The sequence below is a fragment of the Bubalus bubalis genome, chromosome 21 (assembly GCF_019923935.1).
Source record: "Bubalus bubalis isolate 160015118507 breed Murrah chromosome 21, NDDB_SH_1, whole genome shotgun sequence".
In the NCBI taxonomy this organism is placed as follows: Eukaryota; Metazoa; Chordata; class Mammalia; order Artiodactyla; family Bovidae; genus Bubalus; species Bubalus bubalis.
In genome coordinates this window covers 57999697-58141081 of record NC_059177.1, presented here as the reverse complement: position 1 = coordinate 58141081, position 141385 = coordinate 57999697, and the positions used below count along the sequence as shown (strand labels likewise).

The 141385-nt window shown below is 55.7% G+C and overlaps 1 protein-coding gene, 2 long non-coding RNA genes and 1 other non-coding gene across 4 annotated transcripts; 3 read left to right on the top strand and 1 right to left on the bottom strand.

Annotated features, from left to right (window-relative positions):
- The first annotated feature begins 43639 nt into the window (after nt 1-43639).
- Nucleotides 43640-82048, top strand: LOC112581169. The gene is made up of 3 exons (XR_006547234.2): nt 43640-44283; nt 44619-44743; nt 81011-82048. It is a non-coding gene; the product is annotated as an uncharacterized LOC112581169 (long non-coding RNA).
- On the top strand, nt 44750-45904 carry LOC123330940. The gene is made up of 2 exons (XR_006547233.1): nt 44750-45058; nt 45609-45904. It is a non-coding gene; the product is annotated as an uncharacterized LOC123330940 (long non-coding RNA).
- On the bottom strand, nt 64480-128137 carry WNT7A (Wnt family member 7A). The gene is made up of 4 exons (XM_006078873.4): nt 127836-128137; nt 123016-123242; nt 106218-106489; nt 64480-65090 (listed from the first exon to the last, which is right to left on the bottom strand). The coding sequence occupies exons 1-4, from the start codon at nt 127904-127906 to the stop codon at nt 64611-64613; spliced, it is 1050 nt and encodes a 349-aa protein (XP_006078935.1). The 5' UTR covers nt 127907-128137; the 3' UTR covers nt 64480-64610.
- A 6780-nt stretch (nt 128138-134917) lies between these two features.
- TRNAC-ACA lies at nt 134918-134989 on the top strand. Its single transcript has one exon. It is a non-coding gene; the product is annotated as a tRNA-Cys (tRNA).
- Nucleotides 134990-141385: the final 6396 nt, after the last annotated feature.

Below are 141385 nucleotides of genomic sequence, written 5' to 3'. Positions count from 1 at the left end.
GTTCTTTTATCAACATCTTAAGTTCAGTTAGATTATTGATTTGAGACCTTTCCTCTTTCTAAATCTAGATATTTACAGCTATGAATTTGCTTTCTTGACTTTAAGTCTATTTAGTCTCATTTTGATATAGCCACTCTAGCTTTCTGGGCTGCTGTCTGTATGGTATATATATGTCCATCCTTTTTCTTTCAACTTTTTTCTCACTTTGCATCTAACATTTGTCTCCTGTCAACAGTTAACAGTTGGATCTCACCTTTTTATCCAGTCTGACAATCTCTGTCTTTAGGTTGGGATGTTTAAACCATTCGCATTTAATATGATTATCAGTACAGTTAGATTTCCACTTGCCATTTTACTGTTTGTTTTCCATGTCGCTTATCTTTCTGGTTTCTCTGTTTTCCTTGACCGCTGTGGTTTGTGTTAAGTAAATATTTCCTAGTGTACGCTTTTAATTTTCCTGTACATTTTTCCTCTACATTTTTGAGTTTTTTTAATGCTTGCTCTAGGGATTTTAATATGCATCTTAACTTAAAACAATCTCTTTCAAATTAATAGACTTCAGTTCAGTTCAGTTCAGTTCAGTCGCTCAGTCGTGTCTGACTCTTTGCGACCCCATGAATTGCAGCACGCCAGGCCTCCCTGTCCATCACCAACTCCCAGAGTTCACTCAGACTCATGTCCATCGAGTCAGTGATGCCATCCAGCCATCTCACCCTCTGTCGTCCCCTTCTCCTCCTGCCCCCAATACCCCCCAGCATCAGAGACTTTTCCAATGAGTCAACCCTTCACATGAGGTGGCCAAAGTACTGGAGTTTCAGCTTTAGCATCATCCCTTCCAAAGAAATCCCAGGGCTGATCTCCTTCAGAATGGACTGGTTGGATCTCCTTGCAGTCCAAGGGACCCTCAAGAGTCTTCTCCAACACCACAGTTCAAAAGCATCGATTCTTCGGCACTCAGCCTTCTTCACAGTCCAACTCTCACATCCATACATGACCACTGGAGAAACCATAGCCTTGACTAGAAGGACCTTTGTTGGCAAAGTAATGTCTCTGCTTTTCAATATACTATCTAGGTTGGTCATAACTTTTCTTCCAAGGAGTAAGCGTCTTTTAATTTCATGGCTGCAGTCACTATCTGCATACAGACTTAATACTAGTAAAATACAGAAGATTTGCTCCAGTATAACTCTGTTCTCTTCCCCCATAGATATTACGTCTAGATATGTTGTAAACCCAAGAATACAGCATTACTATGTATTTCAAAGGCAGTAAAATATGACATAAGCTTTATATGTTGATAGGGTCCTTTATTAAATTATATATTTACTATTTCCTTTCTTCCTGTGAATTTGAATCACTCTATGGAGTCATTTAGTTTCAGCCTGGAAGACTTCCTTCAGAATCTATTTTAAGATAAGCCAGTCAGCAATGAATTCTGTCAGTTTTTGCGTATCTGGGAATGTCTTAATTTTGCCTTAGTTGTTGAAGGACAGTTTTGCTGGTGATAGCATATTTTGGCTGACGGCGTTTTTGTCTCATCACTTGGGACATAGTGCACACCACTCACTGCCTCACGCTTTCCGTCATTTCTGGTGAGAAGTCAGCCATTCATATTGTTACGCCTCTGTACGTAAAGAGTCATTTTTCTCTTACTGCTTTTCAAGACTTTTGCTTTCTCCTCTTCTTTCAGCAGCTTCACTGTGATGTGTCTATGTGTGAATATTTTTGTGTGTTTCCAACTCGGAGTTTGTTGCGCTTCTTGGATGTGTGATTCAACGTTTTCCATTAAATTCTGGACGTTGTGGCCATTGTTATTTCCAAAAACTTCCCCTGCGTCCTTCTTCGCTCCTCTTGGTTCTCCCATTCCGTGTGCGTTGGTGTGCTTCATGCTGCCTCTGGGTCTCTGAGACAGACTTTGTTTTCCTTCAGTCTTTTTTGCTCTCAGTACGTCAGACTGGATAATGTCTATGGAGGTATCCTCAAGTTCATGGGATTTTTCTGCCATCTCGATCCTGCTATTGAAGTCTTCCCGGGGATGTTCTTTTTCATTTCAAATATCATTCTCTCCATCTCCACAGTTCGATTTGTTTTTTTCCATAACCTGTATCTCCCAGTCAGTGAGCTTTGTGCTGATTCATTGCCATCATGCTTTCCTTTGGTTCTTTAAATTTGGTTTCTTTAGTTATTTGAACCTGTTTGTAGTAGTTTCTTTCAAGGATTTTCCTGCTAAATACAAAGTCACTTGGCACAGGGTGTCCTGCAGGTGAGCCAGGGTGAGGGGGGCTCCGTCAGTCTGGAGCTGTGGGCGATGCCCGTGCCAGTGGACATGGGCGGTAGAAGTGATGTTCTCAGAACTGAAACAGCAGGAGGGCCAACGACTCTGTCGTCCTGAGTTGTGGTTGTTGTTGGGGGCGACATATCCCTGTCTGGGACAGCACATGTAAAGCACAGAATGGACAAGGTCCAAGCTAGTCACGCACTCCCGGCCACCTGATTTGAGGACACAGGAAACGGCCCAAACACAAAGGCCACTCAGCCTTCTACTGTCCTTATCTGAACCTCACAGCGTTTCAAACAGAAGAGCTTCCTGCCTTTGGGGCAGTGAATGTGGGTAGGAGAGGCAGGGAAGTAGGTGCCCTTACAGACCCACATGATCTGGCCTTCCTGGAGAAGAGACTTCCAGGTGATTTGGCTAGAGGGCCCCTCGCTGCCCCTTGGCACCGTGGATGCCATTGGTGTGCCTGCGGGACTGAGACCACAGCCGTGGAAACTGAGGCCCAGGGTGGAGAAGGGGGTTCTGAGCAGGACCCAGAACTAGGGTGCTCCATGGCAACTGTGACCCTTGGCGTCTCTGGTCCATGAGAAGAGCAGGCGCCCCTCCTCCCTGGCACCTGGCATCCCCCTTCGGTGTGGGTGACGCTGCTCCTCCACTTCTCAGGGTCAGTTCTCTCTGACCCCATGCTTGCTGGGCTTGTCCAGTGCCAGGGCCTCTGCACCTGCCTTTATCGGCCTGGGTACTCCTGCTGGTCCTCTGCCAGCCTCCCTTCCAAGGTCCTGTGCTCAAGACCCCGTCCTGACCGCCTGGCATAAAGTGTGCCCACCCTGTTCTCTGTCCCAAATCTGGTTTCTCTTCTTTTTAAATCTCTCATCCCCACCTGCAGTTACTGAAATTATTTATGTGTTTGTTTCTGGTTTGCTTCTCTCTTCATGGAAGGAATGTCCCTCAGCCCGCGGACCTCACACCCAAGTTGCTGGCGCTGGGTCTGGCAAGGAGACAAGTCACGCCCGTGGATGTGGGGTGGGTGGGGTGCAAGCTCAGTGGGGAGTGAGCTGCTGAAGGCTGTTATCCCCGGGCACTGCCCTGTGAAACTCCTCTGTGAGGAGTCAGCTGATGTGAGAGGAGGACGGTGGTGGGGCTGAACCCCGCTGAGAACGGGGAGGCAGCTCCGTGTCTGTGTAAACCCGGGCTGTGTTAATTACGCAGCAGAGCTCTGCTTACTGGAGGCCTGTGATGTGCCGGGAGTGAACGGCACCGATGACATCTGCTGCCACTCTGTACACGCAGGACACATAGCTCCGTTATGTAATATGATTTAACATCTGATACTGAACTGAACTGAATGATAACTAGTGTTGCTGTTTAGTCCAAGTCTTTGCAACCCCAGACTATAGCACGCCAGGCTCCTCTGTCCTCCACCGTCTCCTGGAGTTTGCTCAAATTCATGTGCGTTCAATCAGTAATGCTATCTAACCCTCTCATTCTCTGCTGCCCACTTCTCCTCCTGCCCTCAATCTTTCCCAGCGTCAGGGTCTTTTCCAGTGAGTCGGCTCTTTGCGTCAGGTGGCCAAAGGATTGGAGCTTCAGCTTCAGCATCAGTCCTTCCAATGAGTATTCAGGACTGATCTCCTTTAGGATGGACTGGTTTGATCTTGATAACAACAGTTAGAAATAAAACAGGGAGGTGGAGAAAGTGTTGGGGGGACCAGCTGAAATTTAAGGCAATGTATGTATAGTGAAATACTCTCGAGCCACGAGAAACAGGGAACACTGCCATTGCGACAGCGTGGATGGGCCGGGAGGGCTTTATGCTAAGTGAGACAAGCCAGACAGAGAAGGACAGACACCGTGATGTCATTTATATGTGGAATCTCAAATAGCCTACCTCATAAAAACAGAGAGTAGAAGGGTGGCTACCAGGGGCTGGAGGTGGGGGAAACGGGGAGATGTTGTTTAAGGTACTTGCAACCAACCAGTGGATGAATAAGACCTGAGAGCTGATACACAGGGGATCTCCCGACCCCGGGATCGAACCCGGGTCTCCTGCCTTGCAGGCAGATTCTACACTGTCTGAGCCACCAGTGAAGCCCGAACCACAGACTGATGGTTTTAGTCAACATCGTGTGTGTGCTAAGTCACTTCAGTCATGTCCGTCTCCTGTGACCCCACGGACTGCAGCCCGCCAGGCTCCTCTGTCCATGGGATTCTCCAGGCAGGAACACTGGGGTGGGTGGCCATGCCCTCCTCCAGTGTGCTGTGATAGAGGTGTTGGCAAAGACCACTCCTGCTGCAGAATGGGGACGCACCCGGATCAACACTGGTACGTCTCAGACTTAGACGGGGTTTATGCCCACTGGATCCCAACCAAAAGCCCTAAGTCAGGAATTCTCTGGCGCTCCAGTGGTTAATACTCTGTGCTCTCACAGCCAAGGGCCCGGGTTCAGTCCCTGGTTGGGGAACTAAGATCCCACAAGCTACATGGTGAGGCAAAAAAAAAAAAGAAAGGCATCAGTTAACACCTCCCTGAGGTTACTACGTTCCACTATCATAATAAATATATAGCGCACTGTGTTCCATGTCTGTTCTGTCTCATGTTGTAACATGCGTTATGTCACGTTTATACATGTTACAGCGTTGCCTCGAGCATAGGATACCATGTGCGTAATCATAATGTAAAATTGTATCATATGGTAAGTTATATGGTGATTGCACATATGTGACTTCCACATGTAACAATATCGGGTATTGTGCGTAAAGAGTGGTCAGAATTGGAGAGATGGCATAATCGTGACGCACTCATGTCCCCTCTCACACCTCACCGGAGTCAAACATCATCAAACTTGCTGATCTTATTTCATCCTAAAGTCGAATCTGTGCGTGTGTGTTGCGGGGGGTTAGGAGTCGGGGGGTTACCTGAAATAATTTCCAGGAAAGAAAATCCCAGACTTTACAGATACGAATTTTAAAAAGTAACCACAAAACCATTATTGTGCCTGAAGAATGACAGTAATTCCTTAATATTTTCCAACTCAGAGTGCATTCATTTATTCCTGCTCATGATAGGTGCCTTCCTCTCCCCACACCTCATTTAATCAGACCAGGATCTGTGCCAGACTCACATATTCCATCAGGCTTATAAGTCGGGTCTTTGAATTTGTAACGTATCCCCCCTTTTTATTTCTGTGCCTTTTGTTTCTGAAACAAACCAGGTCGTCTGCCCGGCAGGCCAGTACTGTTTTGGAATGAATGAATGAGTGAGTTAGTGAGCGGTCGCTCACGTCCTCCGAGGCGCTTTTGCAAAACCGGTGGGAAAGAACTGAATTCAAACTGAGTCTTTGGAGGCTGTGTACACCCCCGTGGGCCTTGAATTTACTTATTGATTGTTTTCTCCGGAAATCCTTGTTTCCTGAAACTTGTCTAAGCAGCAGCCAGCTGACCTCTGGCAGGAAAGGTGGAAACGGCAGCGCCTCCCTGAGCCTCTGCAGCTCCCTGGGAGGGGTGGAGGTGCTCCCAGGGGCTGGGCGTTATTTATGGAGTCATCTGAGTGACAGGGGGAGCTTCTGGCCAGGGACTGCCTGTGGTGTCACACCCTTAACCCGCTGACATCGGAACGCCCTGGAGGGAGCATTTCTCCAGGAAAGGAGGGCGGCTCAGGAGCCCCCACGGCATCTTTTCAAAGCGATAATAAAGATATCAGGAGGGCGATCCGTCAGGCACAGACGGCCGGGAGCGCGGCGGCCGGGCAGGTGGTGCGGGGAGAGGGACCAGGCCTGGAACCAGATGTTCCATTTCCTGAAAATAGACATGTCAGGTCTCCGGGGCCGTCAGGTGCCCACTTATTAGCCCATCAGCCAGAGCGGAGCCACGGCGCGCTGACATCTCACTTAGCCGTGGCCCTGGGTGGGGGCGGAGAACCGGAGTCCAGCCTGGGACCCAGGCCTGGGTTTCAGAGAGGCTGGGAAGGTAGGGCTCCGAGGGCCAGTCCTCTCCCCGGGGGGAACCTGAGGCTGAGACCCCAGCAGAAGACACCGCGGGGCCCGTGGGGCCAGGGTTCAGCTCCAGGTACCAGGACTGACGACTCTGTGTGACCTGGCGCCCGTGTGGGACGGTTTCCAGCACCCAGTTTTCCCAGACTCTCCTGAGTGGTCCTGAGCTGCCCGGCCCCTCCCCATTTTTGCCATATTCTGGAGCACTTGTCCTTGGACTGACCTTTCTTTGAGCACACTCACTTTTTTTTTAAACACACTCAAACAAGTGGAAACTTGATTAGACTATCTTAAAAACCCACACAAACCACCCTGGACTCACGTACTAAAAGTGAAAAGTCATGGTAGACATAAGCTGAGTGAGTCCTACGCGTCGGTGGTCTGTGAACAAGCAGGTCGTTCTCAGGACGCCCGGCCTGAAGCCTCCTCTCTCGGCTTGTGGCCGTGGAGGGTGCGGCTCCCCAAGGAGCCCTCGGGGGACGCCTAAGAGCCAGGTCCCGCCCGCTGTCACCGTCCGCTCAGGAAGCTCCAAGGTCAGCGAGGAGCCCGCCCAAGGCTGCAGCCAGCCCCGTGTCCAGGAAGGTCCCTCTGCTTCCCTGCGACCCGCCAGGCGGCTGGGACTGCTCTGTGACCGTGACTCCGGGAAGACGGCCCGCTGTTGCAGGGCCTTGATTTCCTCTTCCGTCTGGTAGGAACAGGAGCCCTCCCTTCTTCAGGTTGGGTGTGAGATGTCATTAAGAGGAAGCCACTCATTCAGCAGAATCGAAGTCAGCATCGTACGTCCAGCACCCAGTAGGCATTCCATACACAGAACCCCTTCACCTCTTCAAAAGTGACCCCGTGACACAATAGGAGATCCAGCCAGTCCATCCTAAAGGAGATCAGTCCTGAATATTCATTGGAAGGACTGATGCTGAAGCTGAAACTCCAATTCTTTGGCCACCTGATGCGAAGAGCTGACTCATTTGAAAAGACCCTAATGCTGGGAAAGATTGAGGGCAGGAGGAGAAGGCGATGACAGAGGATGAGATGGTTGGATGGCATCACCGACTTAATGGACATGAGTTTGGGTGAACTCTGGGAGTTGATGATGAACAGGGAGGCCTGGCGTGCTGCAGTCCACGGGGTCTCAAAGAGTCAGACACGATTGAGTGACTGAACTGAACCAGCCCTCACCTTGGGGCATCCATCACCCACTCTGCACACGACAGTTATCACAAAACCATTTAACAGACAAGGAAGCGGAGACTCCCGCCCAGCACAGAGCAGCACTCGGACCCGGAGAGGCCCAGACCTGGGGAGACCTGAGCTACTCTCGGCCTCGATGTGAGCATCCAAGGTGCCTGCCAGCGATCGCAGAGGCAGGTTCTGAATTTCCAGCCCCTGGAGAAGGAGCAGGCCTGTCTCCAGCCTCTTGGGGGAGAAGATGTGTAATTATTTCGGGCAGATTGAATGCTTCTGACAGCAGGGAGGAGGGAGCGCTGAGCTTTGCAGGCTGCTGGTATTTCTCTCACAGCGAGTGCTGCAGCCCGAGACGCTGTAATTAGGCCTGGTAATAACAGGCTCCGTATCTCCTGCACCCTGTCAGGGAGAAGAATCCATCTTATCGGTAATTGTAGGGTTGGCGGTTTCTGAACGTCTCTTTCCGCTAGGCCGGGCCTTTCCCGGGGGGGGGGCGCTGGCAGGGCTTTCTGAGCGAGCACTTGCCTGGGCTGGGGTGCAGGAAGGTGGCAGGGAGGGGGCAAGTCCAGAGGAGCCAGCCCGAGAGCTGAAGCAAGGAGCCCGAGGCCGCCACCTGCGTCCTGGCCCCGGCCTCCCCGTGCCCACCCTCCCCCAACCCAGCCTCCACCAGCAGCCAGCAGGCCGCTGCCATTGGGCGTCACAGCCCTGCTGTGCTCTCGTTGTCCCTGGCTCCCGTTCTCCCTGGAGGCAGCTGCAGAGCCCCTGGGTGGTCTGCAGGCTGGCTTCATCCGGCCCAGCCCTCCCCGTCCCCAGCTGTCTGCCCAGGCCGGCTGGGCTGCCCCCTGGGCTCGTGCGCATGCAATCTTGCCTCAGGGCCTTTGCACCTGCCATTCTCTCTGCCCACAATGCTTGCCTCCAGAGACTCCCTCCCTGGCCTCCTGCAGGTCCTGGCTTGGATGCTTCTGTCTCAGGAGCATCTGCTCCCGGGCCTCCAGCAGCTCCTGATTTGTATTCTTTCACCGTCTCCATCTCTCCTTACTCTCCGTTTTCCCCACGAGCCTCTCAGCTCCTGGCAGCCAGGGGTTTTGTCTGGCTGGCTCACTGCTGTGGTCCAAGCAGCTGAAACAATGCCTGTGAGATAGCAGCTGCCCAGTAAGTGGCTCACAGCTGACTGGGCTTGCGTGTCCTCTGCCTCACGTGAAGCTTTTTTCCACAGTGGATCTCACACAGCTGCTGGGGTCTGTACATCCCACTTTGGAACAGAATATGCCATGAATGTGTGATGCCACGTACAAGGGAATGAGTGAATGCCCACGATCCACAGCCTTCAAGAGTCGAGGCTCTGGGGTCAGATTGTTTGGTTGCCTTCTCCACTTACTAGCTGTGTGTCCTTGGGCAAGTTGCTTAACCTGTCTGAGCCCTAGTTGTCTTATCTATAAAATGGAGACAGAAGTAGTCTTGGCTTTGCAGGGCTGTGGTGAGGACAAAGTGAGACCCGTCTGTATAAAGTGCTTAGAACAGGGCCTGGCTCACTGTTACTCTTGGGAAAATAATTCTTCCTGTAAATAAGATTGAAAAGGTGGCCAGGGTGAGGAAGTCAAAGACTGAGGGCCCTGGAGAGAAAGCTTGTCATCAGGTCACCTCTGCTCTCGGTCTACACTGACATGAGCTGGAGTTGAAAGCCCTCTTTGCAGCCAGCGTGGGAGGGGAGAGGGTGCAGACTAGGGGAGACCCAACCCCATTTGTAACTCGTGTGTGGCTGGATCTGGCTCCCGTTGGTACAGTGGGGTGGATAGCAGGGTGCCACGGCTGAGGCACTCAGTGGGGAGAATGTACTGGGCTGGAGGGAGATGTACTGGGCTCGGGGAGTGGTCCTTGGCCAAGGATGTTGCTGTCAGGGTCATAACTCATTTACCTCCGTCCAAACCGGCAGCCTCGGTTCCTGGCTTCAGCCCACGTGTGGACAGACATGTCCCTTGTGTCTCCTGCATTGGCAAGTGGGTTCTTTATCACTATTGCCACCAAAATAGTTATGTATAACTGCTATGATAAATTAATTGCTGTTATTAAGGCAGGAGAATTGCCCCCTCCTCTGTCTTCAGTCCCCTCTAAGGGTGTAACATGCTGTGTGTGGGTGCCATTCCCCACTAACCATTTCATCTTCTTTTTCATTAAGGATATGGCTGTGTCCCTAACAGCTGAAGCTGAAAAAATAATAGAGCAGATTCTTTTTCTTGTTGTTTTTTGATTAATTTATTTTAATCGGAGGCTAATTTCTTTACAATATTGTGGTGGGTTTTGCCACACATCGACATGAATCAGCCACGGCGCACAGGTGTCCCCCACTCCCGAACCCCCTCCCACCACCCTCCCCATCCCATCCCCCTGGGTTGTCCCAGAGCACCAGCTCTGAGCGCCCTGCTTCATGCATCGATTTGCACTGGGCATCTATTTCACGTATGGCAATATACATGTTTCAAATCATCCCACCCTCGCCTTCTCCCACAGAGTCCAAAAAGTCTGTTCTTTACATCTGTGTCTCTTTTACAGCAGATTCTTAAAACACAGACACTTTTTCAACGCAAACAGCATTTAAACATATTCACATTAAAATCCTTTTCTTTAGTTAGTTTAAAAGGCAGCAGTGCTAGGGCTTCCCTGTGTCCCGGGATGAAAGCGCCACGATTCCCATGCTGGGTGAGGGCCGCATCCTCGCTGGGGAGCTGAGATCTGCTGTGCGCTAGATCTGATGCGCTGCGCGTCCAGCAACGCTCTGTGGCTCACACGGTGTTGTTAAAAAGCAGTTTAAAAGCCCTCTGCTGAGCATTTAATGAAAACAGATTGACTGAAGGAAGGGTAGCAATGACGCCTTTTGCATTAACAATAATATTTGGAGGCTAGGTGGAGAAAATATCAAACAAGAGTGTGGACATTTAAAACTGCGCTTTATCCGGCCTTTCTCTTTTTACTACATCTTGTGTGTATTAGAAGATGTATTCGACATACTCAGCTTCAGTCATACTTCAAATGCCCAAAGCACTGAGGCATCTTTGGACATCCACAGAGTCATCAGTTGACACGGATAGGAGGAACTCTTAGATGTTTAGGTTTTGATTGGCTAGAGTCTCTCAGCTGAGGAATCTGGTCTTGTGAAGCTTTTTATAGTCCTCCCTGGCGTGTTATAAATAATGTTTCGTTAGATAAAAGGGCATCTCACTGTGGGTGCCGTGGTGGCAGTTGTTCGTGTTCCAAGAGGAGCGCGCTTAAAAACTGGCACGTCTACCTCAGTGCCATTAGAACACGCCAAGCAGACTCCAGGGTGGTTGTGAAGTTTCTCCATGTGAGTTTTTAAATGTTTCATGCAAAGCAGTCATTACCTTTGTAAGTATCCCGAGAGTTCATTTGAAAATTTTCTTGTGCTTTCAAAAGCTAATACAATTGGAATACAATTGTAAATCGAATACTTGGCCCTTGAAATCTTGTTCTGATGACTGTATTTACAAAATGAAGCACTCAGTGAAAAAAATGCCTTGAAAACCCAGCCTGAGACCAGGGATTTGGCGTCTGAGCTTTTCCCCTGGTGAATGCATGGAATTAGATGATGCAAGACATTTCTGTGGGCACTTTATCTTGAAGGGTGTTTTCTGGTTTCTATAGAGAAAGAGCTACATTTAATACCAGATGAGATTCAGTGTGATCTCAGCTACCCCAGCTGACCATCGGAGGGCCTAATTTCAAAGAACAACACGGGAAGGATGTCCAGGGACAGTCATTTCATGATTATTTCTGCTACTGCATTTTTCGTCGCTTGTGGACTGGTGGCCATTTATGAAAGATGCTGGGAGTCAGAACAGATCTCCACCACCAACTGGAAGAATTATGAGGGTGTGTGATTAACCAGGATTAAATTGAGCCTTTAGCAATGGAGGAACCAACAGATACCACCTCAGTTATGACCTTGTATTAAACCCGAACATCTTTGGGCCCTTTTAAAGTGTCTTGAACATTTAAAAATAGAAATAAATTCTGGCCTTAAAGACTTATTAAAAAACCCCCACCAAATTCCTGTGACATCATCAAGCTTATCAAAATTTGACCAAGGGAATTTGGGATGTGGGAAACACAGATTTTAAAAGCTGATTTCCACATCTTTGCGATCCCATGGACTGTAGCCCGCCAGGCTCCTCTGTCCATGGGATTCTCCAGGCAAGAATACTGGCATGGGTCGCCATTCCCTTCTCCATGGGATCATCCTGACCCAGGGATTGAACTTGGGTCTCCTTCATTGCAGTCGAATTCTTTACCATCTGAGCCAGCAGGGAAGCTCGTGTCTTAGAAGGGCAACACTAGCGTTCTTTCGGCAGCCGCAATTTCACCAAGCCGTGTCCATCCCTTTAGCAAAACGCCTGTCGGCTGTCAACATCCATGGATCATTATGTCCTTTCAGTTTTTTAAAAGGGTTCTAAAACCTTTATTCCTTCAACACACTGGGGAAAATACGCGTCCTAATTCTTTGCATCTTGAGGAAGTATAGGAAGGTTACTCTCTTCCCGGATGATCTTGGGAGGAGCTGGAAGCCTGGACTGAGAAGGATGAACTTGACCAGGGGAGCATGCATCGTCATCACCTGCACAGCGTGCTCCTGACGCTCACACCCCCGGAGACGCTGGGCGCGGGAGGCCACAGACCCCACCTCGAGAAGCAGCTCTTCACAGCTCGGTCTGGTTTCCCTGTGCTGCTGGGCGTGCTGCTGACAGCAGGACTTATCGCCTGTGGGTCACTGGAATGAGAGGTGCACAGACGTCTGTGGAGTGTCCCCGGCGGTGTTCTCATGTAGGCTCATCACGAATGTGGTATCGCCGGCACCAGATTTCAGTGAAACCCCAGGCATCCCGCTCTTGATCGCTGCAGTCCTTAACACATCTGGGTATCTGATAAGGCAGGTCCTCAACCCTCTTCCTCAGGTGTGTCCTGGCCCTTCTTGGGTTCCACATAATGGGTGTGTGCTGTTTCTTCCTTATTTAAATCGATAAATAGTTCACGTAAAAGAAAATCATCATCCTAAAGGGATCGATTCAGGGGCTTTTTTTGTTTGTTTTTAGTCTATTCACAGGGTTATTCTCTCATCACCTCTATCTACTTCCAGAATGTACTCAACCTCCAGGTAAACCCTGAGCCCTTTAGCGGTCGCTTCTCATTGCCCCTCCCCCCAGGAAGCCACAAATCCACTTTCTGACCCTATGGATTTGCCTGTCCCGGATCGTTGATCCAAAAGGAATCACATGGTATGTGGCCTTCGTGTCTGACCTCTTTCACTGAGCCTGAAGTTTTCCAGGTTCATTCCTGTGGTACCAGGTGCCAGGACTTCGTTCCCTGTTTATGGCTGAATAATGTTCCGTTGTATGGGTAGACAGCGTCTTGTGTATCCATTAATCAGTATGGGCGTTTGGGTTGTCCCCACCATCTGACTGCCGTGAATAGTGCTGTTATATACATCCATGTGCAAGCTTTTGTGTGTCTCATATGTTTTCCGTATATACCCAGGAGTGAAGTTGCTGGGACATATGATGACTTCTGTTTAATTTTGTGAGGCCCCTCCAAACTGTCCAGCACAGCAGCGACACCGTGTACCTTCCCACTAGCAGTGTCTCAGGCCTTCAGTTTCTCCACATCCTCGCCAGCACCCCTGAGTGTCTGTCGTTTCTTTATGAGAACTGGCCCAGTGCGTGTGAAGTGGAATCTTCTTGTGGCTTTGGTTGACTTTGCCTCGTGACTAAGGATGTTGGACACCCTCTCACGTGGGGTGACCCTCTGTATCTCTTCTTTGGATCTTCTTGTGGCCTTGTTTACTTTGCCTTGTGACTAAGGATGTTGGACACCCTCTCACGTGGGGTGACACTCTGTACCTCTTCTTTGGATCTCCTTGTGGTCTTGTTTACTTTGCCTTGTGACTAAGGATGTAGGACATCCTCTCACGTGGGGGTGACCCTCTGTACCTCTTTTTTGGAGTGGGTTTGGTGCATTTGTGCCTGGATATTGAACAAACCTCTCCGCAGCACCGCTTACCCCTTCTCTGCCGAGTGTCCGTCTTCCCCGGTGAGTTCGTGCCTCTCTGGCGGTCTGCCCTGCCCTGGTGCCGTCCACCCTGGCCCCAACCATGGCAGGTGTCAGTCTGTACGTCACTGCCCCAGCCACAGCGATTGGATCCTGGGTTATCACATGACTGAGTCCTGGCCAATCAGAAACAACCAGACTCATCTTTGCCTTCTCTTGCCCTCAAGGACCTAAAGCTGGAAGAGGGGTGTTGACGCCTCTGCACCCCTCTCTTCACCCCAACAGGCGACCTGCCTGGGCAAATAGCCTGTGCATAGGTGACCCCATGGAGGAGGTGAGAGCAACTGGTGCTTGACCCCTGTAGTAAGCTTCACCTGGAAGCCAATCTACTCTCTGCCTTTTCAGTTAGTGAGGGAAAAAGTCCTATTTGTGCTTAAGACAGCCTGGGATCGGCGCCTGAAAGGATCCTAAACCATCGTGCTGCCAAGCCTGTGTGACATGCAAATTGACACGTATTTCTACTTCTGCGTTTAAAAAGAGTAGACTCTGCAGATATGAAATACAGTGCGGCCAGTGCTGAAATCACAAGATAACTTGGCCCCCGATGGCCTTGTGAATGCCTTTCTCCGCACCTCGCTTCTGAAAACCTCTGGGCTGCCTGATGCTTAAACACCCTCCACACATCCTGCGCCGCAACCAAGCTGTCTCGCGCCAACACTGCCACCCTGTGGCCGAGCGGTGTCAGAGCCGGTGTCTTCCTTCACCCTTTCGCTGGGAGGAGTTCTGCCACCCCTCCCCCTTGTATCTGCTTTTATTAAAGATCTGCTGCTACTTCTGCTAAGTCACTTCAGTCGTGTCCGGCTCTGTGTGACCCCATAGACGGCAGCCCACCAGGCTCCCCAGTCCCTGGGATTCTCCAGGCAAGAACACTGGCGTGGGTTGCCATTTCCTTCTCCAATGCATGAAAGTGAAAAGTGAACGTGAAGGAGCTCAGTCGTGTCCGACTCTTCGCGACCCCATGGACTGCAGCCCACCAGGCTCCTCCGTCCATGGGGTTTTCCAGGCAAGAGTCCTGGAGTGGGGTGCCATCGCCGTCTTCAATCAATTTGGCTCAATTCAGGCAGCCCCTTCCTGTGCGTCTCCTTGTCCAGTCACTTCTGGGAATCACGCTCCGGAAACCCGTGACCTCTCCTTCCGTTTCTCTACCCAGTTATGCACTTCCCACGGCAGAGACGGTCTGCTCTCCCCCTTAAGGGTCAGGGGCCTTGGAAATGCTAGTGGTATTGGCGGTGCTGTGGTTTTAGGAGCTCACCACCCCCCCCCCCCCCCCAGCAAGCCCCAAGCCCCTCTCACACCTGTTCCCTAGACAGGAAGCGCCTGTGTCCTCCCGCCCTCGCTCTCAGAAGGTCTGACCCAGAGGAGACCCTAGCAGGGTCTGTCTAGGGAACACCCTGCAAGGCTCTGCCTGAGGTCTGTACTGCGCCTCCCCCTGGGCTGAGGCCCCGTGGCTTAGAGCTGAGACCCACGGCCTTCCCCACCCCACTCACGAGTATGCTGCAGTGGCTCCTCTTCTCTTCTGAAATCAGATTCATGGTTAGCATTACCTACGTGCAACCCATAACCTAAGCAACTCAATACAATGCCCAAGCTGTAACAGGAAAGGAGAATTACTTGTCACAGAATGACACATGTGTGATGACATGAATGCTCAGGCAGGACTGTATATACCAGGAGAGAGGGGAAGCTCTCCAGGGATTGTACCTACTTCTTATTACTATTATTTAGACGCGTCGGGGCTTTGCTGCTGCCCGCGGGCGTTCTCTGGTTATGCCCAGCCAGGGCTCCTCTTGGTCGCAGCGTGCAGGCTCCTCGTTGCTGTGGCTTCCCTTGTTGCGGAGCACAGGCCGAGGCGGGCAGGCTCAGTACCTGTGGTGCACGGGCTTGGTTGCCGCGAGGCACGTGGCGTCTTAGTGCCCAGGCCAGGGATGGAACATGTGCCCCCTGCACTGGCAAGCAGATTCTTCACCACCGGGCCACTAGGGAAGTCCCCTTGTTTAAAAAAAAATTTTTTTTTTTAATTTATGGCATGTGGGATCTTAGTTCCCAGACCGGGGATTGAACCTGTGTCCCCTGCAGTGGAAGCACAGACTCTTAACCACTGGGACGCCGCGGAAGTCCTTGATGTCACAATGAATGCGTTTGGCTCTGAGAGAAATAAGACTCTTTATAACTGAAAAACGTCAGGGCTAAAACATACATTTCTGCACACGGGTAGAGTGTACTCTGTATACAGCAGCTGCGGGTGCAGACTCAGCCAGGTGTGGTTTACAGTAACCGGGGCTACAGGTGGTGTTATGAAATGGTGAACAACTCTTGGCAAAGTCCAGGCAGACAGAAAGCATTGCCTTCCTTGATTTACACAGTGGTTCCACCCCTGGCAAGTTCATGTGTATTTAAAAAAGTATAAAATAACCTTGCAAAATATAATAAACCCACTGTGTGTTTAAATGCAAAATAGAGTGGGATTCTAGACTCTGGAGATCACAAACGGGGTGCCGACAGGCCTGCCTGGCGGGACGGCCCTGCGTGTTGAGATGTCCAGCTTCTGGGATCCTGTCTGCTGGGTGGGAGTAGCCCCGCCCTCCCAGCTACCGGAAAGAACATAACACCCGTAAAAGTCCACATGCCCCTGGGGGATAAAACTCCCTTTGAAAAATCCAAGTTTAGAAAGGAGTCTGGCAGCTGCAGGGGCCAGGCTTGTCTCTGCAGCCTTGGATAAACGGTTCCCTGAACCTCAGTTTTCTCCTCTATTAAATGGGGCTTTTTGCTGTTAGGCAAGGTGGTGCATTCATGCGTGGCAGGCTGCTCTCCCTTTCTCCCCTGCTGTCTTCAGCCAGAGTTCAAAGCCCTTACTCTTCCTTCCATTCGAAGAAGCTGGGCTGCCGGCCCGCCTAGCCCTGTGTGCTTCCAGAAGCTTCCGTGGGCTGGCCTTGCGTTGCATCTGTGATCCCTCATGTTCCTAAAGCCTCTGCCCTCCAGAAGCCTGACCCTCTCTAGGCCTCCGATTCCTTCATGCACTTGTTGCTAGGCTTGCTGTGGGCCTGGGAACACCCAGGGAGGGTGTGAAAGGAGCACAGACTGGGTCGCAGATCTAAGGTGCAGCCGAGAGGGCTTCCTGGAGGAGGGGGTATCTGGGCAAAGCTCAGCAGGTGGGGAGACTTTGGACATGGAGCTCTGAGGACAAGAGCGTGGTGAGTAGAGTGGGTTGGGGTCAGCATCTAGGGGCTGGGACATGGGAGGTGGTCAGATAGTCACTCTGTTTGTTGGGGCTGAGTTCAGGTCCTCTGTGCACTGCCTTGCACACAGCATCTCCGCTCCTAGGTCTCCCGGCCTCCAGCATGCTCCTCCGATCCTTCTGCCAAGAGATATCTTCCCCAGATTTACCGTTAACCTTGTCCAGCCCTGCTCAGACCCTCCGTGGCTTCCAGCTCCCGCAGGACATTCAGGTCTTGACGAGTTGGACTGACCTCTATGCTTGCTCACACCGTCTGGTTTATTCATTTCTTCACTCAGTACGTACTGAGCGTGTGCTGTGTACCAGATCCTGGTCTGAGAGTGCTCAGTCGTGTCCGATTCTTTGTGATCCCGTGGACTGTAGCCCACTAGGCTGCTATGTCCGTGGGATTTCCCAGGCAAGGACACTGGAGTGGGTTGCCATTTCCTACTCCAGGGGACCATCCCAACTCAGGGATCAAACCCATGTCTCTTGCGTCTCCTGCATTTCAGGCACATTCTTTATCATCTGAGCCACCAGGGAAGCCCAGTCCTGCCCTAGAGGCCAGGCAATTAGTAAAACCAAACAGAGAGGTTCCTGGCCTCATGGGGTTGACAATTTGATGAGGAAACAGACAATAAAGAAAAGACAAAAATGTTAAGATGACAGAGTTAACAGCAGGTCGGGCTTGCCAGGTGGCTCAGTGGTAAACAATCTGCCTGCCAATGCAGGAGAGGCAGGAGACGCAGGCTCGATCCCTGGGTTGGGAAGATCCCCTGGAGTAGGAAACGGCAACCCACTCCAGGATTCTTGCCTGGAAAATCCCATGGAAGGAGGAGCCTGGTGGGCTGCAGTCCCTGGGATCGCTGTGAGTCGGACACGGCTGAAGTGACTTAGCAGCAGAAGCTGAGGATGAATTCTGATCGGACTTGGTTGATCTTCACTGTCCCACTTCCTTTGGCCAGGGATTTGTTTGGGGATGGGCACAAGTTCATTTTGGCTGATAGTATTTACAGGAAATTCTGTCAGGGAGTTCTGGGAACAATTTTCCTAGAAAGAGATGTGCACAGAGCAAGCCTTTTAGCCATAGCCTCCCTTCATTTTTGAGTGAGCTGCTATCATGAGGCGATGTGACACGAGGGCTGTGCAGCCGTCTTGTGGCCATGAAGGGAGGTGGCATGGCATGCAAAGAATCACAGAGTGGCAACATAGAAAGCCTTGTTACTTCAGTGGCATCACTGAGCCCCTGGACAAAAGCAGGATCCTTACTTTGGGATTTCTTGTGTGGTCAAAAGTGATGTCTCAGGCAACACTTTTTTATCTCTGTGTTACTGGTTGTAGCGTGTTGAGTTATGACTTCCCTCGGGCCTCAGGCAGGTGGAACAGGCTGAGTGGCTGGAGCCCCAGGCTGGCAGCTTCTGACCTCAGCAGCGCCTTCTGTTCCCCAGCAGCTGAACACACCTCTGCACACCCCGGAGGGATGGGGCAAAGGCCGGGAAGCCTTTCTTGAGGTCCGATGAGTCCAGTCCAACTGTTGACAACCAAGCCCATCCTCAGGAATCACCTTCTGCTCCAGTCGTTTGGAATTACTCATGGTTCCCCAGACGCCCAGGCCCTGTCTAGCTCCAAAGGTGGGCCTTTGTACTTGCTGTTCTCTCTGCCTGAATGCCCTTTCTGGCAAGCTCCTACTCACCCTTCAAAACCCAGTTTAAGATGAAACGTTGCCTGTGGCGTGAAACGTCTCCAAGCCGCTGCTTCAGTGCCCCTTCTGTGCTTCCTCCGCCCCGTCAGTCCCTCCCCTTGCTGAGTGGTCTCTCTTTCTGTGGACTGGGCCTAAGTCCACGGACTCCGTTTCCTTTATACCTATAGTCCCTGTTCCTAATTCAAGGACTGGAGGCCTCCACCGAGAAGCTAATGGTTTTTGTTGGCGAGAGAGTGTTCTCAGCTGGCAGAGCAGGGGCAGAGGGCAGCAGCACTGGGGCTGTTCCGAGGTGACTCTGCGCGAAGGCGGCCAGGGCGGCCTGCGGCTCTCGGGGCAGGTAGAGGCCTGCCCGCTCCCAGCCCGCCCGCCTCCCTCTAATCTCTGCTCTTCTCTGCGTCTCACCGGGCAGCCTCCCAGGGGCCGGTTCCTCCCTCGCCCTCCCTTAGGCCTCTGCCAGCTAAGTTAGCCTCTCTGCCGTCTCTGGGATTCTGGGAACACCCACCCCACACCCCGTCCTTCACGTGTGCTCGGACATCAGAGCAGGGGACCAGTGATGGTCCTCCCCACTTTGGGGAAAATTAATTAGGCTGGATTCCGCGAACCACTTTGAAGGGGGAAAAAAAAATAACGCACGAGGTAGTCGCTTATCGGAACAGTTATTACCTGGAGGCTTGCCTCTCCCCTGTGCTGGGGCAGGCTGTGTCCCCATTCCACTGCATACCTGTTTTTCTAGAAAATCCAACCTCTGAAAGCCAGGCGCTTAGGTGTGCAGAGCGAGGAAGGTGAGTTCGGGTTCTCTCTGGGCGGGGCCCCGGCCACTGAGAACCGGTTCCCGGTTGCCCCAGGGATGCTGGGCTTCAGAGAGGAGGTAGGGCTCCCAGGCGAGTGACCCGGCGGGGCTTCTGCCTCTCAGCACAGCACGGGGGGCGCTTCTGGGTCCCTCAGAACCGGGGCACAACAGGTCCTAAGAGCGCAGAGCGCCCGCCTCTGCTGACTGTCAGGACAGGACACATGGGGTCCCCACCGCCCTCAGGGAGAGGCTGGGTAGGGATCTGGGCTTGCTTCCCCAGGGACCACCCAGCCCGCTGGCCCGCTACGGAGCTCCAGCTCAGAGCTGCAGAGCCAGCTGGCGGCTGCCAGGATGCCAGCTTTGGTTGGAAAGGCCCTGCAGGGCCGCAGGCAGACAGCGTGGTGGACCCTTGGGTGGCCGGAGTTGACCCCCTGAGATGCCTGGCACGTTCCCCTGTCCTGAGCTGGGAGCAGAGGCTCAGAGGGGTCCAGCCCCTGGTTAACGGACCCCCAGCTGGGCGAGGGGAGGGGGTAGCCGCCGGGCAGACAGGTGAGGCTTGGCAGAGGGAAGCTCTCTGAGCTTTTATGGGGCTTCAGAAGTTTGGCATGGTGCAGCTCGAGGTGGGCAACGCTTCCTTCTCGGAGTGGGCGGAGGACCCCTCCCTGTCTTGGGTCCTGGTGTACCTGCTGGGCAACAGGTGGGCCTCAGAAGCAGCTCATTGATGGCTCCAGGTGGGTGATGTGGGGGCCCCCCACTGAGGCCTGCAGGGAGGGACCTCTGGCTCCAGATGAAAGGCCAGAGGTGCCCCCCGTCTCCCCAGCTCCCCACCTGGAGCCCGGGACCCCACAGCCTTCTGGGAAACCGAAGTGCTTCCCTTTCACTCTCTGTCCCGCCTGCTGCCTCCTGCCAGCCTCGGAAAGGGCGTCCCAGCTGGGCGCGCAGGCACCGCAGGGCCCCGACAGGAGGGAGCTGTTGGTGGGTGTGCTCCCTCGCCTCTCTGAGCCTCAGAGTCCCCGTCTATAAAATGGGAGCGAGAACGAACGCCCCCCACCCCAGCACCCCAAGAGGGTCTCAGAGGAGAATAAACGAGGTGAGGCAAGGCTGAATCGGGGGCTCCCCAGCACTGGCCTGGCTCGTGCAGATGCTGAGGATGGAGAGAGGGAGCCTGGGGACAGCACGTCCTGAGGGTGGGTGGCAGGACAGGCCTTGCTGGCGTCTGCCGGCCGACAGACCCTGAGCCCATGCTTGCCCCCCCGAGGAACCCTCGAAAGCAAGCGTCGAGGGAGACTGAAGTCGGGAGGACGCCGGCAACAGGGTGACGGCAAGGACCAGGTGTCTCGAGGGCTTGCTGTGTGCCGGCCCCCCCGTCTCAAATGCTTTACGTGTCCTGACTCATCGAAGGCCTGCCCGCCCCGTCCAGGAGGCTGGTGTTTTATGGCTGTTCTCAACCCGGGGGTGAGGACCTGAAGCCCAGGGAGGTGGGGTCACGGCCTGTGGACGACGCACGCAGCCGCAGAGCACAGCCCGAGGGTCTGAGCCGGCCAAGCTCCGCAGCTACTGCTTCTAAGCCCGGGGTCACACTGCCGTCCAGAGCAGGCACGCTCGGGATCTTTACACCGCACAGAAGCGTGGGATCGACATTGCAAAGCGGGAGAAAGGAACCTGGGAGATGCCCGCTGTCCTTCCCAGACTCAGCCTTCTGCTCACACGCCATCCATGGCTGCCCAGGACCTGCGGGACTAGTGCCAGGCCCTGGGTTCCCTGACCCTACGAGTGCCTCACCCTCGGCCCCACTCACCTGCCCACGCCGCCCGGTCCAGCCTGACCCTCCCAACCCCCTTGCTCCCTGGCACTGTGCCCAGCCCCTCTCCCCCTTTCCCCACGCCCAGCTCAAGGCCACCTTGACTCCCGAGTCACCAATACCCCCACCCCAACTCAGCTGGGGAGTTCCCGGTCCTGCCAGTGAGACACAGCACTGCGGGAGGCTGACACATGCTGGGTTTAATAGTGTGACCATCCAGTAGACGCTGAAGGGTCGTAGAAAGTCTGGAGAGTGGGAAAGCAGAGGCAACGAAAGGTCTTAGCCGGCTCCCTCCCCGGGAGGTGGGTGCTGTTATTATACGCAGGCTCTGCGTGGTTTCAGAGCATTTCCTTCAACTTCCACAGAAAGTGGGAAGCCCCACCTTTTCATTTATTTCAGATCTACCCCAGGGGGTCAGTAAGTCCCCCGTCGAGCCTAAGCCACTGTCATGGGGTTCACGATAGGTCCTGTACTCCAAAGCAGTGGACCCCCAAGAAGCTGCTAGAAAGAGGGTCTTCACTGGATTCTGGTCAGAAGGGTCAGGGGCTGTGGTCACCCCATAAAGTGAGGTGTGTGTGTGTGTGTGTGTGTATGTGGATAGTGGTCAGTCATGTCTGACTCTTTGCAACCCCTTGGATTGTAGCTCATCAGGTTCTTCTGTCCATGGGATTCTCCAGGCAAGAACACTGGAGTTGGTTGCCATTTCCTTCTCCAGGGATCTTCCCAACCCAGGGATTGAACCCGGGTCTCTTGCATCACCTGCATTGGCAGGCGATTCTGTATTGGCACATCAGTTGTGCAAAAAGTGAGGTTTGTGGGTCACTAAGTAACCCCAGCAGCCCAGAGGCCCAGCTCCTCGGAGGGCAGAGCTCTGCCCGCACCCCATGGGCTGCAGTATGGTTGCTTAGGGCGGGTGTTCCTGCTGGCAAAAGAAAGAGGGAAGAAGCGCCATGTGCAGAGGCGGGAGGATGGAGCAGACCAGGGAGGGCGGGGCCTCACCCACCGTCCAGGCTGGAGCCTTGGAGGCTGGGCTGTCCCTCCAGCTCGGAGCCAGGAGAGCCCAGGGCCCAGAGAAATGGCTCCCTGGTGGCCCCCCAGCCAGTACCGTGGAGGAAGTGAAAGCTACCAAGTCATAAGGACTGCGGGCAGCCTGGCTTCAGAGTCATTCCTCACCAGCAGCAATTCCAAGAATGCGCAGCCAGAGGAGAAGGGAGGGGGCTGGGGGAGGGGGTACGGGGTGGGGGTGCCCCGCCTTTCCCCGGGAAAGCAGAGAACCCAGAGCCTCAGCATCTGGAGAAGACTCTGACCCACAGAGCAGTGGGGGACGCTGGCTTGTAGGGGATGCCCACTGCCTGCCGGGTGCTGCCGTGACCCCATAGTCACACTGCTGGGGCCTGGCAGGGCCAGGACTCACACCCATGCTCACATGCTGATGAGGAGTGCTCTGCGGGAACCCCTGCGGGAAGGCCTGCTGTCTGTTCAGCTCCCTGAGTGGCTCAGAGGTGCTGCCAAGACCCTCAGAGGGGTAACTCCAGCCTCCCGCTCACTCTTTGTAGCCGCAAACACGTGCTGCCTCAGGGCCTTTGCACTTGCTGACCCCGCTGCCTGGGGTTGATGTTCAGTCGCTCAGTCGTGTCTCTTGGCGACCCCATGGACTGCAGCACGCCAGGCCTCCCTGTCCATCACCAACTCCCAGAGCTTGCTCACACTCACATCCATCGAGTCGGTGATGCCATCCAACCACCTCATCTTCTGTCGTCCCCTTCTCCTGCCTGGGAGGCTCCTGCTCTATTGCCCACTTGGCTCACTCCGTCTTTCTCCGGAAGAGCCAGTGACTTGGGCTGGAGGCAGGGGCCAGGGGGACACATGGGTGGACGTGGCCTTGTCCCCACCCTTGAGAGGAGTCTCGAGAATTCCTGTGAAGTGAGGCAGGGGCCAAGGATGGGCAGAGAGAAGCCGTGGGGTTCCAGAGGTGAGCGTGGCCTCGGCCTGGCTCAAGCAGAGGGTTCCTGGGGGAAGTGATGTCTCCTCCTGGCCGGGAGGCTGACTGGGGCCTGAGGGCAGCTGAGCAAAGGCGTGGAGGGAGCCTGGTTGTCAGGGGCCCGGGGGCCCTCGAGGACACCCAGCCTGTTCCAGGGCTCTGTGGCCGTGGAGGCTGCTGCACAGGCTGTGCTCAGAGCCTGACCAGAGGGCATGGCACCCCCTGAGAGGGCGCCCGGAAGTCAGCCAGACAGCGTTCATCTCGGTACCGGACGGAAGCTTTGTCCTGTCGCAGCTGACTCATACCCCTCCAGGGTGGCCCCAAGCTGGAAAAACCATCTCCTCTCCTCTCCTCAGATATTTTAGGGGGATCTTAGCAGGAGGGAGAACGCTGAGCTGAGTTGCAACTTCCGAGTGTCTTGGTTTTTGAAGAGCCGTTCCAGCCCTGGTGTGTTCAGATGTCTTAGAGCATCCTTTGTCTCTACCAACCTGGGGCTTGTCTTGGGGCTTTTGTCATTGGGTTTATGTTTTACGAGCATGCCCGTCAATTTCTTTGCTGACTGACCTCCAGCACGAATCTTCTGAAGAAGGTGCAGCGTTATGGGCCAGGATGTCCCAGATGGTGCTTCTCAGGGCATTTTATCCGGCGTGTCCCGGGGGCCGGGTCACCATCCACCTCTGCTCTGATGTTGCTCAGTTGTGTCCGACTCTCTGCGACCCCATGGACTGTAGCCCGCCCATCTCCCCTGTCCATGGGGTCTCCCAGGCAGGAACACCGGAGGGGGTTGCCCTTTCCTCCTCCAGGGGAATCTTCCCGACCCGGGGATCGAACCTGGGTCTCCTGTGTTGGCTTCTTTACCTCTGAGCCACCGGGGAAGCCCCCACTGGGTGCTGGGTTCCCTGTTAGCCGCGGCGCATGGATGTGCCCAAAGACGGCCTTGCATCAGGTGCCTACCTGTGGTTCTGCTGTCTGCACCCTGGAAACCTCTGTTTTAGGGATTCCAGGCTGCTTTCCCATGCAGTCCAGTGACAGGGACCAGTCAGACCATGAAGGGTCCGGTGGGAGAAGACGGGCGTTTCCCGGGGCAGGAGGGTGTGTCAGACAGTAGCCCCATAGACCCCAGCTGTGCCAGGCTTGAGCACAGCTGCCTCAGGGCCTGGGGAGTCAGGCTGGGGTCTCCGAGGACTCACTTGGGTCTCTTTCATCCCCCCGCCCCTGAGCCCCTGCCAGCTGCCTTCCAGGAAGCCAGGCCAGTTCTGGGCCTGGAGTGAGGGGACTGTAGCCTGGCGGGGCTGCCAGAGACGCTCCATCTCTCAGGGATGTGGAAGGGTGTGCCGTGGAGAATGGGCACAGCTGTGGAGGTGGTGGGGGAGACCGAGGCGCCCTTTCCCTGCCTGGCGGGGCGGTGGGGACTCGGGGGAGTGCCTCGGAGGTGAAGGGAAGCCAGTTCCCAGGAGACAGCTTCAGGCCTGTGTGCCCTGACATCCCAGGCGGGTGACGCTCCTGCAAGATGCCCACATGCAGAGGCTGCAGGTCAGGCATCAGGGAGCCCGCCTCTGGGTATCACGTCTGAAGCTCGCGTTCATCTTCCTCTCCAGCTTCACTGTGGCTCCAACATACCAGGCACCCCAGACACATTATCAGTTTTGTGGTTGCTGTTCAACTATCCGCTCCAGCCGGACAGGGTTTGGGGGATCTGTTTGTTTATCTAATACATTGACTGCCATCACTTCCACCTCTCATGCCCCTAGAAGGTGCTCAATGAAGACAGACGGAATGAACTTGTGCCGTCTGCTTGGAGTAAGGCTGTGGGAAGCCGTGTCTGTCCCCGGGGAGACAGGAGACACAGGCATCGGTGACGGCCATCTGGGACGTGGCAGAGCCTCTGACCAAAGCCAGCCCAGGGTTCAGAAGAGCCCAGAGGTCACTTGGTCTGCTGGCTGGCAGGGGCCAGGGCAGTGGAGTCGGGGGAGGAGCACAGCGTGGAAATCTGACATTAATACCGCAGGACCTAATTCATGAAAACATCTAATTACAGGGTGCTGGCGTTTAATTGTAATTTTGGTAATGACCTGCAACTGCATACAAATTATAGGGTAATCAACTCGAAACGTGCTTACAGCTGCCGTAAATGCCGTTTAATCTAATGGGGAGCGCCCCAGCCAGGGTCTGTGGGGCGCGGACCAGGGCATGGTGCTGGGAACGTCCTCCATCTGGCTTGTGATGTCCCCGCCAGGGGGGCAAATAGCGTGGAGCTGGGCTGTGAAGGCCAGCTACCCTGCACCCCCAGCCCCCGGCCATGAAGGGGGACCTGCACGCAGGCTCCAATTTAAACTACAACAGGAGAGGCTGAGGTCAAACCCAGACTGAGACGGAAGAGATCGGAGGGTGAGCAGGAAGGTCGACCTGCTGGCTGGTCTCGGCAGGTGGGAGCCCTGAGACAAGGGCTTGGCTGTGCGGGCCGCCTTCGTACCTGCAGGATAGACCAGTTAGAGGCTGGAGTGCCTGCGGGTGTGTTTTATTTGGGCTGCTTCCCAGGTGGCACCAGTGGTAAAGAACCCACCTGCCAATGCAGGCAGGTGTAAGAGACGCGGGTTCAATACCTGGGTGGGGAAGATCCCCTGGAGGAGGGCATGGCAACCCTCTCCAGTATTCTTGCCTGGAGAATCCCATGGACAGAGGAGCCTGGTGGGGTGCAGTCCACGGGGTCGCAAAGAGTCAGACGACTGAGGTGACTTGGCATGCACAGCGCTCTGAAGGGGCAGAGCTGAGCGTCCTGGACCGGGCACCCACGCTCTGGTAACCACGTCCCCCTCGGCCCCTGTGGTCACCCTGCAGTGCCCTGCCTTCACGCTCACGTGCACCGTTACCGCCTGGATCTCGGCGGTGCTGACTCGCCTGCACGTGCCCAGAGACAGTGCCCCTGCTGAGAGGCAGGTGGGCTTCAGGGCCGGACACCCAAGGACTGAACCCTGCCTGCTGCCCCTTGCCGGCTGAGCGGCCTCGGGGGTGCGGTTACGTGCGTGCGTAGAACGCTCAGCTTGCAGGCTCAGGCAGCACGTCCTCCAGCTGCAAGGACAGCCTGGCGTCGCGGCTAAGAGCGTGGGCTCTGCAGCCAGCCACCTGGCTTCCCATCCCAGCCCTGGCACCCGTGAGCTTCCTGAACTTGCTTCCCCTTGGACAACCCTTGTTTCTCTGTCTGTAAAAGTGGGGATGGTTATAAGGACTGCTGCCTAGCTCAGAGAGTCTGTGGAATGCGTTCATGAGCAGGAACGGCTTCGATAAAAAGAAATGTCAGCTGTGAGTCTGCACTGCGTGCTGGGAGTGAGCTGTGGGTAAAGTGGGGACAGGCTAGCCCGTGTTCCAGCACAGATGCACAAATCTCCCCTCCCTCTCCTGGAAAACTTTCCCTTGCTGATCTGCCTGGTGAACTCTGATTCGTCCTTCAAAACCCAGCTGGTTTCCCCCTCTTCAGTCCAGTGCCGGCTGCTCTCCTCCTTCTCAGGGGCACCATCCATCGGGTGCCGCCTGTTCCGGTGGCATCACGTTTGCGAGGCCATTGGCTCGTTTCTGTCTCCGAGTGGGAGTGTTTTGGGGGCAGATTGGTGGCGGGCATCGTAACCGCAGTGGGCACGGCCACTCAGAAGAACTTCCTAAATGTTGGTTGAACCGATCTGATTGAATTAGCGAGCAAGGAGAGGGGGACACTCAGGGGACTCTATGCCAAGGTAGATGTTTTTGGATGTTTTGTTTAAAAAACGAGACATTCATAAGGGGAAATATATATGTGTGTGTCTATGTATATAAAGCAGTAAATAATTACATCGAGTAAAAGTAACATTTTCCTTGTCAACCTCTTGATTCCTCTAGAGGCAACCACTGTTGAGTCTCTGGTTCTTCACTGCACACATTTTCTGTGCTTCTGCACACAATATATATTTCTCTCTACACATGGACCCTCGAGACATACTTGTCTGCGTCTCCTCTTTTAATCTGCTAGTGAAAATCCTGCCGCTGCAGAGTTCACAGACCACCCCACTGGTTTTCGTGGCATGTGGTGTTCCAAGGTCCGGGTGCCTCGTGCTTTATTAAGCCTTCCCCCCACCCTCCCCCCACCCCCCACCGTGTGCAGACAATGGGCAGTTTCTGGTTTTCGCGCCCCTGGGCCAGGCTGCACAAGCAAGTCTGTACGACCCCCCAGCCTGTGTGTCTGCTGCAGTCGTGAGGTCCCTGACCGGCCAGGCCTGCCCCGCACAGCTGGGCCTTTCCCTTGCTTTCCATCCTTCGCTCTTTCCGTGGCTCTTTGCGCGGTTGTTCTGCTCTGCTTTAGAAAGTCTAGAAGCCTTACCTATCCCATGGCTCCCGCCCCACTTCAGGGCTCTGATGGGAAACACCGTCGAGGGTGAGAAGAGGGACAGGTGGGCTTGTCCCTGAAGCTTCCACCCCGATCGGCGCCAGCCAGCTGGGGCAAAGCCGCTCCATCTAGTTTTAGATGGATTTCTTTTCCTGCAGATGTGGAGTTTGTCAGCTGCGGAACCACGTCTGAAGGCCCTTCTCTCTCCATGTTCTAGATCCAGGGACCCTGAGGTCCAGGCAGAGGGGCTTGGAGGGCAAGGCCCTGCCCGGAGCAGGGTGTTGGGGGCGGGATGTTTGGGGGCAGCAGTTGACACTCTCTTTCCCCAGGGTGGGGGGCCCCGCATCGGGGGCCTGGAGCCCCGTCCCTCAGCCTAATCCCGTTTTCTGCTCAGCTGAACAGCGGAGAAGGCTTAGTTCTCGTCCCATTTTAATGCAAAGGAGGCTGCCAGGCCTGGCTTGTTCTGAGCCCGGTGACAGTGGCCGTGAATGGGGACCCCAGTAACCGGGGCAGAAGTGTGACAGGGCCCTCCATCATGGCATTGTCCGACAGCCGGGACGTTACGGCTGCTCCCAGCGCCTCCGGGGGCGGGCCGGGGGCCTCCGCCGGGTATGCTAAGCAGACAGGGGCCACCCGGCCTGGCCCGGTCAGTACTTCCATTGTGTCAGGAGCTCGGACCTGAACAATTCAGACGGCCCCCCAGCTGCTGCCCCCCTTCCGCCCTCCTCCTGACGTGAGGCCCGGACGTGCGGGTGTGGGTAGAGGGGCTCCCAGACTGCCGCCCTTGGAGCGGCCACTGCCGCTGCTGGGAGCCAGGGTGGGCACCCCCCTCTGGGGCTCGGCAGCAACACTCGCCCCCAAGAGGAGCATTTCCGAGTGCTCGCCGGGAGCACCTGCTAGGCGGGCCCTGCCCTGAGCCCCACGGTGACCCCAGGTCCGGTGACCCGGGCTGGACCCGGCACTGCCTCCAGCTTGCGATGGTCACACTGCAGGCCAAGTCACCAGGCCTCGGGGGGCCCAGGAGGCGTGGTGGGAGGCTGCAGGGAGCAAGGAGGGCAGCGCTGTCCGGCAGAAAGGGGGTGCAGGCCAGGCGTCTCATGATGCGTGTGACTTCCATGCAGCCACAGTAAAAGAAAGGAAAGGGAAACAGGTGAAATGAATTTCAGGAGTACAGTTCATGAGACTTGCCAGAAATCTCACCTCAGCACATAACCTCTATTGGAAATACTATTAACGAGACATTGTGTTTATGAAACACACTGGGCCTTTGAAATCTGGTGAGTGTCAGACCCCCGCACCGCACGTCTCAGTCCTCTTGTATCTGCCGAGAGTCCACATGTGGCTGGTGGCTGTTGTGCTGGGTGGCTCAGCTCCGCAGGGTGCCAGCGGGCACGCCCACCCTCCCCGGTGACCCTGGGCAGCCGCAGCTCCTGTCCCGCCCCTCTGGGGGGCTGGGTGGGGGCGCTGGGGTAGTGCAGGTCGGGGTGGACTAGATGGGTATCTCCCAAGCCAGGCAGCAGTCCTTTTGCTGGACCTGCCTTCACTGCACCCATTTTACAGATGTGGAAACAGAGGCCCATTCACACAGAGACGCGGAGGGAGGGCGCAGCTGAGCCACTCTCTGACCTGTCCCTCGTCGACATTTAGCTAGGAGAGACCTCCCCACTCCAGTCTGTTCAAAGATCTGCAAAGCTCCTTCACTTACCAAGTGAAAATGCTATTACTGCCCCCGGAGTGGGGGAAGCTGGGATGAGGGGCAGCTGGGTGGGGCGGCCTCTGGTACATGTGTGCTGAGCAGCTGTAGGGAAGTCACTGCCCTCCTCATACAGCGTCTGGCGGGCACGTCCAGGGTCTCTGCACCCACAGCAGGAAAGCAGACACTTGCAAGCTTTGAAGGGCGGTTCCCAGGCCAAGGGTGGGAGGGCAGAGGGGGTGGGTGTGGACACAGCTCCCCTCTCCTTCCCCCTCACCAGACCCCATTGATCACAGGAGGCTCCCATCCTCAGAACCACAGGCTCGCCTGCTCAGCCAGTGCATTTGTGACGGGACACCTTCCAGGGCCAGAGCGGGCACAGCTGGTACAGACCACAGACTGAGTTATGCAGCCGCCAGACATGGGGCGGAGGGGGCGAGCCTGGAGGAGGTGATGGGGGCTGGGACACGCAGGTGTGGGATGCCCCCGCCCTCTGCCTCCCTGCCCCTCTTCTCCCCGATGCCCCAGCCTCTGAGCCTCCCCCCAGCCCCCATCCACCACCACTTAGATGGGCCAAGCAGCTCCATTATGCGGAACTGGAGACTGAGGCCCGGAGGAGGGAAGGGGCTTGTCCAGGGTCACAGAATAAGTGACCTCTAGAGTCCGGGACCCTTTCTCCTGGTCCAGAGGTGCCTGGGGACCCTCCTAGCAGCCTGAGTCACACGCTGTCGCCCACCTGCTCCAGCACTTGGGAGGGTCAGCCTCAAGGCTCTCAAATCTGCCCTGTCCCTGGCCTTGGATTTGCTCTGCCTGCCGGAGGCGGCAGGGCACATTGCTTCACCTTTATGTGCTCCGTGATGCTAACCCAGTTGCTTCCCGCTGAGTCTGTTTCCTCATCTGTAACGTGGAGAGTGAATTTTACAGCTGGTTTCTGGAGAAGGAAATGGCAACCCCCACTCCAGTATTCTTGCCTGGGAAATCCAACGGACAGAGGAGCCTGGCGGGCTACAGTCCATGGAGTTGCAAGAGTTGGACACGACTTAGCAACTAAACCAACACGAAGCAGCTGGGGACCACGTGAGAAAGACCATTAGAGCCTCAGCCCTCAGGACACGCTTGTCTGACCCTCGACCCTGGGCATCCTAGGTCCTGGCCTAAGCGGGAAGAACTGGGGGATAGTGAGGGGTTCCACGCTAACCTCATCCAGGGAGACCTTCAAGGACAGGACACGCAGGCATGGGTGAGATCACCTGGACACAGACATGGAGAGAGCAGGGAGGATGGGCTCATAGTTGGACCGACTTGAACTCGGGTCCTATTAATCAAGGTCAATACCTAGAAGAAGGGAAGTGAAGTTGTGCTTAGGCTGCCCAGCCCCTCCTGGCTCCTGTGCCTGGAGCTGGGTGAGAGGAGCCAACCAGGTTTGGGAGGCTACTGCACACACTATTCAGTGAGTGAGGCTGGGGAGATGCCCAGCTCCGTCTGAGTCTCTGCCGGCTGCCCCGGGTAGGGGAGGAGGTGGGGCTGTGGGCCCAGAGGGCCAGGCAGGGCTCCAGTGGCCAGAGCACAGAGTTGGGCTCCCGCTTGGTGTGGGGGCGCGTGTCCTCCCAGGCAGGCTCGGCAGGATGGGGCGGGCTGACGCGTAGAGGGGGAAGCGCCACGTTCAAGGAGCCTCATGTGGAGGCTGATGGATGCAAAAGTGGGCTCTGGTGTTGAGTGGGGGGCGGGACTCTGGGGTCCACAGGGCCCCTCCTGCTCAGAGATGTAGGCCTCCAGCGGGGAACAATGTTCCCAGGGAGCAGTGGGAACCACCACTGATTACAAATTGCTCTGTGATTTTTCTCCCGTTACCAGGGCGACAGCAGGCTGAGCATCTTAAGCAGCAGCGGGATGCAGCCAGATCTTTTAAAGCCATAGATGGTTCCCCTTCGGGCTCCACACATCCTTGCTCCACCCCTCACCCTCCCTTCCCCTTGCAGCTCCAGTTCTCCTTAACACTGTTCCCTCCCTTCCTTCCTCTTTCCTTCCCCCCCTCTCTCCCTCCCACCAACGCTGTGCTCACACGAGGGGTCATACCTGCTCCCCACTCACCTTCACATGCTGTGCCTCGTCCCTGCTATCGTCTCACCTTCACACGCTGAGCCTCGTCCCTGCTCCCCTCTCACCTTCACACGCTGAGCCTCGTCCCTGCTCCCCTCTCACCTTCACACGCTGAGCCTCGTCCCTGCTCCCCTCTCACCTTCACACGCTGAGCCTCGCCCCTGCTCCCCTCTCACCTTCACACGCTGAGCCTCGTCCCTGCGGTCCAGGGCTTCTTGCTCTCAGATCCTCTGGGCCTCAGTTTCTGCATCTGTAGAATGGGAAGGGCGCGTGCCTGGGTACTGCCTACCCCATCTTCACAGGGTCACATCCACTCACCCTGCAATTCCCGGGCCAGTGCCCCCTCCTGCAGGAACTCTCTGGAGGGCTCCAGGCTGCAGCAAAACCCTCCTTGACTCATTCATGTTCACACGTGTGTTCTTTAACCTGTGCCGTTTTGTGCGGTAGCCACTGGCCCACATGTGGCTACTGAGTCCTTCACAGGTGGCCGGTACTGTGTTTTAAGACAATATTGGGGATATATTGGGTTAAACAACATATATTATTAGAGTTGCTCGCATTGGCTTCTTTTCACTTTTAGAAAATTTTAAGCCAGCTGAGTGGTTTGCATTGTGTTTCTGCTGCAAATGGTGGTAACGGGGGTAAGCACGGAGCAATGGCAATGGTGGCAGCTGCTGTGGACGGAGGTGGGGCTCGTTTCACCCGGACGGAGCCCCGTGACGCCATGTCCATGCTGCCGGTCTGACCACTGGGGCAAGGAGGCGCGGAGGAGGAAGGTGCTGGCCGACAGCACCCTGCTGGGCGGCTGTGCTAGGGCCCCGTCTTGGTGAGCGTGGGCCGGGGTGTGTGTCCTTCAAACAGAGCCCACAGATGCGGGGCTTTAAGGCAGAGAGCGGGTGGCTTCAGAGCCGATGGGGCTGAGCGGGCGCTGCAGGGTATTCAGGTCGGTAGCAAGGCCAGTGGCCGCCCCTGGGGCGTCAGGGTGTGGGAAGTGCTAAGACGGTCCTCCCAGAGCCTGGAGCCCCTCGCCCGCCTCATCGCCCCAAACCTCTGGCATCATCACCTTGTCCGAGTAGACCTAACACCCAGGTCCCACCTGCTGCAATTCATGAGCCCACATGTGTGCGGCCTCGTAGCGGCTTCTGTGACTCCCTCATCTGTGAGCTTGGTATATTCAGGCTTGTGTATCTGGCACACATATACTCGTGGACGGTAGCCCGGCAGGCTCCTCTGTCCATGGATGTGTGTGTGTGTGTGTCTGTGTGTGGCTTCCCAGTAGCTCAGTGGAATTGTCCAGGCCAGAATACGGGAGTGGGTTGCCATTTCCTCCTCCAGTGACTCTTCCTGACCCAGGGATCGAACCCACGTATCCTGTAGCTTCTGCATTGGCAGGCAGATTCTTTACCCCTGAGCTGCCTGGGAAGCCATAGTCACACACACACATACCTGTATCCACTGTGTGCACACATGCACACGCGTCTACATGTAAGCACACAGACAGCACCTGTGCGTGTACACACACACACGTGTGCTTCACATAGTGGGCATGCAGATACGTATCACATGTACGCATCTGTGTATGTAAACTGGTGTGGTTAGGCATCTTCAGTTTGTAAAAACTGTTAGAAAATGCCAGTTGGATGCCAGGGTGAGGCGGCTTGACGGGGATGGAGGGGGGAGCGCTTTCTGTAGCCTCCAGGGCGTACGTGGATCACTGTGTGCCCAGCAGGCGTCTAGCACGGCGCCCGCAGCCCCCGGGGCAGGACGACACGTTCCGTAAGTGGATGAACACACTTGCGAGACAGGGGCCCTGAACCCAGGACTCTGCATCATCTCTGTGGCCAGCGCCTGGCCTGAGCGCCAGGCCCGGCTCCTGGCAGCATGCTTGTGGGCAGGCATGTGTGTGCAGGCAGGTCGTGTGCCCCTTGGACCCCCGGCTTGGCCGTCGCTCGCTCTGTGCAGACAGCTGGGCTGGCCCTTCTACATCGGCCCCTGCAGACCGCCTGGCGGCCCTGCTCCAGGCCCTGGGGGCTGGCCCTGGGGCGGCTCCCACAGCCTCCCAGCCACTGGGCGGAGGGTGAGCGGGGCTCCCTGCCCCTCCCGCAGGCTGGCAGCAGGGCAGGGGGCACTGCATCCACCAGGGCCTGTGGCTCCTGCCCGGCCACCCGCTGCTCCCCCGGGCACTGGTTCCAGCTTTTCTGAGCCTCAGGCCTCAGAGGTAACATCTCCCCGCCTGCACCCCCATATCTTTCTGGATTCTCTGGCCGGCGCCTCTGAAACAGTGTGAATCACCCACCCACAGAGTTGCCCGTTCCCCGCCAGGACCCCGTCCGACACACCAGGCAAGTCCTCCTGCATAGTTGAGTCTTGGTTTCTGTGAAATGGGCGTGCTCACAGGCGCCACACCCTGCTGAACAGGTTAAGGCAGAGAATCCCAGAGGCGTGGCCAGCCCATCGCCCGCTCCTGGTAGATGGCTCTTGTTTAACTGGGCTGCAGGGGGCAGGCGGAGAGGGCTCTGCCGCGGTCAACAGCTTTGACTCTGGAGCTGGACGGTCTGGACTGCGATCACATCTCGGCCATGTGGCAGCTGTGTGACCTTGGGCCAGTGACTCAGCCTCTCTGAGCCTCGCCTGTAAATCAGGAGTGGTAGTTACTAGAGCACCTTACACATGAGGACTCTGCACGCTCACCAGCTGGGCTGTCCCTGCCCTTCCCAAGTGGCCACAGATGCCCATAGATGTGCGGGGGAGAGGCTGAGCGCCCGTGGTCTGCAGGGAGCAGCAGGCACCCCCCCCACCCCCAGCATTTGCAGAGTGGAAGCTGACAACCCCGACACGCAGGGCCTCGTCCGCCTCTCCGGTTACCCACCTCGACTTCCTCTGCCATGTGGCTGGCGGGTGGACGTGGCCAAGCGCTCCCGGAGGCTGCATGTGGGTCCTCTCTTCTCGGACGGAGGGGTGTTAGGCCCAGGGGCTCTGTGGCCTCAGGGTATGCGCCCTTTCTTCTGGGGTGTGTGTGGGGTCACTCCATCTGCCCCTGGGGACACACAGGGCCTTCCGCCGGGCCAGCAGCATCACGGTCCCTCTCAGGGCAGGCATCCCCCACCCCACCCAACCCCGGCCGTGTAACCAGAGCCGCAGCGCAGGGAGCCTGGCCCGGGCCGGATCGCAGGTATCAGCTCACCGCCTGGGTCCCGTTTCCCTTCACACGAGGGCAGCTAACAATGGCCGACAGTCCCCACGGGGGGCCCGGCTCCCCGCCTAGGGAGAGGCCCCGGTGAGCTATCGAGCCACACGATCTCGCCCCTCGGAGAGGCTGCCCTCCCCTGCCGACAGGGCGCACAAACAGGGCCTTCAGCGGCTGCCAGTGCCCGGGGAGCGGCCGGAACTGGCCCCCGTGCCAGCCAGGCCGCGCGGCTGCCTCTTCCCCTCCGTGGGAACCTGCCCCCCTACACCTGGGCCTGGGTTTCACCCCATGAAAGCGCTTTGTTCCCGGGCCTGGACGAAACTGGGCCCTGCCGGGCGAGGGGCTGCCCCGCCTCCACCCACAGAGCCCGCTGCCCCCCGAGGGCCCTCAGACCCCAGCGGGCTGAGGCAGCATGTCCAGGAGGCAGGCAGGGTCGGGGGTGGGGGTACTGCTGGGCGAGGGGGGCGAGGCTGCTCTCACCTCAGGTGGCCTTAATTTTGTCTCCTTCCTGCCCCCCTGGACGCCGGACTCCTTTGCTCTAGAAGTTTCTCTGCAGTGGCGCACGGGAGGCCGGGACTTGTGGTGCAGCAGGGCAGGCCCAGGCCTTCCTGGGGAAGCCAGGAGCCTTTCTGACCCTCGCGGAGCCCTCTCAACTCTTCACCTGCGGGTCCGAGCTGATGGCGGCCGCTGGCCCGGTTGCCGCAGGCTGTGGTTCTCCGCAGCACAAGCCTGCAGTGGTGACCTGAGGCCGGGCAGAACTGTAGCCAGGTGTGAGGGGTCCCCACGGGGACACGCAGAGGCCAGGCTCCCCTGAGACCTTCCCAGCCACACCTTTCAGGGGCTAACCCTGAAGACGCCCGGTTGCAGGCTGAGACTCGGGGTTCTTTTTTTTTCAATATCTGTTTGTCTGCACAGGTCTTCATTGCGGCACGTGGGGTCTTGGGTCTTGGCTGCATTATCTTCTACGTTGTGGCACGCGAACTCTTAGTTGCGGCATGCGGACTCTAGTTCCCTGAGTGGGGATTGAACCAGGCCCCCCCACCGCGTGGGGAGCATGGAATCTTGGCCACTGAGCCACTAGGGAAGTCCCGGGACGTGGGGCTCTTGAGGGAATTCAGCCCACGCAGTGGCCTGTCCTCCAAAAAAGAACAGGCTGTGGGTCTGGGTGGGCCAGGTGCTGGGCGAGCCGGACTGTCCATGCAGTAGCCGCTTGCCCTGTGTGGCGACTCACATTTGAGAAAGATGAAATAGTGTCTCCTCCATCGCACTGGCCGCGTCTCACGCGCTCCTGGCCAGGCGTGGCCGTGGCTGCCACACTGCTCCACGTGGAATTGTCTCTGGGTGGCACGGCCGTCGAGCCCGGGTGCAGTGGACTAACACACACTTGCTGGGCACCTGCCGTGTGCCAGGCCCCCCCCTGGCTGTCTGCAAACCGGCGGGTCAGAGGCGCCCTCTGAGCCTCGCTGCTCACTCTCCCCACGTGCCTGTGTGCGGCGTGCACACTGCTGGCACCAGAGAGAGAAGGGTCCCGGCCAAGCTCACAGCACACAGCAGAGGCACGTGGGGTAACACAGCCCTGAGGGTGATGATCCCCAAGGGAGGTGCAGGCCGGGTGCTGGGAGCTGGTGTGGAGGAGTCCCCCCAACCCTGAACTGGGGCAAGGGATGTTTCTGTTTCTCTGCCCCGAAATGTGCAGGCTGGGCTGAAAGTGAGTGCCAGGGTTTCAGGTCTGAGATGAGCACCCACGACTCCCACCACCAGTGTTCTGTGGACCCGAGATGTGCTCTGTGCACCAGGGACCGGGCGGCCACTACCTCCTCTTTAGCAAGACGCAGCCCAGCCTGTTCATGGCTGTGGCAGGCGGGATAAGAGCCCCCCAAATCACCTGTGTCCTGGTACCTGGAGCCTGGTGTGTTAACCTCGAGTGGCAGAAGGGCTTTGAATACGTGGATAAATCTAGGGTCTTGAGATGGGGGATGAGCCTCAGTTGCACAGATGGCCCTGATGTGATCATCATGGCTTCATGAGGAAGGCAGGGGGTGAGGGGCTCTGAAGACAGAGGAAGGGGCCAGGCCGCCAGGAGCTGAAAAAGGCAAAGGCATGGGTCCTCCTCTCAGAGGCCCCAGAAGGGACCAACCCAGCCGGCACCTGCCTCCAGCCCAGGGAAAGTGACTGCAGACTTCTGACCTACAGACCTGGAAGCGGGTAAGTCTCCACTCAGTCTGTGGTCGTTTGTTACAGCAGCAAGAGGAGTCTCATACACTAGCGTAGTGGCCAGCGTCACGGGTTTCAGCGCTTGGTCAGCATCACGGGTTTCAGCGCTTGGCCAGCGTCACGGGTTTCAGCGCTTGGTCAGCGTCACGGGTTTCAGCGCCGGACGGAAACAGCTGTGAGTCCCAGCTGCTACAATTTCTAAGTGCGTACTCTCAGGCAAACGGCTCCATTTCTCTGTGCCTCGGTTTACCTTAGCTGGAAAATGGGTCTCCTAATGATTCCCACCTAATAGGGTTCAGTGCAAGCAGGTTATTCAGAAAATGCTCCCTATTGGCATCATCGTCAGAATCTCTTGAAAGGCAGCGTGTGGTTTGTGATGGTGTGGTATCCAGAACAGGACCCTCTGGGCTGTAGAAGTACTCTGTCTTGCCTCAATGTGTTTATCCGTAGAATTGCAGTAGTGACGGGATACTGTGAAGATTAAACGAAATGCTCTGCATACCTCACTAGCATAGTGCCCGGCCCCTGGCAAGCATTTTGTCGTTCAGTCTCCAAGCCATGTCCGACTCTTTGCAACCCCACGGGCTGCAGCACGCCAGGCTCCTCTGTCTTCCATCATCTCCCGGAGTTCTCTCAAATTGATGTCCATTGAGTCAGTGAAACGATCCCCTTCATGGATCACAGCCTTGTCGTGGTGAAGGGGCCGGTGTAACTCAATGAAGCTAGGAGCCATGCCATGCAGGGCCACCTAGGACGGACAGGTCGTAGTGAGGAGTTCTGACACAACATGGTCCACTGCAGGAGAAAGTGACCACCCACTCCAGTATCCTTGACTGGAGAAGCCCATGAACAGTAGGAAAAGGCAAACAGATACGACACTGGAAGATGAAGCTCCCCCACCCACCCCCAGCCCAGGTCGGCAGGTGTTCCGTGGTAAGCATTTAACCAATGCTAATTATTACTATGGGTTTCCCTTATAGCTCAGTTGGTAAAGAATCTGCCTGCAATGCAGGAGACTCAGGTTCGATTCCTGGGTCAGGAAGATCCCCCGGAGAAGGAAATAATAATTATTATTATTGATGTCATTGGCTACCCGGCCCCAGTGCCCCATCCTGGGAGCCCGGCAGGCCAGGCTGAGCATGTAGCCAGAAGACTGCCCGCGGTGCCCAGCCTGGGGGGCAGGCAGGTCGGGGCCGCGCTGGCTGGCTGGGCCTGGCTCTCTGCATCTCCGCTTGCTCTGCACCCACGCCCCTCAAACTGTCCAAACACAGGCTGGGCACCCCAAGAGGACCCCCAAGCAGCAGCCCTGAGAAAGGCTGGCATCCGCAGCGTGCCCTGTTTGCTCTCTCGCAGCCCCCGGAGCCCCCTTCCCTCTGCGTGTTTGCTGAGCTTCCTGGCAGCTGTCGGCTGTGCAGGGCTGGCCACCTGGTGGACCCGGGCCCCGGAGCTCAGTCCTTGACCTTAGCTCCCAGACTCATCTCTTCTCCCCCTGGCTGTGGAGAGTCATTGAGGAGCGGCCAAAGCCAGCATTGCTGAGCGCCCCCTGTGAGCCTGACCCCCTTCGCCACGGCCCACGGAGGTCGGTTCCTCAAACCTTCCCTGGGACACTTTGAGCTGGTACCTTCTCTCCCCATCGACCAGCCAGGAAACCAAGGCACGGAGCCACCAGGTAGAGCCCCAAGTTCTCACCACTCCTGTGGGTTAGGTCTGATCTCCAGGAACCTTGGCCCAAAGCCGCCTGCTCTGTGTGGTCCCCTCTGAAGCTGTCACATAGAATCAGGGGCTCAGAATCACGTGATGGAGCATTTTAAAGCAGAGTTGGATACAGGAAACCAAAGGCAGAAATTCTCAATGGCACTATGAGATCTTAGAGGGAAATCAGAGATCCTTTACTGTCAGACTCCTTATGTCTCACTGCCAGGAGCCCCTGAATGTCCCGGGGTCCCCCACCTGTTCAGTCCTTCCTAGGAGGCTGGGAAAGACTGAAGGCAAACAGAGAAGGGGGTGGCAGAGCCGGAGACGGTTGGGTGGCATCACCGATGCAATGGACATGAATTTGAGCAAGCTCCGGGAGTTGGTGGTGGACAGGGAAGCCCGGCGTGCTGCAGTCCATGGGGTCCCAGAGTCGGACACAACTGAGCCACTGAACAGCAGCAAACACGGGTGCACCTCCTTGCCCGGGCCCAGCATGGGGCTCTCTCACCCCCCTAGCCCGCACATCCTCCTCGAAGCCCCCTTCCCACTTGTCTGCATAAATTAGCACCCCCGCCTCAGAGCATCTGGTGACAACCAGTGCCGTGATTCTGCAAGGCCTGCTGTTCTGTTGATTTCACGGCCGTCCCAGGGCGGGGGGCGGAGGAGCGTCAACTCCAGGCGGCGACGGCTCTGGTTCCCTCAGCAGACAGCCCCCTCCCCGCCTTCACACCGTGGCTGTGAAGGGACCTCACGCAGGTCTCATCTGGGGGGTGGGGGTGGCTTAAAAATCCCTTGAATTCCTCCAACAAAGGGAAGCTCACTTCCTCAAGGGCTCTCCAGGGCTGAGCCAGAGTCATCCTGGGGGAAGACCACCCCGCTTCTGGTGGTCCCATCAGAATGGAAAAGCCACTACCGTTTGACCCAGAACCCCCACTTTTAGGAGGCAGGAAAGCTATGACCAACCTAGACAGTGTGTTAGAAAAGCAGAGATATCACTTTGCCGGCAAAAGTCCATCTGGTCAAAGCTGTGTTTTTTCCAGTAGTCATGTGCCGGAATGTGAGAGTTGGACCATAAAGAAGGCTGAGCACCGAAGAACGTATGCTTTGGAACTCTGGTGCTGGAGAAGACTCTAGAGAGTCCCTTGGACCGTAAGGAGATCACTTCTTTTCACAGAGGCTGCCCCCTGCTTCATGCAACTGAGGCCAACTCCTTGCTTTTCCTGAGTCTGCAGAAGCCTCATGGTGAGGCAGGCAGGGGCAGCCTCTGTGGGCAGGAACTGGCCCAGAGGGAGCGACAGGCCGAGTCCTCAGGGTGGGGATGAGCGTGGCAGGTGAAACCAGCCTGGAAGCCCCAGCTTAGGCAGGCTGCAGGCCGGTCAGGAGAGGTGGGCTGCAGCAGAAGCCCGGTCCTGGGGCCCCTCTGGCCACAGTAAAGAGTTTGAATTTATTCCAGTTTGATGACAAACCATCACAGTGGCTGAAGGAAGGAGCCCGAGGAGCAGGCAGGGGTGAGAATGCAGTGCGGCCTGTCCCAGCAGGGAGAGCCAAGCGCAGCCAACCACCCGAGTCCAGGCGCCCCGCGAACGTGGGGCTCCTGCCTGCTTCCTAAGGAGACAATGCCTTGGAGCAGGGAGGTTGGTCAGGCCAGCGTCTCAGGAGGGTTTTCTCAGGTGGTAGCCACAGTAGAAACAGAGCCATGGGTGTAAGCAAGCCATTCACAGCAGAGACGGAAAAGGCCCAGATGGGCAAACTCACTGGTGACCAGGGAAGCCCAGGTCTCGCCTGCATCCACTAGACTGGGGCAGGTGAGGATGTGGGCGTGAGGGCCCCCTGGTGCCCTGAGTGGGAACAGTAGCTGGTGGGGCCACCTCCAGGGCTCAGCAATTCTGCTCCTGGAACTGGTCCCCAGACTTGCTCTCAGGTCCCTGTGAAGCCCCCGTCCTGCAGTGCTCTCTGGGGCAGTGAGCTCACAGACACATGCACTTGACCTCAGGATTGCACTGCAGAAAGAATCTCTCTTGTTGTGCCCATTGTACTGCCGAGAAGACTGAGGCTCAGCAGGTCGGAGCCCTGGTGCCCAAGGCACTGAGTGTCAGGAGCTAAGGTCTGACCCTGAGGCAGCTGTCGTGTGTCTTCAGTTCCTGACCCAGTTCCCATCACAGGGGCGGCTTCTGCATGGACGGTGGCTGAGAAACGGGCAGGAGGTGGGCGTGCAGGCTGCACTCTGACCGTCATCAGGAGAAGGGCGCGGCAGAGGATGAGATGGTTGGGTGGCATCACCAACACAATGGACATGAGTTCGAGCAAGCTCCAGGAGTTGGTGGTGGACAGGGAAGCCTGGCGTGCTGCAGTCCATGGGGTCGCAAAGAGTCGGCCATGATGGAGCGAGGGAACAGGATCCCTGCATGAGTCCGGGCTCTGCCACTCAGCAGCCGTATGACTTCAGACTGGCCGCCCCTTTGCTTGGCATCCTCCAGTTTCCCATCTATGAGATGGCACAGGGCACCCACCTCAGAGGCCTTAGTGAGGTTTCCTGGGCCAACCCCTGACACAACTCTTTCTTCTCCTCCTCCCCACTCCCCAGGCACATGGGAGAACTCTCCCATCGCCACTGAAAATTCAGTAAGGAAGGCTTCTCAGAGGGGCGGGAGTCATGGAAACTGGTTTGCAGAAGCTGAATCCAGGCCTTCACCCCAGCCGCCATCCCTCCGTTGGCAGATAGTCCAGCAGGGCTGCTGGACTCTACCTGAGCAGTGCTGCCTATCAGGGGCCAGGGGTCCTGGGTGCTCTGGATGGAAGAGCCAAGGTAGGGGAAAGGCAGACTCCCCAGGGGGGTGGGGACAAGCCTGCACCCGGGCCTGGGCGTGTGTTGAGGGGTTCATAGCAACCAGGCGCCCAGCCCTTTTCTGAGCACCAGAGCCACACCCATGTGACTGCCTGAGCAAAGACCCTTGAACTTGGCACCCTAGCTCAGCCTGGGCCCAAACCGAGCAGAGAGGCCAGGCGCTGATCTGCCAGCCTTCCTCGGGGTCAAGCTGGCCGCTGGGCTGGGGTGGCTGGAACCTTCCAACTCTCAGAGGCAGGGACCAGGAACCAGTGGGGCCCAGCTCACAGCCTGCCTACCACCCGGGGCTCCCCGGGCAAGTGTCCCACCCATCTGTGCCACCAGCAGGGCAGCAGCGGTGCCTGGTCACCGGATTGCTGCGACCGTGCAGTGAGCCAGTCGGGGCATTAGACACACAACGCGGATAAGCCCCTGGCATTGTTATTCCTGCAGATCCTCCGGGGAGCATGAGGGCCGTGGAATCCCATTCGTCAGGACCGTCAAGTCAGGAGAGCCCAAGTTTTGCTGCAGTAACAAAAGCCCCAAATCCCCAGTGGCTTTAGTGCAACAAAAGTTTCCTTTTCACCCATTCAACATGCCCCAAATGGGCTGGCTGTGGCTTTGCTGTGTGCCGTCGAGTCAGGCTGACGGGGCAGCCAGCGTCGGGAACGCTGCCAGTCGCTGTGGCAGAGAGAAGGAAGCAGGGGCTGCTGCCAGCTCCCAGGGTGTCCGGCTGGACACGAGACGCATGACTTCCCCTGCAAACTGGCCAGTGCGGGTCACACGGCCAGCCGCAAGGCAGGAGCATGGCCCTGGACGCACCTGAGGGGTGGAGAGACAGCTTATGTGTGAGCAGTGCCAGTGACCGCCTGCCTGCCCACCCGATCTCCTTTATTATTGTTCAGTGGCTCAGTTGTGTCCAACTCTTTGCAACCCCATGGACTGCAGCACACCAGGCTCCTCTGTCCTCCACTATCTCCTGGAGTTTGCTCAAACTCATGTCCATTGAATCAGTGATGCCATTCAACCATCTCATCCTCTGTCGTCCCCTTGTCCTCCTGCCCTCAATCTTTCCCAGCACCAGGGTCTTTTCCAGTGAGTCAGTTCTTTGCATCAGGTGGCCAAAGTATTGGAGCTTCAGCTTCATCATCAGTCCTTCCAATGAATATTCAGGACTGATTTCCTTTAGGATGGACTGATTGGATCTCCTTGCAGTCCAAGGGACTCTCAAGAGTCTTCTCCAACACCACAGTTCAAAAGCATCCATTCTTCAGTGCTCAGCCTTCTTTATAGTCCAACTCTCACATCTGTACATGACTCCTGGAAAAACCATGGCTTTGACTAGACGGACCTTTGTTGGCAAGGGACTGTTGGCTGTATGACTGGAGTCTTTATAAAAAGAGGAAATATGGACACAGACATGCGTTGAGGGCAGACAGTGTGGAGAGGGTCATATACAAGCTGAGGAGAGAGGCCTGAGCAGACAGTCTGCCACGGCCACAGAAGGAACCTGCCTGCTGATGCCCTGATTTGGGATTTCCAGCTTCCAGAACTGAGAGGTGATAAATCTCTGTTATTTAAGCCACCGAGCCTATGGTACTCATACCAAGGCTGATAAGAGTCCTGTCTCATATGGAGAGAAGTACATCAGAGATGTGCACAGGGCTTAGAAAAGGGCCTCGCTCCATCATCGGTGAGGCAGCTGAGGCTCGGGGAGGCTAAGCAACTTGCCCTGGGTCACACAGCTCCTGGGTGCCTGATCTCCTGGTGACCCTGCTGAGCTCCAGTGTGAAGCCCCTCCCGAGGGTGCTTTGCTGGGTTCCTGCCACCCTGGGCCTTCTTTGCCTGTAGCTGGGGCTCAACCACGCCAACTGATCATCCTTCCAGAGGTCAAGGGAAAAAGTGGAACAGCAGAGAAGGGGGCCAGGCTGGCGGAGGAAGGCTCTTACTCCAGGAAGTAATCATGTATTAAGTGGAGAAGTCCACCGGTGTGTTTAGTGATTCGGCATCGCCGAGTCCCTGAGGGATGTGCAGCCCTGGCTGCCTTCCCCTGGCAGGCGATGTGTGAGCATGCCCGCCAGTGGTTGCCTCTCTGCCGCCATCCAGGTGTGCTGGCGGGTAGACGCCAGAGGCAGGTGGACTGAAGGCCGCTCCAGGCAGAAGACCTTCCCCTGGGGAGAGGGCCTGGCGTTTCAGGATGCAGCGGCCTGGCACCTAATCAAGTACTAAATCACAGGCCCTGAAAGCTAAGCCTCAGTTTCCTTGTCTGTAAAATGGGTATCCCTCTGAAGAGGAAGCTCCAGGACCTGTGGCCTTTCAAGAACCTGTTGCTGGCTGGCCCCTCCCCAGCCACGCCCCGTGGGAGGTCATAGAGGGTCAGGGCGAGGCTGCAGAACACACAGTCCTTCCGGGGCACCCAGGGTGGGGGCAGGGGGTGCATTTTGCAACAGCTCTGGGGCGACCCTGCCAAGTAGCCCTGACCGGCTTTGCGGGGGGAGGGGGGGGCGGGCGGAGCCAGGGCTGGTGTGTGGGGTGGGTGAGTGGATGCTATGGACTGAATTTTAGGGGAAAGTTTACTAGAATGAAAAGCGCCCGCGATCACTACAACTCTGCTCCCACCACCCCTCCATCTTGGCCCTGGGGAGGGGGACCATAAAGCAGATCAGAGAGGGGAAGGGGCTGGCCTCAGGGTGCACAGCCAGAAAGCGGCCAGGCCACGCTGCCCGGCAGGGACCCTGAGCACCCAGAGCTAGAGTCACCAGGTTTAGCAAATAAGCATGTAGGACACCAGTTAAATCTGAATTTCAGACAAACGATGAATTAGTATAAGTATGTCCCGTGTAATGCTGGGTACATGCTTGTACTAAATGCTTTGCTTATCTGAAATTGAGAGTTACCTGGGCACTTCGTATCTTATTTGGGACAGGGAGGGGTGGGAGATAGTGGGGTTTCGACTTGGGGTCTCTCAGGCCAGAAAGTCTGTGTTTCAGTCCTGACTACCACTCACTAGTCCCACAACCCCATTGGGTTACTCACGGCTCAGCCTGGGTTTCCTCCTCGGCCTTGACATTACCGCCCGCATAAGGTTGGTGTGAGGATTCCCTGAGATGACCTTCTAAAGCCTTCAGCTGGGGGCTGGGCACAGAAAGAACTCAACACGTGCTCCCTGTGAGTGTCCTTCACTGAGTCTGGGTGTGCAGAGGAACTGTAATCAATCATTAGCCACGTGTCTCAGGCAGCAGGTCTCAAACACTGGGGGTCTCAGGGCCCCTTAGCATTTAAAAAATCATTGCAGGCCCAGAGCTGTTGTGTATGTGTGTATCGACATTTACAGCAATGGAAATTAAAGCTGAGAAAAAACAGAGGTCTTTATGCATTCGTTGCTACCTGACAACGAACTCACTGTGCTTACAGGAATAATGCACTTTTTTTTTAATGAAAAATAGCTCTGTCTTAAAACCAGCAAAGCAGCCCAAAGAGCGGCGTTGTGTTTCACTTTGCAGCTCTCTTGAGCGAGGTTAACACAGGGCCAGCTGGGTTCTCACACCTGCCATGGCTTTGAAGCTCTCGCGAGATCACGCCTCACGTAGCCTCTGGAAAACTCCGTGGAATGCCTGCCTGCGAGAAGGTGAGAGTGAAAAATGCAAATCTCTTACTATCGTCAAGAAAGTAGTTTTGATCGTTTGCTCTCTGGATCCCCTGAGAGGTTCTGGGACCTCGCTTTGAGAATCCCTGTCTGGGACTCCTTTTGGGAAGATGCCCCCCGCCCCGCCGACCCCTGAGCCTCACTCGGCCGCGATGGTGGTGGGGCTGCCCCAGGCCTGGGTGTCGAGGTGGTGGTCCGGGCGCTGCCCACTCCGCGGCGGGCCTTCCCAGCTGCTGTCGGCGCTGAAGGCAACGGGGTGTCCCACCGGTATCTGCATCCATCCCCCCACCTCTCCAGGTAAGAGGGGCGAGCTGTGGTTGGAGGCCTGCGTCCTGGGCTGAGAGCCGGGGCTTGGTGGGGGTGAGGCGGGGTGGGGAGCAGGGCTTGGGCCTCGGAGGTGGTCTCTCTTTACACACATAGAGACACACGCATACACTATGCACACACTCGCTGGGGTCCTGCACAGAGCGGGCTCCAGGGACCGCAGGTGAATGGTGAGGTGTGATGTGGCCTCCCAGGTGATGCTGGTTGCCTGGTCCGTGTCTGGCCTCTGGGTGGGTGTGCATCTCGTGGGTGGCCCTGGGGGTGGGGGGCCTCCCGTGGGGGTCTGTCTGGGTCTGGTCTGGGCGGGTGTGCGTGTGCCCTTGCCGTGTGGGTGTCTGGTCTGTCCCTTGGTGTGAGCCCCTCTGGTGTGTGCAGTCCCTGTGGGTGTCTGGCTCCTCCCGCGTGTGGCTGCGGGTCTGTGCGTGCCTGCCCACGAGCACGTCTGTGACACTTCCTTTGCGTCAGAGGCGGCCATCCTGGGGGCTGAGCCGGGGGTGACTGCAGGCTCTCCCCTTGTCTCCAGCACGTTCTTCTGGGGCCAGGAGCATCGTCGTGGCGACCAGCAGCCACCTTGTCAATGGAGCAGATGGGCCTGTGACCACGTCCAGGGGCTCCAGCTGTCCCTGCCACCCCCCTGAGCAGCTCCTAGGGGAGGCCACCTCTGTCCCCCAGGCCTGGGCCCCAGAAGCCCACCTGAGCCCGCTGAACCCCAGCCTCGGCCCGGGGAAGGGGCCTGGCACGTCTGGGAGTGGATGTGCGTCTTCACTCACTCTTTGTTATTGTTGTTTTTATTTTTATTAAAAATGTTTTTTCTTGAGACAGAGCTGGTAGACAGTATTATGTAAGTTTCACGTGTACAGCATCATGGCTCACGGTTTTACAGGTCACACCCGCGCACAGTTGTTATAAAACACGGGCGGCATTCCCTGTGCTGCGCACGGTGCCTCTGTGGCTCCTTTATTTTATACGCAGCCCCTGTCCTGCCCTCCCCACTCCCCTCTCCCCGCGAGTAGCCCGTCTCTTGTGCTCTGTGCGGGCGAGTCTGTTTCCTTTTGTTATACTCGCTAGCTGTTCTTTTTCGATTCCAAGTATAAGTGATATCGCACAGTATTTGTCTCTGACTCATTTCACTTAGGGTGATGCCCTCCAAGTCCGTCCATGTGGCTCCAAATGGCAAACTTTCGTTCCTTTTCATGGTTGAGCAGTATTCCTGTGTGTGTGTGTGTGCGCGCGTGCACACATATGTACCGTGTCTTCTTTATCCATTCATCTGTTCATGGGCGCTTAGGTTGCTCCGTATCTTGGCAACTGTAAATAGTGTTGCTATGAACATTGGGGTGCATGTATCTTTTTTCAATTACTGTTTTCATTTTTGTTAGATGTACACCCAGAAGTGGAGTTGCTAGGTCATACGGTAGTTCTGTTTTTTAGTTTTTTGAGAAACCACCGTATTGTTTTGCAGTGTCTGCACCAATTTACATTCTCGCCGAGAGTATACAAGGGCCCCTTTTTCCTGCATCCTCACCAACATTTGCTATGTGCAGTCTTTTGGATGATAACCATTCTGACAGACCTGAGGTGATAGCTCATTATGGTTTAAATTTGCATTTCTCTGGTGATTAACGGTGTTGAGCATCTTTTCGTGTGCCTGATGGCCATCTGTATGTTTTCTTTGGAAAAATGTCTATTCAGGTCTTCTGCCTGTTTGTTTTTTTTTTTAATTAGATCAGTTTTTTTGTCTGTTTCCAGTATAAGCTGTTTATATACTTTGGATATTAACCCCTTATCAGTCATATTTGCAAATATTTTCTCCCATTCAGTAGATTGTACTTTCATGTTGCTGGTGGTTTTCTTTGCCATACAAAAGTTTTTACATTTAATTAGGTCCCATTTGTTTCCTTGTTTGTTTTTTGCTTTGGAGACAGATCCAAAAAAAATGTTGCTACCATTTATATCAAACAGTGTTCTGCCTATGTTTTCTTCTAGGAGTTTTATGTGTTTTGGTCGTATATTTAAGCCTTTTAATCCATTTTGAATTTATTTTTGTATGTGGTGTGAAAAAACGTGCTCATTTCCTTCTTTTACATGTAGCTGTCCAGTTTTCCCAGCACCGCTTATTAAAGAGACTGTGTTTCCTCTGTTGTGTATTCTTGCCCCCTCTGTTGTGGGATAATTGGCCGCAAGTGTGTGGGTTTATTTCTGGGCTGTGTGTTCTGTCGTGTTGATCTGTGCATCTGTTTCTCTGCCAGTCCCAGACAGCGTTGATTACTGTAGCTTTGCGGTATAGTCAGAAGTCAAGAAGCGTGATTCCTCCAGCTCTGTTCTTCTTTCTCAGATTGTTTTGGCCACTTGGGGTCTTCTGCGTTTCTATACACATATTAAAATTGTCTGTCCTGATTCTGTGAAGCGTGCCCTTGGTGTTTGGGTAGGGGTTGCGTTGAATCTGTAGGTTGCCTTGAGTATGTGGTCACTGTAACAGTCCCTGAACATTTTCAAGCCTTTACTTTCACTGGAGTGAGTTGATTTACAATGTTGTGTTAATGCCAAGTGCACAGCGAATTGATTCTGTTACACACATACATCTATCTGGGCTTCCTTGGGGGCCGAGCAGTGAAAAGAACCTGCCTGCCATTCAGGAGACGTGCAGGAGAGGCAGGCTTGATCCCTGGGCGGGAAAGATCCCCTGGAGAAGAGAATGGCAACCCACTCCAGTAGTCTTGGCCTGGAGAACCCCACAGAGCCTGGTGGGCTACAGTCCATGGAGTCGCAGAGTCAGACTCAACTGAGCAACTAAGCAACACCTCCAAATACATGTCTTCATTATTTTTAAGGTTCTTTTCACATCTCGGTTATCACAGAATACTGAGGTGCGTTCCTGGTTGGTTTTCTCTCTTATATGTAGGGGTGTGTATATGTAAATGCCAAGCACCTGGTTTATCCCTCCCCACACGTTTCCCCTTTGGTAACCGTAAGTTTGTCTTCTATGTCTTTAAGTCTGTCTCTGTTTTATAAACAAGTTCATTGGTATCTCTTTTTTAAAAATTATATTCCACATATGAATGATATCATGTGATGCTTTAACAATATTAATTCCTCCAGCCCAACGTGTGCTGTCTTTTCGTCTGTGTCTCCAGTTTCTTCATCAGACTCTTAGGGTCTTCTGAGCACCGGTGTTTTGCCTCCGTCGGTAGGCCTATCGCCAGGTGCTTTAACCTTTTTGATGCAGTGGTAAATGGGATTGTTTCCTTAAATTCTTCCTACAATTTGTTGTTAGCATATAGGAATGCAACAGATTCCTGTATATTAATTTTGTATCCTGCAGCTTTACTGAATTCATTGATTAGCTCTAGTAGCTTTCTGGTGGCGTCTTTAGGATTTTTCTATGTATAGTATCATGTTATCTGCAAACAGTGAGCATTTTACTCCTTTTCCAGCTTGAATTTCTTTCATTTTTGTTCTCTGAATGCCATGGCTAGGACCTCCAGAACTATGCTGAATAAAAGTGGTGAGAGTGGATGGGCATGCTTGTCTTGTCCTGATCTTAGAGGAGATGCCTTCGGGTTTTCAACACCAAGAATGCTGTTTGCTGTGGGTTTGTCATATACGGTGCTTATCATGTTGAGGTACGTTCCCTCTATACCCACTTTCTGAAGGGTTTTTTAAAATCATGAATGGATGTTGAACTTTGCCACAAGCTTTCTCTGCATCTAGTCAGATGATCACGTGATTTCAACTCTTCAATTTGTCAGTGCGATGTGTCACACTGATTGATTTATGGATCCTGAAAAAGCCTTGCGTCCCTGGGATAAATCCTGCTTGATCACGGTGTCTGGCCCTTTGTTGTTGGATTCAGTCTGCCACTCTTTTGTTGAGGGGTTTTGCGTCTATGTTCATCAGTGACGTTGGCCTGTACTTTTCTTTTTGCGAGATCTTTGTCTGGTTTGGGTGTCAGGGTAATGCTGGCTTCCTAGAATAAGTCTGGAAGTGTTCCTTCCTCTGTGATTTTTTTTTTTAATAGTTTGAGAAGGGTAGGTGTTCACTCTTCTCTAAGTGTTTGGCAGAATTCACCTCTGCAGCCATCTAGTCCTGGACTTTGGTTTTTTTGGGAGTTTTAAAATTACCGATTCAATTTCATTACTGGTAATTTGTATGTTTATATGTTCTATTTCTTCCTGACTCAGTCTTGGGAGATTGTACATTTTTAGGAATTTGTCCACTTCTCCTAGGTTGTCCATTTTATCATCATTCTTTCTTAGTTAACAGATATTAACCCTCAGCTATGTGCTGGGCACTGGAGACCCAGTGGCCATAAAGACAGACAAAGTCCTGCCCTCGGGGAATTTAACAGCATGTTAATTAAAGCTCATGCTTCCTCAGTCCTTATAATGCACTAGGCCCTGTGTTTTGCAATTTACATGCATGAGTTCATTCAATCACTGCGATAGTTCTGTCACCGCTTCCATTTTATAAATAGAGACAGGCCGGCACAGAGAGGTTATGTCGCTTGCCCTAAACCGCACAGCAGTAAATGGCAGAGGCAGGCTTGAACACAGGGTGTCTGCTCCAGCATCCCTGCTTTTAACTGCCGCTATACTGCACAGCCTCCAAGAAATGAGAAGTAACGTTTCAGATAGTGGTACTCGCCATAAAGAGACAGAAACGGAGGAGGAGGGGCGCTGAAGCCAGGGTGCTTGGCGCTGTGTCCTTGAAGTGTTGGCATTTGAACTGAGTCTTAAGAACCCGAAAGAGCCAGCCCCGCAGAAGCCAGAGGGACAAGCGTGTGCAAAGGCCCAGAGGCAGAGCAGAGCACGGCATGCTGGGAATGGATTCACCTGGCTGCAGCTGGGAGGCTGGCTTGACGGAGCCTGGGTGGAGGCAGAGAGGCCTGGGAGGAGGCTGTGACTTCCTCGGGGGAGAGACGATGGCAGGTCAGTGAAGACGGCGGGCAGACAGAGGGGGGCCCAGGGAAGCAGGGCTGGAGCATGGTGACCTGTCAGAGGTGGCTAGAGGAAGTTCACGGCACTCTGTGCCTGGCATGGGCGTCCCAAACTGAATCCACTGTCTTCCTTGAGCCTCTGTGGAACCGGTGGAGGCTCGGGACCCTGTGTGTGGCTGGCGTGGGACAGCCTCGGCCAGAGCCCTTGTCCCTCCTCCTGGTGGGGGGCCTTGAAGCTGTCACTTCTCATTCCCCTGAGACTGTCCTCCCCTGAACCTGGGGATGGGCGAACTCCTAGGGGCTCAGGGAACATGTCGCGGTCTCTTCTGAAGCTGCAGGGCTCGGCTGCAACTCAGGTGGAGAAAAGAACTCCCCTGACCCGGGTCTCGCTGAGGGAGTCCCTTGAGTTCAGGGGCAGGGAGTCTGCAAGGATTGGGGTCCCTGGGCCTTCTGCTGGGCACAGCACATCCCTGTGAGGCCTCGGGAAGGCCCAGTTCCCGCCCCGGGGAACTTTGAGCTGGTTTTAAACATAATTGCAGAAGACACGTGAGTGTGTGCACACAGACGTGTGCTCACGTATGTACATCCGGACAACATGGGAACTTGATCCTCCCAACCCGCGTGTGGATGACTCTGCTGCCTCTGGGGTGCCCTGTGTCGGGAAAGGGCTCCCCCAGGAGGCACGAGTCCTGGCCTTGACAGTCCCTCTGCTGTGTGTGTGGTCTGGGGTAGAAGCTCGCACCTCTCTGGACCTCAGTCTCTCTGTCCTGAAAACAGGAGGTTTGGTGCACATCCTAGGCCGGGTGCTGCGTGCACAAATGCCACACTCAGCTTGCAGTCAGGCTTGCGCCTTCCTCCTGGTGCTTGTCAACATACAGAAAAAGGAGGAGGCTTTACCCTGAAAACCTGAATACTCAGCCCTTCTTGAAAAACCACACGGTCTGGCCACAGGGTGGCCCACGTCCCCACGCGGCTGCCGTGGGCCCGTGCTGAGCTGCTCACCTCCTGCAGTTTTGTTACACGTGGACTTTCAACACCAAAGTCCTGGACTTCCTAATTCTTGACTTGGCCTCTTAGGATTTTCACCTATTTAGTCTGTTTTGTTGAAAAGCCACTTTAGAAATAAACCAAAGAGGGAAAAATACCTTTGCCCAACAGAGCCAAATGCCTATTATCGTGCGCCGTGTTTGAGGAGCCTCATCGTTGTGGGGAGAATGGCAGTAACAGTAGAAGTAGTGGGTTTTTAAATTTTTCACTGGAGTATAGCTGCTTTGCAAGGTCGTGTTGGTTTCTGCTGTTCAGCAAAGTGAATCAGCCATACGTATACGTGTACCCCGTTTTGGATTTCCTTCCCATTTAGGCCCCCACGGGGCACTGAGTAGAGTTCTCTGTGCTACACAGTACTTCTCCTAGTTACCTGTTTTATAAGTAGCAGTAGGTATGTGCTAATCCTGACCTCCACCCCGCCCCGCCTCGCCCTTCCTCCCTTGGTGTCCATGTTTGTTCTCTAGCTCCGTGTCTCTATTTCTGCTTTGCGTGTATGTTCATCTGCTCCACTTTCGTAGATGTCATATATATATACGTGTGTGTGTGTTAATATACGGTATTTCTTTTTCTTTCTGACTTACTTCACTTTGTATGACAGTCTCTAAGTCCATGTATGTCTCTGAAAGTTAACCAGTTTCATTCCTTGTTATGGCTGTGTAATATCCCATTGTGTTAGGTGCCACATCTTCTTTATCCATTCATCTGCTGATGGACATTTAGGTTTCTTCCATGTCCCAGCTATTGTAAAGAGTGCTGCATGAACCTTGGGCTACGTGTGTCTTTTTGTCTTATGGTTTTCTCAGGGTATAACCATCGGAGAAGGCACTGGAACCCCACTCCAGGATTCTTGCCTGGAAAATCCCATGGACGGAGGAGCCTGGTGGGCTGCAGTCCCTGGGGTCGCGAAGAGTCAGACACGACTGAGCGACTTCACTTTCACTTTTCACTTTCATGCATTGGAGAAGGAAATGGCAACCCACTCCACTGTTCTTGCCTGGAGAATCCCAGGGACGGCGGAGCCTGGTGGGCTGCCGTTTATGGGGTCGCACAGAGTCGGACACGACTGAAGCGACTTAGCAGCAGTGAGATTTCTAAATCCATGGTAGCTTTCTTTTTAATTTTTTCTGGAGCCTCCACACTGTTCCCTATAGTGGCTGTATCAGTTTACATTTCCACCAGCAGTGAAAGAGGGTTCCCTTTTTCTCCAGTAAATCCTCCCCAGCATTTATTGGTCATAAATGTTTGGACGATGGCCGTTCTGACCGGTGTGAGGTGATACCTCATTGTAGTTTTGATTTGCACGTCTCTAATAATGAGCATTGTTGAGCATCTTTTCATGTATTTGTTGGCCATCTCTGTGTTTTCTTTAGAGAAATGTCTGTTTAGGTCTTCTGCCCGATTTTTGATTGTGTTTTTTGTTTGTTTCTTTGATATTGAGCTGCATGAGCTGTTTGTACATTTTGGAGATTCAGTTCAGTTCAGTCACTCAGCCATGTCTGACTCTCCGCGACCCTATGAACCGCAGCACGCCAGGCCTCTTTGTCCATCACCAACTCCCAGAGATTAATCTCTGTCAGTTGCTTCATTTGAAAATATTTCCTCCCATTCTGATGGTTGTCTTTTCATCACTTTTTTAATATAAAATATATTGACTATCTATTGTCTTTTAAAAAATAATTTTATTTAGTTACTTTTGGCTGTGCTGGGTCTTCATCACTGCACATGGGCCTTTTCTAGTTGCAGCGAGCAGGAGCTAGTCTCTAGTGGTGATGTGTGGACTTCTCGTTGCGGTGCCTCTGTGGAGCACGGCTGTGGGGTCCTGTGGAGCACGGCTCTAGGGCACACAGACTTCTGGTTACAGCTCGCAGGCTCTAGAGCTGCGGGCTCAGTCGTTGTGGCACATGGGCTTAGTTGCTCTGTGCCATGTGGGATCTTCCCAGACCAGGGATCAAACTGGTGTCCCCTGCGTTGCAAGGCAGACTCTTAAACCACTGAACCACAGGGAAGCCCTGTTGTCTTTTACACCGTTGTGCTCATTTCTGCTGTACAACGTCATGAATCGGCTATATGAATACATATGTCCCCTCCCTCGTGAGCCTGCCTCCCACCCCCTCATCTCACCCCTCTAGGTCATCATAGAGCACTGAGATGAACTCCCTGCGTTACACAGCCGTTTCCCATTCAGTTCAATCATGTCCAACTCTTTGTGACCCCATGGACTGTAGCACGCCAGGCTTCCCTGTCCATCACCAACTCTCCCGGAGCTTACTCAAACACATGTCCATTGAGTCGGTGATGCCGTCCAACTGTCTCATCCTCTGTTGTCCTCTTCTTCTCCCGTCTTCAGTCTTTCCCAGCATCAGGGTCTTTTCCAATGAGTCAGCTCTTCACATCAGGTGGCCAAAGTATTGGAGTTTCAGCTTTAGCGTCAGTCCTTCCAATGAACACCCAGGACTGATCTCCTTTAGGATGGACTGGTTGGATCTCCTTGCAGTCCAAGGGACTCTCAAGAGTGTTCTCCAACACCACAGTTCAAAAGCATCAATTCTTCAGTGCTCAGCTTTGTTTATAGTGCAAACTCTCACATTCATACATGACTACTGGAAAAACCATAGCTTTGACTAGATGGACCTTTGTTGGCAAAGTAATGTCTCTGCTTTTTAATATGCTGTCTAGGTTGGTCGTAGCTTTTCTTCGAAGGAACAAGTGTCTTTTAATATCATGGCTGCAGTCACCATCTGCAGTGATTTTGGAGACCAAAAAATAAAGTCCCTCACTGTTTCCATTGTTTCCCCATCTATTTGCCATGAAGTGATGGGACCGGATGCCATGATCTTAGTTTTCTGAATGTTGAGTTCAGAGTGTGAACTCAAAAAGCCAGCTTTTTCACTCTCCTCTTTCACTTTCATCAAGAAGCTCTTTAGTTCTTCTTCACTTTCTGCCATAAGGGTGGTGTCATCGCATATCTGAGGTTATTGATATTTCTCTCAGCAATCTTGATTCCAGCTTGTACTTTATCCACCCTGGCATTTCTCATGATGTACTCTGCATATAAGTTTAATAAGCAGGGTGACAGTATACAGCCTTGACGTACTCCTTTCCTAGTCTGCCGGCAATGCAAGAGACCTGGGTTTGATCCGTGGGTGAGGCAGATCCCCTGGAGGAGGACATGGCAATCACTCATAGTGCATTCACGCATAGGCACGCTGCACTGTGCTCTAGAACACAAAAATGCTTTCCCACTAGCTAGTTCCCCACCAGCTATCTATTGTACACATGTTAGTGTGTGGAACCTAGAAAAATGGTACTGCTGAAGCTATTTGCAGGGCAGGAATAGACACAGATGTAGACAATGGACTTGAGGACCAGCGGGGAAGGAGAGGGTGGCATGAATCGAGAGACTGGCACTGGCATGCACGCACTGACGTGTGTGAAATACACAAACAATAAATGCTGGAGAGGGTTTATTGGAGAAAAAGAGCACCGTGACGTGAGTGAGGCGGCTAGTGAGACGCTGTTGCACGCTCGATGAAGACCACGAATGACCCAGTTTGTACCTTCTCATGGCTGCGTCCATGTTCCACTGTGTGTATGTACCACTTCTTTGCCTGTTCATCTACTGACGGACACCCAGGGTGCTTCCGTGTCCTGGCCGCTGTATCTAGCGCTGCAATGAGCCTTGGGCTACACGTGTCTTTCTCGGTTTTGGTTTCCTCAGGGTATCTGCCTAGGAGTGGGATTGCTGGCTCATGCGGTGGTTTTATTTTTAGTTTTTTCAGGAACCTCCCTACTGTTCTCCGTAGTGCTTGTATCAGTTTACATTTCCACCATCAGTGAAAGAGGGTGCTCTTTTTCTCCAATAAATCCTCTCCAGCATGTATTGTTTGTAGATTTTCAGATGATGGCCATTCTGACCAGTGTGAGGTAATATGCCTCACTGTGGTTTTGATTTGTGTTTCTCTGATAATTAGGGGTGTTGAGCATCTTTTCATATGGCCATCTGCAGTCTTCTTTAGAGAAGAAGTTTAGGCCTTCTGCCCATTTTTCAATTGGGTTGTTGGTTTTGTTTTTGATATTGAGCTGCATGAACTGTTTGTATATTTTGGAGATTAATTCCTGTCTGTTGCTTTGTTTGCAATATTTTCTCCTATTCAGAGGAGAATATGATCTTCCATCTTTATGGCTTTCTCTGCTGTGAAATAGCTTTTAAGTCCCATTTGTTTATTTTGTTTTTATTTTCATTACTGTAGGAGGTGGGTCAGGAAGACTTTCCTGTGATTTATGTCAAAAAGTGTTCTGCCTATGTTTTCCTCTAAGTCTTATAGTGAACAGTCTTACATTTACGTCTTTAATCCATTTTCATGTATGGTGTTAGTAGGTTCTTATTTCAGTCTTTGACATGTAGCTGTCCAATTTTCCCGGCACCACTTACTGAAGAGACTGTCTTTTGTCCATTGTATATTCTAGCCTCCTTTGTCAGATGAGGTGATTAGAGGTATGTGGGTTTATCTCTGGGCTTTCTGTCCTGTTGGATTGACCTGTGTGTGAGTTTCTATGTCAGTACCAGACACTTTTGATGACTGTAGCTTTGTAGTATTGTCTGAAGTCAGGGAGCCTGACTCCTCCAGCTCTGTTTTTCTTTCTCAAGATCACTTTGACTATTTGGCATCTTTTGTGTTTCCATACAAAGTTTAAGTTTTTTTAATCTAATTCTGTGAAAAATGCCATTAGTAATTTGATAAGGATTACACTGAATCTGTAGATTACTTTGGGTAGTATGGTCATTTTCACAATATTGATTCTTCCAATCCAGCAACATGGTATTTCTTGCCATCTGTTTGCATCTTCATCAGTATCTTATAGTTTTCCGAGTATAGGTCTTTTGCCTCCTTAGGTAGGTTTATTCCTAGGTTTTTTTTTTTTTTTTTTGCAATAGTAAATGGAACTGTTTCCTTAATTCCTCTTTCTGATCTTTCATTGTTAGTATATAGGAAAGCAAGAGATTTCTGTGCATTAATTCTGTATCCTACGACTTTACCAGATTCATTGATTACACCGGTAGCTTTCTGGTGGCATTTTTAGAATTTTCTATGTAAAGTATCATGTCGTCTGCAAACAGTGACAGTCTTCTTTTCCAATCTGGATTTCCTTTATTTCTTTTTCTTCTCTGATTGCCATGGCTGGACTTCCAAAGTGATAGTGAATAATAGCGGTGAGAGTAGACATCCTTGTCTTGTTCCTGATCTTAGAGGAAATGCTTTCAGTTTTTCACCATTGAGAATGATGTTTGCTGTGGGTTTGTTGTATTTGGCCTTTATTATGTTGAGGTACAGGAGACAGGGATCAAGACCATCCCCAAGAAAAAGAAATGCAAAAAAAGCAAAATGGCTATCTGAGTAGGCCTTAAAAATAGATATGAAAAGAGGAGAAGTGAAAGCAAAGGAGAAAAGGAAAGATACACCCATCTGAATGCAGAGTTCCAAAGATTAACAAGAAGAGATACGCTTTCCTCAGTGATCAGTGCAAAGAAATAGAGGAAAAATCAATAGAATGGGAAAGACTAGAGATCTCTTCAAGAAAATTAGAGCTACCAAGGGAACATTTCATGCAAAGATGGGTTCAATAAAGGACAGAAATGGTATGGACCTAACAGAAGCAAAAGATATTAAGAAGAGAAGATACACAGAAGAGCTGTACAAAAAATATCTTCATGACCCAGATAATCATGATGGTGTAATCACTCACCTAGAGCCAGACATCCTGGAATGTGAAGTCAAGTGGGCCTTAGGAAGCATCACTACGAACAAAGCTAGTGGAGGTGATGGATTTCAGTTGAGCTATTTCAAATCCTAAAATAGGACGCTGTGAAAGCGCTGCACTCAATATGTCAGCAAATGTGGAAAACTCAGCTGTGGCCACAGGACTGGAAAATGTCAGTTTTCATTCCAATCCCAAAGAACAGCAATGCCAAAGAATGCTCAAACTATCGCACAATTGTATTCATCTCACATGCTAGTAAAGTAACGCTCAAAATTCTCCAAGCCAGGCTTCAGCAGTATGTGAACTGTGAACTTCCAGATGTTCAAGCCGGTTTTAGAAAAGGCAGAGGAACCAGAGATCAAATTGCCAACATCCTCTGGATCATGGAAAAAGCAAGAGAGTTCCAGAAAAGCATCTATTTCTGCTTTATTGACTATGCCAAAGCCTTTGACTGTGTGGATCACAATAAACTGTAGAAAATTCTGAAAGAGATGGGAATACCAGACCACCTGACCTGCCTCTTGAGAAATCTGTATGCAGGTCAGAAAGCAACAGTTAGAACTGGACATGGAACAACAGACTGGTTCCAAATAGGAAAAGGAGTTCGTCAAGGCTGTATATTGTCACCCTGGTTATTTAACTTACATGCAGAGTACATCATGAGAAATGCTGGGCTGGATGAAGCACAAGCTGGAATCAAGATTGCTGGGAGAAATATCAATAACCTCTGATGTGCAAATGACACCATCCTTATGGCAGAAAGTGAAGAGGAACTCAAGAGCCTCTTGATGAAAGTGAAAGAGGAGACTGAAAAAGTTGGCTTAAAGCTCAACATTCAGAAAACGAAGATCATGGCATCCGGGCCCATCACTTCATGGGAAATAGATGGGGAAACAGTGGAAACAGTGTCAGACTTTATTTTTTGGGGCTCCAAAATCACTGCAGATGGTGATTGCAGCCATGAAATTAAAAGACGCTTACTCCTTGGAAGGAAAGTTATGACCATCCTAGATAGCACATTAAAAAGCAGAAACATTACTTTGCCAACAAAGCTCTGTCTAGTCAAGGCTATGGTTTTTCCTGTGGTCATGTATGGATGTGAGAGTTGGACTGTGAAGAAAGCTGAGCACTGAAGAATTGATGCTTTTGAACTGTGGTGTTGGAGAACACTCTTGAGAGTCCCTTGGACTGCAAGGAGATCCAACCAGTCTATCCTAAAGGAGATCAGTCCTGGGTGTTCATTGGAAGGACTGATGTTGAAGCTGAAACTCCAATACTTTGGCCACCTAATGCGAAGAGCTGACTCATTTGAAAAGACCCTGATGCCGGGAAATATTGAGGGCGAGAGGAGAAGGGGATGACAGAGGATGAGATGGTTGGATGGCATCACCGACTCGATGGAGATGAGTTTGGGTAGGCTTTGGGAGGTGGTAATGGACAGGGAGGCCTGGGGTGCCGCAGTTCAAGGGGTTGCAAAGAGTCGGACACAACTGAGCGACTGAACTGAACTGAACTGAGTATTGCTCCTCCAGGTTTCCTTTGATTTCCTTTTGCATGGAATATCTTTTTTCAGTCCCTCACTTTCAGTCTCTGTGTGTCCCTATGTCTAAAGTGGGCATCTTGTATGGGTCTTATTTTTGTATCAATTCAGCCAGTCCATGTATTTTGGTTGGAGCATTTAACCCATTTTCATTTAAGGTAATTATTGGTATGTATGTTCCTATTACTATTTTCTTAATTGTTTTGGGTTTGCTTTCGTAGGTCTTTTTCTTCACTTGTGTTTCCCACTTGGAGAAGTTCCTTTAGCATTTGTTGTAAAGCTAGTTTGGTGGTGCTGAATTTTTTTTAGCTTTTGCTTGTCTGTAAAGCTTTTGATTTCTCCATCAGATCTGAATGATATCCTTGCTGGGTAGAGTAATCTTGGTTTGTAGGTTTCTCCCTTTCATCAATTTAAATATATCTGGCCACTCCCTTCTGGCCTGCAGAGTTTCTGCTGAAGAAATCAGCTGATAAACTTTTGGGGATTCCCTTGTATACTATCTGTTGCTTTTCCCTTGCTGCTTTTAATACTTTTTGCTTTGAATTTACTTTTTGCTAGTTTGATTAATATGTGACTTGGCGAGTTTCTCCCTGGGTTTGTCCTGTGTGGGACTCTCTATGCCTCCCAGACTTGGGCGACTGCAGTGGGCCCGTGCTGAGTGACTCATTTCCCTCAGTTGTGTTATACCGGGGACCCGGCATCTGAGCATTCAACACCATAGTCCTGGATTTTCTAAGTTTTGATTCAGCTTCTTATGATTTTGGCCTTTTTAGAGTCTGTTTTATTGAAAAGCCACTTTAGAAATAAACTCAAGAGGGAAAAAATACCTTTGCCCAACACAAAGCCAAATATTTATTGCTCTACACTGTATTTGAAGAATCTCACCCTTACGGGGAGAATAATAGTAACAGAAATAATTAATAATACTAATATTTAGCATTGACCCATTGCTCTGCCGCTGAAAGGGCCATGCAGTTGTTACTGGGAGGGAGGACCTTCACAACAGCCCTGTGAAGTAGGGATTATTCCCTACTTTTCAGGTGAAGAAGCTGGGGCTCAGAGCACAGCTGAGCTGGGCATCTTAGAGAGAAGGCAGGCCCCAGGCTTGGGAATTAACATTATTCTACTGTGCCAGAACTGTGGTGTTGGAGAAGACTCTTGAGAGTCCCTTGGACTGCAAGGAGATCCAACCAGTCCATCCTAATGGAGATCAGTCCTGAATGTTCATTGGAAGGACTGATGCTGAAGCTGAAACTCCAATACTTTGGCCACCTGATGTGAAGAGCTGACTCATTGGAAAAGACCCTGATGCTGGGAAAGACTGAGGGCAGGAGGAGAAGGGGAAGACAGAGGATGAGATGGTTGGATGGCATCACCAACTCAATGGCCATGAGTTTGAGTAAACTCCAGGAGTTGGCGATGGACATGGAGGCCTGGCGGGCTGCAGTCCACGGGGTCTCAAAAAGTTGGACACGACTGAACCTAACTGAACTGAAGGTGCCACATGAAGGCTGGCATTCTTCTTAAAGGCCTGGTTGCCCTCATGCCAGGCCTGTTCCTTAGCTGGAGAGATGGAAGTCATGGGGTGACTTCTGATATCATGTTATGTGATTAACATTAAATGGTCTGGGGAGTGTGGTCAGAGCCTCCCCTTTGTCAGGTGCTGTGAGACCAGGAGCAGGAGAACCGCAGGACTGGGGAGCCTCTACTCATGGTAGATGCTGGAGGTTTTCCAAGGTGGGGATAAAACTGTGACCTGGGGTTGGGTGCAAGAAACTTCCATATGTTTCCTCTCCCTAATCCCATCTATCCACCCACCTATCCACCCATTCACCCATCTGTCCACTTACCCTCCCAGCCATCAGCTCATTCATCCACCCACACTCATTCACCCAACCATCTACCCATCCATCTATCCATCCATCCACACATCCATCTACCAACCCAGCCTCTTACCCCTCCATCCATATCCAACCATCTATCTATCCACTTACCCACCCATCCATCTACCCATATACTCACCCACCCACTTACCCACCCATCCATTAACATCCATCTGTCCATCCAACTGGGCTTCCCAGGTGGCTCAGTGGTAAAGAATCCACCTGCCAAGCAGGAGGCATGGGTTCAATCCCTGGGTCCAGAAGATTCCCTGGAGAAGGAAATGGCAACCCACTCCAGGATTCTTGGCTGGAAAATTCCATGCACAGAGGAACCTGACAGGCTTATCCATCTACCCATATACCCATCTACTCACTCATCCATCCATTCATCTTTCTACACACCCACCCACCCACTCACTTATCCATCCACCTAGCTAATCCATTCATTCATCTATCCACCCACTTACCTAATCATCCACTATCCATCCACTTATCCATCCACTTATACATCTACCATCTACTCACTCATCCATCCACCCATCTGTCTTCCCATGTACCCCCCACCCACTTACCCACCCACCCACCCATTATCCATCTACCTATTCATCTACCCACTCATCCATCCATCTAGCCATCCACTGACTCACCCAACTACCCACCCATCATCCATCCATCCATCAACTCACTCACCCATCCATCCAGCTATCCATCTACCCATCCACCTACCCACCACCCTTTATCCATCCATCCACTTATCCACCCACCCACTTACCCACTTATCTATTATTTATCCATCTATCCATTCACCCATCTACTCACTCATCCATCCATTCATCCATTTACCCATCCACCAACCCACTCACTTACCCACCCATTATCCATCCACCCATCCACTTATCCATCCTACTAGCCAATAATACATCCATCTATCTACCCACTCACTTACCTATCCATCCATTATCTATCCACTTACCCATCTTCCATCCACTCACTCATCCATCCATCTACCTATCCATTCATCCACCTATCCATCCACCCATCCCTCTCCCATCTAGTGACCCACCCATGTACCCACCTATCCATTATCCATGCATCCACCTACCTGTCCACTCACTCATCCATGTACCCATCCACCTACCCACCCACCTTTTATCCATCCATCCATCCACCCACCTACCCACTTACCTATCCACCCATTATCCATCCATCTTTCTATCTACCCATCCACTCACTCATTCATCCATTCACCTATCCATCTAGTGACCGACTCACCCACCTACCCATTATTCACCCATCTATACATCCACCTGTCACCTCACTCATCCACCCCCTACCAACTTACCCACCCATCCATTACCATCCACTTATTCATCCACCCACTCACCCATCCATCTAAGCATTCACTGACCCACCCACCTACCCATCCATCTATTATCCATTTATCCTTCCACTTACCCACTCATCCATTATCCATCCATCTTTCTATCCAACCATCCACTCACTCACTCATCCATTCACCTATCCATCTAATGACCCACTCACCCCCCTATCCATTACTCACCCATCTATACATCCAACTATCCACTCACTCATTCACCCCCCACCCACTTGCCCACCTATCCATTACCATCTACTTATTCATCCACCCACTCACCCATCCATCTACCCATCCACTTACCCACTCATCCATTATCCATCTTTCTATCCACCCATCCACTAACTCATTCATCCATTCACCTATCCACCTAGTGACCTACTCACCCCCCTATCCATTACTCACCCATCTATACATCCAACTATCCACTCACTCATTCACCCCCCACCCACTTACCCACCTATCCATTACCATCTACTTATTCATCCACCCACTCACCCATCCATCTACCCATCCACTTACCCACTCATCCATTATCCATCTTTCTATCCACCCATCCACTAACTCATTCATCCATTCACCTATCCACCTAGTGACCTACTCACCCCCTATCCATTACTCACCCATCTATACATCCACCTATCCACTCACTCATCCACTCCCCACCCACTTGCCCACCTATCCATTACCATCTACTTATTCATCCACCCACTCACCCATCCATCTACCCATCCACTTACCCACTCATCCATTATCCATCTTTCTATCCACCCATCCACTAACTCATTCATCCATTCACCTATCCACCTAGTGACCTACTCACCCCCTATCCATTACTCACCCATCTATACATCCACCTATCCACTCACTCATCCACTCCCCACCCACTTGCCCACCCATCCATTACCATCTACTTATTCATCCACCCACTCACCCATCCATCTACCCATCCATCTTTCTATCCACCCATCCACTCATTCATCCGTCCATCCACTCATCCCTTTACGTGCCTACACATCCAGACACCCATGTAAAGAAGACAAAAAAGGTCCAAGGGAAGAAGTCAAGCAACTGTCCAGTCATTTTATTTGTCCATGCTGTGATCCAGGCCCAGTGCTAACATCGGGGAGTCTGACACAGCCTATAGACACCGAGGGCCTCCCAGTGTGTGGGGCCAGGGGGCTGTTGTCTCAGAGGTATCAGTTTCATCAGTGTCTGTGGGCACAGAGTTCAGAGGTGCCATCTCTTCTTGGTGGCTCAACACAATCGCCAAAGATCCCAGCAACCTGCATCACACCACAAGCCCTCACCCGCAAGCAGACACCCCCGGGACCAGAAGAGCGACAGGCACACAGCACCCTGAATCTCCCAGGCACGTGGAGAGAGATACACAGATAGCCATGTACATGCAGGAGCACACAAGACGTACATGTCGGCACCCGGAAGGTGCTCGAGGGGGCGTCACACGACAGCGCTGAGCATCCCTAAAGAGTGTGTGTGTGTGTGTGTGTGTGTGTGTCTGTCTGTCTCTCTCTCTCTCACACACACACACACACACAGGGAAATGCAAACAGACACGCATTAGAACACCCACACCCTCCTGGAGGAGAGACTTCCAGGCTGAGAGGCGCTGGACACTGGTGGACCCAGTGCAGAGGCCTCATCCACACCTTTCTGCGCCCTGGGACTGTGCCATCCAGGAAGCCCTGCTGCTCGAGGGAGCCCCTCGCCCAGCTCTGCTGCTCCGTAACTGAGAGCACCCAGCAGCGGCAGGGCATCCTGAGGAGGAGCGGGCTCCCTTGGTGACTTCTGCCAGGTGGTTATGACGTGTCCCTGTGACAGTCACATGGGGCCCGGGACACGAGCCTGTGCTCCACACGGCTCCGCTCAAGGTCAGCACTCGGGGGCCGTGCTCAAAAGGCCGAGCTCAGCAGGCCGGGGCCAGGGCCCTGCGTCCTCCTCGGGGAGGCTGATAACAGCACGGCCAGGCGTCTGGGGCTGCTCCTACCCACCTGGCCAACAGGGCCGAGAGCCAGCCGTGTACGTCAGGGTCTCTGTGAGGCCTGGCCCCTCCTTACCCCAGAGGGAGTACCGGGGTTAAGAAGGAGCACAGGCCGTGGAATGATACAGGCGGACTCAATATAAATAAAATATTCATATAAAAATAGTCTCTTACAAAATATTCTCTCTTATCCAGTGGCTCACTTTCTAGAAGGTGGGAACTGCTGGGGGTTTAGCATTACCTTTCCCCCCCCCCTCTCTCTCTGTTCCAAACTGGACTTTTCTAATGGGGAGATTTGAGCTGCGCAGGAGTACAGGCTGGGAACCGTATTCTAGAAAACGTCTCCCAATTCCAGACCAGCTTAAATCTCTGGAGAATTAGCAGCAACAGCAAAAAAAATGTGTGTGTGTGTGTGTGTGTGTATCTATATACGTAGAAAGGTGTCTGCCCTTGCACTCGAACATCTAGTGCGGCAAGGGGGTCCTGGCGAAATCAGCTAGGAAAAAGATCTGCCTGAAGAATCACTACGCACAGTTCTACTCCACTCCTCGTCCTAGCAGCAGAACATCCCACAGGGAAAGCCAGCGGTCCACGTTGATTGCAGAAAACGGATCCCGACGAGGTGGAAGGGTTCTTGTTTAATTAAATAAATTAATATTATTTTTTAATATCAGAATAAATTGTTAAATATTGCTATTACTGTTGAGGCCCCCGGGGTCTGGTGTTTCAGGCTCCGCTCCGGCCGAAGGCGGCGTCTGGGTGGGGCGTGGATGACGACTTGGGGCCCAGCAGGGGTCCCCCGCCGCCCTCCCCACCGTCAGGGCCGCCCCCCCGCCCCACCGCCCCAGCAGACAAGACAAGCTCAGCAGCGGCTGTGGAGGTTGGGGCCGGGGGCTATGGAGGTTGGGGCGGGGCCGCGCGGGAGCGTGCCGGCCCTCCGCCGCCCCGCCCCGCGCGTGGCCCGGGGACCGCCTCCCGCTGCTCACTTGCATGTGTAGACCTCGGTGCGCTCGCTGCACGTGTTACACTTGACGTAGCAGCACCAGTGGAACTTGCAGTTGCATTGCCACACGCGGGCGTACTGGTGGGTGTTGTAGCCGCGGCCGCAGCACATGAGGTCGCAGCCGCTGGCCTGGGGCGCCGTCTTGTTGCAGGCGCGGCCCTGCGTGCCCACGCTGCCCGTCGCCGGGTCCTCCTCGCAGTAGCTGGGCGACTTCTCGATGTACACCAGCTCGGTGTCCATGGGCTTGCGGTAGGACAGCGGCTTCTTGATCTTGAGGAAGGCGGGCCGCTTGTTGCGGCTGGCGCGCACGGGCTCCACGTGGACCGCCTCGTTGTACTTGTCCTTAAGCACGTAGCCCAGCTCGCGGAACTGCGGCAGCGTGGTCCAGCAGGTCTTGGTGGTGCAGGAGCCCGACACGCCATGGCACTTGCACTCCAGCTTCATGTTTTCCTCCAGGATCTGCGGGGGGCGGCGGAGAGAGCACAGCTTGTCACGGCAGGGCCGGGCGGGCGCCCCGGGCCACCCCCCACCCGCTCTGCCGCCGGCCTGGTGGGCTTGGCCTGTGCTTTCCTTTCCGGGAGGCTGCCCTGCTGGCTCAGCTGGTAAAGAATCTGCCTGCAGTGTGGGAGACCTGGGTTCGATCCTGGGGCCGGGAATACCCACTCCAGTATTCTGGCCTGGAGAATTCCATGGACTGTATCGTCCATGCAATCACAAAGAAGCGGACACAGCTGAGCCATTTCCACTTTCACTTACTTTCTTTCTGGTGCCGGAAGCTCAGACCTGGATGCAAAGCCTCCCCAGGACTCGCCTGCCCTCCCTGCTCCCAACCCCGAGGGGCCCTCATGCCGCTGCTTAGATCCACGCAGGCCCATCTTGACCACACGTGGGTTCTCTCAGGGCTACACCGGCTTAAAATCACTTTGGAACCAACGTTTGAAAGCCAGGAGGAGACTTTCAAAGGCAGGCTGTGAGGTGTTCTGCCAGGCCAACAGAACAGGTACCCAGCAACTCCGGAGTGATGCTCGAAATTATTCACAACCAGAGCAGCTGGACGCTGACCTGCTGGCGTGGGAGCTGGCCACAGAGGCCAGCACGGCGGTCCAGCAGTGTCTGGCTCACCTCGGCCAGCTCGGCCACCCGGGCAGTGATACACGGAGCTGCGCCAGCCTCCGCCTGCCTCCCGGGCTGGCAGCCCTCGGCTCGCCCCCGTCCTTACTGTTCTCTGGAGCCGTAAGGACTGGTTTAAGTCCCAGATCTAACATGAACCTGCTGAGTGCCCTCAGGCAGCTTGCTTGTTTCCCCACGTTCAGAACCAGGGTGATGGGTGTACTTCATTATAAGCCTCCAGTGAGATGCTGGTCAGAAAGGAGAGAGGGTGGGCTTCTGAGACACACAGGAAGCTCAGCTATCTACGGCACGACGTGGCACGGAAGAAGCCGGGCGCAAGAGGACCTACTACGTGACGGCAGTGACAGCAAGTTCCAGGACAGGCGAAGCTGACGACGGGGCTCCGCGCCATCTTTATCTTCAGAAACGGGCTGAGACGGCCCATGGCCTGGATTTTGCTGGCCCCTGCTGCGGACACGACTGAGTGACTCTGCGACCCCATGGACTGCAGCGCAGCAGGCCTCCCTGTCCTTCCCCATCTCCCAGAGTTTGTTCAAACTCACGTCCATCGAGTCGGTGATGCCATCCCACCGTCTCATCCTCCGTCACCTCCTTCCCCTCCTGACCTCAATCTTTCCCAGCATCAGGGCCTCTTCCAATGAGGCAGCTCTTGGAATAGCCCAACAATTAAAGAAGACAACGTTTACCAAACCCCCCACAGGACAGGATATTTATATTGCTATCTAGGTTGAGTTTTGTTTTTTTTTTTCCCAGTTTTTGTCTCCTTCCCTCCCTCCTTTCTGTTGTTCATTGATTTAAACTCTGTGCATGAAGAGGCATCTTTGGGGTTACAGTGTCTCCTCCTTCCAGGCCATCTTCAGCCTGATGTCATCCTAACAGGCCCTTGCTGCTGTGCGCCAGGCACGCGATGGGCACGTGCTGGTGGGCGCCATTTCTGGGTCACCGCGTGTGAGCGTGCTGGTGGTCCTGCATCCACACTGCCCGGCTGCCTTTGTCTGTGACAGCGACAGGCTGAGTGCGGGAGGGAGGGAGTGGCCTGGGCACACTCTGGGCCCATGCGTTCATGCTGTTGTTTCGCTGCTAAGTTGTATCCGACGCTTTGCAACCCCATAGACCGCAGCCTGCCAGGCTCCTCTGTCCATGCGATTCTCCAGGCAAGAAGACTGGAGTGGGTCGCCATTCCCTTCTCCAGGGCATCTTCCTGACCCAGGGGTCAAGCCTGCATCTCCTGCACTGGCAGGTGGATTCTTCACCACCAAGCCACCAGGGAAGCCCGTGCACTGGCGTCTTATTTAACTCTGTGGGGTTAGTAGGATTCCATTTAACGAGGCAAAAACCAAGGCTCGGCTGACTCCCAGAGCGGGTCTGTGAGGTGTTCGGAGGCCAGAGTCTTGTTGTCGAGGGGTACGAGTCAAGTGCTTGGTGGCTGAATACTTGCTGTGTGATTTTGGTGTTGTCAATCCCCCTCTCTGAGCCTCAGCTGCCTTCGGTGAACATGGAGTGACGGGAGCATCTTCTCTGACAAAAGTTAAAGGGGCTGGGATAGAGCCTGATGTTCCAAAAGTAGCCATTAGTTCTGCCTCTGAGCTGGGCCTGTGTGGGTGCTGGGGACACAGAGGTGACCAGGTCAGATCCCTGTCTCCAAGGACAGGCCTGTGTCCAGGGTCCTCTTGGCCCCAGACGCTCCGAGTCCAAGAGGTGATTGGTCACGATACTCAACAGGAGGGAAACCCACAGTGTCTGTACTTAAACACGCCAGCGAGGCCAGGGCACCAGAGTGTCCTGGGACTCAGCTGAACACCTGCTTCCAGGACACCTGTTGTGTGATCCCCACATGGTGCAGCTGGTGGGGGGGAGCAGCCCCCCAAGTCACACAGATGTCCCTTGTGGTCATCAGTGAGCAGACAGTCCCCAGGTGTCACCTTTCCGTGTTGGCCTAAAAAGCAGAGGTGTCGTGTGTGTTGGGGGCAGAGTTCAGCAGGCGTTTCTGGGGCCTGATGCCCTGGCTGGTGGATCTTAGAGCATCAGAACCTCCCACACGGATGCCTGGGGTGAGGGGCATTCAGAACAGGTTCTGACACTGAGCAGGCATGAGGACACGGAGCACCTGGCTTGGAAGTGGTTCCCTCTGAGGCGCTTGCCCTGGAAATCACATGCCCGGAAACAGGTTCAGGGATGTTCCTGCCAGCAGTGTTCGTGACGGCTTTGTGGGCACGATCTGATGTCCGTCCACGGTAAGACGGATAAACGGAGGTGAGTGGGCTCAACGGGGCCCTCAAGGACAGGGACCTTGAACAGCCAGAGCGGCAGAGGTCAACCTTGGAACACAGTTGGGAGGGAAGGGGGCAGTCATGGGAGCTCTGCACGGAATGACTGCGTGTGTATCAAGTCCAAAGGTGGCAGAACTGGACTGGAGAGAAAGGAGGGTCACAGATATACCAAGACAGTGGTTGTCCCTGGGGTAGGAGGCGAGGGACTGGGGCTGGCTAGGGTCACCCAGGGGGCTCCTGGGGTCCTGGCAGCTTTCTGTTCCTTGATATGGGTGCTTTCTCTTTATTCATTTAAATCCTCATGGACGATCTGAGAGCTTTTTTTGTACGTGAGCTGTGCTTGCAATTTATAAAAATGCAACGGGCGCAGGAGCCCACAAGCACATGCAGAGAGAATGCACGTCAGTAGCTCCGGGAAAACACGGATCAGCACTGCGGTGAGACAGCACGCACCACCCACCGGGGTGTGCGAGAGGAAAGAGAGGGCCGCTGTTGCAGCAGGATGTGGAGAAGTGGGGCCCTCGTATGCTGCTGAGGGGTGTGAGCAGGCGAGCCCCCAGGGCAGGCTGGCAGCGCCTCTGTGTTAGCGCGGCTACCGAATGGCCTGGGGCCGCGCTCCCCACCCCTCACCTCACAGGCCGAAACCCTAGCCCCCAAAGGGGGGGTAGTGGCGATCCTTTGGGAGGGTCTTCAGTCACAAATGAAGCCCTCATGAATGCTCTTGGTGCCTCGTGAAGGAAGCTCCAGAGAGCCCCTTCCAGCCCAGGAGGACCAAGAGAAGGTCCCGGCCGAGAGCCAGGAAGCGGGTCCTCACCAGGGCACAAGCCGCACCTTGGGCCCCCTGCTCCCAGAAGTGGGAGAAGCACGTTTCTGTTGTTTTGCTCCCGTGCCACCCAGTCTGGGGCGCTCTGCTGGAGCTGCTCGGGCACCCCGAGACACCCAGCAATTCTCCCTAGGTGTTGGGTTGGCCACAGAGGTCATTTCAGTTTTTCCGTAAGATGTTAGAGCAAGGATACCGAGAAATCTGTTCATCACCTGTGCACACTGGGTCCATGCTTTTATAGGTGGTGTCTTACTTCATGATTCCACTTAACAAGGCAAAATCTAAGGGTCAGCTACCTCCTAGAGCTGGTCTGTGCGGTGTTCGGAGGCCAGGGTCTTATTGCCGAGGGGTGTGAGTCGAGTGGTTGGTGGCTGCTTATTTGCTGTGTGACCTTGGGATTGTCACTCCCACTCTGAGCCTCAGCTGCCTTCAGTAAACATGCAGTGAAGACAATTCGATCTTTTGTGGCAAAAGTTGCAGCGGGGCGTGGCTGGGAGAGAATCAGATGTTCCAAAAGTCGCCATTAGTTCTATCTCTGGGCTGGGCCTCTGTGGGTGCTGGGGCAGAGAGGTGACCAGATCAGATCCCCATCTCCAGGGATGGGCCCGTGTCCAGGGTCCTGTTGACCCCAGATGCTCAGCCTTCAGGAGGAGGTAACCCCAGCAAGTTGATATACTGAACAGAAGGGAAGCCCACACACACACATCCATGTAAAAAAATGGATTAAACAACGTTTACAGCAACATCCTTTACAACAGCCCCAAAGTGGAAACGACCCAGACGAGCACTGACGGGTGAAGAGAGAAAATGTGGGCCGCCCGCACACAGAGTATCAGCCATGAAAAGGGATGGGTGCCGACCCGACCACCATGCACCCTGATCACATGGCGCTGTGACCGAAGCCAGACCCACAGGACCAGGTCCGGTCTCATCGCGTTTACCGGCCATGTCCGGGAGAGGCAGCGCTGTGCAGACAGGAGGCAGGCCAGAGAAGTGGGGGGTGAGTGCTGGAGGGTGCAGGGCTCTTCTGGAGGTAAGCTGACTGTGGGGAAGGCTGTGCACACGTGTGACGATATCAAACAGTGCTGAACTGCGCCCTTTGGGCGAGCGCCACGCCACGGTGTGTGCAGTAGACTGTAACTAAGTTGGCTTTAAAAAAAAACAAGTTCTTGGCCGGTTGTGAGGAAGCACTGGGTGACACCGAGTGTGTCCCTGGTGGTGGCCCCCCGGGCGGCGAGCCCCAGCGCCAGGGCCAGATGCCCGGGCGGCCGCCTCCAGCTCACCGCCTCCCTCCTCCTCTGGGGCCACCATGGCCTGCGGCCCTGGCAGCACTTGCATGGGCCCTGATCGCATGACACGCAGCCCGTTAATTAACCCTGCAGACTCTGCATTTTGAGAGCTCGGTGATCACATTAAGTCCGCATTAAGCTGGGCGGAATCACAGCCGCGCTGGCCAGGACTGGTCACTCGGACGGGCACTGAGCCCTCTCCCCCAGGCAAGGGGGTGCGAGCAGAGGAAATGCATGTGGGACAAAGCCAGGCTTGGCTGCCAGCATCTGAGCTGCCTGGGGCAGGGGGCCTTCCGGGGCCCTCCCACTTGGGGCCTGGGCTGCAGTTCTGGGTCAGGCAGTCACGGGTCCGCGCATCTTCCCCGTGGCCTGGCCCGTGGCTGGTGCACTCAGGAGATGTCCAGACAGAAATCAGCAACAAGTGCCTTCACACCCTGGCACAGCTGGTACCCCAGGCTCAAGCACCCATCCCGAGCTTCCAGGGTCCTGGGGGCCCTGCATCGCCAGATGGAGGGAAGGTCAGGGGCCCCGGGGAGGGGCAGTGGGGGGCCTGGAGCCGCCTGAGTGGACTGCTGTCAGTATTTCTGCCCATGGCTGCACTTCTGGGTCCTTCCTGGCTTAATGACCGGGCCCACGAGCCTGCCCGGGCGGTGCCACATTGGCATCCTTGATGCAGAGACCTCTCGAGATGGAAGGAAAGGCCACCGAGAAAGCAGATCGCGAGGCCCTCTGAGTTCTGTTCCTGCCCCTCACCCCACCTGTCACCGCCGGTCAGGCAGGGCAGGGACTGGCCTTCATGGAAGTGGCTCCAGGTGAGGACCGGGGACTCACCTGGTGAGTAACGTTGAGCCACAGAACCTGCGCCCTTGCAAAGAGCCCGTGGGGAAGCAGGGTGCAGGCATCTGCCTCAAATAAGAGAATAAGCCAGACGAAGACGGTGAAGCTGGGTCAAGGGTGCGGAGTGTGGGGGTGGGAGGCAGGCGGCCGCGTGACACCGCTGGGCGGGACATCCTCTCTGAAGGAGGGGACGCTCCAGCAGAAGCAGAGGCCCAGGGCAGGCCGGGGTGGGGCAGCACAGGCCCCTTGAGGGACAGACACTGGGGCCAGCGGCCGGAGGGCAGAGGGCCCGAGGCTTCCACTGAACAGGGCCAGGGCTGTGCGGAGCCCAGGAGGGGGCCTCCCACAGGCTCTGCTGACCATGCTCAGGAGCGGTGGCTTGGTTTTTCTGTTTTTAGTGGAATATGATGTGTGTTCCTGGTGTACAGCATCATCCATCAGCCATATGTACCAAGTGATGTGGGTGAACCTGGAGCCTGTCGCAGAGTGAAGTCAGTCAGAAAAACACATGTTTATGCACATATGTGAAATCTAGAAAAACGGTGATGAAGCCCTACGGCAGGGCAGGAATAGAGATGCAGCTGGAAAGAACGGACTTGTGCACACAGTGGGGCAGAGGCGGGGTGGGACGAACTGCGAGAGCAGCACGACGTGTATACATGGCCGTGTGCAAAGCAGGTGCCGTGCAGCACGGGGAGCTCAGCCCGGTGTCCTGCGATGACCCAGAGGGCTGTCATGCGGGGTGGATGGGAGGGAGGGGGAGAAGCACAAGAAGTTCCACATTCGCTGGGGAAGCGTGGAGAAAGCACAGCGGCCCCAGTGCGTCCTTCGCCCATTTGCCTGTGACTAACACCTCAGCTCAGCATAACGTACACTTATCAGCACGGTAAATTAACGAACGAGCTAAGGGCGTCCCTGGCGGCTCAGCTGGTGAAGAATCCGCCTGCACTGTGGGAGACCTGGGTTCGATCCCTGGGTTGGGAAGATCCCCTGGAGAAGGGAATGGCTACCTACTCCAGTGTTCTGGCCTGGAGAATTCCATGGACTGTATGTCTGTGGGGTCACAAAGAGTCAGACACGACTGAGCCACTTTCTTCTTATAATATCCGCTTATTCAGTGAAGTCCGTACTTCATTCGGATCCCCTGGGTTGGGACCTTCTGTCCCCTTCCTGTTCCAGGAGCCCATCCAGGCCACCCCATGGCCTTCAGTCTGCCTGTCTCCCTGGGCTGCGAGACGGGGTGTTATTGTGTGAGGACAGGACAGCCAGTGGCGGCCAGGAGCAGGATTTATGATTGTTTAAAGTCCGCTCATTGGCTGTAACAAAGGCACCACTCCAGTCCCGGGAGACGGTGTGTGTGAGAGACTCCAGGGGCATCTGGGAAAACTCTGCACCTTCTGCTCAATTGCACTGTGGACCTAAAACTTGTCTGAAACATGGTCTTAAAAAAGCCCCAGGCGAGAGGCTGTACTCAGGGAGAGTCGCTGGAGTCCAGACATGGTTGATTCTGCTGCTGACCAGGCCTCCCTGGACCTGGGTTTCCCCATTTCAAAGTCAAGGGTTTGAAGTAAATGATTCCCAAGGCTGCTTCTGACTCTAAGAATCCCAACCTCGTACCAATACTGCTCTTCAACCCAAAGCGTTTTCAGGGGTCTGACACCCGCTGAGAGATGGGCACGGACATCCCATTTCACAGGTGAGGAAACTGAGGCTCAGAGAAGGAAAGGGACTCAAGACCACAGCGCAGGCTGCATCTCCTCCATACGTCTGTCTGGAGCACTCCCCACCCTCCGCCTCCGCCCACCCCGCCCCCAGGAGACTGGCCCGGAAGGCTGCACCCCTGAGCTGGCTCTCGCTCCTAGGGGCAAGTGGTCTGGCTCCGAGCACAGCTGCCTCGGGATGAATGCAGAGGCTCTGGCTGGTGGAGGCCCCGGAGGGAGCCCCAGGGGCAGAGCCAAGTCCTGATTCTCATTCCTCCTGCTCCTCCCCGCCGGCTCCACGGGGTGGCCGCATCCCCCTCACCAAGGTCACAGGTCACAGCTCCCATGTGCTCTGTGCGCCCACTGGGTTCCAGCAGCCCGACCCCCTCCCCGGCCCACCCGGCCTGAGGAGTAACGGCCCCCCTGCTGCCAGCCCCAGGGAGCTGCACCCTCCCTCTGGGCTCCCTTGCCTGTGTCCTCTATTCTGTTCGCCTCTCTCTTTCCTGCAGTGTAATGCGCAAGCCACAGAGCCCACCCTCCTAAGCGTGTGCGCGTCAAGGGCTTTAGTACATGCCGTGTGCTGCCGCCACTGCTAAGTGCGGAGCGCTTCATCACCCGAGAGAAAGCCCGTGCTGCGCAGCAGTAGTCAGTCCAGTTTCTCCCCCTCTCGGGCCCTGGCAACTGCTCATCTGCTTTCTCTCTTTATAGATTTTTTTTTTTTTTTTGCCTGTTCTGGACATTTCGCATAAATGGGCTCATACAGCGTGTGGCCTCTTGTGTGCCCGGCTCCCTGCACTCAGCACAAAGCTTTCAGAGCTCACCCCAGTGCCACAGCGCTCAGCACCCATCCCTTTTCACGGCTGAATAATACTCCCTGTGGGGCCGAGCGGCGCTCCATCCGCCCAGCCACCAGCCGCTGGCCTCAGGCTCTCTGGTTAAAACCGTCCTGGGTTTCCGAGTCGGAGCGTGTCGGCCGCCCAGCCCTGACCCGGTGCTACACCCTGGTTCCTCGCGGCAGGCCCGGGCACGAGCTGCCCCTCGACTCCCAGCCCACGCGCTCTCCCCTCCCTCCACCTCTGGGCTCTGCACCTGCCGGCCCTTATCTGGAAGGCCAATCTTTACTGCCTTTACGGAGGCTCGACCCAACAATTCCACCACAGAATATGTACCCTCCGGGGTAGGCGCATGCATGTGTAAAATGACAGCCTCGGAGAGGCCTTATCTGAGATATCAAAAGGCCGAAACGCTCTCGGGATCCACCAATGGGACCGGTTCTGCGAATCACGGGGCATCGATAAACTGGAATGTCCTGAACTGCCAGAGGACGAGGCGGCCCTGTGCTTCCCAGTGAGATGCACCGGTGGAGAGAGCAGGGGTGTGCAAAGCATGCGGAGCACGCGCTGTTTGCGCGAGATAGACTGTGTGTGTGCTTGAGAGCACAGAGTGCGCGCCCTGAGCAGCAGGAGACGCTGGGAGGAGGGGCTGCCTCCGGAGAGGATACCTGGTACCTTCCTTGCCGTAGGATTGTTCTTGGCGCCATCTGAATATTCTACCAGGTCGGAAAAGCGTCACCTCCTCCACAGAGCCTTCCCTGATGGCCAGGGCAGTCACGGACTCCCCCATGGTTTCCACCCCTGCCCTGGGCTGTTGGGTAATTTTCACTTTGTCCCCCTGCTGACTGTGTGCCAGTTATTAATAGCCTCTGGCGTCAGGCCAGCAGCTCCCTGCGGTGGACATGAAGCCATGCCACCCAGACCTCCTGCCTGTAGCGGTGTGCTGGTAAACCGGCTCCCAAGAGAAGAAAAAGCCCAGTGTGGGATAATTGCTCCCACCATGGCCAATTTGAAGCTCCCAGTGGTTTAGCAATCAGCTTGCATATCTCCAGTATTTAATACGGGGTCTTGTGAGTGCCAGGAGCCAGCTGCAGCACACCAGGGGACCGGGCAGCCTCCAGCTGTGCGACCCTGCAGGGTCCGTCCCAGCCCCACGTACCTGCCGCCTTCCCCGCAGCCGGGGACAGAGACAGGTGGGGGTCCCACGGTCTGGCCGCTCTGACGGGCGGCACCTGCTCTGGCGCTCCCACCGAGGCGCTGCAGGCACACTCGCGCCCCACCCTGCTCCTCCCCACCCCCCGTGTGTGCGTACTCACTTACGTCTGACTCTTCGTGACCCCATGGACTGTAGCCCACCAGGCTCCTCTGTCCGTGGGATTCTCCAGGCAAGGATACTGGAGTGGGTTGCCATTTCCTCCTCCAGGGGATCTTCCCGACCCAGGGATCAAACCCGCGTCTCCTGCATTGGCAGGCAGATTCTTTACCACTGAGCCACCTGGGACCCCCCTTCACTGATTCCTCATGAACAGCTTGGACTGAACTCCATCTCAGCCTCTGCTCCTGGGGCTACGAGAATGAGGAGACCCCTGCACCCCCGGCTGTGGCACTCCTGGGGGGCCAGGACGTGGCCCTCCACCCCAGCCTCGGGCAGAGAGCCTGGCTCGGAGTAGGTGCTGGCCAGCCGCGAGGGGAGAGGAGGACTCGCTGTGCGTCTGCTCCCATGTGCATTCCTCAGTCCTCACTCGTCGTGCACCAAGCATCTGCTCACCTCTGCCGCGGAGGCCCCGGGGGTTCCATGAGACAGACACGGGCCGTGCTGCCTTCCCTGAGCCTGAGGACCCAGACGGAGCAGCCCTGGAATTAATACCGCCCCCAGATCGAAGTCAGAGAGTGGGAGACAGACAGCAAATGAAACTCGACCCGGGAGGAGCTGCCCTGTGCGCAGCAAGGACCAGAAACTAGGCAGGGCACGCGAGAATCCGCCCAACTCAAGACGACACAGAGGAGGAGATAAAAAAATAAAAAAAAAGAGGAGGAGAGATAGTCCCCTCAGTGAATGGTTCCGGGAGGACAGCAACGTGTAAAAAATGAACGCAGAACACTCTCTAACACCATGCACAAAAGTAAGCCTAAAATGGATTAAAGATCTAAATGACAGACTGGATACTATAAAAGCCTTAGAGGAAAAGAGAAGTAGAACACTCTTTGACATAAATTGCAGCCATATCTTTCTGGATCCATCTCCTAGAGTAACAGAAAGAAAACAAATGAGACCAAGTTAAACTCAAAAGCTCTTGCACAGCAAAGGAAATCATGAACAAAATGAAAAGACACAGGGAAATGCAAATTAAAACTACAAGGAGGTCTTATTACCTCACATGGGTCAGAATGGCCATCATCCAAAACATCTACAGGAATTCCTGGAGAGGGTGTGGAGAAAAGAGAACCCTCCCACACTGTTGGTAGGAACGTAAGTGAGAACGTCCACTGTGGAGAACAGTATGGAGGTTCCTTGACAAACTAAAAATAGAACTTACCATATGACCCAGCAGTCCCACTGCTGGGCATATGGCCAGAGAAAACCATAAATCCAAGAGACACAGGCACCCCAATCTTCACTGCAGCTCTACTTACCACAGGCAGGGCATGGAAGCAACCTAAGCGTCCATCAACAAAGGAACGGATAAAGAAGATGTGGCACGTATACACAATGGAATATCACTCAGCCATAAAAAGGGACAAAATCGTGCTGTTTGCAAAGACATGGATGGACCTAGGAGTGTCGTACAGAGTGAAGAAAAACATCGTATATTAGAAAAGTGGTTCGCATGAACTTACTTGCAAAGCAGAGATAAAGACACAGATGTAGAACAAATGAATGGATACAAGCAGATAAGGTGGGGAGGGATGAACTAGGAGGTTGGAACTGATGAATACACGCCACTGTGGGTAATGCAGACGACTGATGCGAAGCTGCTGTGCAGCACAGGGGCGTCTGCTCCGTGCCCTGTGGTGACCTAAACGGGAAGGAGGTCCAGAGCAGGAAGGACGTGTGTATGCGTGGAACGGATTCCCCTTGGTGTGCGCTAGAAATTAACACAACGCTGCAAAGCAACTATAGCCAATGAAATTAAAAAAAACAAACAAAAGGACAGCCCGCAGAATGGGAGGAGATACTTGCAAACAATGCAACTGACAAGGGATCCATTTCCAGAATTTACAAACAGCTTGGGGGCTTCGATATTAAATAAAACAACCAATGGTCCCATCCAAAACTGGGCAGAGGAACCTAAATAGACCTTTCTCCAAGGAAAACACACAGATGGCCAAGAGGCACATGAAAAGATGCTCAGCACGGATGATGATTAAGAGAAATGCCAATCAAAACTACAGTGTGATATCACCTCACACCAGTCAGAATGACCATCATCAAAAAGTCTACAGACAATAAATGCTGGAGAGGGTGTGGAGAGAAGGGAACCCTCCCACACTGCCAGTGGGAATGTAAATTGGTACATCCACTATGGAAAAAAATATGGGGGTTCCTTGAGCAACTCAAAACAGAACTACCCTACGACGCAGCGTCCCACTACTGGGAGTATATCTGGAGAAAACCGTAATTCCAGAAGACACGCACCCCAGTGTCCATGGCAGCACTAAACACAGCCAGGACACGGAACCAGCCAAGACGTCCATCAACAGTTGAATAGATAAAAAAGATAGGGTACATATACACAGTGGAATACTTCAGTCGCTCAGTCGTGTCCCACTCTTTGCGACCCCATGAATCGCAGCACGCCAGGCCTCCCTGTCCATCACCAACTCCCGGAGTTCACTCAAACTCATGTCCATCGAGTCGGTGATGCCATCCAGCCATCTCATCCTCTGTCGTCCCCTTCTCCTTCCACCCTCAATCTTTCCCAGCAACAAAGTCTTTTCACATGAGTCAGCTTTTTCCATCAGGTGGCCAAAGGATTGGAGTTTCACCTTCAACATCAGTCCTTCCAGTGAATATTCAGGACTGATTTCCTTTAGGAATACTACTCGGCCATAAAAACTGAAATCCTGCTATTTGCAGCAACGTGGATGGACCTGGAGATTATCATACTAAGTGAAGACCGACCGAGAAAGACAGATACATATGATGCTGCTTATATGTGGGATCTACAATATGATACAAACGAGCTTATTCACAAAACAGAAATAGAATGGACCGACGGATACCGACGAGGAAGGGTGGGGGAGGGCGGGCTGGGCGCCTGGGGCGGACACGGACACACTGCTGTATTTAAAGCAGATAACCAGCAAGGCCCTACTGTATAGCACGGGGAACTCTGCTCGATATTCTGTAATAACCCAAATGGGGGAAGAGTCTGAAAAAAGAATGAATGTATGTATAACTGAGTCACTCTGCTGTACACCTGAAACTAACAACATTGTTAACCGGCTGTACTCCAATACAAAATACATTTTAAAAGAAAATTCAAGCTTGGAACAATATTAAAAAGTTTCTGTGGCACCTGAGAGAATGTAAAAAATGTAAAGGAAAAGAAACTAAAATCTTCTCTAAATACGTGTTAGTCGTTCGGACATACCGACTCTCTGCGACCCCGTGGATGGTAGCCCACCAGGCTCCTCTGTCCGTGAGATTCTCCAGGCAAGAATACTGGAGAGGGTTGCCATGCCCTCCTCCAGGGGATCTTCCCGATCCAGGGATGGAACCCAGGACGCCCCCCACTGCAGGTGGATTCTTTCTTTACCACCGGAGCCACACGAGAAGCCCTGACATTAAAAAAATAAAACTATCAAGGACCGCCCTGTACAGAGCAGGGAACTCTGCTCACGATTCTGTAATAAATGGGAAAAGAATTTGAAACATAGAAACGTGTATGTTTAGGTGAGTCATTCTGCTATATACCTGAAACTAACCCAACACTGTGAAGCAACAATATTTCAATAAAAGTTTAAAAAAGTCGAACTTAGGGGAGATGGAGGAATGGCAGTTAAAGCCAGGGAACAGCACATGCCAAGGCCCAGAGGTGGGCGGCATGCGGATAACCCCCCAGGAGGAGCGGGAGGAGACAGGGCTGCACGCGCAGGGCAGGGGTGCTCCTGATGACCTGAGGGCCCAAGGGTTCCGGGAAGGGGCCTTCCTGCAGTGACGGATGAGGTCTGGCTGACCCCCTGAGAGAGGACTCCAGAGAGGGTGGAAATGAGGTCAGAGAGGCAGAGTGGAGGGCGGGGAGGCCATCCCCATCACCCAGGCCGGAGACGCTGGAGGCCCCGATGGAGGCAGTGGCAGTGGGGGGAAGGGGAGCTGACACCCAGTGGGGAAGGGTGCGGGGCCCCGGGGTGACTCACGGGCCTCTGATGGACATGGAGGCCGTGCAGAGACCAGGGGCCAGGCCAGGAGCCAGGCTCGGGGAAGGCCACATGTCGAGGGCGTGATGGGGACATGTCAGGCTCAGTGAGTGGTCAGGAAGAGGGGGCCTCTCCGGGAGCAGAAATCTGAAATCTGGCCCCGGTCAGCTTGAGCAACCACAGCAGATGATCCCGGTCAGGATCCAGTCACTTCCAAAGACACAAAACGTGGATGAAAACAGCTAGAAGTAGGACACCCATCTCTATCATTTTGGGTATTAAAAAAAAGATTACAAAAGCACAAGAAACGAGAGACTGAGAAAGATGACCACCAGCTAACTATGAAGTAAGAGGCTGCTAAAAAGGCAACCATCCGAAGCCATATTAACAGAGGTCTAACGTTCATAACATAGGAGGAGACAGTCTGGCCATGTGACTTTCAGAACTGGGCTATGCCCCCACCGATGGACAGACCTAGAGAGCACGCGTACACGAGGGCGCTGGAGAGCCCAGGCTGACAGAGCTGGAACTGCCCCCCCGCCAAGAGAAGGCAGATTCTGGGGTCCTGGGCACCACCCCCTACACTCTGCTGGCCTGTCCTGGGGGGTGAATGGGAGGGGCTGTGTGTCCAGGGATCAGAACCAGTACCCCAGCTGCAGGGGACTCACAGGCAGCAGATCCCAGCTCCACGCAAAGCCAGGTGACCCCAGCACGCTGGCCAGCACTGGAGGGGCCGCCAGAGGTGGGGACCTCTTGTCCTGGGAGGTGTGGGGGGCGGCAGCTGGGGTCTGCGGGGGGCATTCCTGAACCAGGTGGGGCGGGGCCGCTTTTAACCTGCTCCTCTGTCCCCCAGCCCGGCAACCAAACCTGTCTGGAGTAGTAGGAAGGATTTTCTGCACCGCTGGAGGGAGAAAAATCAATCTCTCCCTGACAGGTCCCCCGGGAAGTGCCAACAATGTACCAGGTGCTGCCCAGAGCCCAGAATTACCAGGGCGGGGCTCCCAGGCCTGGGAGGGGCCTCAGGAGAAACTCGCTCCAGAAAAAATTCCTGATTCATGACACCCAACAGATACTATCGAGGCTGGCCTCCTGGGCCGCCCCAGACTTTGGGGCTGCCTGGATGATCTGGGGGTGGACTTCCTGGAGGAGGAAGGGGTCCTCCGGGGAGGGAGGGCAGGCAGTGACCGAGGGCCTCTGTCACCCCCTCATAGCATTGTGAGAGGCAGCTGAGTGCTGAGACCAAAAGCTCTTGGCCAGTGTTGAGCTCCACTGCCCCCCTCCACATTGCAGCCCTCGCCCAGGACGATTTCCCCACCTCGCAGTGACCGGCCCCCCTCCAGGAATGCACCTCCATTCATCCCCGCACGGCCCTGCCCAGCCCAGCCCTCCTGGGGCCTCTGCAAATGCCACCTCCTCCTCCTCCTCCCCGGAGCGCCCTGCCCCTGCCCCACCCAGCCCAGGAGGACTCCTCCAACACGGACCTCTCCCACGCCTGACACCCTTCGCCTGACACCCTTCGCCTGACACCCTTCTCTTTGTGCCCCGTTTACCGCCAACCCGCGTGGCCTCCAAGCTCTGCGAACGTGGATTCCGCGGTGAGGCTTTCTCCAGCCACGGAAACTAAAGGGGCCCCAGCCAGTCCTCACTGCCACTTGCCACCCGTCAACTCTCCAGTTCCCACTGGTCACCGCCAAGTCCGGGCTGGTGACTCAGGCAGGTCGGGACCAATCAGAGAGAGTCCTCGGGGTTCAGCGACAGACTGAGAAAGATCGACCGCTTTAGACGACCACCAGCTCACTGTAAACTAAGAGGCTGCTGAAAGGCAACCATCTGAAGCCGTATTAACAGTCGTGTAACATTCGTAATATAGGAGGAGACGGCCTGGCCGTGTGACTTTCAGAACAAGAACCGTAATTTCCCACCAGAGGAGCAGGAGGGGCTACAGAGGGCAGAGCCACGGACGGGCATCTCGCGGCCACGTGGTCTAACCAGGAAGGCAGAGTGGAGAGAGGAGGAGGGGTGTGTGGACGTGCTTCCTGGGAGTATCATTTGTGCCCTGGCTCACACTGGCCCTGAGTCTCTACCCTGGGACCAGTTGCTTCCACGAACTAATGACTTCCCTTTTTGTTTTTCAGCCGGCTTGACTTGGGTTTCTGTCCTTGTGGACTGAAATGTTGAACCTGGCCGAGACGTCCTTTTGCCGGTACAGTGCGATGCTTCACGTAAACCCCAAAGCCAGTCCCTAGTTGGTGGGTTTGAAGTCACAGCTGGAAGCAGAGCTGAGAGCCTCGACCATCTCCAGCTTCGGTCCATCTGAGCCCCGCCTCCCCTGTTGGCCCACCTGCGGCTCTGCAGGGAGAGCTCAGTTCTGGACTGTCTGTACCCCAGCTGGTGAGCAGTGACCCAGGCAGTCAGACTCAGTCTCAGCACAGCAGTACGGTGTGACGAGAGCAGCCTGAAGCAGGGCAGCAGGCACCAGAGCGAGGCAGCCCAAGAACCTGCTTCAAATCCCACCTCCGGCCACCACACGCTGGTGGTGACAGAAATGGCCGCAGGACACAGGGCACGCTGCCTGCCTGTCCAGCCCCCTGACCACAGCTGGCCGCCTCTGACCACAGAGGGGAAAACACTGGACCCCACCTGATAAAGAGAGACCCGAGAACGCAACTTCCGTTTTTTATCTTTGGATGCTGTGGTGTGAAAGTATGATTGCGGGAGCTTAGGCAGCCACCTTGTGACCCAAAGGCGACAGAACCAGAGGCCAAACAAGGTGACAAGGGCAGACGGAAGGATGGAAACAGCTTGGGCCTCGCAGAGTCTGCAGAGCCTCTGAAAGAAACTGTATCCAGACTTTCATTTTGCAGGAAAAAGCCAACTCCTATCATCGAAGCCACACCTAATAAGGTATGCTGGTACTTGGCACCTTGCACCTTCAGAGATCTGCTCCTTGTCGTCAAGCAGGAGCAGTCTTTCCTCAGAGGAAAAGGTGGAGATTAAGGAGAGAAGGGCAGGGCTTCCCTGGTGGCCTGTTGGCTAAGACGCTGAGCTCCCAATGCAGGGGGCCCTGGGTTCGATCCCTTGTTGGGGAAGTAGAGCCCACAGGCGGCAACCAAGTGTTCACACGCCACAGCTAAAGATCCCTCATGCCACAGAGAAGATCAGAGATCTCGAGTGCAGCCAAATAAATATTTTTTTAAAAAACCTCTTCGAGTTTTCCTTGTTCTGCACAATGAATGCTGGGGTGAGCTGGCACGGGGTGGGAGGGGTGGGGGGCAGGGTCGTGGGGTGGAGGGAGCAGGCAGGCCCAAGTCCTGGTTCTGCCCCTGCGTTGCTCTGTGGCTGCTGGCAAGTCCCTTTCCTTCTCTGGGCCCCGGTTTCCTCTGCCTCTAGGACGAAGGCCCCAGAGGGGACTTCCCAAGAGAGAAGACAGGGACACAGGGGCGAGACGGGCACATTCTCCCAGGTATCGCTGGGGCAGGAGGCAAGCTCTGGCTGATGCAGGAGTAGGGACAGAAGTGAGGGAGTGACCATCCCCCCCGGGGTGGGGGGCACTGTGAGTGCCCACCACGGCCCAGCCCCTCCCTCCCGCCTCCTCCCACACCCAGACACCTCTCCTGTCGGAACCCCACACCCAGCTCCTGCCGCCTGCCCAAGTGCACCCCACGATCGCCGCCTCCTCCCTGCGCACTGTCTACTCTGGCCTCTGCCTCATCCTTGCCCATCATCCGTGTGGACACTTCCCTGGCCCCTGCCACATCCTTGCCTGTCCGTGTGGACACGTCCCTGGCCCCTGCCGCATCCTTGCCCATCATCCGTGTGGACACTTCCCTGGCCCCTGCCGCATCCTTGCCCTTCCGTTTGGACACTGCCCTGGCCCCTGCTGCATCCTTGCCCATCATCCATGTGGACACTGTGCCTCCTCCCATGCTCAGACCCCAGCCACTCCCTTCCAGCAGGAGACCTGGCTTTGGAACCTTCTCCAAGCTCCCCCAAGGCAGCCGACCACCTGGGAGAGGCCGCACCAGTTGGGGGGAGCAGAGAGCAGGGGGCAGAGCTGCTGGGCGCGGAGGCCTCCTCTCCCAGGGCCGGGCTGGACCAAGGGAGGGGACGTGGGCACGGGGATGGTCCCCGGGCCCCGCCTGCCCGTCTCCAGGCAGCGTGTGACCCACACGGCCTGCTGCAGGGAGGCCCGCACGGGCCCCCCGCCTCTGCACATGATTCAAGGTGTCCCTCACTGTGCGTGCTGGGGCCACGCCCTGTGCCAAGCACCCCGTGCCTACTTCCTAGGGAGCCCAACAAGGTGGGGCCCCCGCTGGAGTCAAGGCAGAGGCCCTGGGTGCACTGGGCACCTCTGTGCCCCCTTCTCCATCCCCCGAGGGCGACCTGTGTATGCTGCACCCACAGACGCCCTGTACCCAGCCTCCAGCCAGGCCCAGTTGGGGGAGCCCCAGTCGCCAGCCCGGGTGCTGAGGCACCTTGATGCCGCCCGCGCTTGTAAGTAGCCCCTTCATTCAACTCCCCTGTGTTTCCCCAACTGTGCCGTCCACCAGGCCCCACCCCGAAGACAGAACAGGCTTCGGTTCTGTCTCCGTGTTCGAGGGGACATGGCCCATGGTGGCTGCATCAGGGCCAGTGACCCACAGCGAGGTGCCGGGTCCAAGGAGCCCTCAGAAGGGCAGCCGTGTTGCCAGGCGCTTAGACACGAAGTCCCTGCGTCGCCCGAGGGTGAGCGTAGGGATGACTGCCCACATCCGGGCCCCGTGCCCTCTCCATGCCAAGCTGCCCGGGGTCACAACTTCCCGTCTGCGCACCCCTTCCTCCCGCCGGACTGTGAGCACCTCCTGGAGGGCAGGCACCACCGTGCCCGACTCCAGTCCAAGCCGCTGGTGTCCTGAGCACGCAACAGACAGCGACTCGCTGAAGCCGCCCAGTGACCCCGCCAGGCACATTCATCCTCATCACCCCCACTCTCCAGGGGAGGAAGCAGAGGTGCCAAGGCCGTCATAGGTGGGCAGCGCTGGGCTGGTGTGAACCCAGACAGTCGGGCTGTAGGATACAGCTGAACAGAAGGAAGGAAGACATGCATGCCGGGTCAGCCTTGTCCCCCTGGGCCACAGTCATGGGGCTGGACGGTGCAGTGGACGCCACGGCACCCACCCAGGCCCTCCTCCAGGACTGAGCACTCACCAATGAGCTGCGCAGGGTGTCAGCCCGTGAGGCCCACAGCCTCCTGGAATCATCCTCCGGGAAGACCCCCTGGAGGAGAGCATGGCCACCCACTCCAGTATTCGTGCCTGGAGAATCCCCTGGACAGATGAGCCTGGGGGCTGTGGTCCATGCGGTCGCGAAGAGTCCAAGATGACTGATGGCACTCAGCACACGAAGGAGCCCCCGCACCCGAGCTCACGGCCCTCGTCAGGGCGGCTGTGGCCAGTGCCTGGTTGATGCTGGGTCCCCTGCCTCCCTCTGGGGACGACGCTAAAGGGACGTTTGGAGCCCAGAGCCACTCCCAGGACCCACTGGAGCCTCTGTAGCCATGGCATCCTCGCCTGGCTTCTCTCCCACTTCCTGGGAAATGCACGGCAGGTGAGTGTCCACATCGGGGACCCTTTCCAAGGACCCTGATCTAGGGTACCGTGGAACCCATGGGCAGGACGCCACCCCCCAGACACAGGAGGTGCCACGGGTGTGAGCGCTGCCCTGGGAGGGAGCTGCCAGCACCCCCATCCCCTGCCCCCCGCCCCCCAACTCCCACTCCTTTCTCCACCGCCCCTCCTCCCCGCACGTCGATCCATCATGAGCAGAAAAGCTTCACTTCACTCAGCTGCAGCTGTGTTCCTCTGGGCGACTCAGATGAAAGAGGGGGAAAGACAGCTTTTTTTTTTTTTTTGGTAAACACGTGGAGTATTTTCTCCTTGGTCACATTCTTTGAGTCACTCTGGATGCGCTGACTCCAAGCAAGGATTCCTGCCTGCCTCCGGTGGGGATGGCCGGGGAGGCTGCGTTCCACAGAGCAGGGCTGCTGGAATGCGGCCGGGTTGGCCTGGGGAGGGGCGCGGACTCCGGCCGGGCCTCGGAGTGAGCAGCGTCAGTCCTGTCCCCAAGGGAGACGCTCCCGGGTCTGGACTGGGACCTGCTGAAGTGAGTGTTGGCCGGGTGACGGCCGCTCAGACGCCACCCCTGGCTCCCTGTCGTCCTGGGGCTGAAGCCTGGGGCCTGGGGCCTGCCAGCCTCTGCCCACGGAGGGGTCTGGGAGGAGCTGCTTCTCGGGGACAGACGGCCCTCACTGCAGACTCGTCTCTTTCTTGACTTGTCTCTTGCACACTCAGAGCACACGTGTCACCACCTCCCGTGCAAGCTCGGTGCCCTGGGGCGTGTACTGTGGCCCCAAGTGAGGCAGTCAGGTACCCCCAGCTATAGGGTGCGGGGCAAGGAGGCTGATGGGAGTGAGCAGAGCCACAGGAACGTGTTCCTCCCGACTTCTGACATCACTGGATTGGCCTTGGCATTCATTCATTCATTCACCCATCGTTCAGTCGCTGAGTTGTTGTCCAACTCTTTGCGACCCCATGGATGGCACCCCACCAGGCTCCTCTGTCCGTGGGATTTTCCAGGCAAGAAGGCTGGAATGCGTTGCCATGCTCTCCTTCAGGGGATCTTCCTGACCCAGGGATGGAACCCGTGTCTCCTGCATTGCAGGCATATTCTTTACTGCTGAGCCACCAGGGAGGCCCATCCATTCGCTCACTCACTCGCTAATTTCAACTTTCTAGCACGTGTTCTTGAATTTCTGCCCCAGGCAGGCCTGAGGTCGGTGACCGAGCGGCAGAAAGAGGCCAGGCCTCGCTCACCAGAAGCTGACGTCCTGGGTGGGGAGGCGGCCATGCCCCCGACTGTCACATGGGCACGAGGCTGACGCTGCCCTCCCCTGCTGGCAGCTCTGAAGAGGAGTGCCTGCTGTGCTCACGGACCCCCAGCAGCGGCCCTGGCCCCCCCACAGCCCGACTGGAAAGTGCTTGCAAGACAATGGGAGCAGCTGAGTCAGATGGGCTGTCGTGCAGTATGGAGGGGCTGTTCCGGCTGCTCCAGGTTTGGGGGCGTTGGGGAGGACCCTGGAACAATGACAATGGCTGCTGACCAAGGGCTGGCTCCGTGGGTTCCCGGTCCCCCTCCTCCACCCCCGCGGTCGCTGCCGCCTCTTTTGCCTCATCCGCACCTCCTCTCTTCACCCTGATCGCCCTAGGTTCCTTGCGGCTCCTCCCACACCCCTGGCATGCTCCTGCCTCAGGGCCTTTGCACGGCCCGCTCTCTCCACAGCTCCCGCCCCCGCTTCTTGGGGGCCTTAGGCTCAGGTCTCACCTTTGCCAGGACTCTCCCTGACCCCTGCCCTGGTTCGTCTTGAGCCCCGCGGACATCAGTATCTGACATAGCACACATTGCTGTCCTCGGCTTCTCTTGTTTACCACGGGAACGCCACCTGCCCAAGGGCAGGGACTCAGTCTGCCTGCTCCTGCCGGGGCCCCAGCACCCAGACTGGCATCCAGAGCAGGCCCGGTGCTCAGTAACTGAGGGAACGGCTGACGGCAGGCCTGGCTGGAGTGGGGGTGGGTGAAGAAATGATCCCTGAGCTGACACAGGACGAGGAGGGCCAGGCTGGGCGCAGAGGAGGAAAGGGCAGGCCGGGTGGAGAGAACAGCACGGGTGAAGGCATGCATGGAAGGGAGCCCCAAAGTGGGGAGGAGGCCAGTGGCCTAGCTGCACGGCCGCCCACCTCCCGTGGGATGGGGACTTGGCACTGCAGCGGCTCCCTACGGCCACCACGTGGAGGACAGACCTGATCAAATGTGGGGAGGAGGATGTGGCTCAGCCAGGGGCAACTGCAGAGGGAAGCCAGGAAGCAGAGATGCTGGAGAACTGCTCGCCTCCCTCCAGGGACAGCCCCCACGGACCAAGCCTGTGTCCACGGCACCTGCTGGGCTGCTGGCCCCGGCCAGCCCTGCAAAGAGGCAGGGCCAGAGCACCCTGGGCACAGGTCCTGCCCGCGTCCATCCAGACCCCCCTTCTGGTCTTGACCCAGAGACCTGGGCCCTTTCAGGGATGGCTCCGAAGAGGATGGACTTCAAGGACATGTGGTACCTGGACACAAGGACGATGCAACACTCAGACCAGAGACGAGCGTCCTCGCAAAACCTGTCCATGCGTGTTCACGGCAGCAATGCTCCAGCAGCCAGAAGGTAAAACAAGCCAAACGGCAGCATCAGACGGACAGATAAACAAGACGTGGTCTGGACCACAGGGGAGTGTTATGCAGCCCTAAAAAGGGATGGGGTGGAGACCTCCCTGGTGGTCCAGAGGCTGAGACTCTGAGCTCCCAGTGCAGGGGGCCTGGGTTCGATCCCTGGGTGGGGAACTAGATTCCACATGCTGCAATTAAAAGGACCCCGCATGCCATAGTGAAGATCGAAGATCTACATGCCGCTCCTAAAACCCGGCGCAGCCAAAAGAATTTAAGAACGGTTTTTCTAAAGGGGTGAAGTGCCGACACCGGCTACAACATGGATGGACCTTGACAACGTGATGCTCGGTGACAGAAGCCAGACCCCTAAGGTCATATACTGTAACGATTCCATCTGCACAAAAGGGCCTAGATAGGGGAATCCGTAGGAGAAGGCAATGGCACCCCACTCCAGTTCTCTTGCCTGGAAAATCCCATGGATGGAGGAGCCTGGTAGGCTGCAGTCCATGGGGTCACTAAGAGTCAGACATGACTGAGGGACTTCACTTTCACTTTTCACCTTCATGCATTGGAGAAGGAAATGGCAACCCACTCCAGTGTTCTTGCCTGGAGAATCCCAGGGACGGTGGAGCCTGGCAAGCTGCCGTCTATGGGGTTGCACAGAGTCGTACACGACTGAAGTGACTTAGCAGCAGGGGAATCCGTAGAGACAGGAAGCAGACTGCTGGCTGCCTGGGGCTGGGGGACGGGGAGCGGGGAGCTACCATGGACAGGCGTGGGGGTTCCTTTCGAGGCAGTAAAGAGTTCTAGAATGGACTGTGATGATGGCTGTGTGGCTCCGGGAAGCCCTCTGTGCACTTCGTGCCAGGCTGCTCTGAACCACTCCAACCCTCGGGGCTTCAGCACCTGCGCTCTCCTCTGCCTGCAGCACCCTTCCTCGGTTCCTCGTCTGTCCTGTTCAGGAGGCATCCAGAGGGGGCCGAGGTGCTCAGCAAGCATTTGCAGAGTGAATGAATGAGTGAGTGAGTGAGTGAATGCATGAGTGAATGAATGAGTGAGTGAATGAAGAAATGAGTCAATGAATGAATGAGTGAATGAAGAAATGAGTGAGTGAATGAATGAGTGAGTGAATGAAGGAATGAGTGAGTGAATGAAGAAATGAGTCAGTGAATGAATGAGTGAGTGAAGAAATGAGTGAGTGAATGAATGAGTGAGTGAATGAATAAATGAGTGAGTGAATGAATGCATGAGTGAATGAAGAAATGAGTGAAGAAATGAGTGAGTGAATGAGTGAGTGGATGAAGAAATGAGTGAGGAATGAATGAGTGAATGAATGAATGAGTGCATGAATGAGTGAATGAAAGAATTAATGCATGAGTGAATGAATGAGTGAGTGAATGAACGAAGGCGCCCTGGCTTGGGAGCCCAGATGGCCTTTTCCTTCATGGTGGGGTCTAATAGACAGGCCTCTGACTTAGTCTGCAAAAGACCACGCTGAAGCCCCAGGGAGCAGCTTTGGGACCGAGGACAGAGGAGCGGACTCCCCAGAGTACTGGGACAGGGCCCAGGCCCTGCTGCCTGGCACCCTCTGTGCCCTTGGCCACCCCCAGATGAAGGGCCTGGACCCCTGTGAGGTCCTGCCCGGGTGGCCAGGCACGGCTGAAGCCCTGTGAGCGCCCCTGTCCAGCAGTGGAAGCGCCCTCTGCGTCGGCGTCCAGGCGGGCGGGCAGGCCCAGCCGGCAGCCCCTGCTGCCGGCAGCCAGCCCAGGGGCCACGGCATGGGGACACCTCCCCTGAGATCGCCTCTTTCCTGTCCCCGCAGGAGGCAGGTTTTTTCCAGGCTGACAAGAGGGAAAAACACCCCGGGTTATCTCTGTCCCAGGGCAGTTTCCAGCAGCGGTGGGGGGCTCTCCCCCTGCCAGGGGCCGGGCGTGGTGCAGGGAGAGCCAGCTCCTTACTGCTCTACAGCGCCGGGTGACCAGGCACGACTGAAGCCCCCGAACGCCCCCGCCCCAGAGCAGAAGCCCCCTTTGTGCTGGTGTCCAGGAGGGCTGTCGGCGCAGGCGGGCAGCCCTGTGTGCCTGCAGGAGCTAGGGAGGACCAGGAGGTCCATTGAAACCGTGTCACACCAAGCCCCTGGTGCTTTTACAGCAGAGAGGAAAGGCATCAGTGTCCTGACTTGGAGCCCCAGCTCTGCTGCATCCTGGCCGAGTGATCAGGGGACAACATTTAAAGTCCCTGAGCTTGGTTCAATAAGAAGGAAAAACAGCAGAGACCACAGCTGGGGTAGGGCCTCGAGGGGCCTGCCCGCAGCGGGGAGCTGGAGGAGGGGACCTTGGCATGTCTGCAGGACTGTTTATTCCCTGCAGAGGATGCCAGCCAGCCCGGAAATGCAGGCAGTGATGCTGGGTTCTTCCCGGTTGGCCTGGGGGCAACTCCCAACTAAGAGTCTGTGGGGATGGAGTGAATGTCCAGGAGGGAGTGAGTGCCCTGTCACCAGAGGTATTCAAGCCAGACTGAGATCTGTGCCGTCCAAGAGAGGAGCCCCCTGCCACACAAGCATCTGAACTGGGGCTAGTCTGAACAGAGATGTGCTCTAAGTGTAAAGTGATGGCCAGATTTCAAAGATGCACTATCGGAGGGGGACAGGAAGAAAAGGTGAGTCAACCCTCCCCGTGTTTTCATATTGCACGCGTGCTCAGTCACTTCAGTCATGTCTGACTCTGTGCGACCCTCTGGACTGTAGCCCGCCAGGCTCCTCTGTCCATGGCATTCTCCAGGCAAGCTTACTGGAGTGGGTTGCCATTTCCTCCTCCAGGACATCTTCCCGACCCAGTGATTGATCCCGCGTTGTCTCTTATGTCTCCTGCATTCATTGGCAAGCGAGTTCTTTACTCCTAACGCCACCTGGGCAGCCCACTTTCATACTGATTGCATATTAAATAAATGACAATATTTGGGGCATATTAAAAATATTATTAAGTTTAATGTCATCTTCTCTTACCTTTTTGATGGGGCTACTAGAAAATTGAAATTATGTATGTGGTTCATATTAGTTTCTCTTGGACAGCACTGGTCAGAATCCCTGAGCTGTACCTTCACACACCCCTCAGGTGACATGTGTGCAAATGAAAATCTGAGACGCCCTGCGGGCGCCTTGACCCAGGGTCTGGGGGACTTGGCTTTGGGGGACTGAGAACGAACAGCCTGAAGTTCAGCCGTGTTCCGTGGGATACTAAATAATCGATCTCTCGGCCCCTGAGTCATACGCTTGGTCTGTAGTGTCCTTTCTGCCAGCTGGCTCTCACCAAGAACAAACACAAACTTTCAAGAGAAAGGGGTAGTTAAGCGGAGACTGGGCTCTCCTCAAAACGAGCCATGCACTCTCCCAAATCCACCATGCGCTGGCATCCTGTAACTTGCTGAAAAAGTCACTCAATCATGTCCAACTCTTTGTGACCCCATGGAGTATACAGTCCATGCAATTCTCCAGGTCAGGATACTGGAGCGGGTAGCCTTTCCCTTCTCCAGGGGATCTTCCCAACCCAGGGATCGAACTCAGGTCTCCTGCATTGCAGGTGGATTCTTTACCAGCTGAGCTATCAGGGAAGCCATGTAACTTGGTAAAGGCTGGGAAATAATCTCAGAAAACAACTGAAAAATGGATCTGCATGTTTAAAAAAATAAATAAATAAAACACGTAACCAATTCTCCCTAAATTCCTCCTTTTTCTCTCTGAAAACTTGGCCCCGAGGTGTTCAACGGCACTAAATATAGAACTGGTGAGCAAGTGAATCACTCGAGGTGCCAGGGCCCAGGGCTGTTTCACGGTGGAGCTGTAAACCACGGAGAGCTGGGCGCTGGAATCAAAATGCTGACGGGCCTCCAGGCTGGGTGAGGAGCAGGGCTGGGACCTGCCAGGGGAGCGGGCAGGGCGGGGCCTCTCTACACGCAAAGCAGCCCAGGCTCAGAGTTTTGCCCTTGGTTTTCCGAGACAGAAGCTGTACCACACACACTCCTTCCAGAGTCCAGGAGGTGATCTGCCCGTCGCCCCCACCCCAGACCCCAAACACACCGCCTGGGAGCTCACCTCCTGTCTCCTTCAGTCAGTGAGCAACACTGGCCTCTTGGCCTCAAGCTCTTACACTTGCCGTTCCTTCGGTCTGGGATGCTGTTCCCCACGTGGCTCGCTTCCTGACCTCCCGTTCAGCAGAGGCCTCCCCTGACTCCCTAAGAGAAAATGCCCCCCACCTCCGGTCATCTCTGCCCTCTCACCCTGCTCTCCCTTCTCACCACAGCACTCATTACATTGACAGTAGAATCTATACATATGTGATTATTTGTTTATCCCCTGCTTTCCCTCTGGAATGTCAGCTCCATAAAGGCAAGTACCATTTAATCCCAGAGCTTAACACAGTACCAGACACAGAAATAGGTGCTTGATAAACATTTGTTGAAAGAGTGAATGCATGGATTTCCATCCCTTTCTTTCAGCTGGTCTTGTGATCTCACTGGGATAATGTCCAACTTGCCAGCGGTGAGCTCAGCTTTTCATGCATCCTTTCAACACAGCCTCCTTCCGAATATCCATCCATCCATCCATCCAACTGTCTATCCATATAACTGTTCATCCAAACATCCTTCCAAATACTTCCTATCTATCTTTCCTTCCCTGGTGGTTCAGTGGTAAAGAACCTGCCTGCAGTGCAGGAGACCCCGGTTCAATCCCTGGGTCCGGAAGATCCCCTGGAGAAGGAAATGGCAACCCACTCCAGTATTCTTGCCTGGAGAATCCCATGGACAGAGGGGCCTGGTGGGCTACACGGGGTGGCAGAGTCAGACGCGACTGAGTGACTAAATCACAACCACCACCTACCCTTCCAAACGTCTATCCATCTGTCCACGTATCCATTCACCTAACCATTTCCTAATATCTACCCATCTAATCATAAACATAGAACTGGGGAGCAAGTGAACCACCCCGGGGTGCCATGGTTATTATTCATCCATGTCTATATCCATGCCATGCCTATATTATTCATCCATCCAACCAACCATTCAACCATCCACCTAACCATCTGTTAATATCTGTCCATCTAATCACACATCCATCCACCCATATAACCATTCATCTGACCATCCTTCCAAATACAACCTATCATCTATTTATCCATCCAACTAATGACATATAGAATTGATGCTTTTGAACTGTGGTGTTGGAGAAGATTCTTGAGAGTCTCTTGGACTGCAAGGAGATCCAACCAGTCTATCCTAAAGGAAATCAGTCCTGAATATTCATTGGAATCACTGATGTTAAAGCTGAAACTCCAATACTTTGGCCATCTGATGTGAAGAACTGACTCACTGGAAAAGACCCTGACACTGGGAAAGATTGAGGGCAGGAGGAGAAGGGGACGACAGAGGATGAGATGGTTGGATGGCATCACTGACTCAATGGACATGAGTTTGAGTTGGTAAGTTTGAGTTTGAGCTTTGGGAGTTGGTGATGGACAGGGAGGCCTGGCGTGCTGCAGTCCATGGGGTCGCAAAGGGTCAGACACAACTGAGCAACTGACCTAAACTGATCTACATAATCCACCTGCCCAACTGCTCAGTCTCCCGCCCACCCACACCAGCTCCCAGATGCTGGGACCTCCTACTGCCAGGACCCACAGTCTCCGCCCTCCTTCCCCGAGTTCAGCGCATGCTGCCGTGATGCCACGTGGCAATCACTCTTTCCCTCTGCTGTTAGAACATCAGCACCTCGGAAGCACAGGCTGTGCCTTCCCTCTGCTCTCCAGCGCCTGATAGAGGGCTGGCATGTAGGAGATGCCAGTGAACGTTCGCTGAACGAGCAGATTTTTCTTTCCCCCGTATTTATTTGTTTTGCACTTCGTACTCGACTGTGAACTCCCTGATGGCCAAGGCCATTTTCTAGTCATCTGCTGCTAAAATCTCGCATCTGACGCAAACAAGGTGTGTTATCCGTACTGAGTGAATGAGTCAGTGAACGCACATGAGAGAAGAGCTATGGCAAGAGTAGAGATTCTGGAGCCATACTGCCTGGAGGCAGATCCTGGCTCTCTATTTTTTTTTTTAGCGTATGACCTTGGGTGAGTTAATGAACCTCTCTGTGTCTCGGTGTCCTCATTTGTAAAAGGGAGATCACAGTACTTCCTTCCTCAGTCAGAAGGAGAGAGACAAACACCGCATGACATCACCTATATGTCCGATCTAAAACAGGGCACATGTGAACCAGTCCACGAAGCGGAGACGGACTCGCAGATGGAGAACGGCCGCGGCTGCCAAGGGTCGGAGGAGGGAAGGGTCGGGAGTTTGAGATTAACAGACACAGACTGTTATATACAGGATGGAGAGACAAAAAAGGCCCTACTGTGTAACCCAGAGAACTATGTCAATGTCTCAAACCATAGTGGAAAAGAATACGAAAAAGACTATGTGTACATGCAAGCTAAAGAGTCTGCTATGCAGCTGAAATTAACACATTGTAAATCAACTACAGTATTTTTAAAAATAGCGCTTCACTAGGCTCTTATGAGATTTTTATGACTTAATATACATCAAGTGCTTAGAGCAGAGCCTGGAGTAAGATAAGGGTGGGCTTCCCAGGTGGCGCTAGTGGTAAAGAACCCGCCTGCCAATGCAGAGATACAGGAGACGAGGGTTTGATCCCTGGGCTGGGATGATCCCCTGGAGGAGGGCATGGCAATCCGCTCCAGGATTCTTGCCCAGAGACTCCCATGGACAGAGGAGCCTGGCGGGCTACAGTCCACAGGGTCGCAAAGAGGCGGACACGACTAAAGTGACTTAGCAGACACAAGCACTCACACAGGCGGAACAGAGTGAGCAAAGGGAAGGAGGAGATGAGGTCAGAGGGTCCCCGGGGTCCGGGTCATGAACAGCCTCACTGGCGTTTATGAAGACTTCAGCTTCTGCTCTGAGCGAGTTGGGGGCTGATGTAAGGTTGGGAGTGGAGAGTGGATAAGGTAACTCACGTTTGAAGGGCTTCCCTGGTGGTCCAGTGGTTTAAGAGTGCGCCTTGCAATGCCAGGGACATTGGTTCAATCCCTGGTTCAAGCAGCACATGCCCAGGAGCAACCAAACCCGTGTGCCACAGCTGCTGAGCGCTCCCTCCAGAGCCCGTGAGCCCCAAGGACGGGGGCCCACGTGCGCTGGGAGCCCATGCTCTGCAGCAAGAGACGCCACGGCAGTGAGAAGCCTGCGCACCCCAACTGGAGAGTGGCCCCCACTCTCTGCAACTAGAGGAAGGCCACACGCAGCAACGGAGACCCAGCAGAGCCCCAAATAAATCAATAAATATTAAAAAAAGAAACACCTTCCATTTGAAGAGGCTGCCGGGCACGCTGGCAGCAGGGAGGCGCGTTAGGAGCTGCGGCTGTACTAACCAGGGGGAGGGGATGGGGCGTGGACGCGAACGCCACGCACGAAGGCAGAACCCGACCTGCCGGATGTAGGCAGTGGCAGGGGTCAGGACCAAGCCCAGGTCTGGGGCCCGGATGGTGGGGAGGACGGGGCTGCTCCCCTCGAGTGGGTGGGCAGGTGGAGGCAGGGGTGTGTCTGTGGGAGAAGCAGCCGCAGTGAGGGCTGGGCCGGGCAGGCTCTGGGCCAGCAGACCCCCTGGAGCGGGGTGGGGGCAGCTGAGGCTCGAGTCTGGACAGACGTCTGGGCAGGAGAGTGGACTCCACAGACAGCTCTGCAGCTCCGGGATTGTGGCGGTGCCTGGGTACCTCTGGGCGGGCTGGGAAGGGCCGGGGCAGAGCTCTCTCCTGGGGGCGCTGCTCTGGCACCCCCGAGAGGCCCAGGGGGACCTCACCTGTCACAGAGCAGACAGGGCCCATGCAGCGGGCTCTGCCCCTAGCAACCTCCTCTCCTCTGTCCAGTGAAGTGACCAATCTCCACGAGTTCCCGCAGACCTCCTCCCCAAGTCCTCAGCGGGCCACACAAATGGTCCATGGGAAACACGGAGCTTCAGAGCTGCTGCTGCTGCTGCTAAGTCACTTCAGTCATGTCCAACTCTGCAACCCCATAGACGGCAGCCCACCAGGCCCCTCCGTCCCTGGGATTCTCCAGACAAGAACACTGGAGGGGTGGCCATTTCCTTCTCCAGGGGATCTACGCAACCCAGGGATCCAACCGGGGTCTCCTGCACTGCAGGGGGATTCTTTACTGCCTGAGCCATCAGGCGGCTTTGCAAATTATAAAGTGTTTTACAAACGTTGTTAGAATCATTATTATTTCAAAATACTACCAATCCTTCCAGGTCTAAAATACACACATACAGACAGACACACACAGACACACACAGACACACACACTCACAGAGATACACACAGATACACACACACACAAACACACTAAGAAGAGACCCAGAGAGGCTGGGCAGAGCGTGGGCTGCACAGGCAGGTGGCTGAGAGGGAAGCTTGCTTCCATGTCTTCTGCCTGGGCAACCTCAGTCCACCCCTTAACCACCTGTGCCTCCACTCTCCCCATCTGTAAAATGGGAGCAACAGCACCTTCCCCGGGGAGCCAGGGGCTCATTTATGGAGACCAGTGGTACTAGGCCAACACACAGTGAGACAGATCTTGCAAGGGGCGCGCTGAGCAGGGGAGGCTGGGCTGGCCCTGTCCACCCCCAGCGGGCCCTGCCTGGCCCGCCCCCTCCCCGCAATGTCCCGGGGTGGCCCTGAGGTCAGGTGAGCCCCCAACCTGCGGCAGCCCTCAATCTGGGGCCTCGGCTTCGGCTGCCCGTCTGCGAAATGGAGCTCACGAGGACCACACCCCCGCAGGGTGGTCAGGCCGGTGAAACGGACGCCCTCGTGTAGACACAGCACAGGACCCGCGTAGCGAAGGTGCGCTGCAAGGGGAGGGCTTGAAGAAGACCTTTGTCAGCCCAGGGGTCCTTTTGGGGGACACGACAGCACCTTGATCACTCCTCAAGGGACACACAAGTGTCAGAATCAGGGCAAGCGACACTGCCGCGCGGTGCCAAGTCCTCCACTGCGCCCCCACTCTGCTCCCCCTCCCCGGCCTGGGCAGATTTGATAACACCCGGAGTCCCACTCCCCCCGCAGAGCACAAAGGTGGCAATTGTCCCTGGTGGGCGCCTTTTGACTTGGTCTCGCCGCGCTGAAACTGAGCCCCTCTGCTGCGCCCCACCTGGGAGGCCTCACAGGGCCTCACCAGGCCGCCCCCTCCCACTTTGGCCAGTTTCAAATGCATGTCCCCCCTACCCTGCCCCCGGAGGGCCCACAGCCACTCTGGGGACGCCTTCCAAGGGAACCGCCACCCACAGCCCCTCTGCAAGGCCCTGTCCTGGGCTGGCTGGGGCCCAGAGAGGCAGCAGGATTGCACCCCTTGCTGCCAGACCTTTCCGTGTCCCCCGAGAAGTGACACAGAGGTGGGAGCCCAGTGCCCGCCACCCCAAGCCAGCCTGTCCATCGGGCCTTCCTACCTGAGTCACAAGCCACGTGGCCGCCTAGCCCTGGAAACGCAGACTGAGGGCCATGCTGTGTCTTACTCATTGGCAATGAATTCAAACTTCAGCAGCCATGCGGAGCCCGTGGCGGCCACGTAGGACAGCAGGGCTAGGAGCACTTTCAATGCCTTTGCTCTTCCAACCCTCATAATACGAAGCAATTGTCACCGTTTTGCAGAGGAAGACGTTGTGGCACAGGGAGGCGTGTTAAGACGCCCAAGGTCACACAGCCCAGAAACAGGAAAGCTGGGCACCATCTCCAGAGCCCAGTCCCCACAGCAGGCCAAGCCAGCCTCAGCCCAGCCCCTCGGCTCCACGGCTGTGTGCAGAAAGGCAGGGGACAGGCCCTTGCAACCCCCGAGCCCCACAGGACCCCTTCTGGACAGCAGGCATCACACTGAGGTCGCCCCACCTTGCTGAGCACACCCACTGGGCGCCGGCCTCCAGGGTGGGCTCTGGGAGGTGCTGAGGTGGTTCTCATGCCCGCCCAGAGAGACGAGAGGAGTTGGCAGGGGGACAGGATGGGGCTCCCCGGCCAGCTTCCCTAGGCTGAGCCAGCCCAGAGGTCCCACGATGGCAGGAGGTGTGCCGAGTCCCGGCACGGGCCTGGGTACCCCTGGCACCTCCTCGTCCAGCTCCTGCACCCCCAGGATGGCCCAGGCCTCTCTCCTGCTGGCGATGAACAACAGGCGCAACTTCCTCTCCACATGGCCCAGGAGAGTCCTCTCCCAGGACAAAGGCAAGGCTGCCCTAGCGCTGCAGCGGCCAGGACAGGAGAGGACAGGAGGTGCCCGAATAACCTACGAGCCCCAAACCTCAGACACTGGGGCCTTCTGGGGGGGTGGGAGCCCCAGAGCATCTGAGGTGCCCCAAACAGGGTGCCGGAGAATCTCAGGATAACGTCTTGGAACCATGGGATGGAAGAAATGGGGAGAAACGTGCCTAGGTCCAAGAGGTCCTGGGGCAGCAGACGCTGTGAGAGGTTAAAAGCCGGATCCAGAGCCAAGGCAGTGCCTGCCTGCTATGTGGCCTGGGTTGTGTCTTGATCTCTCTGAGCCCCTGTTTCCCCATTTGTAAGATGGAGACGACAACGGAGAATGGCAGCCTCACGGGACCCGTGGGGATGAAGTTGGTGAGAACTCAGAACCCGGCCCCCACCTTCTCCCAGCAACCAGGCACCTGCCTTCCGGCTCATCCCATCATCAGAGCTGCGACCGGCAGCCTCCTCCCAGCCTCCTCTGTCTGGTGGTCCTGCCGCCTGCCTCCCCACACCCCCACCCCGGGCCCCTCGCTGACCGGGGGACAGTGACAGCCTTCCCAAGGTCACCCGCCTCAGGCTGAGGTCCTAAGCTCCTCCCAAGACCTCTGGGCCTGCCTGTGCCTACCCGGACTGGGCTGGGAGGGGGGGTCTCAGCAACCCAGGGCTAAGCGGGGTGCTGAGGACCAGGCCCCGTGGAGCTGGGGTCCCGGAGACATCTCCCTTCTCCAGGGAAGGACTGGGGCTGCCCCCGCCCCCCATCGCCTCCCTGCCCCTCCCACTGCTATCGCCACGGCAGCATCACCCACCGGACCTGGCTGTGCCCTGCCCTCACTGTGTCACCACGGAGAACTGGAAAAAAAGCCTCCCTCCCGGGCATCCTCCCCCCGGGCCCCTGCGGGCTCTGTTCCAGCCCCTCCTCGCGGCTTCCGCTCTGGACCTGCCTGACTCCTTCCTCTGGGCCTGCACGTCCCGGCCTGGCCATCCCTGCGGGCTGTCCCCAGGGACCTCCCAGCCCCACGGCAGCAACCCGTCCAGCCCACCCCCTGCTTCGGCCGGTCACGGGGTGGGGAGGGGTCGACACAGCAAGGGGGTGCTGAGCTGGGCCTGGGCGCACATCCTGCCCCTCACCCCAGCTGCCTGTGGCCTCGGCACGGTCTCTGTGATGGGTCTCTCATTTATTAAATGGGCACAGTTCTCAGTGCCGTCTGGAGACCAGGGCAGTAGAGGCTGGGGACCAGAGTAGGGGCTTCGGTTTTTGAGTTTTACTTTGTAACAGATACGTTATAAATATTTAAAGCTATGTGTGTATGTTAAGTCGCTCAGTCGTGTCTGACTCTCTGTGACCCCATGGACTGTAACCCGCCAGGCTCCTCTGTCCATGGGATTTCCCAGGCAAGAAACCTGGAGAGGGTAGTCATTCCCTTCTCCAGGTGGTCTTCCCAACCCAGGGATCGAACCTGGGTCTCCTGCACTGCAAGGCAGATTCTTCACCATCTGAGCCCACCAAGGAAGGCCCCCTGCAAAAGGCAGATTCAAATGTAAAACTACAAAGCTTTTAGAGGAAAAAAACAGTAAAATTTTCGGGACCGAGAGCTCAGCAGAGAGTTCTCCGCACAAAAGCACTATTCGTAAAAGGGAGAACTGATAAATTAGACCTTATTAAAATTAAAAACATCTGCTCTGCAAAAGAATCTACGAAAAGGAGGAAGGGACAAGCATAAACCAGAGCAGGGGGCACCGCAAACTGTGCATCTGACAGACTAACATCCAGAACATACAAGCAATTCTCAAAACTCAGCAGCAAGAAACCCAATCGAATCAGAAACGGGCATGAGGCACGAAGAGACATTCCTGGGGAGAGCATGCTCATTTGGCAAATACACACGTGGAAAGACGGTCCACATCACTAGCGACGAGGGAAACAGTCGTTGAAACCACAGTGAGGACCTGCACCCACCTCTCAAACAGCAAAACCGAAGGCCAGAGACAACTCCCAGTGCTGGAGAGGATGCAGTCAAACACGCTCCCTGGCACAGCACCGGCGGCCACCTGGACCGCTCTGCGAGACCACGCAGCCGCTCTGCGCGAGTGTGGCCCTTCCTCACAAGGCTCAACACACAGCCACGGCACCGACCCCGGAGACCTGGAACCGTGCGTTCACACCGAAACCTGTCCACCAGCATTCACAGCCGCCTCGTGCGCCACAGCCCCCGCCCGGAAACTACCCAGACAGCCCTGGACGGGGGAAGGGCTCCGTACCGTGAAACCACACTCCGTCAAAGAAAGGAACAAACTCTCCATCGACGCAACAAGTTGAATGAATCATGAGGCGATTATGCTGAGTGAAAAAAGCCGATGCCAACTGGTTACCTACTGTGTGATTCCACTTATATAACAACCTTGAAATGATAAAATGTGGAAATGGACAAGACATTAGTGGCTGCCAGGGGCTAGGAAGGCCATGAAGAAGGCTGAGTGTGGAAGAATTGATGCTTTTGAACTGTGGTGTTGGAGAAGACTCTTGAGAGTCCTTTGGACTGCAAGGAGATCCAACCAGTCCATCCTAAAGGAGATCAGTCCTGGGTGTTCATTGGAAGGACTGATGCTGAAGCTCTAATCCTCTGGCCACCTGATGCGAAGAGCTGACTCACTGTAAAAGACCCTGATCCTGAGAAAGACTGAAGGTTGGAGGAGAAGAGGGAGACAGAGGATGAGATGGCTGGATGGCATCATCGACTCCACAGACATGAGCTTGAGCAAACTCTGGAAGACAGCGGAGAACAGGGAAGGCTGGTGTGCTGCAGTCCACTTAGGTAAAGACAGGGACATGACTGAACAACAAGGGCTGAGGAGGGTACAAGGAGGGAGGGAAGCAGCTCCGGCTGCCAAAGGGAAGCGCAGGAATCCTCACCACGGAACGTTCCGTGTCCTGACCGTGCCGACCCACACCCGGCTGGGATGCCGTGTTAATTTTACGAGCTGCCGGGGAACACCGAGCAAAGGGCACGCAGGAGCCTTCTGAATTCTTACAACCGCACGTGGGTTGACATCTCAACATAAACATTTTAATGTAAAAACGCAAGAAATTCATTGACGTTTTACTGTGAGATACGCAATGAATACATGTTTGCTCTAAAAATGCCCCACACAACACTGGAGACACATTCGTACTAAAAAACCCTTCAGTATCTCGAATTGGACTGGGAGGCCTGTTCTTTATCTGGCAACCCTACGCCTGGGAAATCCCCCCAGGTGAGAGGAGATGCCTGGCACGTCACTCGTCAGTCCACACACACTGCCTGAGCACTTACTGTATGCCAGGCCCCGTTCTAGGCACGGAGGAGACAGCTGCAAACTCAGGCCGCCCAGCCCTTGCGGTGCTGATGTTGTAGTGGGAGGAGACGGGGGACAGACACATTAAGTGTGTGCTTCATCACTCAGTTGTGTCTGACTCTTTGCACACCTCTGGACCATAGCCCACCAGGCTCCTCTGTCCAGAGGATTTTTCAGGCAAGAATACTGGCGTGGGTTGCCATTTCCTCCTCCAGGGGATCTTCCTGACCCAGGGGATCAAACCCACGTCTCCTGTGTCTCCTGCGTTGCAGGCAGATTCTTTACCCGCTGAGCCATTCAGGGAAGCCCCGAGCAGAGACGTAGAGAGATGTGTGAATAAGATGACTTCACACGGCGGTAAGAGTGACAAAGAAAATAAAGCAGGACAGTGAACAGAGCTGAGGTGGACAGACGGGTGGAAAGTCAGGGAGGGATTCCCAGGGAAGGGGGCCTCTGAGCAGAGACCAGCAAGAATTAGCTACGCAGACGTTTGAGGGAAGGGCATTCCAGACCAGGGAAACAGCACGTGCCAAGGCCCTGCGGCAGGAACACAAGCTTGGCGGACTTCCAGAGCATACGGCCAGGGACACGGCTGGTGTCCAGTCGGTCCTAAGCACCTTGTACTCCTCCCATCCCCTCACGTCAGAACTAGAAGACCCTTCTGACACTCAAGGTCCCACCATGGAGGACATGGAAGCCCTGGAGGGTCGGGGTTTGCCCACAGCCACCCTTGGTCCACCTCCCTCACATCTGGAAGCCGTCACATCTGGAAAGGGAAGAACCCACGGGGGCACCAGACCTGGAGCCAGGAAGGACACGGAGGCCCTCGGAGGCCTCCCCAGAGCGCAGCCTGGGCGGCTGGCCGGCTCCGGGGCAGGTGGGACCTGGCTGGGCTCAGGCCCTCGGCGTGCCACCTGACCACTCCATCTGATCAAATATGCAAGTGGCCCTCAGGACAGCAGAGGGGAGCATAGCTAAGCAGCCTTATCTGGGCCCCGCCCCAGCCACCTGAGGCCAGCGCCCTGCCATTCCCTGGCTCCCAGGCCTTAGGGCAGGGTGGGAAGCCCGCTCCTGGGAGCACCCAGACCAGACGGGGCAGGGCAGGAAGGGACAAGACCGGCACCCTCGGCGGGCAGGGGCTGGGCAGGGACTGGGAGGTGACTCCCGTTAGGGTGGAATTCCATCTCCCTGAGCTCACCTTCCTTGGAGCAAGCGGCACATTCCAGCGGGGCCAGCCCCATCCCAGCTGGGCCCCCATCCCCAGGGCTGCCTCCACGGGGCTCAGGCACCGCGTGCCCAGGAAGGGCCTCCAGAGCTCCTCTGCATGCATGGCGCATAATGTCCAGTGAGGCCTCGAAGGCAAGCCCAGCCCGGTGCAGGAGTGCCATGGAGGCGCAGAGACTGACCCCCAGGCCCCCAGCAGAAAGCCAGCTCCAAGCGCAGGGATCAGGGACAATCCACAAGGCCCACCTCCCCGTCTTCTGCGGCCCATACGTTCCTGCCCCAGTGCTTGTTTCCCCAGGGCTGAGCCCGGCTCTGGGCCTTCCCAGTACAATCTTCAGGCTAGCCTGTCCTGCTACTACCCCAGGGCGTCGGCTCTCACCTCCCATTGGTGGCTTCCAGAAGTGGCTCCAACCAGGACCCCCCTCCAGGCACGCGTGGTCCCTGGGCTTCCCCACCTGCTGCTCATGGGGCCCCCCACTCCCAAGCCCAAGTGCACCCTCATAACCATCACCCCTCATGTCCAGTCTCCACCCGCCCCAGGGCCTGACCGCAGGGAGGTGGGCTCCTACCCACCCACCCCAGATACAACCCAAGCTGGGTTCCTGCCCACTCTGGCCCCTAAATGGCAGTGCCCCCTGCCCACCCATGGGCTTTGCAGGGCTGGGGCACCCGCTGCCACCCTACCCCCTGCACTCTGCTCCCCACCTGGTCCCAGAGACCTGCCCCCGGCACCCTTCCTGCAAAGCCTATGCAAGAACCGCCAGCCCAGGGGGGATGCTTTCTCCTGGGCCTACACTTGACCCCAGCCCCCTCTGCAGCCCCGTCACCCACGGGCCCCTCTCCCCACGTATATGCAGTCTGCCCCAAGGGCCCATGCTTTTGTAGGACTTCATGCCCCTGTAGAGCTTTCCTGGTGGCTCGGATGGTAAAGAATCTGCCTGTAACTCAGGAGACCCAGGTTCAATAGCTGGGTTGGGAAGATCCCCTGGAGGAGGGCATGGCAACCCACTCCAGTATTCTTGCCTGGAGAATTCCACGGACAGAAGAGCCTGGGGGGCTACAGTCCATGAGGTCACAAAGAGCTGGACACGACTGAGCGACCAACACCATGCTTTTACAGCGGCCGTGACTTTTCCTGAACTCCCTCCCTCCCGCCTGCCTTGTCCACGTGGAGGACTCCTAGGTATCCTTCAAAGCCCTGCTCAAGGGTCCCTCCTTTTTGCCCCAGAGGTGTCTGGACTTGTCCAAGAAGAAACTGCTCCCGCCTCTGAGCCCCTACGAGCCTCCTGAACAGCTGCGTGTCTCCTGCACTGTTCAGTCCCGAATTATCATTTTTGCTCCTCTACCCGCCTCTCTCACTAGACTGAGCACCTTGAGGGCAAAAGGAGTGGTGAGCTCATCCCCTCACAGCCCCAAAGGTGGGAAAGAGATGACGCAAAGCCGCAAAGATCCCAACACCGTCCAGGGATTCCAACCCACCGCTTCGGACGCCTCGCTCCCTCCCAAAGACCTTGATTTCAAACCTAAAGTGTGAAAGTGTAAACATTAACATTCTACAGCCCCAACCTCAACAGTCTGTGATTTCAACCCCAAAATACGGTGACCCTAAAATTCCAAAATATGGGTCCTGGTGCTGGGAAAACTTGAAGGCAAAAGAAGGGACGACAGAAGATGAGATGGTTGGATGGCATCACCAACTAAATGGACATGGGTTTGAGTAAGCTCCAGGAGATGGTGAAGGACAGGGAAGCCTGGCGTGCTGCAGTCCATGGGGTCACAGAGTATTGGTCACAACTTGGCGACTGAACAACAAAATTCCAACAGCGACTCTGATTGGAACATCACATCTCCAAAGGATCTGCTGGCTCTGTCTTCTCGCTCTGATTCAACACTGCTGACCACACGATTGCTCGGGACAGCAGGTCATGGCTGCAGGGGTGCCCACCGCCCTCCCAGCGCAGCCCCTCGGACACATCTGCAGGTAAAAGCCTGGCTCGGCGCCCCCCCGGAGCAAACTGGAGACAGGGTGGTCCCTGCGCGTTATTCGTCATCAGTCAGCTGGGTCGGGTGCGCCCCTGCAGCCCCAGGGCCACCCCTCGTGGGGTCTGCCACCACCCCGGCCCCCGGGACGCACACCCCGCCCCCCTCCCCCCTTTCTCTCGCGCAGGCTGCCAGCAAGCCCAGAGCCCCGTGGTCAGGTTGAGTCTTGTCTCCTCTCAGCAGGGGGAGGGAGCCGGCGATAAACACATCTGTGCCTCCTTCCAAGACGCTCAGCAGGACTTCCAGCTCACCAAGACCTCCAGCCCCACTGCACCTGGGGCCCACGGAAGCCTGGGGTGGGCAGAGTTTCTGGTGCAGGGTCCCATGCCTACAGGCTGCATGGTCCCCGGCATCCCCCAACTGCGCCCCCGCCAAGCCCCGGAGCAAACGGAGGCTCATCACCCGTGTGACAGATGAGGACACTGAGGCCCCCAGAGGGGTGGGCCCCAGGCTGAGCCTCGGCTGCCTGGGGCTAGGCCCTGCTCCTGGCCGCTGGGATCTGGGTCCGGTCAGTTGGGGTGCCTCGGTTCTGGGGGTGAGGAGCCAGGCAGGGAGACCCCCTTCCTGCTGTGCTCCGACCGAGTGGTGTGGCCATTGCCCCGGGTAGCTGAAGGCTAGTCAGGACCCGCTCCGGGCCTCGGCTTGCACCCCCAAACCACAGAGCAGCTGCGCTGGGGGTGGATCAGTGTGCATTGGGGAGCCCCAGATTCAGCCTCTTTGCTCTGGAAAATACAGCGTCTGGCTGAACGGCCATCCAGGAGGCCACCCTCAAGTGTCCTCTCAAACCAGAGTGGAGCTGTCCACCCCCAGGGACGGGAGCTTCCAGGTTAGGAGGGAGCCCGTGACCTCAGCCCTAAGGAGTGCTCCGACCGTAGCAAGCGGGTGGGCAGACTGCCCTGGGCAGGCGCTCCCGGCACAGGGCTGGACCGGCAGGGCCTTCAGTCCAACCCCTGCCCCACCATCACCACCTGCGCGGTGACTCACCACGGCCAGCCGGGAGGCTCTGACACAGCGGGAGGGACAGACGGCCGCTGGTGCCTCTCCCCTGTCCGCCTGCAGGGAGCCCGGCTCCCCTCTGAGACGGGCAGGCCACCCCCAACATCGGTACCAGACAGCTCCCTCCTACGCCACACATACGCACCGTCTGCGGTCACACCCACCCTGTGCTGAGGGCCAGCCGTGTGCCAGGCCCTGGGAAGGGCTCCCCTGCCCCCTCCCCGTCCCTCCTCACCCTGGACCGAGGACACTCGCGCCAGCCCTGCTTCCTTCCCGGGAGGAGGAGAGCGGCAAGAGCCATGATCAGAACCCAGGGGGCCCACTGCCGGCCCACGCTGTGCAGAGGGCCAACCCGCCAGCCAGACTCCAGGCTTCACATTCTGGCTTTAACCCTGAATAGCACGTCAGTCAACCCCTCTGTGCCTCAATTTCTCAATCTGCAAAATGGGGTAACAGTGCTACCGTTCACAGGGATGCCGTGAGGATGAAGGGAGAAGACCGCTGGCCCCCAGACACGCTCGAGCAAAGCAAGGAGCCCTGGCAGCCAAAGAGGCAGCGCCAGGCCCCCTCGCCAGGACATGTGTTTGAGCCCCTAGAGTAACCTTCTTTCTCTTTTCCCTCTTGCACATTTTTCAAGAGTCACTGGTGACGACCAGTTTTAAAAACCAGCAAAAAAATGAAGTGCTTGTGCTTGAAAATCTGGGTCTAAAGGCAGAGGTGGCAGCCACTCTGGGACACCCCGGACCATCTTCCAAGCTGAGCCCAGACTCTCAGAGGGCATGAGGAGACAGTGAAGAGGGGGTGGTCCCGTCCATCCTTTTCAGCTCCAGATCTTGGTTAAGCTGACCAAGGATGTGTTAGCAGCCCTGGCATGTACCCCAGGGGGATGACTTCTACTGAACTCATCTCGACTCCCGAGGCCCCCCCAGCCCACAATCTGAGTTTTTACAGCTGATTTTGTGGATCCCAGGACTAGAGTTCATATCCACCCCTCGTCCCATCTTGCTGGGTTACAATGTTCTAACAGGGACACAATTACTCTGCCTTGTCGGTAACTGACCAGCATCATACCACACAGGACCCCCGACCGGCAGCGAATGGACCATGGACTCCAGGCGAACCAGGCAAGGGCAGAGCCCCGTGCCCCATCGCCAGACCCCCAACCCCAGCCGTTAACGAAGACGCCGTCTCGCGGCGCCTGCGCCAGGGCCGCCTGGCACCCCCCCGGCCACCTACCTTCCGGCCTGCCTCGTTATTGTGTAAGTTCATGAGAGTCCGGGCGTTCTGCTTGATCTCCCGGGCATCCACAAAGACCTTGGCGAAGCCGATGCCATAGCGGATGTCGGCAGAGCAGCCACCCCACTTCCAGCCCTCGTCCCGGTGGTACTGGCCCTGCTTCTCCTTGTCGCAGCCGCAGTCGCTCAGGTTGCCCTGCGTGCAGGCCGCCGTGATGGCGTGGGCCACGCCCGCGGCGATGATGGCGTAGGTGAAGGCGGCCTCCCGGCTCCCTGCGGGGACAAGAGCGGGAACACTGGGCTCAGGTCTGGGTGTCCGGGGTGAGGAGGCAGGCTGAGCTCCGCTGGGGTCCACCAAGACCAACCCAGCGCCCGTCCCTGGCCCCCAGAGCCCCCCCATCACGTGCACCCCAGTTCAATCCCCAGTCACTGAACACCCTGGGGAGTGGACGGGGGCAGCGCAGGAGAGGGGCACCTGGTTGCCTGGCCCCTGTGACGTCAGAGGAGGGACCCCCCCAGCATACCAATTACCACCCACACTCCACACTGATGTGGCTGCGTGCACACACACACACACACATGAGGCCCTGGCAACCATCAAGCAGCACTTTGAACACCCACAGTGTGCAAAGGCTCTGGAGCCACAAGCCTGGGCCAAAACCACAAAGCATCAGTCTCTGCTCTAGTACTTTCAGCTGCTGCCACCCTTCCCTGGGTCTCGGCCTCCCCCCATAAAGTGGGGACCCCAGGGAATAGGAGATCAGGGTTTTTTACCGGTGTCTGATGGTGGCGAACACCTGCTATGAAACTGGGTCAAGCCTGCGAACATGAACGGAGAGTGACAGCTCTTTGCCACTTTGAGCCTTCAGGTAACTAATAAAAGGACCTTTTGCAAAATGCGGTGTGCACATGCATCCTTACGCTTCAATATATGTTTTACTGTTATTTTTTGAACAATAATGTTTAAATAGAACTACTTAATAACTCTACCAAATATAAGAAAAGCAAAATTTTCAGTCAAAAAATAAGTAAGGATTAAAAACAGAGAGAGAGATGAGAGTCTGTCCGCAGCTCTGGGCGCCCACCTGGCCCATGGCACCTGCCTGAACAGCAGCTCCTGTGCTCGGGGTCTTGCTCCTGCTGCGCTCAGGTCACCTGCGGTCCAGAGGTCCAGCCCACGAGACTGTGAGCACGTGCAGACAAGGCTGGGACCTGCGTCCTCAGCCTCCGTCTGACACAGATATCAGAGCTGGGGGAGGGGAGAGGGACCGCCCGCAGGGACGGGAGGACAGGCCGGCATTGGGAAGCGGGGTCCTGGGGACCCCACTCAAAGTGGCATCGAGTCCTCACTCTCCGTTCACTCTCGCAGGCTTGAATCAATTGCACAGCATATGGGCTCCACCTTCAGACACTGTTCTAAACTCTGACCTCTTGTTCCCTGGGGTCCCCATGAGAAAGGCACTGTGGCGGGGTCCCCACCTTACAGGGGGGAGGCCAAGACCCAGCGCTGAGGGGTCGCTTCCCCATACGCTTTCCCAGCTACGTGGAGACGGGGCCTGGCCGGGAGGATGGCTGGAGGCCCCGTGGAAGGAGGAACATGGGCCCAGCAGGAGGGCGCTGGGGTGGTCAGCGGGGCGCAAGGGTCCTGCATAGCTGGGGGGCGGGAGACAGAACCAAGTGGGGAGTCACTCGGGCTGGTGACACAGCCTCCCGGCCCCTCTGGGTCTGAGAGCAGCACCATCTGCCCAGGAAGGACAGGATCCCAGGCCCTGCATGTGGCGTGGGCACTCAGAGCCAGAATGGGTGGGGGTCAGGGAAGCCCCTGGAGGAAGAGGCTTTGCGGGCAGAGAAGCATTTCAGGGTCTGGGAGGGGGGTGACGGTGGCTGAAGCGGGGGCCAGGGAGGTGGAGGAGGCAGCGACCCCCAAGATGCTTCAAGCCCCGGGTCACTGTCATCTGACTCAGGCAGGCCTTTTCTCACGCACCCCGCCCCGCTTCACTGCACAGCCCCCACCCAGGCTGCCAGGACATGAGCACCCTGCCCCCCAGCCACCTTCCCCCGCCGGCCCCTGCTCCACCAACCCTGCAGACACGTAGGCCTGTCCACCTGCCGGACCCACTGCTTCACTGCGCCACAGCCAGACCCTGGCATTCTACAACAGCTCTGCTCACACAGGGGCTCCAGAGCGCGAACACCCAAGTCCAGACCCCAGCTCGGCCACGCAGTGGCTGCAACGCAGGCAAGGTCCTCCTCGTCCTGAGGCTCAAGCTCTAGCTCACGCTACCGAGCACCAGACCCACAAGGAAACAACCCACAGGAACAGACAGATGACAGCGAGGTCAGAGCCGCACAGACAGCAGAGAATCGCCAGGTGGAGGGAACACAGAGAGTGAGACGGGGAGGAGAGCCCCGTTCCGCCACTTTCTGGCTGTGTGGCCTCAGCCGGGTCACCTAACTGCTCTGTGCTCCAGTGCCTTCACTACCAAATAGAAGAACGACCACCCACTTTGTCAGGGAGGTTGACAGGACTTGGCAGAATTAACAAAGAATTTAGCAAAGAGCCTGGCATGAGAAAGAAAGTGTGTGTTAGTCACGTTTGACTCTTTGAGACCCCATGGACTGCAGCCCACCAGGTTCCTCTGCAAGAATACTGCAGTGCGTTGCCATTTCCTTCTCCAGGGGGTCTTCCCAACCCAGGGTTCAAACCCAGCTCTCCTGCATTGCAGGTAAGAGCCTTTACCATCTGAGCCACCAGGGAAGCCCTGCATGAGAAACTGACCCCGGGTATCAAATTGATTACTATTCCTACTGATGATGGTAGTTAACAGTCCCATAGGAGAAGGCTGTGAGGTAAGAAGGAGTCTTCATTTGTTGAAGAAACCGGGGCCGAGAGAAAAGTCTGGCTCGTTCAGGCCACCCAACTGGTAGGGCGGCAGTGATGAGCTGTGCAGACCAGGTACTGTCCCTGGTGATCAGATGACCACAAAGTGCGGAGGCCCGGCTGGTGGCCTCGGCAGGTGAGTGGACACTGTGTCTCATTTATTTGCCCCAGAGCAGAGCAGCAACTTGAGGAGGGGTGGCGCCCTGGCCTGCCACTTGAGACCTGCCCTGCTCCCCAGGCTCATCCCTGGGGCAGGGTATGGCTGGGGACAGGGGCGGGGCTCTCCCACTCAGTGGGCGGGGCTGGGACGGGGCGGGGCTCTCCCACTCAGGTTCCCGGGCCTCTGAGGCCCCTGTGTAACACATGGCAACCCAGACGCTCAGGGAGAACACCTACCCAAACCCAACAGCGATGCTGATGGCTTCTGTTCCCACCGGGATCCCCCAGCATATCCCAGATGCGTGGGAGAAGGGCAGCTACCCCTGCACACACACAGCTCCCCTGAGTTCAAGGTCAGCCCCTGACCAGGGTGAAGTCTATCATGGGCCATGGCCTCCCCTCTCCCCCCAGCCCCCAAGCTGGCCCTCACCTCTGCACCCACGGCCCCTGGGAAACAAAGGGACCATTACTCTTAGCTTCCGAGCTCCCAGGACCCAGGAACCGGTTGCTCAGGTCCAGATGCGGAAGGGCTGCTGCTGACTCCTGCCATTGACCTTGGCCTAGACCTTGCCCACCAGTATGAGACTAGGACTGCCCAGCCCCACTACTTCCCTTTCCTCACTGACCACCAGGGAAGCTCCCCTGGGCAGGGGGCTGGCTGTGTAACTCTTGTCAAGCCCATTCACCTGTCGAGGCCTCTATTGCTCCCTCTGTGAAATGGGTGTAAGAGCATCTGTGAGTCATGGGCTGGCAGGAGGCTGACTCACTGCTCCCGGCATGGAGTGACTGTTCCGTAAACAGTTGATACCGCTGCTGTGACTCTTATTAAAGATCTTTCTTAAGAGAATATACGTATTTGGCTGTGCTGACTTTCAGCTCAAGCATGCGGAAACTTGAGCTGTGGCATGCAAACTCTTAGTTGCGGTGGGCTCTTAGCTCTCTGACCAGGGATCAAACCCAGGCCTCCTGCATTGGGAGGGCAGGGTCTTAGCCACTGGACCACCAGGGCTGAAGGGCATGGCCGCCTCATGCAGAGGCCAGTGTGTGGGAATGACCCACTGTCCGGCTGCCCGGCCAGACTCGGGGTTCCCAGCCTGTTTGGCTCCAACTGTTGACAGCCGCCATGACGGCGCGTGATGGAGGGCTGAATGAATGAGCAACTCCACCCTGCCAGAAGCTGGGTGACCCTGGGCACGTCACTGAGCCTCTCTGAACCTCCATTTCTGTATCTGTGAGTCTCACCCACCTGGCCCATGGCCGGTGCATGAATAAGCGGGGGTGAGAATTATGATCATTGTAACAGATGGAATCCCCGGCCTCCTGGGAGGAACAGGGAGAAACTTCCCCACCTCGGCATTCTCCATCGCCCTCCTGCCGTGTCAGACTCCTCTGCTGGCTGTTGCTCGTGCCGCACCGACCACTCCCGCTGGCTCTGAGCTTCACCCCCTGCAAGGCAGTGCCGTGTCGTGTCCCGAGGGCCTGCCGCAGAGCGGGTGCTCAGTACGTCATCTGTTTAGTGAATGAATGAAGGCAGGCTCCCAACAGCGGCCAGAAGCCGAGGGCACTTCGTTGAGCACTTATTACTGGCTCGGCACTTTGGGGAAGAGCTCTGCTCAGCTGTGGGCGAGGAACCCAGCTGTTCGGGGTCCAGAGAGGCTCTGACACAGCAGGTGCAGGGCAGGGATGGGCCGCGCCTGTTTGGCATGACCTCCCCGTCCCCCCATTCGGGGTGTCGGCACAGAGTCTGCTCAAGGCCTGGGGTTTGGGGGCTTTTGGGGATGCAGGGAGAGGCTAGAAGAGAAGGGACCTTGGTGAAGCAAATGCTCTGTTCCAGACCCACACTTGAGGCTGTTTCCCAATGGCCCTGAGGGTGGCCACCATTCTCCACAACGTTACTGAGGAGGAGGAGACTGAGGCTCTGAGAAGCAAACCAGCCCGGACTGGGATTCCGGGCCCCGGTCAGTGGGCAGGGTCCTTCCTCAGTCCCGGCTCCCTCCTCCCTTCCTGGCTCCTCACTGCGTGGGAAAGCCCACGGTTGAGAGAGATTCCTTTAGCATAAGGCATCAACCCCAATCAACATGCCTTTATTTCTGCCATTCAATGGTTATCAGTTAAAACATCAATAAATCACTTATAAGACCCATTCAGATGGGACGGGCTGCTGAGAACAGAGCTGACGGCAGAAAGAAGGTAGACAAGGGTCCCAAAATCTTAAACCCTCAGACTCTCCGCGAGAGGCCACCTTATATGCCGCCCGCCCACGCCCTCCGCCTGCCCAGGCGAACAGCAGTTCCTGACTGGGTCTGTGGGAAACGAGGGCTCGGGGAGCGGACTTGCCCAGGGGCAGCCAGGATGCCAACCCGGAGGTCACGGGCTGCCTCGAAGGACTCCCCCGACCCCGACTACATGCGTGCTCCCGGGACCACCCCTCTCTCGGCCTGGGGAAGGCCCTCCGGTGGGGCGGTTTCCCGAGGCTGTGTATGTGAGTCTCCCTGGACACACGTACACATGTGTCCCCGGGGGCCTGCTTTACTGCTGCAGGAACGGGACGAGGTGGCGACCCACTGGCACCCGCTTCATAAGAAGAAAAGCAAAGTCATGGAATGCTTACTGTGCGCCAGGCCCTTTCCTAAACGCTCAATGCAGATCGACTCACCTCATTCTGGCATCCCATGAGGGGTGTGATGTCATTATCTCCATTTTACAGATGTGAACACTGAGGCCCAGAGAGGTGGTGTGCTCTGACAAGGACCCAAACCCGGTCAGCCTGGCCCCAGAGTCTGACCCTCTCTCCTGCCTTGATGTCAGGACACCCACTCCAGTCCCTGGCCAGGCTCTTTCCGGATTCTTCCTCATGGGGCCAGAGGGCTTGGCCATCGCTGACCGTCCCCTCCAGGGGCAGACTCAGCCCCCTCTCGCCTTGACCACCCCGCCTCCCTCCGGTCCCTGAGCAGAGGAAGAGCCTCCATCCGCCCTGCCTCTCCTTGGCCCCCGACCAAGCCAAGTGCCCTGTTCCTTCACTCCACAGCTATTTCCTGAGCACCTCCTGGGTGGGGGTTACTATGCTGGGGGCTGAGGAACCTGATGGAGGGATCTGGGCGAAGCCTTGCCTTCTGGCGGGACAGACAGCAAGATCGCATCACTCAGGCAGCCCAGGGCCCTGCAGAGTGTAGGACAGGGAGATGACAGGGGCAGGGAGCTCTGGGATGGGGCTTCTGCACAGGGAGAGAGGGCTCCCGGCCACCAGGGTCAGGCAGCCCTGCCCTGGCGTGGGCAGCGGTGGGAGCAGGCATGGGAGGAGATCCTGCCAGCCCCACCACCCGGCCTGGGCAGAGGGCCCTCTGTCTTCAGAACCAGAGAAAAGTACCCAGCACCACAGACATAAAGCCCAAGGTTCCTCCTGGACCCAGAGCTTCACAGAGGCCGGGAGACTTGCCCAGGGTCACCAGTGACTCAGCGAGACCTGAGGGTTAGGAGCGGGGTCTCCTGGCTGGCTACCAGCAGGAGTCCTGCCCTCGCCGCCGCCTCTGGATCCTCCACTAGGCCACCTGCACCTGCGGGTAATTTTCCAGCCAGAAGCCCAGGTGGCCTCAGCTCCAAACTTGGCTATGATGGAGCCTCTTCGTCCCTCCTACCTGCTCCCTACTCAGCGGGGTGACCCTCAGCAAGGACTCCGGCTCCCCAGCCTCAGCTTCCCTGCCTAGGAAGTGGGAACCGCCCGGAGGACATGACCCAGCTGCCCTGAAGATGAAACGAAACCTCTGTGTTCAGAGAAGCCCAGTTCCCTGGGAGGTTCTTCGTAAAGACTGGAGTTATCAGGGAGATGAACCCGGGGAGCCCGGCTGACGCCCTCCCCGCATTCCAGCTCCGTAATGATCCCGGCGGGGACAGAGGAAATGAACTGGTGTCCAAGCCTGCCCGAAAGATTCCATTCCACCGCCCTGCGCAGCCGCTGCAAATGGTTTGCACCGGAATATTATCTGGGTGTATTTACGGTATCTTACTGGAAACCACAAAGTGCACTGTATTTTTTTTTCTCTTTTGCTATTTAAAGCTGATGGGTCAGAGAGTGAGCAATCTGCAGTGACACCGGCCGAAATATATGATGATTTGGAAAACATACAGATGGAAAAAGGTGGCCTCTGCCAGCCCCGTGGCATGGCACTTACAGCCCTCTCTGGGCTCAGAATGCCACACCTGGCTGTCTCTGAGCCGAGGAACTGGGGGACCCCTGGATGAACGGAAGAGTGGGGGCTTCAGGGGCTCGTGTCTTGGCTGAGCCTGGCTGATGGGACAGGCCCACAGAGCTGATCTCCGGTCCCCAGCGTCCACCCTTCTCTCCTGCCTCCACTGCAACCAAGCATCTCCTCCCAGTGAGCAAGGCTGGAGCACACTGCTGCCGTTTGTCAAGGGTCAACAACAAACCTGCAGAAGATTGTTCAAACACCTGAGGTTTTTTTAAAATACTCGTACAATGCCGTACACTGGCCCATAGGTGTATCAGAATCTAATTCAAAATAGCCATACACTTGACTGATACTCATTCAGATGGTAAAGAATCTGTCTGCAATGCAGGAATTCCCGGGTTGGGAAGATCCCCTGGAGAAGGAATTAGCAACCCACTCCAGTATTCTTGCCTGGAGAATCCCATGGACAGAAGAGCCTGGCGGGCTACAGTCCATGGGGTCGCACAGAGTCGGATATGACAGAGCAGTTAACACACACGTGCGTACTGTATCTTCCTGTGGTTTAATTACAAATACATTTACAAAAAAAGAAGAAATGCTCAAGGCATTCCTTCCTTCCTCCAAGCCTTTCTGCCTTCAGTCTGCAAATATCTTTCCTCTCCCACTGAGCTGGTGACAGGCCATGTTGCCCAGTGGTCTCAGAGCAGGGCCCGGGGCAGGGGAGTGCCGATCCAGCTGGGTTGACATCCCAGCTCCACTTCCCGGGGGTGGGGTCTGGGGTGAGTTGTCTGACCTCTCAAGGCCTCAGTTTCCTCCTCTGTGAAATGGGAATAATAAAGCACCTGCCTCCTAAGGGTGTTAGGAAGATGAAACAAGCCAAGGCACCAGCCACCAAATCAAGAGCACGCCTGGAAGGGGTGGGTAAGCAGTGGCTCTTCCTAGGAGGGTTTGTGGTTACCGTCTCCCTCAAGGCGCAGCTAGGGGTCCCCTCTGAGGACTTCCTGACATCCTCTCTGTGGCTTGTGGCTCAGCACCTTCACCATCCTTATTCTGTGTTGAATTCAAAGACCAGTTCAACACAGAGGACCCAGACTACTCATCTGCAACGCCTCGGCCGTTGAATGAATGAACGTGCGTGTAAAGGCGTGTGAGAGTGTGAGAGTGTGTCTGTCGACCAGAGGAAAGCTGGCAAGAGAACGTTTTAACAAAAGAGTCATCTCAAAGAATAGTGTCAGGAGAACTAAAACCCAGGATGAACTGAGGCTTGCAAAAAAAAAAAAAAAAAAATGCACACGAGACAAAAAGTCCTTTGTTAGCTGCATTCTAAACAAGAATAGGGAAAGAATAGGTCTTTTGCTCTGGCAAGATGGCGTATTGTTAAGAAATGGCAGAGAGAAAGTGGAGCTGGCCCGCCCCTTGCTTCTGTGTGTCTCTCTGGGAAGGTCTTCAGATCACCCCTCCAAGCTGTCATCCGCTCACCAGACATGGGCTCCATCCACCCGCCCAGCCCGAGATGGGGGAAAGACGGAGCCATTGTGCAAGGCATGCGGATTCCCAAACCTGGCCACCCCGGGGAGAGGGGCGAGCTGCTCTAGACCACTTGAGAGGAGAAGCAGTGAAATGGGGTGGGAGCAGAAGCCCAGAAACGCATCCATGTTGCCCGGCTGGTAGGCAGAGGAGGGTGGCCCCCAGAGCCTGAGTCCTAGGTCACCGGTGCCCTTCCCTGGAAAAATTCCGCAGGGGTGTACCAAACAGGAGGTCGTGAGTATTTGAAAAAGAATGCAGCAGTCCCCAGGAGCGCATGTCAGGAAATCACCGTTTCTTTGTTGACAATAATGCTGGACTCCTAGCAGATTTCTATATGTGCTAAGAATCTGATCATTCCCACATCCTGCCTCTTCCCTGGACACAAGGGAGAGAGGGTCTTCAGAGAGCTCTCCCCACCCCCGTCCCCTGGCAGACCCTGTGGGAAGGACCCCTCCCCACCCCTGTCTCCAGCCCCTTTCTGCCCCTGCCGGCCCCCAGCGTCCCGCCAGTGCCCAGGTCACTCTGCCGGGGCCACACCTGCAGGCCGCCTGTGACTGCGCCTCCCTACCACGCCCTTCCTCTCCCGGGTGGCGGCGGCCCACTCTAGGTGACCCTGCGGGCAGCCTTCCACGCTCCAGCCTGGTGCCATCCACCCGGCGCCCAGCCCTCTTCTAGCAGACTCCCAGGGCACACTTCAGCCCCGACTTCACTGTCTGTGCCCAGCAGATGGTGGGCACCCTGAGGGCAGGCCTGGTGGCTGATTCATCAGCCGCTTATCACACGGAAGATTCCAGTAAATATCTGTGGGGCCAATGAATGAATGAGGGGTGGACACAGGGGGCGGGGGAGTCCCACGAGCACTTAAGTGCCATGAATTCAACCAAAGGCACCTAAAGCAGAAGTAAAGGTTACATACTGCACGGATGGGACTGTAATCTGGTGTAAGAGTGTGCAGAGTCCTCGGAAAACTAAAAACAGAGACTTCCAGGTGACCCAGCAGCTAAGACCCAGTGCTCCCAAGACAGAGGGCCTGGGTTCCATCCCTGGTCAGGGAACCAGATCCAAGGGGCGCAACTAAGCGTTCACATGCCACAACTAGAGACCCTGCATCATGCTGCAAGTGAGGCCCGGCACAGCCAAATACACAGACAAATGTGTTTTTAAAAAATTAAAAATAGAACTAGCATATAGCAATTCTACTTCTGGGTATATAGCCAAAGAAAATGAAAGTGCTAACTCAGAAATATTTGCACCCTCAAGTTCATCACAGCATTATTTACAGTAGCCAAGACATGCAAATATCCTGAGATCTATTGACAGACGAACGGATAGGGAAGTGATACATATGTACATATAGGTGTGTGCGTGTACATGAAAAGAAGTGAAGGTGTTAGTCACTTAGTCGTGTCCAACTCTTTTGCGACCCTGTGGACCTAGCCCAACAGGCTCCTCTGTCCATGGAATTCAGGAAAGAATACTGGAGTGGATTGCCATTCTCTTCTCTATGGGATCTTCCAACCCAGGGATCAAACCCGAGTCTCCTGCACTGCAGGCAGATTCTTTACTACCTGAGCCGCCAGGGAAGCCCATATATATACATATATAAATATATATATATACACACACACACGTGTATACATACAACAGAATATTACTCAGCCACACAGAAAAAGAAAGAACTCCTGCCATCTGCAACATTCTGAATGGACTGTGAGTGCAGAGAAAGACAAATACTATATGATCTCACTTATATGTGGAATCTTAAAAAAATATGAAAAATATACTGTGTGAATCCTTTGCACACAGCGCATCTTCACTCTATCTGCTGTACATATGTTACACGTGCACAGGAATGGTTTCCTGTACGTGTAGAGAGAACCAGGGATTCCAAATGTTGTGGCTGATTTAAGGGACTTTGGAGAGTGATGCTGGCTGGGATGGATCTCACGGTCCACGTCCACATCAGACACTGGGGCATGGCCCTGCTGTGCCCTTGGGGAAGGACGCTGGACTTGAGGGCGGGTGAATGCACTTTCAGTGGATTCCTGGTTAGTCCGAAAGCCCTGGGACAAGCATGGCCCATCCATGAGGGTCCCCAGAGCACTGTTTCCTGGGGTGGGTGCCTTGGAAGAGCAGTTCCAGAAGACTGTCAATGAGCCCGAGGTCTGGGGAGACGGGACCCCCAGGGAAGCCTACTCAAGGTGCTCTCTTGTCTGCAGGACTTCTCAGAGCCTCTAATGCAGGGAGTACAGCATGCTGAGGTCCCAAACTGATCATCTGGGGAGCCCTGCCTTTCACCCCAGAGTGGCAGGTGGGGGTGGGGAGGGCTAGAGACCTGTGTTCCCCAGAACAGACAGAGTAACAGGTCCTCTTGAGTCGTGCCTTGGTGGGGGGTGCAGTCTCCCCAAGGCAGTGACCTAGATAGCACTCATTCTACCTGAAGCAATGAAGAGAGCTAACAGAAAGCTGGGCTAAGACAGGTCAGAATGACGGCAGGCAAGACTGAACCATCAGGGTTGCATTTCGGGTCAGAAACGGAAAGCATTCGCTCAAAGAGGACAGAGCGCATCCCTCGTGTGTGGTGCGCCCAGACCTGGGCCGGAAGACGACCCAGACCCTGGAGGGCTCAGAGCGGCTGGGCGCGGAGGGCGGAGTGGGGCGGGCCTGCCCAGGAAGCAAGCTTGTCTCCACATGTTTCCTGAGCACCTACTGTGCGCCGGGCCCTGGGGTCACACAGAGAAGATGGTTGACAGGCCCTTGCTCCATGGACTTCCCCACGGCCGGGGACTGACGTCAGACACACACAGCCTTCCCAAAGCACGCAGTCACTTCTGAAAGCGGTAAGTGCTGTAAAGACAACAGGACGGAGTGACCTGCGGGGCGGCTGTCATGGCCAGGTGGTCAAAGAAGGCCTCCTAGAGGAGGTGGCATCTAGGGGGAGGCCTGCACAACACTGGGCTATGCAAGGTCCCCACCATCGCTCAGCAGCGTGGCCCTGCGGCCCTTCTGCTCTGACCCCTGGTCCCCACCATCGCTCAGCAGCGTGGCCCTGCGGCCCTTCTGCTCTGACCCCTGGTCCCCACCATCGCTCAGCAGCGTGGCCCTGTGGCCCTTCTGCTCTGACCCCTGTTCCAGAAGGAACTGGGTGGGGGTCTGCACCATCCCTCAGGGCTGCATGAGCAAGCAAATAGAGAACGTGCCCTGGAGTAGCAAGTGACACTAAGAAAACCACGGAAGGGGAGGGGCAACGAGGGACGGGCAGTCTACACTGCACAGCAGGCCCTGGTGAGCGGCGGGCACGTGAGCCGAGGGTGGAAGGAGCAGAGGGCGTACAGGTTGGGGACCAGCCGGGGCAAAGGCTCTGAGGTGGGAAGGACTTGTCACGCGTGAGGGTAGGGGGGATGATGGGGTCGGGATGCAGGTTACGGTCAGCAAAGGACCGGGGGACGGTTAGCATCTTGTTCTCAGAGCAACAGGGAGGGTTTTACAAAGGGAAATGCCATGGTCGAAGCAACGGAGAGGACAGGCTTTGTGGGGTCGTGTGGTTGGCGGGGGGAGGTGGGGCAGAGTATTAGGGGCTGATGGAGTTGGGCGATAGCTCTCTGAAGATGGAGATTCCAACCAGGAGGTGATGGTGGAGGCGGGGAGAAGTGGACAGATTGGGCGATGTGCTTCATAGAAGCAAAATGAGGAGCTCAGGTTAGAAACGGGAGCAACAGCCTCTCCCCTTTCTATTCCACATCTTGTCCTGGAAAAACCAGGAATAAAGTCTAGAGCACCCCCAGTTCCTTGAGTTTGTCTTCATAGCAGAGAGGCATGGGGGCCTCCTGGGAGGGTGAAGGGATGACCCCGATGGCCCACACCCTCCGGGTGCTAGGGCCTTACGTCCTGGGGGTGCTGCTGCCTGCCTCCTGGCAAGGTGGGCCGCGGGAGGTGGACACCGGCACTCACTTGGAAGGTCACGGCCCACTGCTACCACCAGCCTGTTGGATACACGGCGGCCTTGGGAGTCGTATGTCTGTTAGGACCATACGAACAAGAACCTCTGCAGCCACAGGAAACTCGGCAGCCATCTCAATCTCAACACAAAACCTCCGTGTGACATGGTCAGCCTCCACCTGGTGCTGAGCTGAGATGCACGTGCGAGACACCAGCACGGTGATGGGTGAGGAAGGGCCGCCTTGACTGCCCACTGCCCCCACCCCCCAATCAAGGCTCAATAAGAAGATGAAAGATGGGGCTGAAGCCCCATGTGACCCACCCTCCTTGGGGCCCTGCCCAGGGACTGGGATGCAGCTCTCACCCTCTCCCCATGGCACGACGCGACCACGTACAACCTGATGGAAAATGGGCGACAAGAATGAATGGGCAACTCACCCAAGACTAAACCTGCTTGGCCCGCAAATTCAAGAAGAGATTGCAACCCCTTGACTTCAAGGACATGCAAATCAGGGTGAGAAAGCATTTCACATTGCCCCGCAGGCAGCGAGGAAGACCTCTGGGTGATCCCTAGTGCTGGAGTGGCCGCAGGTCAGCGCTGCGGGCTGGGGGAGCGGCAAGGGCGCAGTCACTGGGGCAAGCAGCTCTGTCCTCACCCACCGCCACCAGCAATTCTGTGGCTCACTACAGACGCCAGAGACACAGACGGGGGCCCAGGGACATGCGCACAGGGTGGCCTGCAGGGGCCCTGTTAGTAATAGCTCAGACACCCCTCAGCCAGTGTGTGGGCACACAGATGGGATCTACTCACCATGGCTGATATGATTCAACCACGGCCACAAGGGGGACTTCCCCGGTGGCCCAGCGGTTAAGAATCCGCCTTGCAATGCAGGGGACGCAGGTTCGAACCCTGGTGGCGGGAACTAAGATCCCACGTGCCATGGAGCAGCTGAGCCTGCGCACCACAGCTACTGAGCCCTAGCACTCTGCAGCCCGAGTACCACAAGTACTAGGTCCATATGGCGACGAAAGGTCCCGATGCCGCACCTGAGACCCGACGCAGCCAGATAAAAAATATGTTTTTAAAAAAAGAGCTACAAGGAACGACACATACCAGCTCTGCTAGCGGCGATGGGAAAAAAGTAAATTCCAAAAGACCGTATATTACGTGATGCCTTTCCTCTGTAAAATTAAACACAACTCACAACAATGTGCTTCGGGGGGATCTATCAGTAGGATAAATCAGACATCAAGATTCAGGAGAGACAAAGTGTGGCTTGGGTGGCGGAGACAGAAGCCACCTGAGAAATGCTCACAAGGGGTATAAACCGAGCTTGCTCTCCTTGTCATCTTGGTGGATTCTAGGGGGAGTTCATCGTTCTATTTAAGCAGAGGAAAAGCCTGGAGTGGGGGCCGAATGCTTTCCTGGGTCCCCCGGGGCCACACTGTTGATAAGCCTGATGAGGGGTCACAGAATGCCTGGCGTGTGAGGCCCTTGAGAGCTGGCCTATGGTCTCACCTGAGGCTCCTGATCCCTGAGGCCACAGACCCCCGCTGCCCCTCCCCTTAGCAATCACACGCCCATGTCTTTTCCCTGCGGTTCCCTCCGCCTGGGATCCCATTCACTGGCCAGTGGAATTCCTCCCACCCTTCAGGACCCAGAGCAAAGCCATCTCCACTGTCCAGTCCACTCTTTCCACCTGGGCATCTCACCTCTGAGCACCCAGCTCTCCTCATATGCTTTTCCCTAAAGTGCAGACCATCCTGCTGTCTGGTTGCTTGTTAAGGGCTCAGCTGTGTCCCCCAAACTTCATACACTCAGCCCTAACCCCCAGGACCTCAGAACGTGTCTGTATTTGGAGGCATGGCCTGTAAAGAGGGGGTTAAGTTACAATGAGGCCACTAGGCTAAGCCGTCTTCCAACCTGACCGGTGTCCTTAGAAGAGGAGATTAGGGCAGAGACATCAGGGCACCTGCAAAGACCAAGTGAGCACACAGGAAGACGGAGACCATCTACACACCAAGCACGGGGCGGGCCTCAGAAGAAGCTGACCCTGCCTGGGCCCTGATCGCAGACCCCATCCCCAGGACTGTGCGTGGGAGCTGCCCAGACTGCAGCCCTTGGCTTGTATGGCCGCCCGAGCTGCCCCCCTCCCGGGAAGATGGTCAAAGTGCGGCTCCCAGGCCCGTACAACATCAGCCCTGTTGTCCACGGTCCCTGTGACGGTTTGGGATGGGCGGACGTTCCCGAGTCAGGCCCCAGATTCGATCAGATTGAGTCCCAGGTCCCTCACAGGCCTGTCGCTCTAAAACTGCAATCCCAGGGGTTTTCCTGGAGCCTCTGTTTGCTTAAAACCCCCGAGGCCACCTCTCCTACTGGAGCCTCCTCTGCAAGAATGCTCCTTGCCCCAGGCCTCTGGTCCTGCTGGGAATATACTGGTAGTATAAACAAGAAGTGCAGACTGGTGGTATCCGCCCTGCCCCCCGCCTCAGCCTGCAACAGACCCCTCAATTTCGCAGCTCTGGGCAGCTGGGGGGCTTCATCCCAGGACTCCCTACGCTGGAGGCCCACTATTACATGGATGCCACCATGCCTGGCACTATCACCACGCCACCAACGGGCTAGCTATTCCAAGACTGCCAGTGAGACTGGGGTCAGCCCAGCCCCAGGAGGCCGTGCCACTCGCGGTTGCTGACCTTGGGCAAGTCCCCCTGAGCTTCAGTTTCCCCATACGTAACACCTCACTTGTTAACAAAGATCCAGCTAAAATGCCAGAGCCCAGGCGTGGGTCCCAGAAACAGGGGGTAGGGGCGTGGGCAGGAAAAGGTGAGAAAAGCATGAGGGACCACGAGCGAGGGCTCAGAAGACGGCGGGAGAGGAGACGAGGTGCAAGGGATACACGGTACCTCGGTGTCGCGTGCTTGGGGAACACGGTGAGGCTGGGTGGGCGGGAGGATGAGAAGGTGGGAACAGATGAGGACCGGGGGCGCAGTAGATGGATAAGCAGGTGGGATTTCATCCCGAGGCCGGGAGAGCCTCCCAAGGAGGCTAACTGGGAGACGACAGATTCCAATTTCCATTTACAAGGGACATGAGGTCTTCAGGGCGGCCGGGGGCAGGTAGGGGGCTCGGGGTGCCCGGGGAGCCCTGAGGTGCTCCCGAAGGCTGGGGTGAGGACACGGGGCAGTGGGCAGATCCAGTTGGATCTTTCTGACACGAACTCAATTTGCTGCTGTCAGGGCCGCGGGAGATGGAGAACCCAGGGATGCCCCTGGAGCAGTCAAGAGGGCTGGGGTGAACCACTGCGGCTCAGGGACCCCAAGCTGACCTCACTTCCAAAGAAGCGCCCCACTTCTCGGCTCAGCAGTGGGCTTGCAGGATTCCCGGCCCCACCAGGTCCAGACGCACACAAGCGAGAAGACACACAACACGACCTTCCCCACCCAGCACGGGCATCCCGGCCACCAACACCGCTCTGATGCCCTTTCCACCAGGCTTCCCTCACGATTGCCTTGGAGACCGGATGCGCAGCCCGGCACTGTGTGTGTGTCTGTGTGTGTTTAACCGCACAAGGCACCATTCCCGTAAGACAGGGGCTGGAGACCCGAATGCCCACAGAGGCCAGGCAGCCCCTATCAGGGCAGCGGGTGGACATGTAGGGGTGGGCCCTGTGGCATGACTGGGCTGCCCAGGCTCCATTGACAGGGTGCGGTGTTCCCAGCTGCAGCCCACCATTAGCTCAGTGGACACAGGTATAAGCTATCAGTAGCTCTTCCGAGTTTTGCAAAAGCAGCCAGAAGTTCATGTTTTTGGGTGAAACGGGTAACTTGAAAATTTGGGTGTCAACTTGCAGACCAGTATCAGTGCTGTATCAGCCAGTTCGCCTTTGGGCCCCTGGTCTGCAGCTCCGCCGTGAACAGATGGTGGCGTGGATGCAAACCAGAGAGCTGACCCCCCTCACCGGACCTGAATTCTGCACCTGCGGGATCCCATAGCTGGGGCGTTGCACCCTGGGGCAGGAGAAGGAGATCATGGAGCAGTCCCGAGGCCTCCTGTCTCCCCATGGCCTGTCAGACCCCGCTCGGGGCGCCCAGGTAGCACATACCCACTTTGAGCTCCTTGCCGAAGACAGTGCGCTCCCCCAGTGCCGAGCAGTTCCAGCGGCCGTTGCGGAATTGAAACTGACACTCGTCCAGGCCCATTTGCGAGCCTTCTCCTATGACGATGATGGCGTCGGGCCGGCTCTGGCAGATCGCCCGCTGTCTGGGAGCCAGGCCTGGGATCTTGTTACAGATGATGCTTGCGCCCAGAGCTACCACCGAGGAGAAGCCACTGGAGCAGGGGACACAGAGAGATGGAGCGTTAGGCCAGCAAGGTGGACGGGCGGGGCACAGCCTGCAGACCCTGCCTGGGTGTCCAGCCCTGCCCTCCCCCACCGCTCCCATCACAGGCCTCTCAGCTTCTGACACTGCACACCCAGCCCACGTTCACGCGTTTGTCATTCCCAGCACTTGTGTATCTTCAATATCAGGCGTAATTTCTTTTTAGACACAAAGAAAGATGACGCCGGGAACAAACATACTGCCACACGAACTCAGCCAGCTGCCTTTGCATCTTTGGGAGGATTCAATTGAGACGAAGTTTAGAATCATGCAAAATGGAACTGATAACTGTTTAGGGATCATCTCTATGTGATGAAACTGCAAAGGTAACCCCTCAGTTTCACGAAGCAGTTGCCTCTAATAGGGCAGCAGGTGCACAGATATTAGTTAAAGAAAAAAACATTTAGACGTGTTATAGATGTATCATGGATGCACGCATTTCATTATAAACATGTCTTTAAAAAGCAACTCTAAAGAGAAAACAAAAAAGAAAAAGCAACAAGAAAAAAACAGAAAAAAAAATTTTAATGTGAAAAAATAGAAAAAATAAAGCAAAATTAAAAAGCAATTGTGAATAAAAGTTCCTTCCTGCAGGCGCATGGAGTATGTGGATCCCACTCCAGACACGAGTGGCCTAGAGCACGCTCACGACCTTGGCAGTGAGGTTTCTGTCTTGCTCCCTCACTCGCTGCACAGGTCCATACCAGACACCTGTCAGGGCACCAGGCTCGCACAGGCGAGGCCCTGCCCTCGAGGGGCCACCAGAGGCCACAGCGCATGCACCAGATAAACACAAGAGGCCATTCAGCGATGCCCACTACTGAGAAAATAATGAAGATGCTGTGACAGCAAGTAGGGGTGGGCTTGGGAGGGGAGGGGAGGGGAGGGGAGGGGAGGGGCCGCTTCAGCTGGAGTGGTCAAGGAGGGCCTCCCGGAGGAGGTGACAGTGCAGCGGAGCCTTGAAGGCTTGGGAACCAGCCGTGGGAAGGACTGAGAGTATTCCGGGGGGGGGGGGGGGGGGGTGTGGCAGGAACAAAAGATGCAAAGTCCCGGGAGGGGGACAAGCTTGGGATCGCCAAGGAACAGAAAGAAGCCACAGAAGCCAGCTGGGAACCAGGGCTCAGGGAAGGGGAGAGCCCGGAGAGAGGTGATGGCTGGCGGCAGGAACTTTCTCCATGTGTGGCGAGGCACGGGAGGGCTGGAAGCCGGTCACTGGCAGGGTTCCCCCCACCTCCAGCCCCAGGCGGGAGAGCACTGCGGGACTCCAGGACGAGGCAGGGAGCGTGGGCAGGCCAGAGGTGGCGGTGGCTTGGCCTTGGTGGCAGTGGTGTGGGGTGGCTGCAGATGAAGTGACCCAGCATTGTGGAGGGCTCAGGCAAGGGCACAGGGAAAGAGAGGCGACCGTGTGAGTCGCAGGTGTCTGGCTTGAGTGTGGGGCCGCTTCCTAGCATCAAGGTAACCCCAGAGAGGCTCCGATGGCAGCGCTGACCGTGGAGCCAGCCCTCTCCTTACACAAAGATGGCCCACTTGTCTGGAGCTCCTGTTGTGTGTAATCCTTGAAAGGCCATCGAGCATCCTCTGAACGAGAAGACCTCAGTCGGGTTGTAGTAATGAGCTCCTGTTGACACGGCCAAGGTCAGTGGCCCCGCTGACCGAGTGCCTCATCCTTCCTGCCCATCCTGGGCTGTGGGAATTCGATCCAGGATTGGGATTCGCCAAGGGGAGGGGCCCATGCTGCTCTCTAAGTGTGTAACAGACCACCTCTGCCCTCTTTCCCACCGCCCCTGCCACACACCAGCCCTCCTCCTCCTGCCTCGGGTCCTTGATCCCTGCCAGTCCCTCTCCCGGGAAGCTCTCACCCCCTGAGCTTCACGTGCTTGGCCTCTTGCCATCAGCCATGTGACCTTGAGGGTCCCCTCCCTGACCATCCCGCCTAAGGGAACCTGCCTCCCCACTCCATCCCTCCTAACTTTCCATCTCGATCACGAGCCTCGGAAACATCACTCAGGCTGCGTGCCTGCCACGCAGAGGCACCCCCAGCCTCGGACGCATCCGTGAGCTTTGCAGGATGCCTACTATATGAAAGGCAGCATGGCCGTGCCACCACACACACTGGACCACGAGGCCTCTCTGAACAGCCCTCCTGGGCAGGGACCGTCACGTCCATTTCACGTGTCCCCTCTGCACAGCTGAAAGCTGAGGCTCACAGAGGGTGAGACCTGGAGTCTGACAAGTGCTCTCGGTCATTCGTCTCAGCCTCTAAAACACAGAGCTAGAAGGGTGTGCACTATTTGAGGAAGAGACAGCATAAGAAGAATAAGTCAAGCAGAGATGCTCTGGCCACAAGACGGGAGATGCCTCTGAACACCTAGCTGACCACCAGGAAACCCCCTCCACCGGCAGAGAGTGAAATTATATATTTGGGGGAAAAATAAAATTCAGAGGCACAAACAGTCTCAAAGCTAAGCGTTCAGGCCTAGGGTGCCACCGAAGCTTCCTTCACCTAGAAGCTGTGCGACCTTGGGCAAGTTACATCTCCTCTCTGCGCTTCCGTCTCCCCATTGCTAAAATGAGGGTATTAACTAGGCCTCCTCTCAAAGGGCGGCTGAAAAATTAAACGTGGGAAGTGCTCCCAAGGTGTCAGGCACACAGGGAGCACTCAATAAATGAGCTGCTATAGTAGTTACTGTTATTGGGTCTGATTGTTCCAAAAGGCTCGTGCCTGAGTCACCGGAACTATCCAGATAAGAATACACAGGTGCCTTGCCATCCATCGGAACCAGAAGGCCTCTTGGGAGAGAGCTGTGAAACTTCACCCTTCATGCCCATTTTACAGATGGATAAGCCGAGGTGCAGAGAGCAGCAGGGCCTGGCCCCAAACCACCCTGCCACTCCCCGCCTGACCCGGCCTTCTCTCCCCACCCCAAAGGGCGGCCGCAGGACGGAAGGCGGGCGCCCTCCGTGGCTCCAGTGCTCCCTCCCTCCGTCCCTCTGGGCAGCTGGATCCCTGTGGGGACGTTGAGGTCTCGGCGCCGGCGGCGGGAGGTCGGGCGGGTGGGGCGGCCAGGGGAGGTTATTTTCTGTTGTTTTCCCTTTCTCTCTCCGCTCCCGGGTCCCTCCGCCCCGTTTCTAATTAAAAAGGAGATAAAGCCGCACGCGGCCAGCGCCAATCAGCCCCACCGGCTTCCTGGATGCGCGCGGGGCGGTGGGGCGCGGGCCAAGATGAAGATTAAAGCGGGGGGGGGGGGGGGGGGGGAGCAAAGCCACCCAGACGCGGGCGAATCAATAACACTTAAAACAGCCGCAGGCAGGCAGCGCGCGAGCCCCGCAGCCGCCTCCCGGCCCGCGGTCACGGCTGGCAGCCGCCTGGTCCGCTCCGTGCGCACCTGCTGGCCGCCGCGGCCGGTCAACTTGCGAGATCGCCGGAGCCGCGGGGCGGGGAGGCGGGGGAAGCGAGCGACAAAACACAAAGGGTCCATCACACACACACATACACACACACACACACCTCGCCGCAGACCCTGCAGTCCGCCCCCTCCCCAAGCGGAGCTGGGGGCGCCGCTCATGTGAAACCTGCCAAGGTGGCCCCGGCGCGTCGGAACCCCCCATCCATCCCTGGAGCCCCTGCCCCCACGCTTCACGCGCACTATCTCCGAAGTACAAAGGGTGACTGGCCCTGCAAACGCAGCTCCAAGACGCGTCCCGGGCCGCCCCCTCCCACCTTCCAGCCCGAGCGGCCTCCCCACCCCTCCCCGGCCCACCTACTAGAAACGCCAGGGTGAGGTGGGGAGGGCCGCTCGGCGGACGCGCTGGCCGCCTCGGGTGCCCAGCTTTAGGGGGCGGGCTGCCCCGCCTCTCGCCGGCGCTGGCTCTCGAGCTTGCGTCCCTGGGTGTCTCGGGCCATCTCCAGCTCTACCCTTGTGTGCGTCTGCTCGGGTGGCTGGCGCTGTCCCCTCGGCCCGGGAGTCTAGAAACGTATCCCTAGAAACGCGTGGTGCCCAGGCTTCTGTGCTTTGGCCCAGTGAACGTCCCTCCCTGCGGGTACCTGTTCCCTGCTCGCAGACCCGCCCCGCCTGCCACCCGGGGACTGCCCTGCTCTAGGAGCGGCTGTGCCCGCCCCTCTGTGGACACTTTCTCTCGGGCTCTGGGGGGCTGAGCTCCCTGGGAACTGCTGTGGTCCTGGCTGGTGGTCCCATGCCCCGGTCCGAGTGTCCCTGGGAGGCGCTGACCCTTTGCAGCGGGGGACCCTCTTCAGAGTCCTCCGCACTGGAGCGTCCCTGCGGGTTGTCCTTAGCTTGGGGTGGGGGGGCTTCCTCCCTCGGGCATTCCCAGGACGGCTGTGTCTCTGGAGCTGTGCGCGCCCCTAGGGCTCGCGCCTGCGGGGGCCCTCTGTGCGCCCACCGCTCCCGCACCTCACCCCCTCAGCCTATCTGCGGAGCCAAGGAAGTTGGCGGCCGGCGGCGGCTCGCGGGCAGCTCAGCCCCTCCCCGAGACACGCCAACTTTGCCGGGACGCGCGTGCAGGGGGTGCGAGCGGCCCTTACCCGATCCGGAGGTAGACCATGCCCAGGCTGAGAAAGAGGTGGCCCAGGCAGCGCCGCGCTTTCCGGTTCATAGTCCCCGCTGGCCGCCGGGGCCGCGGGCCGGGCCGGGCTGATCCCGCGGGCCGGCCTTGGCGGGGCAATCCACATAGCCCGCCCTGGAGGCGCGGGCCGAGGCTTCCCGAGGCCGTCTGTCGTGCGCCCGTCCGCGCGCTCGGCGCCGGAGCCTCGCCGGGAGCTCGGGAGCCACCGAGCCCCGGGGAGGAGGGAGGAGCGAGCGCGGCGCGGGGCGACGCCGGGCTGCGCGCGAGCGGCCGGGGCGAGTGTGCGAGGCGCGGGGCGTGCGGGGGCGCTGCAGCCGCCCGCCCCCGCCCCTCCCACCGTCCCCCGCCCCCTCCCCGCCCGCCTCCCCGGAGCGCCCGCCCCGCGCCCCCGCGCCCGCGGGACAGGGCCTCCTGCTCCGAGCGCGCTCGCGCTTGCCCCACGCGCTCCCGCGGCGCCCCCTCCCGGCTCCGGGGCGCCCAGCCGGGTGGGGGGCAATGGGAGTCAGCACGAGCCGCCCCTCCGGCTCCAACTCGCCAACTGCGGGGCGAACGGACGCGCAGGGACGGCCCTCCCGCTGGGGGGGAATCGGGGCTCAGCCGAGAACCCTCGCTCGCTCCCGGGCCTGCCTCCCGGTCCCTCCGAGTGCTCGGAGCTGGGGTGGGGGTGGGGGGTCGTGGAGAGCTCACCCCCCTCTCCCCAGCTTTGGGGAAGGGCGCCCCCTTTAGCAGGGCTAGTGGCGGAGGAGGATGACTTGGCTCAGCGTATTCCTCCTCACCCCCGTCTATTCGAGGCGGGGCGGCAGGTGGGTGCCCAGGTGAGACAGCCTCCGCTGGAATCCCGCTCCTGGAGGACAGTCGGAGTCGGGCGGAGGCCTGGACTCCCGGCTCGCAGCCCAGACGCCGGGCGGCCGAGCCGCCTGAGGGCTCCGGGCGCAGCCGGCGGCTCAGCGCGCGCTCGCGGCGACACCTGGCGGGCGGTGCAGGTAGGCCTGGCTCGCTCGCGGGGACAGCGTCCGAGCTGACCAGAGGTCCTGACCCCTTCCCGTGATACACAGCCCAGTCCAGTGAGCTAGGGGCTTTGGGACTCAGATTGCAACGAAAGAAATCGAGGCTCAGGGCAGCGAAGGTGTTTTCCCAAAGACACCAGCTGGAGGAGTGGCCGAGCCAGATTGCAAACAAAGCGTGCGTGACTCTAGTGAACAGCTCCCAGCTCCCCAGGGTTATCACTTCTGAATGGCTTTGCTAAATCACACAAGGTCAATGAAAACCACTATTCTAGCGTCCATTCCTGTTGCACAAATGTCTGTGCCACGCCCCAGGATGGGCGCCGTGGATATTTTAAGGAATAAGTACAACATCCTTCTCTCTGAGCTGATGGGGGAGGCAGACCCGAAGTAAACAAGTGCATAATTGGAGACGTCGGAGGGGCAGGTGCAGAGGATAAGACAGAGTGATGGGGAGAGACAGCACTGGGGCTGGAGGGTTGATTTTAGACATGAGACCTGAAGGGCAGGGATGAGAGGGTCCAGCAGAGGAGGAAGGCAGGACAGAGGCTCACAGGTGGGCAGGAGCCCCAGGAGGGGATGAGGGCTGTGCTCCAGAGAGACGGAAGGCCAGTGAGGCCGGAGCGGGGAGACGGCATGCGGACCCCGTGGAGCCCCATGGGCAGGCGAGCAGCTATCCTCCGCCTGTTTCTCCCAGCCCTGAGCAGCTGGCCTCCAGAAGGCCCCTCAAATGTGCTCTTTCTTCTTTACACGCACCATCAGTCTTAGACCAATGACACACTCAGGTCACAAATATTAGGGAACATTCAGAACCAGGGACTGGTTCACGACCAGGATGTTGGGGCAGGTGGATCAAATAAATAATTCAGTGTCTGCTGTCCAGAGGCAAGTAGTTTGAGGGCCAGTTTAACCATCACATAGGTAGAACGGGCTGCATGCCGGGTGCTGTCATCAAGAACGTCAGCAGATTAACTCAGTCCTCTCATGAAACAATGAGATCGGTGTTACTCTTCTTGCTAATATGAACGGAGTGCTGGAGGGAATGGGGTGGGGAGGGCTGCAGAGGTGAGGCCCAAGAGGAGGCCTGGGGATAAATTCAGGGTACAAGCTCCGGGAGATGGTGAGGGACAGGGAAGCCTGGGGTGCCTCAGTGGGGTTTGAACGAGTCAGAACAGCTCAGCGACTGCACAACAAGGAAAGTGAATAAGTATGGGCCTTCTCCGAAAGACAAGCGGGTGTGTGACAGGCTCCGGTTTGTGCTTCAGAAGGCACATGGCTGCTGTTATGGGACCAGTAGAGGGAGGCAGGACATGAGGTGGGAGGTTGTTGGGAGAGAGGGCTCAGGTTGGAGAAGACTCAAGGAGACCAGTGGATGCAGACAGTCTGAAGGCAGGGAGATGGGGTGAAGAGGCCCCAAAACAGGCTTCTGCCCTGGGAGGCAGGGTGGTTGATGAGGACAACACAGAGCTGGGCAGGAGAAGCTGGTCTGAGGCCCATGAACTTGGTTTTGGAGGTACCGAGTTTGATGTGTCTGTAGGTCACTGATCGGACAGGTGAATGTGTGTGCCGGGAGAGAGGGTGTGGGCTTCCGAGGGTGACTGAGGTCTCCGCAGCCAGCAGTCGGTTAAACCAAGGCAGGGATGGGATACTGCCTTGGGAGGCAGAGAGGCTGAAAGTGTGAAAGTGTTAGTCCAACCCTTTGCCATCTGGTGGACTGTAGCCTGCACAGGCTCCTCTGTCCATGGGATTCTCCAGGCAAGAATACTGGAGTGGGTTGCCATGCTCTGCTCCAGGGTCCCGACCCAGTGATTGAACTCGGGTCTCCTGCGTTGCAGGCAGATTCCTTACCATCTGAGTCACAGGGGAAGCCCCCAAAGAAAGGCTGAGTATGATGGAGAGAACCAGCTAGGGGCGGGAGCAGCAGGAGCGGCTTGGGAGTCACTGAGAGAGCCAGGAAGGAGCAAGGAGCCTGCAGGGTCAGACCCTGCCAGGGAGGTGAGGGCATTTGGCATTTAGAGACCCCCTCTTGAGCCACCTGCAGCGCACCTGGGGCAGGGCTGGGGCAGGGGGCTTTGGCGCCCCCTGCTGGAGTCAGAGGCTGCTTGATCCCCAAGGGTTGCAGTAATGGGTCCTAACACCCCTGGTGGAGTGGTTGCTCTTAGAACGGGTCAAAGCCTGGCTCCACGTTTGTCTCTGTGACCCTGGGAGGGTCCTCACAGCTCTCCTTGGCGCTCCTGTAAACTGGGGGTGGTAACAGGTTCTACCTCTGAGCATCGTAAGGTTTGAGACACTCACATAAAGGGCTCAGAAGGCGGCCTGGAGCACAGAAAGGGCCGTGCACGCATTTGGGATGTTAAATCAATGGGGGTGGCCACAGATGTCACTCGGCAACACCACTGATCAGGAAAGGACATTGTGTGTAAGACAGTCTCTGCCTTCATTTGTGCTTATGAGAAAAATGTCAGCAACGCAAACCAGAGGTGAAGCTTTCATCACTAAAGTATTTGGAGGGTGTGGAGATTCCCAAGAGCCAGGCTCCCAGTGACCTGCTGCCTGGGGCAGCCTGTGGTGAAAGTCAGGGCCTTTCCAGCGCGAGCAACACAGAGCCGTGGGGCATGGGGCAGGGAGCTCATGTGGGAGCCAGGAGAGTGACATTCTCCTTGGTCACTACTCTGCGTGGCTCCGAGGAAGTCACTGCATGTCTCCTCCTCTGTAAACTGAGGTGAGGATGATAACGCTTCCTCACGAATTATATGCAATCATGTATGTGAGCATTTAGCAGAGCGTCTGGTAGATACCATGCACTCAGCATGCGATAGCTATTTGATGCTGATGAAGATGATTTCGGTGATAATATTGTATATTGGGATCCAGCCCTTTAGGACCTTCAGGAATCTTAAAGTTCATCTAGATCAGTGTTTTTCAAACTTCCAGGTGCAACAGAATGACTTGGTTACAAAAACAAAAAAAAAAGTGCCCAGGTCCTCTCCTGGATTTCCTGGTGGAGGTGGGCATCACTTCTCTGCTTATAACCAGCTCCCAAGGTACCAGCCAAGTCTGGCTTCATTGGAGTCCAGGCCTCACGCAGAGCCCAGCCCCCTTTGGACCTGTCTTGGCCGAGTGGTGGCCACTGTGCCCAGAGCGCTCGTAAATTACAAATTACATTGCTGCTGCTGCTGCTGCTAAGTTGCTTCAGTCGTGTCCGACTCTGTGCGACCCCATAGACGGAAGCCCATCAGGCTCCACCATTCCTGGGATTCTCCAGGCAAGAACACTGGAGTGGGTTGCCATTTCCTTCTCCAATGCATGAAAGTGAAAAGTGAAAGTGAAGTCCCTCAGTCGTGTCTGACTCTTAGTGACCCCATGGACTGCAGCCTACCAGGCTCCTCCGTCCATGGGATTTTCCAGGCAAGAGTACTGGAGTGGGGTGCCATTGCCTTCTCCGACAAATTACATTACACACTCACAAATTACATTACAAGGCCATTGTACACTAACTATAGCGTGTGGGAGGGGATGGGGAGCTTGGAGCTCACTCTGATTCAGGTAGGGGAAGAGCAAGTCTCCACCATTTCTGGGCCTTGATGTCTCCAGCTCAGACACGGCTGGCTGCCATATGTGTGCATCTCCCCCAAAGGAACTTCTGCAGACACTTAGTTTTCCAGAGACAAGCTCAAGGGTCCAAGAGTGAGAATTTAAAAATTGTCTTATTTCAGTGCAACGTGAATAGAACATCCACAGATCTTGGATGATTGGAGATGACAGCTTTCTGACTGAAGGCCACCCTCCACTGACTGCCCTGCTTGAGTTTCTCTCTATGCTGACTGCCATTGACTATATTTAATCTGTAACTTGCTGACTTTAGAAGAGCCTATACTTTGTTTTATGATAGTATATACTAAACAATGTAATACAGGCAGACCTCTGAGTTATCGTGGGTTTGGTTCCAGACCACCAATGATCCAGACAGTAATGCAAATATCTCAATAAAGCAAGTCACAAGAATTTCTTGGTTTCCCAGTGCATATAAAGCTATGTTTATACTTTACTATACGATAGTCCGTTACGTGTGCAATAGCATTATGTCCAAAAAAAGTACACACTTTAAAAATACTCTGTTGCTAAAAAACGCTAACCATCATATGACCCTTCAGTGAGCTGTGGCCTTTTTGCAACAGTAACGTAATGCCCACCCATCAGAGATCACCTTAACAAAGAGAATAATGTTGAAAAAGTTGAAATATTTCGAGAATTACCAGAATGTAGCACAGAGACCCAAAGCGAGCAAATGCCATTGGAAAATGGGCGTTGATAGATTTACTGAACACAGGGTTGCCACAAACCTTCAATTTGTAAAAAATAAAAAAAAAAAATCTTTGAACCACACTACAGCGAGGCATGCCTGTAACAAAAATTGGTCAAGTGGACATTTGGTGGAGGGGAGAAACACACAGCCTCCTCACGCTCAAGAAGCACCGTCCATGAGTGTTTCCGAGGACTGTCATGGTTTGTGAGCCCATAGGTGGAGCCTCACATGGGATTTTCCACTGACCTTGGGGTTAAAGTAATTACAAGGCCATTGTACACTAACTATAGTGTGTGGGAGGGGATGGGGAGCTTGGAGCTTGGTGGTACCGGAATCCTGTTTGTCACTTCTGGACTCCATCCTTCCCGTCTGTATGCTGAGCAGCTTGGGCAAGTCTAGTGCATCTTCCAGAGGCATGTATAGGACTGGATGCCTGTTTGCCATGAGGAGTCTGCAGCCAGTGGTTTTATCTGTGAGACTTCATGTCCAGGCCAGAGTACCAGGAACACGAGGAGCTGGTGGCAACAGATGAAGAGGCCAAGTCCCCCTTCAGAGCCCATTTCTGCCCGTGTGACCTTGAACGAGCGACTCATCCCCAAGACTCTGTTGTCTCCTCTTCCTGCCACAGGCGCTCATCCTTCTGCCGTAAGGTCCCTGAGAAGCCCCTTTTGGAAAGCACCTGGAGCTATTCTTACACACTTCTGAGTGCTCCAGCCACACGGGCCTCAAGGACTGCTGGCAGCTCACGTGGGCTTCTGGTCACCTTGGGAGGAAGGTGCTTATCACAATTCCGCCCCCAAGGTCTTCCTCAGGATAATCTGTCCCTGGTGATTCATCTCATGGGCTGGGTCCTTCCTCTTGGGCCTGAAATATCTCCCTCCCTCCACCATTCCTGGGTCAGGCCTGTGACCACCCCTCCCCCATGTGACTTCCTCCGGGGACTGGCCGTAGGCCCCTGCCCGCCAGCCAGTCCTCCAGTCCCTGGCTGGGGACCCATTTTGGGCCTGACATATTAGGCAGGGCTCAGTCGGGGCGGAGGAAACCCGCAGCGTGTTGTGCTGGGGAAAAAGTGCATTCCTATGTCTGGCCCCCACCCTGGTCCAGCCGCGCCTCTGCCTTCAGTGGGCTGGGCTTCCGCCGCACATCCTGGCCCAGCCCAGCCCTTTATCACCCGGCTGCCACGTGGTGCCCTTCCCCTCGGGCACACACATCTCCAGGGTGGCTTCCGGCCTGGCTGGGGCAGAGGGCTTGGCCAGTGTGGAAGCTTCCCCCCAAGTTTGTGGACGCGATCTTTTTCTGGAGCCAAGGACAGCTCTTTGGAGAAGGTCAGGAGATGGGCACACACCTCCCAGCTCCACGGAGAACTTGCTCTGTGACTTTAGGCAAGCGAGTCTACCTCTCCGATCTTAGCTTCCCCAATTTTAAATAGAAAATACCATCTCCAGTTGCTGTGAGACTAAAGAAGGTAATACAGGTACACTGATGCCCAGGTTCTACCTCCAAGCAGTAAATCAGCATTTCTGAGGGGCAGGTCCCAGGCATTGAACACAGTGAAGGATGGAAAAAATGGTGAATAGCCAAAGCTTTAAAGCAGACCAACATGGGTTTGAATTCTGGCTCTGTTATATAATGACGGTGCCTTGAATAGATCATTAGCCTCTTAGAGCCTCCGTTGACTTGTCCATCAGATGGGAAAATAGTATTCACTTCCCAGTGAAGTCATCAAGGACTTCCCTGGTGGCTCAGATGGTAAAGCATCTGCCTACAATGCGGGAGACCCAGGTTCGATCCCTGGGTTGGGAAGATCCTCTGGAGAAGGAAATGGCAACCCACTCCAGTGCTCTTGCCTGGAAAATTCCATGGACGGAGGAGCATTGTAGGCTACAGTTCATGCGGTCGCAAAGAGTCGGACAGGACTAAGCGACTTCACTTTCTTTCCCAGTGCTGGTAGGAGAGTTAAAGGGAGTGATTGCTACCAGCTGCTTGGCACTTAGGAAGCACTCAAGTGACCCTGTGAGGATGGACCCTTATCCAGCCACCACTAAACATCCAACAAGTCTGTGCCTGACCCACAGCTGGCACTTCAAACATCTGTGAGTAAATGATGAGGCTGTTGTGACTATAGATTAAAAGGTGATGAAGAAACACAAGTTACCATTGAAGATGAAGCTTGTCTTTTGACTTAAAAAGCTACATTTCCCAGCATTGTCCGCAGAACTCTGTTCTGGCCAGGGAGACTCAGGTGCAAGTCTCCAGGCTCCTGGTCTCTTGGGTTCCCCCTTCTTTGCTGACCTCTGGCCACCATCTTGAGAAAGGTGGCAGACTGGAAAACAAGAAGGATCCGGGGACGTGGTCGAGCTGCCATTGCAGCTCAGGCTGCCCAACTCTGGGCTTTATTATTTGCCCCCAAGTGAAAGAAACTTGGCATAGACCACTGGTTGGGAACTTTTGTTCCTACGATAGGAAAGGGGATGCACTGAACTTCCTCATTGTCCTGCTCTCTGTCCACAGCTCTCAGCCTCCAGGTAAATCTAGGACAAGACTAGCAGCCTGTGTCACTCATTCCCTCCTCAGACCTCTGAGGCTGGGTTAGAGGCACCACAGGGAATCTGCCCAGCTCTGAAACTGAGCCCTGGGGCAGAATTAGCTGTATGTCTTGTCCAGCCCCCTCTGGCCTCCCCAGAAGGTTCAAGGAGAGAGAGTGACTCTCCCCTTCCCCAGATGCCAACCTCGTACCAAAAGCTTCTGTCTCCTGGGTAGTCTTTGGAGTCAGGAAAATCTAACTCGGAATCTTGACTCCTCCACTGATCTGCCATAGGCAACGTGTCTTTGAACAAAGCTCGAGGTTCACATTCGTCAGTCGAGGCTGTGCCCACCAAGAGATAAAACTAAGCATGGAAATCAGAGGGGGAAAAGCCAAGGTAATAGGGCTGGAGGTGAGTAATGCTCCCAATAAATCCAGAACTGGCATTAAATATCCAAGGGAAGGGAGGCAGCAGAGTAAATGTAATATCAAAGGCCTTGGAATTATGAAAACAATAGCCCAACAGCAGAATGTTGGGTGTGGGCATATGAAGAAAATGTGAGGAACTTACTTTTTTCATGCTCCATATTAGGGAAAAGGGCTTCCCTGGTGGCTCAGAGGGTAAAGCGTCTGCCTGCAATGCGGGAGACCTGGGTTCGATCCCTGGGTCAGAAAGATCCCTTGGAGAAGGAAATGGTAACCCATTCCAGTACTTTTGCCTGGAAAATGCCATGGAAGGAGGAGCCTGGTAGAGTACAGTCAATGGGATTGCAAAGAGTTGTACATGACTGAGCAACTTCACTTTCATAGTAGGGAAAAATTGAGCCAAGAGCAAAACGTGTAACTTAAAGAGAATAAGTGACCCTCAACTTCTCAATGTTCTTCATAATCTTGGTGGGGGCAGTCTTGTAGGAAATATCTGTTATGGTAGCAAACAATCAAATTAGCAACTGCTTTTATTTCATTTAAATTCTCTTTGTTAAATTCAATAAGCTTCATATATTTTAAAATTTAGCAAATAGTGTGATCCCCTTCACAGAATTCTTTCTGATTCCTTTTGCCCTCCCTCCCTTCCATCCAATCTCCCCGCAGTTTTTTCTCCTTCTTGCCTCCTGCCATATATAGGCCTACAAAGATATCTGTGATGATGTTGCTAATATTAATGTTAGACATTTGGGGTACTAGAATTTGCTATGATTACCCCTACCCCACCCCCAATTTTTGCAGCATTTTGCTATCTAGCTTGAATTCTTTAGAAAGGCATTTAGCAATTTTATGAAGATAAAATCATTTCCCCCCAAAATTAACAGCACTTAGTTGGTGGGGTTTGTGAGCACTGAATAAGATGACCAGGAAAGCACCTGGTGTAGCGTGGTCGCCAGATCCCTGCCCTGTCATATCATGTCCTGTCCCTGCTCCTCCCACGTGGAAGCCCCATTCTTCTCCCTTTGGCAAACGTCTATTCATCCTTCAAAGCCGACTCCAATGTGAAGAATTTCCTGACACATATGTCGCATTGATCAGATCCTCTACTCTGGACACAGTCCCAGCAGTGAGAGCTCAGCGTCCCGGGGTTAATGTTCAGAGGTCTTGGGTACTGACTTCTACTGGTTTTTTTGTCTTCAGGCCTCCCTTAATTCCCCAACCTTTCAGTATATCCTTTCAAACAATTATTTTCATTTAAATTCCTAAATCCAGTTTCTGCAGCTTGCAATTCAAGTACCCACCTGTTGCCCTGCCTCCCCAGCTTTGAGTTACAGGCTAGGAAAGGTTTGTGGATGAAAGTCAGTGGAGGCTATGGGCTATCCTTCCCTCAACCCAACCTTCTGAAGGACACGGAATGGGACTGAGACCTGTGCAGCCTCATTCTTCCAGGTCCTGGGCAGGGGCGCCCACAGAGAGTTCGTGCTTGTAAAGGAACTGGTCCTTTACTGAGGAAACCGGGCGACTTGCTGGAAGACACACAGCTCTGGACGGACAGGCCGCGGGCCGGGTCTCCGTGCATGTCTCCGCACTCAGGGCCCGGGCTCTGGGGGTCGTGTCCCCGGCTCTCCCCTGCGTCCACCCTCCGTCTAGCTCACAGAGCGACACGCGCTCCCCGGCTCCTCAGCCCCGCCGCGAGCCCCGGGACCACGGGGCTATCAGCAGCTCCAGTCCGCAGATGCAGAGACCGAGACTCGGCGGGGAGGGGTCGGCCCCAAGGTCCTCCGGTTGCGATGTGGGGGCCTGGACGCGAGCCGAGGCCGCGACGGTCCGAAACCCAGGGGCTGCCCCTCAGCCCGCGTGGCCTCTGCGGGGTGGTGTACGACCGGCTCTCTCAGAGCGGCCCGGCCGCTGACGGGTGGGCAGGGGCAGGGGGCTCCTCGGGTGGCCGAAGAAGGCGACGAGGCTGCGGGTGGAGACGGCTGTGCGGGACACAAGCCGAAGCAGGGTGCCAAATAGGGCCGAGCTGGACCCGGCAAGGACCGTAGCGCCCAGCCGGGGAAGCGCGCGAATCGCGATTGTTCCACGGGTCGACAGCGGCAGAGCAGGTGGGCCGAGCGGAGCCGAGCGGGGCTGAGGAGAGCCGAGCGGAGCCGAGCAGGTGGACAGAGCCTGTCGGGTAGAGCCGAGCGGAGCCGAGTGGGGCCGAGCGGGGCTGAGGAGAGCCGAGCGGAGCCGAGCAGGTGGGCAGAGCCTGTCGGGTAGAGCCGAGCGGAGCCGAGCGGAGCCGAGTGGGGCCGAGCGGGGCTGAGGAGAGCCGAGCGGAGCCGAGCAGGTGGGCAGAGCCTGTCGGGTAGAGCCGAGCGGAGCCGAGCGGAGCCGAGCGGGGCTGAGGAGAGCCGAGCGGAGCCGAGCAGGTGGGCAGAGCCTGTCGGGTAGAGCCGAGCGGAGCCGAGCGGAGCCGAGCGGGGCTGAGGAGAGCCGAGCGGAGCCGAGCAGGTGGACAGAGCCTGTCGGGTAGAGCCGAGCGGAGCCGAGCGGGGCCGAGCGGGGCTGAGGAGAGCAGAGTTGAGCCGAGCAGGTGGACAGAGCCGGTCGGGTAGAGCCGAGCGGGGCCGAGCGGGGCCGAGCGGAGCCGAGCGGAGCTGAGAAGAGCGGAGCGGATCCGAGCGGGGCCGAGCGGGGCCGGGCTAGTCCCCGGGAGCGGAGCGGGTGACCGCAAGGGTGACTGAGTGGGTCCCGCCTAGTGGAGGCGGTGGCGGGACTCGATGGGGTGAAGCTGCTCTGGAAGTCCTGCGGTCCTTCGCGTTTAGACCCCACCTTTTCAGGCCAAACAGGGGAAGCGGGGCGCTTAGCTCGCCAGGCCCGTGAGGTAACGTCAGAGGAGTCGTTTCCTGTGGCGGCTTGGGTTTCCCGGTTTGCACAGCTCGGGCTGTGGGTGGTGGAGACCTTGTGCCCTGTCTGCCGGGACTGGGTGTCACCTCTCTGGGTTGCGGCCCTCGGGTCCGGTTAACCTGGGAGGGGTCCTGGGGGACAGGTCTCAGGCTGAAATTGCCCGTCAGGTTGTTCGGAGAAGCGCGTCCCCGCCTCGTCGTCTGGTGGACGTGTCCCCGGTCCGGGGCGGGGGTGGGACGGACAGACGACCCCAGCCGAGCCTGGGCTGCGCCGGCGCTTGGACCTGATGCGGGAGGCGCTCCCTGGGCTCCGGGCGGGGAAGGAGTCCGGAGTCGGAGGACGGGCGGCCTTGGCCCGGGCGGGGGCGACCTCCCCCGTGAGATGGGTGGACACGCCCTCCGGTCGGAATGTTCAGAAAGCGGCTTGGGGGATGCTCGGGGTAAGGACTTCGGCAGTATTATCCTGTGGTCTGTATGGGGTAAGATGTCACCCCTTTTAATTCCTAATAAAAAGTGTTACGTGCCAGGCACTGTTTAAGCCGGGGTGGGGTGGGGGGCATAGACATGAACATATAACCGAGTAATCCCTGCTTGTATTCTGGTAGAAGGCAGCTATTCCTGTGATCTGGCCCCAAAATTCAGGCAGAAGCACAGCTTGGACCAGCTGTCCACGTGGCATCTGATCCCTTCTCACAGTCCGTGCCTGTATTCCTAGGATGGTTTGTTCTAAAACACACATTTGATCGTGTCACTTAGGTGTTAAGAGCCCTTCGGTGCCAATGAGATAAAGGCCTCCCTCAGAGCTGGCCCTGCCTGCCTTTCCAGGCGCATCTCCTTTCCCTCCCCAGATTTTCAGGAACGCTTGGCTACATCCCTCTGCTCTTTGCCTTTTTTTCACCCGCTCTCTTGTTTAGAATATTTAGAAGTGCTCGGCTCGGTGTTGACACGAGATGGCGCCAAAACTGTGCTCAAGGCTCTCTGCTGCTGCTGCTGCTGCTAAGTCGCTTCAGTCGTGTCCGACTCTGTTCGACCCCATCGACGGCAGCCCACCAGGCTCCCCCGTCCCTGGGATTCTCCAGGCAAGAACACTGGAGTGGGGTGCCATTGCCTTCTCCTAAGGCTTTCTCTAGCGCCCACTGAACATGGGAACTGGCTCGGTTGTTGGACCTTTTAGAAAGCCACTTAAAACTTGTTTTATTAGCAGCTTGTATCTTTTTAGCACACCTCTCAATGAATTTTATGTATCTAATTAATTTTCCAGATATGAACCTAAATGGGCTTCCCAGATGGCGCTAGTGGTAAAGAACCTGCCTGCCAGTGCAGAAGACTTAGGAGATGCGGGTTCGATTCCTGGGTCAGGAAGATCCCCTGGAGGAGGAAATGGCAACCCACTCCAGTATTCTTGCTTGGAGAATCCCATGGACAGAGGAGCCTGGAGGGCTACAGTCCATGAGGTCACAAAGAGTCAGACACGAATGAATGGACGTAGTGTTCATGCACACCCAGGCTTGAACACATATTAGTTTATTCTCTCACAGTTCAGCAAATAAACCTGAAGCTGAACAACAGGTGTAGTTGAGGTTAGTTCCTCGTGTCCCATGCCTCTTTCCCAGCCTCCCGGATCACCAGTAACCTTCAGCATCCTTCCTTGTGCTGTTCTTCCTTCATGCGTCTGTGTGTCCTCTTGCTTCTTATAAGGAAACCAGTCAGTGGAGTTAGGACCCACCCTGGTCTAGTACGACCTTGTCTTAAATAATTGTATCTTCAAAGACTTCATTTCCAAATAGGACAACCTTCTGAAGTTCTGGGTGAATTTTGGAGGTTACTGTTTAACCAATTGTAAAACTTCTAAATTTGAAGGGGACACAATTCAATCCATTAAATTCTTACGAATGTAGTAGATGTGGGAAATCCTTCAGCTATAGCTCAGCTCTTTTTCAGCAGTTGTAAGAACTCCGTTGGGTGCAGACAGTGTAGGAAAGTCTTCAACTCTAAATGATCCTCATTAGAAATTGGAGAATTCATCCTGGAGAGCACTCATCTATAACTGCAATTAATGGGGAAAAACTTTTCAAAATAACTTCTCTTTTATTCAATAAGAAAAATTCATAATGTATATAAATCTTCTGAATGTAATCAATATTTAAAAGCTTTCAGATGCCTCATTAACCACAGAAACTGCACACTGGACAGAAATCCCAAGAGTATAATGTCAGCAAAACTTTAGCAGGAAAGTGGAGCCCATTTACCTCAAAGATTTCAAACTTATTAATATATTTTTATGTTTATACTGAGGTAAAATTGGCATATAATGTTATATTACTTTCAGGTGTACAACATAATGATCTGTTATCAGTA

Coding starts and splice junctions, on each gene's coding strand:
- WNT7A (XM_006078873.4), bottom strand. CDS start 127,906: ATGAACCGGAAAGCGCGGCGCTGCCTGGGCCACCTCTTTCTCAGCCTG. Junction 123,243..127,835: donor ATGGTCTACCTCCGGATCGG/GTAAGGGCCGCT, acceptor CCCCTGCTCCAG/TGGCTTCTCCTCGGTGGTAG. Junction 106,490..123,015: donor CGGCAAGGAGCTCAAAGTGG/GTATGTGCTACC, acceptor TTGTCCCCGCAG/GGAGCCGGGAGGCCGCCTTC.